This window comes from Pinus tabuliformis, chromosome 7 (assembly GCF_031772625.1).
Source record: "Pinus tabuliformis cultivar Carrire ecotype Pingquan chromosome 7, CPIR1, whole genome shotgun sequence".
NCBI classification, from domain to species: Eukaryota; Viridiplantae; Streptophyta; class Pinopsida; order Pinales; family Pinaceae; genus Pinus; species Pinus tabuliformis.
The window spans coordinates 407,646,278-407,790,456 of record NC_142293.1 but is presented as its reverse complement, the minus strand read 5'-3'; the positions used below and the strand labels follow the sequence as shown (position 1 = coordinate 407,790,456).

Here is a 144,179-nt window from a genome sequence, read left to right as displayed (position 1 = left end):
TTTTCATAAGCCCTTTTCCTCACAACAGTCATTGTCTCCTTCCCTCGCACCGCTCATTCTCCCTTCATCAGTCTTAAAAACAGTTAATTCCTTTATTGGGTCCGGGTTTAATCGCTATCGCAAATCGCATCCATGTTTGTATAAGGCTACACCCCTCAACATCCGCCGATGCGATATTGCGATGCGATCTAATCGCAATTGCACATCGCCCTACGTAAAGGCCCAAAATTATCAAAAGAAAAACCTGATTCGATGAATCCCGTCGCCCCCGATAAAGCGACTCGTTCGATCACTCCTCCACCATCCGATCAGTCACGACAAGATCAAACGGCCTTTGCTCATTTCACGCCCACTCCTGTTACCCCTTGTCAAGCACTCCCCACCGTCCATCCGTGCGATCCAATGGCGATCTCTCCTCCCATGCCCGCAAACTAACCACACGTTAACTCGCGATCACAGCAGTTTTCCTCTCATCACATCTGGCACGCGTCGCCCGATGACTCGCATCGCTCGCCCGCGTACCTTTACCGCTTCACTCCCAAAGTCTGTGTGACCGCTTACCGCCCATTCACCCATCTCCGCTTGTTATCTCCCATGCTACTCTGCTGCCTGATGGCCGTCGAATCCGTCCACCTGAGATCCGATGGCTCGCGTGTGTCTCTTCCTGCTTCTGCCCGATTCCTCCCGCCAAGAGATCGCTGCCATCCATTCACTTGATCCAGCGGCTGATCTGTTCTCGTCGTGCCCACTCGTCCACCATGTAGTATTCGTTTCCTTGACCTGTACCATGCTTCTAAAGGACAAAGGTGGCCAGTGTTAGTACCCGGTGCATTTCATCTCCAACAACTGCATTCAAGAAATAGAATGGCCGAGAAGAAGAAGGACATGCTTTGAGCAAATCAGAGCATTTATCAGTTATGGAGCATTCTTTCATACAACACTCCACCTGCTCAAGAAGGACAACAAAATATCAAAAAAGATCAGATTCATTCATTGAAGCAAGCAGATTGCAGCAGAGACTCTTTCAGATAGTTAAAGCGGTTGGTGGTCCATTATGATCCCTCCATGCATAGAACAACAGAATATCTTTGTAATCAAACTCTATATATACCTAGAACACAGATGTAATGAAGTTGGATGGTTGTTGTTTTGATGTAAGGTTCAACTTCTGGAGACTGTAACTACTTTGATACTTGCAGCGTCTCGTCTTCATTTTCAGCTAATACAAGCTTCTTTTGTTGTTAATTGCTCACTTTCCACTTCTATTCTGTTGTAGGTTGTGCTTGTTATGTAGTTTTCATGTACTCTTGATATTTAGCATTAGAGAAGCTATCATCCTACCTCTTTGTTGAGGTCTAGTATGTATCATTGAATGTGTTGTTCAGGTTTCTATTTGCTTGGTGCCAGAGAGTTGTCATCCTGTATGTGCATTAGGAAATAGATTTGCAAACCTTTTTACTGGTTGCAGCCGGCCATCACATGGTCTTGTGCATTTGTTGGTGTGGTCAGTATTCTCCATTTTCACCTAATTCCTTAAACTGTGAGTAATTGGTGGTCTAAGGCCTTGTAGTCTGAGGGTGTTCACGCATGTCTGGAGTTAAGCATAGTAGAAGTGGTTATCTGGTTTGAACAAGCATCATTCCTTCCATTCATCCATTTCCAACATTAAGTTGAGTTTTGTAATGTTCCCTAGCATCTCTGAGATACAACCTAGGAGAGTTTCTTGGGGTGATAAGAATACCAAGGATTTGTTTTGCAACACCCAAATCCTTCATTGAAAATAAGTTTGCCAATTTCCTTTTGAGCTAATTTATTTCCTGCATGTTAGAACTTGCAACGAACATGTCATCTACATACAATACCAATATAATATAGTTGCCATCATTTTTCCTTTTGAGATAAACACAATGATCCGAGTGACACCTAGTATAACCTTGTTCAGACATAAACCTGCCAAATTTTAGATACCACTACCTTGGAGCTTGTTTTAAGCCATACAAGCTCTTCTTCAACCTGCAGACTATTTTCTCCTTCCCTTTTACCTCATATCCTTGTGGCTGCTACATATATATCTCTTCCTCCAAATCCCCATGGAGAAAGGTTGTCTTTAGATCTAACTGCTCAAGATGCAAATCTTCAGCTGCTACTAGACTTAGAATAGTTATGATTGAAGTCATTTTCACAATAGGAGAAAATATCTCATCAAAGTCTATACCATTTTTCTGTGCAAACCCTTTCACCACAAGTCTAGCTTTATACCCTTTTCTACCTCCATCTTCTTCCTTCAACTTGTAAACCCATTTATTCTGCAATGTTGTTTTACCTGTAGGCAACCTGACTAAGTCCCAAGTCTGGTTATGTGCTAAGGAGTCCATCTCTTCTTTCATGGCTTTCTCCCACTTCTTCATGGTTTCTACCTACACTGCTTCTTCATAACATTCTGGTTCACCAGAATCAATCAACAATACATAATATATTGAAGGAGAGTATTGTTCAGGGGTTTTACTTATCCTGGTAGATCTTCTAACACCACTTTTAGGTGTTTTAGGTGCTTGTTGCTATTGTGGTTGTTGATCATTATGATTTTCAGGCACCATCACTTTTCCTGTCATATTGTCAAGCACTATGTATTCTCTATTTTCTTTTTCCTATTTCTTTTCCTGTAGCTGATCCTTATACAAAACCTTTTCATTGAATACGACATCTCTACTCCTAATGATTTTGTGTTTTTCATAGTCATAAAAGCGATAACCAAAATCATCAACACCATATCCATTAAAGATACATTTCTTTGATTTTGCCTCAAGCTTTGTTCTATTTTCTTTATTAATGTGGACAAAGGCTTCACAACCAAAAGTATTTAAAAAAGAGTAGTTTACCTTTTTACCTATCCATGCCTCCTTTGGAATACCACCATCCAAAGAACTTGAAGGTCGTCTATTTATTAGATAGACAACAATATCTACAACATCTACACAAAATTGTAAAGGAAATCGTACATGCAATCTCATGCACCTTGCATGCTCCATGATTGTCCTGTTCATCCTTTCTGACACACCATTTTGTTGTGGTGTTCCTGGAACTGTCTTCTCTCTGCGAATTCCATTCTCAGAAAAATACCTATCAAACTCTTTGCTGCAATATTCACCTTCATTGTCTGATCTGAGACACTTCAACCTTTTTCTTGTCTAATTTTCAACCAAAGCTTTCCATTTCTTGAAAATATCAAATACATCAAATTTATTTCGAACACAATAAATCCAGGTTTTTCTGGTTGTATCATCAATAAAAGTAACATAATAATGAGAGCCACCAAGAGATGATACCTGAGCAGGTCCCCATACATCTGTATGCACAAGCTCTAATTTTTCTTTCTTCTTTTCTTTCCCAACTCTAAGGAATCTGACTCTCTTCTGTTTTCCATAAACACAATTCTCACAAAAATTTAAATCAACATGTTTCAAACCTGGAAACAAATTTCTTGAGTGAAGAATCTGCATCCCCTTCTCACTCATGTGCCCGGCCCTATGATGCCACAATGTCGTATCTTCTCATGTAGAGGTTAAAGCATTAACATAATTAGAAATACCATTGCATAAATACAATGTACCAACATTTTCTCCTTTCGCTATTACCAGGGATGCTTTAGTGACCTTCCAAGATTTATCTGTGAAATTAGTTATGCAACCTTCACCTCCCAACTGCCCTATTGAAATCATATTTTTCTTCAAATCTGGAACATGCCTTACCTCCTTCAATAGCCATTGATTTCCATTCTACTGTGTTATGAAAACTGTACCCATTCCAACGATTTTACAGGCTTTATCATCACCCAATCGAACCTGTTCAAAATCTCCTTGAACATAATCATGAAAATGTTTCTTATCAAGTGTGGCATGGAATGAGGCCCCTGAATCTACCACCCAGGCATCAATAATATTTTCTAGTGAAAGAATCAAAGCATCTTGCAACACATCACCTATTACATTCGCTTCATGATTAGTTTCTTGCTGCGCATCTCCTTATTTTCCCTTCCGAGACTTGCAGCCTTTCTTCAAGTGTCCTTTCTTCCAGCATTTCTAGCACACTATCCCCGATCTCGACTTGGATCTGCCTTTTCTTGACTTACTATGATATCCAAGGCTCTTTCCTCTTTCCATTTTTCTTCCCCTGGTCTCTGTAGTCAAAGCATTACCTAATGTCTCACCGGTGCTTTTCCATCGCATTTCCTCGCTAAGGATTGCACTGACAACATCATCAAACTTTAAAGTACTAAACCCAGAGACAGAGTTACTAATGGCCATAACTAAACCATTCCAACTTTCTGGCAATGAGCACAGAAATAACAGAGCCCTAACTTCATCATCAAAAGTTACCCCTATAGAACTTAACTGACTTGTAACTGTATTAAAATCATTTAAATGGTCTGCAACAGATCCACCTTTTGACTTCTTCATATTCAATAAATGCTTCATAATAAATACCTTATTTGAGTCCGAGGGTTTTTTATATAGTTTGGCCAATTTCGACATTAAACCCTCTGTTGTCGTTTCCTTTGAAATATTAAACGCTACCGACGCCGCTAGGCACAGTGGTATTGTTCCAAGTGCCTTTCTGTTGAGAATATTCCATTCTTTGTCTATCATACTTGTCAGCTTCTTTATCTTTCGGCTCAATGGTAGGTACAGATCTCTTTGATATAGATAATCTTCCATTTGCATCTTCCACAACTGGTAGTTTTGGCTATTGAATTTTTCGACCCTAAACCTACCATCTTCCGCCATTGCTCTAACTCGAACCAAGAACCTTTCTCTCCTGCAAGTTTATCAACCAAATAGACCTTCGGCTCTGATACCAGTTGTTAAAAAATTATATATTACGGAGAAATGGAACACATAAAATATTGCAAAAATATAAACACGGAAAATGCATAAAACAAGAGAGACATAGATATATGTGGTTCACCCAATTTGGGCAATATCCATAGAGAAATAGCCAATCCTTCTTTTATTATATTATCTAGCAAACTGAAGAGATACAACCTACAACAGATCCACTTTAACTCCCTCTTCGCTCTTAATCTCCTCTCTCTTCCTCACTCAAAATACAGATACTCAGATATACATAGACGCAATACAATTCCCTCATATATAGCGTGGGGTTTCCTTCTAGGGCAAAAAACCTTAAATTAAACATAACTTCTACCGTCAGATCATCCACCTAATGAACGGCCTAGATTGACTAGAAATTACTATACTTTTACAAGGCAATTTTATGTCTATTCTAAGCTTCGGGGGCGCTACCCCGATCCCACCGCTAGGGGGGCTCCCAAAAGGTCGCAGCCACCTCCTCTAGACCCCCCCTGTAGCGAATATTTTACGGGTGGCGTTGCCGCCCCATTTTGAACTGGGGTCCAATGCGGTGATACCTTTGAATATAGAAGATAATCAGGTTCCACACCCAATAGTGAACTATAACCATCTCTAGTCAACTGTGAAACATTGCGGTCAACTAATGAAAACTTCAGTCATATGAAATACCAAACCCTAGGTCCCAACCGCATGGACGATGTGAAGTGTGTGTAGCTCAAAGTCTTTAACTTCACAAGTGAGCCAACCTACATGTGGTTGTAGCCGATATTATTCTGTGACATGCCTGTGGCTGAGACCCAAACGCTAAAATAGAGATGTGAGCTTCATCTCCTGTAGTTTAATGTTCATGTGAACCCATTCCTCCATGGACATGCCTCAAACCTATGCGAGCCAAAAATAAGAAAGAGAATAGAATAATGATCCAAGATTCTTTTTCCAAATGAGGTCAAGGTCACTTGTATTTATAGCCTTCCAAGGGTGTCCAATTTGTTTTGGGGCCATCTTGATCAAATATGCACATGTGGGATTTTAAATCAAAAACACACTTTCCCTTATCCAAATTGAGCACTTCAATAGTCAAAATTGGTCCGATCGAAAAGAGTAATCTCGTCCCATGGTTGAGATTTTTCATTGAGCTACCAAATTAACAAGCGTGAGGTTTGTAAAGTTTGGGGACATATACCAACATCTTATCCGATGATGTAGAAGTATCAAAGTTTGGTTAAGAGACTATTCTGTGACATTTGCAAGTTAGTAGGACATGATATACATACTTTTTTCCCATTAAATTTAATGAGAGAGCACACCACAGATACGTAAGAGGTACAAGAAGTAGAAGGATCTGAGGCTACAACAGCAATCTATAACACATCTAGAATATATACTCTAGGAAGATATCAAGGGATGCAGAGATGAGGATATGGATTTCAAGGTAGAGGTAGAAGAGGATTTGGAAGGGGAAAGTGTTTGGTCATTTGTTATAGCTATAGGAAACTAGGATATATTACACGAGACTACTCTAACCCTTGCATGACCTGTACCTATTATAAACAGTTGGACCATGCTATCAAATATTGTCCTCAACTTATTGTCAAGTGGGAGGAGAAAAAGGGATAGACAGTGTAGACGATAGCTACTAAAGAGCACGCTTATCAAACAAAAATAGGAGAATTTTGTTGGAATTATGATGCATGTGTTGTCCTTGATGCAAACTCACTTGTAAAAAAATTCACAGGTCAGTTCAGAGGTGACAAAATGAATGCAACAGAAGACCATAATGATGGGTCAAAGGTTTACGAATCAGAATCAGAAGCTCGATACGGGAAATTGTTGGCATTATGAATTATGTGTCTTCCTTGATGGAAACCTACTTGATGACTTATCATTGATCACAACCTATTTGATGAAATGGAATCATACTTGATAAGTTGTCTATTGATCTACTTGTTAAAGGTATGAACAGGTTGTGCTTATAGATGTGACAGAATGCATGGCATTTCAGAGGAATCAGTTCAGAGAAATGAGAAAGTTGGAATTTGGAAGTTGACATATATATTTATTGATATATATGTGAATAAATATATCCATAAACTTTGAAATGAAGTAGGCATCCAATTGCAACACGTGGTTCCTTACACCATATAGCAAAACATGTTGGACGAGAGGAAGAACAAATCTTTGAAAGAGATGGATAGTTGCATGTTGCATGTAAGATTTCTTCCATCAAAATTGTGGGATGAAGCTATCAATTGTTCTTCATACATCCAAAAAATATATCCTCATAAATATGTTACTGGAAAAACACCTTTTGAGGTTTGGACTAGCATGCAACCTGAAGTTAGCCATTTTCACACTTTCCGATCTTGAGCATATTCCACATTCCTATAGAGAAGAGAAAGGCTTTGGAGCCTCAAAGAAAGGAATGCATGTTCATTAGATATTCCAATGAATTCAAAGGGTACAAATTGCTTGATATCAACACTGAAGAGTTTTGAAAGGAGCATAAAGTTTGAAGAAGATTCTTTGCATGCACTAGTAGATGAACTTGTTAGAAAGTTACCCTCAAAACAAGTTGATGAATATGAAAATAATACTCGAATATGTTGGGTTGTGTTATATTCTTTCCACGTAGTTAATAGGGGGTTTGAAGGGTACCCATAACCCCACTTTATGGGGTTCGGGGCAGCGCCCCGAAAAATTTTGGTTTTGGACCATGTGTTAGGTTTGGCGGATCCACCTATGGTTTTGTGCATGATTTTCGCACATGTTTTTTGGACGCGATAGTTTTTGGTCCATGGTATTGGATGCGATGGTTTTCGGTCCATGGTATTGGACGCGATGGTTTTCGGTCCATGGTATTGGATGCTTCGACATGTATAAATATGTATTGTAACATTGAAAGGAACATAATGAAAAATCAATCTGGTAGTCCCGGTTTTGGGATCCAGGGAAAAATCTCTGTGCATATGTGTTTTATGGGTTATGCTCTCGCATTGTTTATTTTCTTTGTTTAAGAATTCGTATGCAGGTAATTTCTGTACAGGGTTAAAACCTACATTTGGTATCAGAGCTGTTTTGGCTTCGAGGAGACGCCTTTGTTGCTGAGGGGTTTCGCTCAGGCCTGTGGTAGACCCTGTTCAGTGGGAGATCTGCGAGATCGATTTTGGTGGTGAAAGAAGATGGCGAGCAGTGGAAAGATAGAGATTGAGAAGTTCAATGGTCAGAATTTTGAGTTGTGGAAACTCAAGATGGAGGATCTGTTGGTGGATAAAGATCATTGGATCGCGTAGATCCGGGTACTAAACCATCGGGAGTGACCGATGAAGAATGGAAGAAGTTGGATCAGAAGGCAAAGAGCACAATACAATTGTGTGTCTCGGATTCAATATTGCTGAATGTATCAAGGGAAGCTACGGCAAAAGCTTTGTGGGTCAAGTTAGGGACTTTGTACCAATCTAAGTCTCTGGTGAATAAACTGTTCCTGCGGAAAAAGCTGTATAACCTGAGGATGAAAGATGGAGACTCAGTGACAGAGCATCTGAATGCGTTTAATACTATGGTAAGTCAGTTATTATCTGTTGATATTAAAATTTCAGATGAAGATAAGTGCATCAGTCTTTTGTGTTCTCTACCAGATTCGTGGGATAGTCTGGTTATTGTAAGAGGTAGCAATGCAACTGCTTTTCAGTTTGATGAAATAGTCTCAGCCTTGCTGACGGAGGAGATGAGACAGAAAAATATGGACAACCAGAATGGTGATGCCTTGTCTGTACGAGGACAGTCCCAGAACAAAAACAAGAATAAGTCATCGAGTGGGAGATCTAAATCTAGAGGGAGATCTAAATATCCAGGAAAACCTACAAAGGTGGTGTGCTGGAAATGCGGAAAGGAAGGGCACTTCAGAAGGGATTGTAAATCTAAAGCTCCTGATAAAGCAAAGGGATCTGATGATGCTCCTTCTGCAGAGGTGAAAACCACCTCAGATGAAGGTGGGGATGTGTACTTGGCTTCTTCAAGTACACATGTAGATCATGAGGCATGGTTGATTGACTTAGGTGCATCCTTTCACTTCACTCCCCATAGAGAGTGGTTCTGCGAGTATGAGAAATACGATGGTGGTGATGTCTTCCTAGGAGATGATAGGAAGGCTAGAATCATTGGTCGGGGAAAAGTAAAGTTGAAGTTGCAAGGTGGAAGGGTTAGAACACTTCCGGGTGTTCTACATATTCCTGCATTGGCCAGAAATCTGATTTCTGTAAGCAAGTTGGATGATGCAGGTGTAAAGACGATGTTCGAGAAAGATACCTGCAAGATGGTTCGAGGAGCACTGATATTAATGCGGGGAGAGTGGATTGGAACTCTGTACAAGCTGCAAGGTAGAACTGTTGTTGATGGGTGCAATAGTTCTATGGTTCCTGAAAATGGAGTAGAGAATCTAGTGGTCTCTGGAGAGAAGACCATGTTGTGGCATCAAAGGCTTGGACATATTGGAGAGAAGGGCCTTCGAATACTTCATGGTAAAGGTATGGTAGAAGGTATGAATAATAGCTCTCTGGATTTTGATTTCTGTGAAAATTGTGTATATGGGAAGCAGAATCGGGTGAGTTTCCCCTCTGGTGGTAAGAGGACGAAACATATATTAGAGCTTGTGCACAGTGATGTGTTTGGACCTGTGAAGGTTCCATCACTGGGTAAGTCTATGTATTATGTATCATTCATAGATGACTTCTCAAGGAATACATGGATATATTTTCTTAAGAAGAAATCTGAAGTCTTTGACAGGTTTAAAGAATTTAAGGCTCTGGTGGAAAACAGACAGAGAAGAAGATAAAGGTGTTGAGGACAGATAATGGTGGAGAATTTTGCAGCAAGGAATTTGGAGAATTTTGTAAGAAGTGTGGTATAGCACGTCAGAAGACTACTCCATATACACCTCAAAAAAATGGAGTCGCAGAAAGAATGAACAAGACGTTGATGGAAAGGGCAAGAAGCATGCTCAGTGGTGCCGGGTTAGGACAGGAATTCTGGGCAGAGGCGGTGGATACTGCATGTTACCTGATCAACAGATCACCTTCATCAGCATTGGAGGATAAGACTCCACAAGAAGTATGGACTGGTAAGAAACCCTCTCTTTCACATCTAAGGGTATTTGGATGTGATGCATATGTACATGTTCCAAAGGAGAAACAAACCAAGTTGGATAGTAAATCTGAAAAGTGCATCTTTATTGGATATAAGGATGGTTTAAAGGGTTATAAGCTTTGGAACCCAGTCACATGGAAGGTTGTGTATAGCCGAGATGTGTTGTTCAAAGAGGTAAAAGATGTTATTCAACATGAAATCCAACCAAAGGAACCTGAGAAGATAGAGTTTGAGGCAAAGGAGGAAGAATCAGACTCTACAGCAGAGGAGGAATCAGAAGATGAAGAGCCACAAACTCCGGCTGTGAGAAGATCAGTTCGAGAAAGAAGGCAGCCGGAAAGGTATAGTCCATCTGCTTTCAGTTCAAATTTTGCTTTGTCTATTACCGATAATGATCCCAGAACTGTGAAGGAAGCAGTGGATTCAGAGGATGGAAAACTCTGGAAAGAGGCCATGGTCGATGAAATGGCATCTTTGCACAAAAATGAGGCTTGGGATCTGGTGGAGTTGCCGGCTGGAAGGAAACCCATTGGCAGCAAATGGGTGTTCAAGAAGAAGACAAATGCAGAAGGAAAGGTGGAGAAATACAAAGCTCGGTTGGTAGAAAAAGGTTATTCCCAAGTGCCGGGAATTGATTTTGGTGATATTTTTTCTCCTGTTGCCAAGGTAACTTCTATTAGATTACTTTTATTTGTTGCTGCTGATTTTGATTTTGAGGTAGAACAGATGGATGTGAAGACAACATTTCTTCACGGGGATTTGGAAGAGGAAATCTACATGAAGCAACCTGAAGGCTTTGCGGTGAAGGGTAAGAAAGAACTGGTATCCAAGTTAAAGAAGTCTCTGTATGGGTTAAAACAGTCACCAAGGATGTGGTATCAGAAATTTGATACATTTATACGGGGACTTGGCTTCACCAGAAGCAAAGCAGATCATTGTGTGTATTTTAAATTAATTGGTGACCGTATTATTTATCTGGTCTTGTATGTGGATGATATGTTGCTGGTTGGAAATGACAAAGAAATTATCCAGGATTTGAAGACCTAATTGTCCTCCAAATTCGACATGAAAGATCTTGGTGCTGCAAACTATATTTTGGGCATGGAAATTAAAAGAGATCAGTCAAAGAGGAAGCTCTGGTTAAACCAGAGGAAGTATGTCGAGACAATACTGCAGAGGTTTAATATGCAGGATAGTAAACCGGTGAAGGTTCCTATTCCTGTAGGTGTGAGGTTATCTGCTGAACAGTGTCCGAAGACACAAGAAGAGGAAGAGGACATGTCCTGTGTTCCATATGCAAGTGCAGTGGGTAGCTTGATGTATGCAATGGTCTAAACTAGAGCAGACATTGCACATGCAGTGGGAGTATTGAGCATGTTTATGTCAAAACCTAGGAAGGAGCACTGGACAGCAGTGAAGCGGGTTTTCAAGTATTTGCGTGGCACTAGTGATTATGGTTTGTGCTACCAAGGAACACCAGGATTGGACAGAGTGTTGGATATTCATGTCTTTGTTGATGCAGACTGGGCTGGAGATCTGGATCAGAGAAGATCTACAAGTGGGTATGTGTTTAACCTATTTGGAGGTGCAGTCAGTTGGATGAGTAAGAAACAATCTGTAGTGGCACTATCAACTACAGAGGCAGAATACATGGCAGCCACTCATGCAAGCAAGGAAGCAGTTTGGTTGCAGAGATTGTGTTCAAGTATGGGGTTAGTACATGGAGCTATAAGAATAGATTGTGACAACCAAAGTGCAATTTTCTTGGCAAAGAACCCTGCTTATCATTCAAAGACAGAGCACATTGATGTTTAGTATCACTTTGTGAGGGATATGATAGAAGACAGAAAGGTGTTGCTGGTAAAGGTGGACACTTTGAAGAATACTGTAGATGCATTGACAAAATCTGTGAGCTCTGAGAAGTTCTCTTGGTGTAGAGAAGCAATGGGAACCTCAGGGCTGAAAAAATGACTAAGCTCTCTTGTGGCCCCCTGTGGAAAGGAAACAACAAGTGGGAGATTGTTGGGTTGTGTTATATTCTTTTCACGTAGTTAATAGGGGGTTTGAAGGGCACCCATAACCCCACTTTATGGGGTCCGGGGTAGCGCCCCGGAAAATTTTGGTTTTGGACCATATGTTAGGTTGGGTGGACCCACCTATGGTTTGTGCATGATTTTCGCACATGTTTTTTGGACGCGATGGTTTTCAGTCCATGGTATTAGACGCGATGGTTTTCGGTCCATGGTATTGGATGCTTCAACATGTATAAATATGTATTGTAACATTGAAAGGAACATAATTAAAAATCAAGCTGGTAGTCTCGGTTTTGGGATCCGGGGAAAAATCTTTGTGCATATGTGTTTTATGGGTTATGCTCTCCCATTGTTTATTTTCTTTGTTTAAGAATTCGTATGCAGGTAATTTCTGTACAGGGTTAAAACCTACAGAATAATATTTCTAATGCAGATGAGCCTTTGCGTGAGACACCTGTTGGACCATTAATTTTTGAACATCAAGATAATACTATCTCATGTAGTTTGAAAGATTCTTGACAACCTTCAGCACGAAAATGACACAACATGAGTGATTTATTAGATGATCCTGCTACTAGACCTTAGTTTGAGGAAAAGCAAATCCATGCATGCATTTGATCCACAAACTTATGCAAAAGCAACTAGGCATCCTGTTTTGGAACCAACTATGGATGAAAAATACAACTTTGATTGAGAACTAGACTTAGGACCTAGTTCCCCTAACTTCCAATGATAAACTTGTTATATGCAAGTGGGTTTACCTAACTAATCAAGCAGTAGATGGCCAAGTTAGTCAATATAAATCATGGTTGGTGGCAAAAGGTTTTCAATAGGTACATGATGTTGACTATGATGAAACTTTTGCTCCAGTGGGAAAGATGGATAATATTTGGCTAGCTTTCTCCATTGCAACAACAAGTTAGTGGAAGGTGCATCATATCCATGTGAAGAATTCCTTTCTTCACTGTGATTTCTAGGAGGAAATCTACATGGAGCAGTCGCAAGGATAGATGCAATATTCATCTCTTATATGAAAACTAAAGAAATATCTACATGGCCTCAAGAAAAAACCTAGATCCTAGCATGCAAAGATGGATTCCTATTTATTGTATCAAAATTTTGTATGTTGCAAATCTAATTTCACCATTTTTTTCTAAAGAAAATTGACTCTATGTTGATCATAATACTATATGTAGATGTTCTTTTGATAATAGGTAGTTCAATTTTTTCCATTGTTGAGATTAAAACTGTATTGCATAAGAAATTTGTTATGATAAACATGGGCTTGCTCAATTCCTTCCTTGGACTAGAGATCAATTAGAATGGTTCTAGGATTACCATTTCTCAGACAAAGTATGCTAGAGATCTTTTGGCACGATTTCACATGAGTGACTACAAGCCAACAACCACACTTTTTTTATTAGGGATAAAGTTTGAGGATGGAAAATACACATCATTGGTTGATTACACATTGTACTATTAACTTGTGGGAAATCTTCTTTATCTCATGAAATCCTCTCATGATCTCTCATATGTTGTAAGGGTAGTTTCTCAATACATGCATAAGCCATATGAGTTACACTAGAAAGCTGAAAAGTGCATCTTTGATATGTCAAGGTGGCAACCACCAACGGGACTCATTATGCAGCAAATGGTTCTTTAGATCTCATTGGGTTCACAAATTTAGACCGGGTCGGCGACAACCTTGATCGCAAGTCCACCTCCATCTATGTACTTAGTTTAGGATCCAACCCCATTTGTTGGTCAAGCAAGAAGCAGGTTGTCACTACTTTATCATCATTAGAGGCTGAGTATAGAGGAGAAATCAATGCTGCTATTCAAGCTATTTGGCTAAAGCATTTCCTTTCTGATCTTGGTATCATTGTCCATCATCCAACTGTCATATGGTTTGTTAATTAGAGTACATCAAAGTTTTACAAAGATGTAGTGCAGTGACAATGAACAAAACATATCGAGATCCACATTCACTACATCAAAGAATTGATTCACAATGAGGTCGTCGATTTGCAGTGCTATTCCAATTCTAATCAGACTGCCAACTTCTTCACCAAGACTTTCATTGAGAAAAAGTTTCACTTTTTGTGAGATCATCTTGAGATGGATGACGCAACTGGATAAGAATTGTCTTTTCTTTCAGTTTTGCATTGTATTTTGAGGGCGGGTTTTCTTCCCCCTAGGTTTTCCCTCTTTCATGTTTCATGCATATTAAATGGGTACCTAAAATGGCCTTGTTGTTGGGACTCATCAATCTCGCATCATACTCAACTAAGTTATGCTTAAGGGGTCATGTTGGTGTACATGCACATTAACATAGCATAAAGCACACTTAGATTTAGTGAATGCTAGTGCTTGCATGTAGTTAAGCTTAACATAGTTGATTTATGTATTGATTCTCTCATCAATATTGAGATATCAAATTCATTCTCTCTTCCAATTTTCCTTTTCAATTCTTCCAAGTTTATGCAATTATTGATCAGCTAGGTTCTTACCTATGCTGTAACAATTTTATAATAACCCTAAGTTTCGTTGGTTGAGGTTGATGTGTGTACCTTTCACTATAGCTTTGACAACTCTTGGGATTTGGGAAGAATATGTCACTATGGTTATCCTAACTTCACTCGGGACTCCAGGAACCATCTAGATTAGCAAAAAAATTAGCATAAGAGATGAGGTTGCACATGCAGTGACTAGGATATCACAGGATGGTGAAGACACATCGCTCAACTTATAGGAACAACCACGATGACTACAACAACTTTATTCATTAAATAAAGATGTAATGTTATGCGTGACTCATATTTAAAAACCCTAGGTTGTCAAACTTTGTTAGAATGCATCACAATCTGTAATCATGTATGACACTCAATTAAAAGCTATAGGTATAGTTAATAATGCTATTGAGCATTTGTTGCATATGTAAACATGAACGCTATCGAGAGTTTGTTGCTTACGCAAAATGAAGAGCATTTCAAAAGCCCTGGGGGCACATAGGAGAATGCCAATAGGAGGACATTTCATAAGCCTAGACAAATCATGATATATGTCAATTAACAAATGCCCTAGTAAATTTATAATCAAGTTTATAAATTTCATAATTTAAATGAATATATGATTTAGAAAGTAAAGAATTTAATTGTGAAAGTTTCATTATTGTTAACCAGAGAGTTTTATGAGAATGTGGTGGTGTCTTTAATTTTACACTATTAAATCAAAAGCTGCAGTTAAAAAAAAATAATATATAAAATTTTCATAAAAACCAGCATATTGAAGTAAACATAATAGCAATAAAACGATATACTTATGCTAACTAGATGCACTTTTAATTACAAAACTATTTAATTATGTTAAACAATAGTGTAATTAAAGTGATCTTCATCATACATTTTAAATACACAAAATGTAATAAAAACAATAAAATGTCATAAGGATTTCTATATTCATGTAATGTCATAAGGTTTTCTATATTGAGGTACATGTCTCTGCTTCATATAAGTATTTAAGCTCTTCAAGATAAGCTTTCGTCGACAATGACACAACATGCAGTAAGACAAGAATAGCATTATAGAATGTTCAGACAGATGTTAGAAAAGATTATAAAAATAGAAGTATGGGGTCCTGTAGATTGCTTCCTCACATGCTACTACAATTCGGGTAAAACAAATGAAACAATATTTTTGTGTATCACATGCCTATCAAGTGAAACTAAGCGGATGCCAATAATATGGATGTATTTAGAAAAAAGTACACATCAAAGTGTTAGGAAATGAGAATAATATATACAAATGCATACATCAATAATATTAGGGACATCATGTTTTCTTATTCTAAAAATTTTAGAGGAAGGAAATAAAAATCTATATTTGTAAAATATTTGTAAATTTGTACAATTTAAATATAAATTATATTGCAAAAAAATATTATGGGAAAAGCCATATATTATCAAAAACTAGAACTCTAAAACCATCCATTGTAAATTCACTTTATCGCTAAGCCAAATTTACTGAACTACCTTAACATAATACAGAACTAAACCGGAGAATGGTAAGATATTTCAAAAAATAAATCATACTGCCATTTTCAATTATGTCAAAAATCACATCATACTTTTATTTTCAATCTAAAACCTTGATTTATAAAGAGGGAAACTAGACTAGATTACAAAAAGCGCTCCAGGCAAAACAAAAAGTGCAAAAACCGCCAAAGTAAATTGAATCTCTTACTGAGTCAAATTTAGCTTCACTAGCCTAACCTATTAGAAAGTTATATTTCTAAGATGTCCTAACTTATTAGAAAGCCATATTTCTAAGATTACATCATACTATTAATTTCATTCTAAGATCTCAGTTTCTGAAGGGAGAAACAAGTAGTGGTCAGACTGTGGCCGATTAAACATGCCAAGAACTACGTTCATGGATGGCTTGAGATTGGGTGTAGATCGAGTGCAAAATGTGGCAATCTGCATCATCTTCCTTTTTTCATCCTTCACCTTACTATAGTCTCTGCTACTTCTCAAATCCTTATCAATTATTTCATCCATTCTTCCTTCCTTCCCCTTCTTCGCAGCCCATGCAGTTAGATGTACAAACTCCTGACTGTCCTCTTCTACCATAGGAAGTTTTCCACTTACCATTTCTAACAACACCACTACGAAGCTATACATGTCTTGCTTCGTTAATGCCTTCACTCCATACCCACATTCTGCACATAACATTAATGTATTAGCATGACATAGAATATGATGATCCCTATGATTACATTTCAAAACAAAAATAAATGCGTGACGATCAAAGAGAAAACGCATGGAGATTTAGTACCAGGAGCAATGTAGCCATGAGTCCCTCCTAGAAGAGAACTTTATTCAGAATCTATTGATGAATTCTTCACTAGCCTGGAAAGTCCAAAGTCTGTGATGTGTGCTACATATTCATCATCCAACAATATGTTGGTAGACTTTATGTCACAGTCAATTATTGGAGGTTCGCAGTCGTGGTGTAGATATTTGAGTCCCTCTGCCATGCCCACTGCAATGTTATACTGACTCCTCTAGTCCAGCCTCTGATTAGGATGTTTCGATGCTCCAGCCAGATATTCCCACAACGATCCATTGACCATGTAGTCACACAAAAGAACTATTACCTCATTCGTTCCATCATGCTCTGTTATCAGGTCCCGATGACGCAGGATGTTTCTGTGACGAGCGTATTTCAATGCTTCGATCTCGTGCCTCAGCCTGCGATATTGAATATTGTCGTGATGATGATTTGCCAGTTTTAAGCATTTGGCAGCAAGGATTTTGTCTTGTCCTAGAATCATCACCCATAGACCATGCTGGATGCGCCAGACCCGATGACGTAATCATCACTGAAGTTGTTTGTAGCTTCCACTATATCTCTGCATTTGATTATACCAAGTTGTCCATCTTCTTCCTCGTTGTGTCTTTCACTGTTCGGCCTTGACCTTTTTAAAATGTTGGAAGGTATTAATTCCAACTACCCTCTATTAATGCAGTAGCTAGATTAATCTAGAGAATACAGCAGATGTTCAAAGTACAGGTTCTAGAAGTCGGCGGATACATTGACAAATGGGAAAGTTTCCTGAAGAAGCCATCACCCCATCGATCTCCAAAAAGATCTGTGATATGTATAAAAACCTGTTTAGCGGTTGAATGAAAACAAGTTCAGAAGTTCTAAGTGTTTTAGAATTCTGTGTTTATGTGTGAGCTGTATAATCTCTAATTTGGTATCAGAGCTCAGGAGTGTGGGCTGTTTTGAGTTGTGAGAGGTCGCCCTGTGGCGCTGTGTGCGCGGTCCAGCGTTGTCCAGAAGATAGAGCTCAGGTGAGCTGCTTGGAGGAGGTCGAGTGGTGAATCACTGCGTGAGGCCAATTGTAGTGTCTATGCCTAGTGTGTTGAACTGTGATTGAGTGCTTAGAGGAGCCATTGAGTTGATGTGTTGAGAACTGTCTAGAAGTGTTGATGTCCTGCTGTGAGTTCTTACTGTTAGTGCTGCTGGAGATGCCGAGAGCCCTGAGTGCCGCTAGGATGCTGCTGAGTGCTGCTGGGAGGAGTGTCGTTGTTTGAGTGCTGTGGGACTGTGAGTGCTACGTGAGGAGAGCCAGAGTCCGTGTGCTTTCTGTGAGGGTTTCGGCTTAGTTTTAGAGCTCAGGAGAGTTGTTCGAAGGAGGTGAGGTTGTGGAACTATAGTCAGACTTCCTGAAGTGTCTGGTCTTGGTGAGGCTGCTTTATGCTTGCTGGCCAACAGATGGGTCTGTTGGATGAAGAACTGGAGACTGCAGCTGAGTGTCTTGTTTGTTGCTGAGCTGTTGTGTGATCAACAACTATTTGGAGGCGTGGAACCACTATCCTAGTGCAGTGTAGAGTGGTGAGAATAGGAGTGTGGGCTGACAGTGTGCCCTATTGTTTGCGTTGATTGGTGAGAGTTGTTCGACGCGGGAAGGTCGCAGCGAGAGGTGCAGCATAGTGTTGTGAGTTGGAGTTGTGTGCTCTGAGTTGGAGTTAACAGTCAGAGCCAAAGGAGGGCTTGGTGAGGTAAGCTGGGTTGACTGTTGACTTTGTTTGTTGCTACAAGTGGTGAGGTTGTGAGAGTTCTTTTGCAAGTAGTGTGGCTGTGAACTTGTAGTCCCCCTCGAGAGATATGTTTGTGTGTAAGAACTTTGTTGGCTGGCGTGAAAAACATTGTAGAAAATAGGAGGAGCATGCGTTGCAGTCATGGGTCGGAAAAGGAAAATCAAACAATTCCGAAGAGAATTTAAACAGTTTAGGAGAAAGTATCATGGGGTTGAGGTGGAATATGAAATGCTAAATATTGATTTGAATCAGCTGGAAATGAAATGCAGTGAGAAAACAAATGAGATTGCAGAGGAAAAAGTTGTGGATGACTCAGCCGCAATGGATGAATTTGCAATTAAATTTGATAATGGATATTTATTTTATGAAAATGAATTGCAAGTTATCTCTGAAAAGAAAATGATTGATAAATTGTTGTTTTCTTTTGATGATCGCGTGGAAGAACATGAAGAAGAAATTGTAGTAGCAGTTAAAGGAAGAAACAAGTTTGAAGATGTCAAGCTTGATCATGATGCAAAGATAAAGCTAATTGAAGGATGGCTTGAGAAATCTTTTAAACATATTGATGTAGGTTTGAAAGCAGCAACTGGCATGGTGAAGAATCTTGACACTGAAGAATCCATGAATGAGCAGGATGACAAGAATCACTATGGTTCTATTTATGAATCTAACATTGTTTTTGAGTGTGCAGATATTGATAATCAGGAAGAAGCTACAAAACTTGAAGAAATTCCAAGCATTAAGGACAAGTATAAGTCCCAAGAACGTAAAGCAATGTTGAATACAAAGAATGTTAACCTGCAATCAAGAAAGGGAAAGCTCAATCACTATATTATGACAAGAAAGGTGAAGATGAAACTGTGTCAACAAATGAACAAGCATGGACCCTTTAACAATAAGTCAAAAATGAAATGTTTTGTTGTAAGCCTAGCTGAGACTTAGACTAGCAGGCATGACAATTAAGAGTATAGTGTCTTGTATATTGTGCTATGGTATATTTGTCATATGGTTCGAATTAAGGGGGAGTGTTGGAAGGTATTAATTCCAACTACCCTCTGTTAATGCAGTAGCTAGATTAATCTAGAGAATACAACAGATGTTCAAAGTACATGTTCTAGAAGTCGGCGGATACATTTACAAATGGGAAAGCTTCATGAAGAAGCCACCACCCCATCGATCTACAGAAAGATCTGCGATATGTATAAAAACTTGTTTAGCCGTTGAATGAAAACAAGTTCAAAAGTTCTAATTGTTTCAGAATTTTGTGTTTATGTGTGAGTTGTATAATCTCTAATTTAAAATGTATAGAAGCGAAAGCATGAGAATAGTTATGGTCCCAATACAGGCGGCGAGGGTAATCCCTGTCACTTCGATTGAGCTTAATTCTTTCTTTTTACCTGCAACTTCTGAATCCGAACAATTGTTCCTTGTTGGTGGAACGCAAAGGCCTGGATTACTCTCAAATGCATTCTGCAGGCCTTGTAAAAATTCCCTTCATGAAGGAATGGCCCCTGTGAATAGATTGAAAGAGAAGTTGAAATGATCTAGGCTTATCATATCTGTGAGAGATTGAGGAATATTACCAGACAGGCGGTTATGGGAGAGGTCCAAGGATTCAAGTAACCTCAAGTTTCCTATCTAAGGAGAAAGAGATCCGGATAGATTGTTCCAGCTTAGATCCAGCCCATATCTGAGACTGGCTGCAAGCTTTCCCAACTCCAAAGGAATGGTCATGCTCAGTTTATTTCTAGCCAGGTATAGTTTGTTTCATTGTCTACAATACCGAAGGGAACTGAGGATCCTTCCTGTTAATGCGTTTACACTCAAGTTTATTGTCAACAGACTCATAAGATGGCTCAAGGCTGCCGGTATGCTTCCTTCCAATGAGTTTCCGCTCAAATATAAAACCTCCAAATTAATTAAGTTCCCTACTTCTCGAGGAATGGTTCCAATGAGATTATTGTGGCTCAAATTGAGCATTCCCAGATTTCTCAACTCTCCTATCTCGGGAGGAATAGAACCACTCAGATTGTTGTGGGCAAGGAGAAGATTTGTAAGGTTCTGCAACCGTCCAATGGAAGAAGGTATACTTCCATGGATGTTGTTGTAAGAAATCTCAAGGTAATTCAATGTAGAAAGCATAGAGATATTACTTGGTATGAAGCCCGTGAAGAGGTTGTTCTGCAACCGGACGCGTTGTAGTGAGACGCAGTTTTGTAGAAGGCCGGTGATGTTCCCCTCGAGCCGATTGCCGAAGATGGTAAGCATGGTCAACGACATACCGCTGCATAACCCCGAAGGAATGGATCCGTTCAGTCCGTTGGACCATGAATCAAGAACCTCGAGGTTGCTGAGCATCCCAAGCGCAGGAGGCAGCGGACCTTTGAACATGTTTTCACTGAGAAACAGCTTTACCAGATTGGGAAGGAGGCTGAGTCCTTCAGGCAAAGTGCCATCAAAATTATTGGAAGATAGGTCTAGCTCCTGCAGGTTTGTAAGATTGGCAAAGGATGAGGGGATCGAACCTGACATGTTATTGAATTGTAAGTGCAAGACTCTCAAATTCTTCAAATTGCCCATTTCATATGGTATAACCCCACTGAGATTATTGTATGATGCATCAAATGCCTCCAACTTAGGCAGTCTACTAGAAAACCCCCGGGGGATGGAGCCTGTAAGATGATTTTCATAAACCCAAAAAAAATCTCAAATTTTCCGGCAGGGCTATCTCCCATGGTATCATACCTTCTGGGGAGTTCACATAAACTGCAATGGCTTCAAGGTGGCAACAGTTGCTGATGGAAGAAGGGATGGTACCCCTCAAATATTTTCCGAACAGCGTCATATCCACAATGTTTTTCAGATTCCCACTTTCCCGTGGAATCTTTCCTTGCAATCCGGCAGTGTCGAAATACGAAATTCGCAGCCAACTGCAATTGCCGATTTCGAGCGGTAGAGAGGCACTGAAATTGTTGGAGTATGCGGTGATTGTATCAATATTGGCAAGCTTTCCGATAAACGAAGGAATGATACCATTGAGATTATTCGTATCCACAACGAGCGTAGTCAGGCTTATCAGATTACCCACTGCAGGTGGAATAATACCTGATATATTGTTTTTTTTAACCACATGGTGAATCGGTAACTGCCAGGCCTAATCTATGGGAGACCAAGGATCAAACCTCGCCACTATAACACCAAGAGCATAACCAACCACCTGCAAGTCGGGTATACTAAATTCCTATGATTTTAGCAAGAGCAGACTCACGGGAAAGGGGAATCCGCCCCTCTAGCTGCTACCACAGCAGGTCATTGTACTCAATGAGATTTGAACTTGGTACTCATATTCAGAACTATAAAAAGGATACAATTCGTGATTTCCCAAGGGATGAAGCCCGTGAAGAAATTGTTGGCGACATTGTGTTCTCGAAGCTCTGTAACAGTTGCATAACTGGCATGGTTGAATGTCACATGTAAGTAGCAGGCAACAGTATGTCAAAGTTGATATGTTACAACTTTGCTTGCACCATGATTGAAAAGTCACTCAAACAAACAAAGGTAGACTACACAAATCACCCTCCTCGTACCCTTTTGGGCGCGTCACCGAGAACAGACAATGATATCTTTTTGGACGTGTCATGAAAGTTTGCGTGCAGAATGAATAGTCACACGTAGACCAGAGAAATCGCCCAGCTTAGACAACAAGAATTCAACCCCAAGACAAACCTGGCCTTGTTAATGCGTCAATAAAGTTGTTCGGGACAGACAAAGGTACATTAGACAAATCACACCCGTTTTGTCAACGCCAAAACCAAGTCAATGATAACAAACAAACGGTGCTCAAGAAAAGTTTGCTGGCACATCAAAAGTCACTTATAATTGACAAAGACGGTATTTTCCACGCCTCAGGAAAATTCAACAGCAATGAAAGACTGTGCTTCTGAGCGATGAAAATTCAAAAGGTAGACAATGTTACTGGTAGAAAATATGTGAATAGTTTTTTTTGTTTTTTTGGGTTGTATTCTTATCTTTAATTTATTAAAAAATAATTAATGAAATCAAAAATTTTGTATGTTCTTATTTTTAATTTATTAAAAAATAATTAATAAAACCTGGTTGTCATTACAATTTATTAAAAAATAAACAAAAAAAACTTGGCCATCTATTAAGAAATAAAAGTTGGGTGTAGTTCCAATCAACAAATTCATCCACTCTTGTAAGGAAAATACTTAGTGATGGATCATTGCCACTACTTCGAATTTCCCAACAATGCTACCTTGATATCAACTTCGTTGATTGTTACGAAAGTAAAATGTTCATAAAGTTTCAATTAACTAGATCGGAGAAACTAGAAACGTGGCAAACTCAATTATTTGTTCATTCCATTTAGTATAAAAAACCTCACAAAGATGTTGATAACCAGTGAGTGACAACAACTTATCAACTCTTTCACGGTATTCTTTTAGGATTACTATTATCTTCAGTGTTCTTGTTTACTTTATTTATTTTATTTTATTTTAGGTTTTATTTTTTTATTATTTAAGTTTACTACTTTTAATAATTAAGTTTTAGATTTTATTATTTAGGTCTATGCTAGTTTACTTTAGGTTTTATTAGTTTACTATTATAATAATATTAGGGTTTATGTGTTAGGTTTTATATTAATAATAATAATAGCACAATTACATGTGGTTTATAAAAGGTGGAAAATGACCATGCTAAATGGTAGAAAATGAGGCTAATGTGATTTTACTAGTGCTTAGAAATTCCACACAATGTTTTCCATCTTATCTGTGAAAAATTCTGCAAATATTGAATTCAATGATCGTCTCATTGTTCTTTATCTTATTGGTTAAAAATTCGAGAAATATTGAATTCCATGATTGTCTCATTGTTTTTCATCTTATTGGTTGAAGGAGAATGAATTAGATAAAAACAAAAGAAATAAATTAGAAACTCACTTCAAGGTCTTTTACATTCATATTTTTGGACAAGTAGAAATTTTAAAGTTAAACATTCAATTTTGTATCTTATATCATCTTTTAACGATTGCTATTTTAATTTTTTGTCGAGCTCCCGCGCACACCTTGCTAGGTTTCCACTGACTGCGATCTCTGCTTCAGCCTCGGCCCCTTGGCATGGCCCCTTCAGAGGCTCCACCGAAGGAGGCCACTCTTCAGTAGGCTTTTTCTGCTTTGGTCAGATCATTACTGCCTTAAAGACCTCGCCCTACAGTATCTAAATTCATGAAAAAACTTGATTATTTGCAGGAAGTAAACTTACCTCCAACCTTGCCTCGCATGGCAGCCCTTGCATTAGCACAACAAGGAATGATTGGGCAATTTATTGGACTCTTTCCATCACCAAAGATAGTGCAACGATGGGTGGAAAGGAACTGGTTTGTTAAAACACAAGGGAAAATCTTCATTAGATTTTGTGGGAAAGGGTATTTCACCTTTCATTTTGAAACAAAAGAAGATAAAGACTTGATCTTCCCAAATGGGCCCTATTTCATGGATTCAAGAGCATTATATCTCAACAAGTGGACGTTGGAATTTGATCCAGAGTTGGACATACCCAGTGCTGTTCCTGTTTGGGTCAGGCTACCTCACCTTCCCCTTCACTATTCGGGAGATGAATCAATTCGTGCTATTGGAAATGTTGTAGGAAAATACATTGATCGAAGTGAACCTAAGGACAATATGCAGGCTTGTGCTCGCATCTATGTAGAAGTTGATCTGGGCAAAGGACTGCTAGAAGCCATCAAACTCAAGGTAGACGATTGGACTCACATTTAGCAACTAGATTACAAGCAGATTCCATTCAAGTGAAAGGTATGTCATGAATATGACCATTTTGCTAGTCGTTGTACTAAACTAATTGATGTAGAAAACACTCCGCAAGAAGAGAAATTGGAAATAGTGAAAAACAAAATGCTGCCACTAACCCCAAACCAAACCCTGAAGCTGGTCCTTCTTCTCATCCTCCTCCCAATCCCCCATCCTCCTCATCGCTCCCTTCTCTTTACCTTGATCACCAACCTGATCCTCAACCCTCTTCACCTTCCTCCAACCCCTTCCACATCCTCTCCCCTCCTGAAGATACACCTACTCTCGCGATCCTATCCAATCCTTCAGAATCCCCTCTCCCTCTGATCATATCTTCCTCCTTCCCACTTGACCCACCCCCACTCAAAATCACCAGAAGCACCTCTAAGGAGCATGGTGCTACTCTCGACAATCAAAAGAAGACTGGAAGGAAGTCAGAAAAATAACACAGAGACGAAAATGCCCAGAAGGATATAGCAATCTAGAACCCCATAGAGTCCTACATCTTAGGACAAATAGACAAGGATTTAGTAAACAAGGACCAGGGAGGAAGAGCAACTCCCCGCAACCCTCATTTGAAATGATGAAAGTCCTCTCACGGAATAGCAGGGGACTAGGGCAGCCCTCCAAAGCAAATGCCTTAAAAGACCTAATAAATCAAGAGAAACCAGAAATTGTATTAGTTCAAGAAACTAAGTAGGGACAACCAGAAATAAACAAATTTATTACTCAACATAAGCAGTATAAAGGATGTGTTTATGATTCTAGAGTAGCCTCTGGGGGAATTGTTATGCTCTAGCATCAAACTAATTGGAGCAACACAACAGAAACAGTAAATCAGCATTTGATAAAGACTGTCTTGAAGAACAACTCGAGCAACCAACATATAGTTATTTACAATGTCTATGTACCAAATCATTATAGAGACAAGGAGAAATGTTGGGACTCTCTCAGCACAAATATAATGGAAGAAGATAACAACAACATTATTCTGGGGGGGGATTTAAACCTCATTTTGCATTCTAATGAGAAACGAGGAGGTAGCTTCTCCCTAGATCCCTCTAGAAATCAACTGGAGAATATAATGCAGTATGGTGATCTTGTAGATGTAATTCTAAAGAACAGCAAATTCACCTCGAATAATAGTAGGTTGGGGAAAAACAATATCATGGAAATATTAGATCAAATTCTGGTGAATGTAACCCTTCTTTCCACCATCTCTGTTGTTCATGCCTCCATTCTCCCTTTCGCAGCATCAAACCATTACCCTACCACATTGACCCTCGAATCCCACTGCCCTCTCGGACCTCTCCCCTTCAAATATAGTCCTCTATGGAATGATAATGCAATAGCCAAAGATCTTATTCAGCAAACCTGGTGACAACACATTGAATGTTCTCCAAGTTTCATTTGGGAAAGTAAACTCAAAAATGTAAAACACACTCTTAAGCATTGGGCAAAAACCCACTACAAAGAGCCAGAAACGAAGAACAGAGAGGCAAAAGCTAAGCTAGAAGAACTCCATAACACAATGGAAAAGCGAGAATACCAACAGGTAGATAAAAATCACGAAGACAACCTCTACAACCACTTTTATAGCATCAGAAGAGAAGAGGAACATAAATGGCGGATTAAATCGAGACATCTATGGTTGAAGGGCGGGGACAGAAACACGGCTTTTTTCCACAAGCAGGCCACAGTTCGAAAAATCAAAAATAGCATTACATCTATCATAGATAGTGAAGGAAAATAGCAAATCATCCAAGCTACCATCAAACAAGCCGCTTCAGATCACTATAAAGAACTCCTAACTGAAAAAGAAGAAGAAGAAGATTATACAGACCTTTTACAACATATGCCAAAAAAGATCACTGCTGAAATAAACGAAAGTCTGAACAAAGAGATAGAGGAAGAAGAAGTCAAAGGAGCCATCTGGGCCTCCTAGCCAGACAAAGCTCCAGGACCAAACGGCTTCCCAATTTTCTTCTATAGAGCACATTAGGAAACTGTTAAAAATGACCTCATCAAATTGGTGAAATGGATTCAACGCAAAAAAAAAATGGGAGGTTACACAAACTCAACCCACCTAGCCCTCATACCCAAGGAGAATCGACCCACTAACTTCTCTTGTTTCCGTCCCATATCACATTGCAACTCTTCAAATGGTTTTTAATTACAAGTAAAAATTTACTATCTTTTTTTTATATTTTATTATTTTTTAAAATCATTTTTCTTTCATTTTTATTTTCTTTATCTTTCTAATTTTTATATAATTTTTTTATTTATTTTTCTTTATCTTTTTAATTTTGGTATATTTTTTCATTTTTTTATCTAATAGTTTTCTTTTAATTACAATTATATATATAATTTAAATCAATACATTCTCGAATTAGATTATCAAATTCATAAATTTAGAATTACAAATTTTAGATTTATTTTATAATTAATATTTAATTTGATTAATTCAAATAAATAGATTCTTAATTAATCATTAAATTTAAGAATCATTTAATTAATTTATCCATTTAATTAACTTCTACTTTTATATCTTGATATATTGCAAGTTCACATCTCATATGTATAAAGTTTTATTTAATATACTGGGCCTGCACAAATGAGGCTTGTTGAAGTGTGCAAATTAATGATGTGGTTGGAGATTTGTCTTTTAATATGAGGCTCGTTGAAGTGTACAAATTAATGATGTGGTTGGAGATTGTGTCTTTTAAGTAGTATGTCTGACAATGTAGAATTATTTTGTATTTATCTTTGTATTTTTGAAATGTCCATGCAAGTGAAATGTCTAAAGTGATTGAAACATTTAAATTTAATTATATTTATCAAGTAAATTTTGTGATAATTTTTTTATGTGAAGTATAAATAATATTCAATCCATTGAGCTAAAGCATTTAGGCGATATGTGGTTTGTTAATTAGATAGAATATTTTATATTATTTTTAATATATTAAATTAATATATTTAATAAATATAGTTGATATAAATTTAATTGATCAATCAATATAGTCAATATCGCTGATACGACCAATACTTATTTCTCTCAAATCTAAATATTATTCAATACTTTTTAAATCAATAATACTTCAATCATTAATTTATTCAATCAATAAGTTACCGACACCAACACTTAGCAATTGACATTTAAATATACTTTAATAGATAAGTTAGTTGACCTTTATATTAACTTTAAATTTATTTTCAATTTCATTTAAATTCAAATGGTTCATGCTCCCTTACATGATAGTTCTTGATGAAGCACTAAGACAAAGAATATCTTGAGTATATTCTCTTAAGGTTCAATCTTTACGTCCATTTAAATAAAATAAAAAATGTCAACAAACTTACATCCATGGTCTCATAACTAGAACTCGCTCCAGGAAGAACAAATAATATTGGCATATAAAAATTGTTGTTTCCATTCCATCTTACATTGGGTGTGTTGGTATTTCATGTTTTCCAGTAATCCCCCACACCAATTGAAGAGTTCTGGCTCCACACATCATATAACTAGAGCCATAGGAGACTTGTTGGCTAGGTGTGGTGTTGATGACCCAAGTATTCAAAGGATAGTGAAGAGTATAGTCTGTAGGGCGAGCTATGAGATATCTTTCATGGGTACCTTATTGCTCATTTTCCTCACACGTGGCCCACAATACTAAGCCACATACTCATATACATTTTCCTTTACAGTTATCCTCACACCATATAGAACCATTAGTGCACGTTGCCTATGTGGACCTATCCAAAAGCTTATGTCTTCTACCTCTAGCTGCAAAATTCCCCCCTTCACTATGAAATATTGGTTTTGGAAATTCCACATCTCCACCAAACATTATAGTAATCCTGTCTAGCTCTTCATGCTCTGAGTTATGAAAAATTTAAGCAAACCATAGTCTCTGTGAGCATAAAGGATTAGGGAATGAGTGAGGGCTTGGATATCATTCTCCTGGTTCTCACGTTGCAAGTTATTATTGGAAAGAAGACTAGACTCCACGAAGTTGTCTCGAAGGCTTATCTTCATAGCGTTTCTTGCACAATCAACAACCAATGTCAACGAGGATATCGAAAGCGACATGTTTGATTGGTGGTCCGATGGGCAGGCTTGCTCAAATGTCAAAGGTCACATGCCTGCTCAGTACACCCACCATTTTTGGCATGCAATAAAGTTTCCGTGCAACTTTTGAGCAATGAAAAGTCGTTGAAGTAGAAAAATCTGGCAAATGATGAATTCAATATTGTATTTTCTTATTGGTTGCTTGAGGATATTATGATATATAATTTATGAGATAAAATTAAAATAGGTAAATTATAAACTCTTTCTTTTTTCTTTTTCTTTTTTCTTTTTTTTGAGTTGTTTTGAGAAGAAAAAACAGAAAATATTCATTCATAAAATGAGATCCAATATACTTCATCAACAACATGACAGAGCCTACCAAAATAAACAAAGGAACATAACAACCAATTGCCATGAGCAAAATGTAAATTATAAACTTATGGCGTGATGTTCTTTAATAGTGTTTTTGACAAATATTTATATAAAAATGTTCAAGTTTAAATATTCAATTTTTTTCTTATACAATTTTTAACTATTGATATTTATAATTTTAACATTATAAACCAAATTGGCTCCGAGTTTGATATAGATATATGGTTCCAATTTTTTTATATAAAAATTTATATGTTTATGCAAAAGGTAGTACCATAATTGAGGATTTATTGTAAATATCTAATAGCTAAGAAAAGGGTCAGAATGTTGTAGGCTTGGATTTAAATTTGCACATTTATTTTTATAGAATTCAAATTAGTTTATATGTATATATATATTTAATTGTTTTTGAAGAAATTAAAAATTCAATTTAAAGGGAGCTTTTATGTAGAAAGTTAAAGGAAAAGAGAATAAATGTAAATTTTAAAATGTAGAAGTTCAACATAAATAATCACTTTGAATTCTTGAAATTAAAAATATGAAATTTGTTGGTATTTAATACATTATAATTATCAAAAATTAAAATTTAAATGTATTCAAGTATATGATAAGGAATAATAATATACAAAACTTGATATATGATTTCATGTTATGGTTCCATTGATATGTTTAAGTTCCAGCACTTTGATCTATCTAAAGAAAATGCAACTATCAAAGTTCTTCTTTTTTCAATCACTTTAAATTTCTTTTCTAAGGTCACTATCATGTTATATTCATCAAGAACTTTCCAATGATATAAATTTCATTCAAATTTGAGCTATGTACACAAAGTTATGCCTCTATGAAGTTCAATATCTTATGCTACATCAACAACAATACATTCAACATGTGGCTAACATTAGGTTGCATGTGACTACATGTCACCACTGTATTATGCCATATCATTTGAGAAATGTATGACATGTCGCAATGCATCCATGTCACTACATTGCACTAATTTCATGGTGTAGGCACATCAGATTGCCCAATCACATCTAGATCTAGGAAAATTCCTATAAGACCATTTTTCAAAAAATTGAATTTGTAGATGAACATGTGCTAGAAATGAATTTTGTGAGAATGATCTAGGAGGCTCCAGAGAGGCACACAGGACAAAGATGGCTCAAAAACCAAAGTGTTTGGATTATTCTCAAACCAGGACCAGATTGAAGACCTCGTTGTCCTGATCGCAGAGGTGTGAACGATTCGTCAAACCGAGCTCGTATGCAAAAGATAGAGCTCTTCAAAGTTTGATATAATAGGGAAAAAGTGGGGCCCACAGTCTGCCACATGGCATCCCAGTAAGCAAGTGGGACCCACATGGTAGCTCCTTAGCCATTGACACATGGCAGTCTGTCATTGGCCACTTAAACCTACACAAGAGAACAAAAATCATTTTTGGTTATTAAATAACTATATAACAAAGTTTTGTTTTATAGTTATTAAACTAACTATATAAAACATATAATAACCAAAAAAAACTTAATATTTATGGTTATATTAAAAAGTAAAAATGGGAAACGTGAATGGTGGTTATTAAAACAAACCATATGGTTGTTAACACTATACTCCATTAACAACTAAACCAGCGTGACATGCACAAGATGTTAGGTATGGTCAAAGGAATTCAAACCACCAACCAAAACCTCATAAAACAAATCTCGGGATCCGTGTGAGTAAAGGGGTATATGGTCTGGTTGGTTATTTAAAACAAAGACCATATAGGAAATAAGGATGCCAACACTAAATACCAACGTATCTAACGGGTGAATGAATTACGGGAATGTTGTTTCTAGGAAAATTAGTGTCTTTTCAATCTACTAGCCCCACTAGGATTGGCAGCTATCCTAGAAACAAACAATCAAAGCAATTTGCGATTTCATCTATGTATGATAGATAAGAGAGAAACAAAGGGACCAACCTGGATCTTTCGCTTGACTCCTTGCTTGATTTCTCTCCCCCTTGATAGAGCTTGCCACTCCTCTCCTACTTGTCCTGCTTAGAGAATACCTGTAGAAACAAAGTCACAAAACAACATCAAAGCATCTCGATCTATTATATCATAAATAATGCAGAATCATAAATACATTGAACATACAATGGAATTCACAAATAACATGATTCACAAGTATACAATTGTATGGAAGAAAACTCAAAGAAATTTATTAAAATAGAAAGGAGAATTACAACCTAGCTGTTTGATCCAGCATCATCCTCCCAGTATCAAAGCCCTCTTCACCTCATGAAAAGAAAGATCACCCAACAATACAATGCTCCTTCTCAAAGACAAACTATCAGCACTTCCTTACAAATTACAAAATTCCAGCCTCCGGATCTCTCAGATGGGGGATCCATTTATAGATGTCTACAAGGGTGTGAGTCATCCCTGGGTTTTTGATTAGTGTCATTGCAATTGTTGTTCTTGGTTCCACTTGGATATTTCTTGGATCTCTTATTCATCCCTGGGTGAATTCAGAGAGGAAAGTGTCATAGGAGAAGTTTCTAGAAGATTCCATCACTGGTGAACGAAATAACCCAACCCAACTCAATCATGGTGATGTAGTGAAAGTGTCATGTTCAAGAGTGACCTGCTACCAATAAAATTCTTCAAGTTTTCTTCCCTTTTTCCCCAGTCATTGTTGACCAACACCTCTTTTTTTTGTGAAGCTTGAAGAGGATAACATATGCTTGTTCTATAATTTTCCCTTCGGGCAAACCTGTCGCTCTGCTTTAGCGAGCCTAGCGATAGTGAAAATCGTTCTTGTCTGGGTGGACAAGTTTGTCGCTGTTGTTATAACAAGTTTAGCGACAACGATAACTCAGTCCTTTTCATGTTTAGAGAGTTTGAAAAGGGACGAAAAGGAAACTCCAGTAGTTCATTTTCGTAGCATAATCCCATAAGTTCGAAAAAGGATAAAATAATATTAAAGGGATGACTCTTCTGATCACTTTAGCGAGCCAAAAAAGATAAGCGCTCGATCTTTTTTGTGAGATAATCCCTCAGGTTCAAAAAGATTAAAAAATACAGGAGGGATGGCATTTCCAATCACTTTACCGAGCTAGAAAGACCAATAGCTCGACAATCTTTTCATATTTAGCGAGTCTGAAAAAAGTTTAAAGGAGACTCATTTTTTAGGAACGAGTGGCGCTTAGGGTAGCAGCTGGTTCCGGGTAATCTTGGAACTTCTCAAAACATGGTGATGTGAAAAGGGTGGCTAACAAGACCACTCATCGTAGTTGTTCCTCAAAAAGGTAAACAATCAAGTGGAAGAGTATGATCAGCCAAAAGAATGGAGGTGATGGCAGGAACACAACCAAGGCTCAAAAGGCTGATATTATGGCAATCACAAAGGTTATTTACTGATGGTGGGTTCACTTTTTAACGAGCTTGAACTCTGGGGGAAAATATGCTCAGTGGTAGGTTTATTTTTTAACGAGCTTGAAACATGCCATAACATTGCTCATTGGTAGGTTTATTTTTTAACGAGCTTGAACCATGCCATAAAATTGCTCATACTCCTTTCTATGTAAGCTAGCAACGACCAAACTAAAATCTAGAAAAACTAGAAAGCTAAGGAACTACTGAGGTTAGGTAGGATGGTTTCGTTCACATAATAGTCCAAACCCTTCCTTTGCTTCGTCTGTGGTGCAGACAAAGGTGAATGGTGGATTAGAACAATCACCTAATCTAAGAAGTTGAAAAAAACTAAAAAGCTAAAAAGCTAAAAAATGAAATTGGTCGTTTTTTGCTTGCATAAGAAGGTTTGCATGCCCCCAAGCATCGAGAAAAGGAGAGTTTCCAGTAACCATATGGGAATCACTGTGGTCAAGCAGGATTGTTTTTGTCAATGGTTAGACAAAAACACTTCCTTGGCTTTGTCTGCCAATTAGACAAAGGTGAGTGGTGTGTCAGACCAATCACTGAACTTATAGGGAAATTCATATCTTTTTAGTTCGGTTCATCCGCCAAATGGACAAGGGTGCATGTCCCCTAAGCTTCGTTACATTCACTGGACTACTCATGGTAATTAGGTGGATGGAATGAAGGTTGAAGAGACCTTCTCGATGAAAAAGGACCATTTAGGGATGATGTTTGACTTGAATTTGTGTTTGAACCGGGAAATGAAATCTAGTCAACAGTAACCATTTTGCCTTCGTGCGGGAAACACATCACTCGAAAGAGTGTGGAAACAATAGCTTCCATGCTATAAACATAGTCACATCCAAGGAGCAGATTGTAATCTAACGGCCCTTGGACTGCCATGATATTCAAGTGAATGGTTTTCCTTCTCAAAGTAATTGGTAACTTAGGAAGGACCCCTAACGGTTGATTGGTTCCTTTGTTAAAGCCTGACAAATTCTATGTAACAGGCATAAGCGATGGCAAACCAAGCACTTTCCAAGCAGTTGAGGAAAGGATACTCACTGATGCCCCTTCATCTATGATAGTGCTAGACACGATCATTTTGTAGACTTGTACTATGATCTGGAAAGGTACATTAGAAGGAAGGCGAGATCTCTCTAGTCAATTCCAATTGAAGGAAGCGACTAGACTGCTTGGAGGGGGTACCGAATAAATGGTTGAATTGAGCCCTTGAGTAGCAAGAACCGGGGGATTTTCCTCCCATTGTAAAAGAATGGGAGGGCTGCCCCCAAGTTCATCGGACTCTAAAGTGACAAAAAGAATTTGAACAGTATCGTTCTCACTCTCTTTGGGAATGGTATCATTTGAAGGTGGAACTTCTAAAGGTAAAACTGGGTCGCATGCCATTTCGACCTGTTGACTTTGGTCTGGTATGGTCTTAGAAGATTCACTTTCAATGATAGGTGTTTCAACCGACGATTGAGTTATGTCAGTTAGATTTTCAACTAGTAAAGGACTTGAGGTGAGTTTCTTGTATCCAGATGGAATTCATTGCGGTGAAGCAGGACGGTTACACAAGACTCTTTTTGCCTCATCCAGAAAAAGACAATGGGAAAGGTGATGGTCCCCTTCACATAATCCACATGGAATTTTGACCTTTCCTTTCTGTCCATGAACTTCATTTTCACTAGTTGATGGTGTGCTGTCAACATGATCACCAGAGGTTGATGACACCGGATGGTGCAAACAGGGAGACCATTCTCTCAAGATCCACTTAAGACAAGGACAATCTCGATGGAAATGGTTTCCTCTGCAAATTACACATGGAAATCTGGGAGATTTAGTGTGCGGATTTTCACCAAATGATTCATGGTTGCTCCCTTTCTTAACTGATTTCTTCTTCTTCTTCTCCTTCCTTTGTTCTCCTTCTCATCCACTTGGTTACTAGTATAACTATTTTCACCAAGCGAAGAGGAAGAAGGGGAGGGAGATATAAATGAAGAACAAGGCGAAGGGTCAACTTTAGTATCAACTGGTTGCTAATTCGATTGTTGAGGAATTACGGTGTTTTGAACGACAGAGGTTGAGAATAGCCATACCGGCAGACCAATTGTGATTTCTAGAAGGGACAATGTGGCTATATACGGAACACCAATATTTCCCAAGAAGAAAATGGACTAGGATTCCCCTCAAGAGGGATTCCTTGATTGGTGGACTCCATTATCTGAAACTAAGATCAACGAAGGAACAGGGATGTTTTTCCGAATTTAAGTAAATTTTAATGACTCTTTGACACAACTTTGTTTTTTCAATTTTTAAGAGTCGAGAAAAAGCTAAAGATGGCTCTAGTCCCCTTCAAATGAGTCTGAAGTGACAAGTGCTCAGATGGACCTTTTCTTTTAAGGAGGCGAAAAGGAACGAAAGTGACTACTCTGGAAATCTAGACAGAGGGATTACCAAACCAATCAGAAAACTACAATATACACCGTGATGATAAATTAGAGAGAAATTACCAAGGATTTATGTATGACAGTTAATCTTCCTGAGTGCTATGTTCAGTGCATTGCGATCGATAGGGTGGTAGACATGGCTTCCTATGGATAAAGGATATAAGCCTATTGTGGTCTCCCAATATATACTCGGCGGTACAGGGAGCACAAGTTCGTGCTAGCACTTGTCATATCAAAGAGGAGGAATCACCCAACCTTTGATGAAAACGATAGTTACTAGCTTTTACGACGTCGGAACACGTGTCTAACCTAGACCTCTAGATGTGTTGCATTAGGTTCCAAATCGTTGTTAAGTTCATTGAAATTTATTTTATAGTTGATCTTGTTTAGAATTTTTCCTTTCAAGGTTCACCGCATGATGTAGATGTAAAATTCCTAAATATGCAATCTAAAATGATAAACAATCGTTGTTTATTTTTAGCAATGAAAATCCTAGCTACTAAGGAAAGAAGATTACGATTCTTTCAAACAAAGAGCAAAGAGCACACACTAAATGCACTTTTCCTAAATCATTTTTCATACACATTCAAATGCAAATGCAAATGCATGTATTTGTTTTTCGTTCCCCTTAATGTGAAAAATGCCAAAAAGGAAAACTAAGTATAGATCTGAAATATTTTCTTCAAAGCGACATTTCGACAATTTCTTTTTCAAAATGAAAGGAAGACTTAAATGACACTTTTCAATTTCAAATAGAAGATGCTTTCGACACTTCAAATATCAACAAATCAAATCAAATACATGACAAAAAGTTCAATCGACTATCTAGAGAAGGAAGACTTTACGACACTTCTCTTTTTGACACAAAACGACAGTTATGACACTTTTTGCACCAAAACGACAGATCGATTCAAGCAACTTTTCGACAAAGGATTGTAAATGATGGACAAATACATAAAAACATTTACTAATCCTAATCAATGGAGGTTGAACTATGTAAAGCAAGTAATCTTGAACAATGAGATATTGTTCATAAGTAGCAAAAACAACTAGACAGAGCTGAAAACAAAGACAAAAAACCTGAGATTTTAGGAGGAGAAATAGGATTACTTAGTCATCACACTTTTGCTTCATAGAAATAGGGATGCATCGCACCTGCTACACTTGGGAAGTGTGATGCATACTAGATTCCAGTGATAGACATTGTGATGGGCCACAGAGCACAATTGAGATGGGTTTTGGCTCAAATTTGCAGCTGATTTCAGTGAATTAAGTTGAGCTATTATGGACAGTAAAGAGCAAAGTACAGGGGTGTTACACTAAAATTTGTCACCATGACTATTTGCAGTTAGTATGGCTCCATCAACTGTCATGCTATCCTCCTTGGCAAGTCTCATACCTCTGCTCCTCATGTCAAACTCCAAGAAAGAGAGAAAGTCTTTAAAATTCTATATAACTCTGGGTACACAGATTCTCTTAGCCTTACCTGCGTATACGCACCTCAAGTAACAATACCTACGTACTTGTACGCTCTGTCTATAAAGGGGAGGGTGCATACTCCTGTAAAGGTCAAAAGGCGCAAGTTTCACTTCAAAAAAGTTACTTGTGGTCATTTCTAGAGCATTCTAGAAGATGGTTTGACGTGGATTGGGCACCTCCAGATGGTTCATGCATCCCTATGTAAGAGGAACTTATCCCATGAAGAGGGGAGCTATCCCATTGAAAGAGGGGCTTATCCCATTCATGGTGGACCTGATTAACTTCCTCCAAAGCACTATAAATACAGGCATTGGGCCAGAGGGAGGAGAGGTTGAAAGTTGAACATTCCTAAGGGTAGATGTTGTTGAAATTAGGACTCCCTTATAGAGCTTGAGAGGAGAGAACCCCATCCTTTCTTAGCTTCATTTGGAAGTGGGTGAGCTGATCAAAGTAAAGGAGAACTCTTGCTGGACCCTGGGAGGGACCTGCACAACACCAAGGCTCAGGTTGTAATGGTTTCTTTTGTTTCCACTTAATGCAAATAAACTCATTTTTCTCAACAAGTTGTTATACATGATTTGTTTCATATACTCCTTGGTCTGTATGATGAGTATGTGTTATTTTATAAGTTATTCAGGTGCTATGTAATCTTTTGGCTTGTTAGTGAATGCAGGTTTCGAAGAGAAGGAGGAGCTCATCCGAATCGGCGAGGCTGGACTACTACAAAGCGTTGGACTAAAGGTATGTTATAAACACCTGGTTACTTGTATTCTAATGCATATTTAGAGAAAGGTAGTGTTTACTTGTCTTGTTTGTCACTAGAAAGCCTTAGCTTCTAGGGAGGTCGGTTTTGTCCGCAAAATTGACTCTTTCCGCATGACAAGGGGTATGATCTTGGGAGGTTACTGAGCTACCAATAGGGCATATAGAATGCTTGTAACTCATATGTTTGACTCATAAACTCTAGAGATTGACTAAAGAAACATTCATCTACTTCACAATTGCAGAGCAAGAGCAGTTCGAAGGCTATCTCGCTAACTTCAGGCTCCGTATATAGTTTATAAAACAAACAATCAACAACAAACAAATAAACTATTTGATCCCCAGCAGAGTTGCCATTTTGTTTCCGAGAAAACTAGTGTCTTTTTGATCTGCTAGCCCCACTAGGATTGGCAGCTATGCTAGAAACAAACAATCAAAGCAATTTGTGATTTCCTCTATGTATGACAGATAAGAGAGAAGCAAAGGGACCAACCTGGATCTTCCGCTTGGCTCCTTGCTTGATTTCTCTCCCCCTTGATAGAGCTTGCCACTCCTCTACTTGTCCCTCTTAGAGAATACCTATAGAAACAAAGTCAAAAAACACCATCAAAGCATCTCGATCTATTATATCATAAACAATGCAAAATCAGAAATACAGTGAACATACAATTTCATTCACAAATAACAAGATTCACAAGTACACGATTGTATGGAGGAAAACTCAAAGAACTTTATTAAAATAGAAGGGAGAATTACAACCCAGCTCTCTAATCTGGCATCATCCTCCCAGCATCAAAGCCCTATTCACATCATGAAAAGCAAGATCACCCAACAGTACAATGCTCCTTCTCAAAGACAAACTATCAGCACTTACAAATTACAAAATTCTAACCGAGTTTAGATCTCTCAGATGGGGGATCCATTTATAGATGTCTAGAAGGGTGTGAGTCATCTATAGGTTTTTCATTAGTGTCATTCCACTTGTTTTTCTTGGTTACACTTGGACATTTCTTGGATCTCTTACTCATCCCTTGGCGAATTTAGAGAGGCAAGTGTCATAGGAGAAGTTTCTAGAAGATTCCATGAGCATCCACTTAGCAAACTGTCTCGAAAATTTGTCCATTCTCACTCATCGCACCCCACAGAAGGTCTCTTCAATAAGAATCACACCTGGCTTGTGTAGGAGTCAGTATGCATTGCACCCTGATAGTGGAGCAGTCAGTATGGTCTATTTTTGGCCAGTTCTAAGTGGTTTTTTAGGTGGAACTTTTGGGGAATGATGTAATCAGTTGACCATGATCCTTTAGGGTATGAAACAACACTTTTAGGGGTTAAAGAGCCCTTGGTTTATCGACATATAAGATTGGGGTTGCAGTGCCAAAATATATCTATAACAAATGCCAAACCAATGTGATTGGTTAGTTAAAGTTTAAAAAAGGTTATGGTTTAATAAATACAAAGAAATGCCAAAACCAACGTGATTGGTTAGTTAAAGTTTAAAAAGGGTTGTGGTTTAATAAATACAAAGACATATATAGAGATTTGGTTATTAACCAAACTCCAAAAACCAACATATTAATATATTAAGGGATATGCAGATCATAAAAATCTGTAAAAGGGATAATTTTGGAGGGGAGGATTTGAGCACACAACCACCTCTACAATATTTTTAGTGTTTACCAATGAAACACAACATATTTCTTGGTAACTCTGCTAGTAATTTTATTTAAGAACTCAGTTTTTCTAGAGATGGGAGGAGAAGGACTACACAAATTTCGATACAGGAGTGGGAACAGATTTCGAGGTAGTTTAATGTTTTTTTAATGCAAGAACCATGAATTTTGCATGAGGGCAAAATTTTCAACTTCTCAAAAATTGACAAATTTTATATGGATTTTACACCTCTCATCGCCACAAACACAATGGCACTATCCATTTTTCAATATGAGTTCTGCATCTTCTAGTCAATTCGAGAATGCATGTGGAACCATGATTTCACAAAAACAGGGATCGAACCATGAGCCATGAAATTTTCCCAAGCAGGTAAAATTTCACTTTGTCAGAATATGGTCAAGTTTATACTTGATTTTCATGGTTTTCCACAGGGATCCTAATGGTGAAATCAGATTTGAAATCTGAGAAGAATATTTTCAGCTCATCCCTGAAACAAAATCTTTGAGGAATCTTGAGGGAATCTAAAAGATTCCTTGAGCTCCGAATTTTCAAATTCTCAGAATTCAGATTTTGGACAGTCATTTCAACACTACTCAAAGCCACAAATCTGATGGTATATTCAAATTTGTCTTGCTCTCATTTCTTCTTTCAGTCGCTTTTCTATGTGCCAGTGCAGATGTCCATCTTCATGTGCGAACAATCTTCTTCTTGCGATCAATGTTGTGAGATCGATGTTTCAGCAAGCTTCAGCACATTGTCTGCCTTTGCTTCAGATGGCCCTTGGTTGTGAGGTATATGATGTGTTCATGTACTTCTTATTTCTGCATTATGTTGTACAGATCCATGATTAATGATTGATGCAGGATCTTGTTTATTACATGTTGTCATGATTCCTTGCTTGATTTGATCTGGAATATTTCTATGTGATGTACTTTCTATCATAACTCTTTATTTTATGGTTTGAGATCCCTTGTTGTATGTTGTTGGGATACTCTTGTTGTCATCATGCATGTGTTTTGCTTTTACATCCCTTTTGTGCCATGTTGGCGGGATGCGCACCATGCTTGTTTTTGTATCATACTAATAGAAGTCTTTTTTTATTAAGGGTTCTAGTTCTTGAACATCTCTTAGAGCCAATCTTGCATGAGGGCATTCTTCCTTGTATGATCAAGACACCATCTTTGTGTACATCATCTTTATTGACAACACATAATACAATGGCCTACACCATCTTGACACCCGGGCCCAGAGACGTAGTCCCTCTTGGATGAACTCTGTTATCAATGGATTTTGTTCTCATGTACTAATGATTGTTATGTTCCTCTTCTTTACAGTCTGCAACTATATTTGTTAATGTTCTTTTGAAAAGAAATTTTAACACATCACGAAAGTAAAAGGTCTTGGAAGGGTCCTTTTTCACACTCGAACTTGGATCAGAGAAGAAGGGAACACTCCATGAGAGAAAAAACTAACAAATTCTAATGTGTATTCTATCAATCATGTCTAGATCCAAAATAATATTAAAAGTCTATTTTTACAAGACATTGAATTTATATATCTCGGGTCCCACTCCATCACCTCCGTGTCATGCTTGCCGCACAAGAACCACATTAATTTCCATGAAAACCCTTCTATACTACAATGGCACATAACCATGCCATGTTGGCATGCCACATCAAAATTCCATGTCATCAGCCTTTATCAAAGCTGCCACATATTTACCAACACATCCATTTCCATGAAACTGGGTGGGTTCATCTTACATGACTCTAGAAGTCCACCATGTGTTATGGCTTGTTGGAATATTGACTCGACTTTTTCATAAAATCATACTTTCCATAAGTTCTAGTTTTTTTGTTCTTTGAAAAACTCTTCTAGCCTATCTCCATCACTTGATAGAATTCATTTACATCACAACTTGAGGATAGCCAAATTGGCATCATTTTTACTGAGGGTGTACCTCTTTACTTAGACTTCAATGTAGAAAATAGTGATACTACAATATATTTGAGATCGTGATGTTGGAGAAAAAATCTCGAGCATCACATATAGATTTAAGGTCTAACCCATGCTATGCATGAATGAAGTAACTTGGTCACAATATTGCCTTTGGGGTCACTACTTCGAGTTCATCATCAAAATAGGGTTTATTGATGTATAAGGGAAGAAAAACAAGATTGGTAGAAAAGAACATAAATCGATGGAATAAAAGACAAAAAAAAAACTGAAAATGAAAGAAATTACCCATGTAGTTTCTCACACTAGTCCCTACTTAGTAGCAAGCTGTATTCCTTAGGTATGTCCATGACTATGATATCAATCGTCTGGTGGAATCATAGATTAGAGAGAAATTAGATCATAACAATGTTCATCTCACCATTTACATTTACTTACATCGTGTCTAATTGAATGATCTTAATATTAGTCTTATTTGGGACAACATTGATCTTTTTGGACACAAAATAGGGTGTGACATTAGGAAGCTCTATATTCTACCAAATTGTTGTGTAGATTATGATTAAAAATTTTGAATGCTAGAAGAAAAGATTGGGTATATGACTTAAAATGAGCTCCTATGCTTGTTGTGTTTACAATGGACTTACCATTGTCATATTTTTTTATAGTTATAGGAGATTTAATAGACAACTACAGGGTTTCTAAACAAATTCGATAAATATTAGTAAAGTTCTCTCAAATGGATTATTATAAAGAAAAGATTCATTAGACATTAAACTATTTGTTCTGAACCATATTTAGCGATGAATTAATTATTCAAATTGGTCAACCTTTTCCCCTGAATTTTCGATCAACCAACATTGATATAAAAATAGAGGATAATATTGAGATTGAGCATAAGAGGGTTGAAAGGTCATCCTCTCCACTATGTGTAGAGAAATATAACTATGCTCAGTCTTCATAATTGTTATTATATTTATATCTTTATATTTTTATTGTAAAAATGAAAAAGAGAAAATGAAAATTATTTTTGAAGCATGGGTTTCATGCTCTTTTCATTTGTCAAACTAGTTCAAGCATGTTCTTCATGCTTCTAGGATTTTATTGAGTCAAAAGAGTCATTATCAAATGTATAAGTCCCTTCTTGGGCATTCGCAACATGAAAAAATTAAATTATTTGTGTCAAGAAAATCTTTTTTTCCTCCCTCACCAAGTCACCCCCGTGGAAGGCTATTCAACCCTAGAAAAGTGATATATACAAGATGAGTTCAGCATATTTGGGCATCTCTTCAAGAAAGTTCTTTTAGTGAAAAGAAAAAAGGAAAAAAGGGAGCTTATTCAAAGAAGGGAGAAGACAAAATAAAAGAAGAAAGAAAAACGAGTTTTAGAGAAACTTTTGTCTCAGATGTGCAGAATTTTTAGTGTTTTTGGGACAATTATAGGGGCCAAAATTTCTATAGTGGCTGCACAGGACTAAAATGATGAATTTACTGGGGTCAATTTTGTTTTAAAGTAGACTTGAAAGGTATTTATCATTTTTTACTCTAGTTGACTTTGACTGCTTGGAAGGAGGGATAACTTGGTGATTGGAGAGGGTCTTTGTCTTGGTCTAAAGGTCTTGAATGTCTCATTGTTGTCTTGATTCTATAAGAATAATGTGAGTTTGACTAGGTATTCCCGTTGGAAAGGGATTTTTCCCTAGATGAGATCCCACATACTGTGTTCTATTTTGCTTGTGATCTTCATGTTATTTATGGTTTGATAGTTGCTTGATGAAAAGAAGACAAAACAAGATGATATAAATTAAAATTATCACAAGTTGCTATCAAAGTAAGAAAATATTTTCTACCTTTTGATTTTCTAACATGGTATTAGAGCTAAGGTGAGGAAGGAAAAAGGTAGCTTGAAGATCATTTTCTCTAATCATCTTGGAAAGGATACAAGGAAGGGTATAAAAAGAGGCTACTATAAAATAAAGCTCACCATTGATCTTTAAGGAAGGCTACACGGGAAAATTCATTTGAATACATCTTGGAAGAAGCATCTTGAAAGAAATTTTCAAGGTTTTTGGAAGACATCATATATCATTATCTTACCATCAGATATCCCTCTCCTAAAAGAGCTTATACAATACTTTTGGGACCATCATTAAAGAAATAATTTTTTAGAACCTTTGGAGCATAATTAAAGGAGGAGTAATTAACACCTTAGGACAATTAACAAAAGTCAAAGAGACCTATTAAAATCTACAAGAGATCCAAGCCTCTACATGAATGGCATTAACAAGCGCACCAATGGAATCATCAATGAAATTAGAAAATAAGCTTCAAGGAGCTTCAAATTTTAGAGCTTGGAAGACAAGAATGGATCTTATCCTTTATAGGGACAATGCCTTGGACATTCTGAAAGGTAAAGTTAAAGAACCAGTAGATGATGTTGGTAAAGAAAAATTCAAAGAGAATGATATTATAGAAATGATCCTCAATGTGGATTCAGTCGAGGACAATCTAATTCCCTACATATCCTCTCATGACACCTCAAAGAAAATGTATGAATATCTCTCCAAATTATTTACAAGAAAAATATTGGCCAAGTAGCAAGCGTAATGAATGAACTTCACACTATCAAGATGACAAAAGATGACACTATATTTTCATATTTTGTGAGAATATCCCTTTTAAGAGATGAACTCCAAGAAATTGATGAAATAATCCATGATAAGGACCTTGTAATATCAACCATACTAGGATTACCCAAGTCTTGGAATTATTTTGTTGTTAGTATTAATAGTTGGAAAGAAGCTTTATCTTTTAAAGAATTATGGTATGCATGTACTCAAGAAGAAGCCTGGCTTGCTCTAATAGGAGGAAATCAAGAATAATAAAATGTTATCTCCAATTCTTATTCAACTTGTTTCAAGAAGAAAGGAGGAAATAAGAAAATTGATAGAGGTTTGAAGAGAAATCATCACAAGAAGATCGACCTATCAAAATTTCAATGTTTCTAATGTCATAAATTTGGGTGCTATAGAAACCAATGTCCCAAAAAATAAAATGATAACAAGAAGAGAGAAAGATATCATGCTACTGTTGCTGATACGAATGAACCATCAAAGATTGTTAAAGGATACGATTTTGATGTCAAAGGTTTGTACTATTGTTCAAGAAGAGACTTGGATTCTTAGGGATTACTAGTGTATCATATCCCTTGTATATAATTATGTTTAGGCCTTTCATTATAGGTTTTGTGATAAACCCCTTATAGGATCATTATTTATTCTAGTTGTAACTTTAGATTATGTCCTTCCTTGATCATTTGAGGTTTTTGTTTTCTAGGTTTTCTGAACATAATATAGTTTGAAAAGAGAGGTTTCCTAAAGTTTTGGTCAAATTCCCTAGTATGAGTAATTAAAATAAGGAAAGAGCTAAATGATGTCTAGATCAATTCAAGATCAAGAGGGAGCCATTTCTATTCACAAAAGATAAGTATTCTATTTCCTTTCTTTCATTGCATTATTGACTTCCTTACTATATCTAGCCTTATTATCACTTGATTATAATATTTTCTTTGATGACCACCCTGAAAAGGATTGTAGGTAAAATGTAGTGAAACTATTATGGCTAGAGGGAGTAGCTCAACTCTCAAGTTTAAAGTTAGTAGTTAAAATGTGCACATGTAGGTGCATTAATAAAAGAATATTTTGGCACTTTTTAAAAATCAATCATCCAGCAAGCCATCTAGATCACTTTATGCATCAATATTATGGCATCATAAGATCATAAGAATACTATACTAATAAGAGTCACAACAAGGAGAAATACAAAAGGTAGTAGAATATTTTTTGAGGTATGTTTTCTATGTTATGTTGTTGTGATTATTTGAAAATATTTATGTAGAGTATCTATGAGATTTTTAAAGATATTTTATAAATCTTGAGAATTTAGGGATTGTTGTTATTTAGGGATTATGAACCCTAGATGGAAGTAAAACCTAAAGACAAAACCCCTAACCCTAATTGATTATTATCTTTATGAATAATAATTTCTTGGGTATGACATCTAGGGTTTGCTAGCTAGTTATTTCTTTGCTAAGTATCTTGAAACCATAATAGAATTTTGAGTACATTTCTAGGGTATGTACTAAACCCTATCAATAGTTGAAGATGGATCTTAGGACCCTAGGACAAAATGCTTTCACTATAAGGATAAATCCTAGACTAACAAAATTGACATCATGCTTGGTTGTGTTGAGAATTGAGGTACGTAATAAAGGACCAAAGAAATAAAAAAGAATAAAGGTATTCATGCTTGTTGTGAACTCTGTGAAGAATTATGAGAATGATAGAATGAGGGAGTTATAAAAAGAAGCTTTATGATATTGATCAATATCCATTATAATATTCCTAAAGAAAGAAAAGACAACTTCTATGAAAGATATAAAATCCCTCTTAGATCATATATGTGACACTTGTTGACTAGTTAATTCCAAGAATATGATGATTAATAGATGCAGACTAAAAATATTTAGATCAATGTGAGGTTAATATATATTTGGCCTCCTAAGAGGAAAATGACAGTAGAGGCTATCATATCGATTTGGCATTATTGAACAGATATTGATGGAACATGGTTTTGTTAATCGAAGGACATGTTTGTAGGATGAAGATGATAGAATAATGAGTAAATGTGGTAGTAATCTATGGCACAACAAATAACTAGACTCAAGAAGTTGACGAACAAGTTCACTCTCCCATATGGATAGTAGGATCTTTGGCTAAGTCACGAGGGCTTCACTTGGGGAGAAATACCATACCACATGGGTTCATATTGGGGGATATATATTGAGGGGAAAATGGCATAATATATTTAGCATATATTAGGGGGTAAAGGGATTTTATATTGGCAGGTATAAAAAATGGAGCCAAAAGTTAATGAAAAAATATTAAAGGGTATAGAAATTTTAATGAAGAAAAAAGATAGCTACAATATCTAGTGAAAGTAGGGGTTTTTAATTGGGAAGGTGTATTGGGTTTGTATTAGTAGGGGGTTGAATAATGTTATTTTTAGAGGTATTTTCCAATAGTAGTCAAATTAGGGGTATTGTTTAGTATGCCACGAATGCACGTGTGGTAGAGGTCCATTAAGTGAAGTCCCCATGGGCTAAGATCTATAATGGTACCTTGGTTGAGAGATCTTATCCCTTGTTTTCTTCATATCTTTAATAACATTATCTTCCATGGCCTTTTATAAAGAGACTAATGGTTCAATAGTTTTAAGAGGAGGGGTGGAATTAAATTTCTATACCTGGGTAGTAGTCATGGTGTTTGGGAAAAGAGCTAAGGTCTGCTTAGCATTCTACATGGGGCTCGCATTAGACTTTACATTCCATGCAAAACAACATAGAAAATTTCAAGGGTGAATTTTCACCCTTGGGTGAAATCAAAGGGTTTTAAAGTTTTATGAAGTGATTTTCTTTTGTATCATAGCACATCATTAGAAATTGCCTCAAATTTATTTTATAAAAAAATTTAGATATCGAGGTTAACCCACCTAATTTTAAGGGAGAGGTGAAAGAAGTAAATTTATCCGTTGAAATCGGGTGTTGCAACCTTCCATTAACTCCAATTTCCAAGAATATGTATTTATGATAGCTATTTCACCTTCCCCATTTGGTGTAAAATACGTTTTTTGCTTTCATTGGCCCTTATTTCATGGTATTGGGATTAATTTGGAGAAAATGACCCCCATTTTTTGGAATAAATGGTCACAAAAGAATAATTCATCTCTATTTAAAAATTTAAGAGTCTTATTGTCATGTCTATTTAAAGATCCAATAGTGTTATTTACATCTTTGAAGTTTCAATCTATTTAGTCACAATCATATATAAGGCTCGATGGTTGTTCATAGATTTGTGGAATTTGAGTTAAGAAGTAAAGACTCAACACACAGTAGTATAGGGTTGTTAAAAAAGTAGTGGAATTTAAATTAAAATGTCAAGACTCAGAACAAAGTGGTAAAGGTAACTCTGTGTATCTGTTATGCATTCCAATTCCTCTTGTGTGCTCTCCCTTTTCCTCTTATATTTTATTTCTCATTTTTGGGAACCATAACATTTTTTGTTTCTAAAAGTACTGGGTTTTGGTAATAAAATATGTTTGATTATCTCTACCCATTAAAGATTAAAAGCCATGATGTCCAAAAAAAAAAAAATTGGTGTTTTATCATCAAGTGTGTCTATTGAGTAGCAATTCTCTAGTCTAGTGGATTCGATCTCTTTTTCTATTCACCACAATTCAAGGAAGAGGGTAGATAAGAATATATTGAAGGGATTACCTACTTATTTGTAATGTTTACAAGATCCAACAAATTCAAATCCATTCAATATTCAACTAAAGAAACAACGACATAGGAGAAAAATCAAGATAAAAAAGAAACAGAGAGGAAGAAAACATAGATAAAAAAGTAGATGGAGAATAACTTGTATTTATAAAGAAAAAATATCGAAATACGTACCTTGCTCTGCGATGTACACACAAATACAAGTTTATTGGAAAATTTTACATGATAACCAAATCAAAATAAAACTAACTATAATATCATGTTCTAATATTAACAGGTAAGGTGAATAGCTTACTCAAAGGAGTGAAGTCCATTTTTGTTGTAGCAACATTCACTAGAACTAAAGTGATTACTATGAATACCTAATTTCACCATATTGTAGCATGTATGATTATCATGGAATGCAATGAATAAGGAAACATGAGAAGGGTTTTCCCATGCCTTTGAAATTTTTTCTTACTACATGTGCATATGCTCAGATTCAAATCTTGAAATATTCATTTGCTTTATATATATACATAAGTCCAACTCTCAACTAATAAACATATTTTTATATCATGAAAACTTGGTGATGCTAATAGTTATGTTAATTGGTTAGTATATATATTTATATTGATAAATATTTTTGGTTATCAATAAATGGTTAACTGGTTGGTAAATACATTTGGTTAGTAATATATTTTTAACTAAATATATTTATATTTAGATTTGTATCTTCTCATAATTAATTTATTTTCCTTACTGCATACGCTCAAATTCAAATCTTGAAACATTTATTTTCTTTTTATATATACATAAGTCCAGTTCTCGAATAATAAACATAATTTATATTATGAAAACTTCGCAATGCTAATAATTATGTTAGTTGTTTACTGAATATATTTAGATTAGTAAATACATTTGTTAGTAATAAATGATTAATTGATTAGTAAATATTTTTGGTTAGTAATAAAAATTTTACTAGATATATTTAGATTTGTATTTGCATATTCTCATACTTAATTTATTTTTCTTACTACATATGCTCAAATTCAAATCTTAAAACTTTCATTTGCTTTATGTATATACATAAGTCCAACTCTCGACTAATTAACACATTTTTATATCATGAAAAATTATCAATGCTAACAATTATGTTAATTGCTTAGTAAATATATTTAGATTAGTAGATATATTTAGTTAGTAATAAATGGTAAATTGGTTAGTGAATATATTTGGTCAGTAATAAATTTATTAGTAAAGATATTTAAATTTAGATTTGTACCTTTTCATACTTTATTTATTTTTCCTACTGTATATGCTCATATTCCAATTCTCGACTAATAAACACAATTTTGTATTATGAAAACTTGTTGATGCTAATAGTTATGTTATTTAGTTAGTAACTATATTTAGATTAGTAAATATATTTTCCATTTGGTTAGTAATAAATGGTTAATTGGTTAGTAATTATATTTGGTTAGTAATATAGTTTTTACTAAATATATTTAGATTTAGATTTGTATATTCTCATACTTAATTTAGATTTAGATTACTTTAGTTCAACATCACACACCTTTGGGGGTGTCTCTCCAACTAGTTTCCCTTAGGATGTAATAAACCTTTGCAGTAAAACATGATAAAAACATGCAATAATATTTGCAATAGTGTATAATAAGAACCTAGAGCAACATTACCCATGATTTTTCTTTTCCCAAACATAGAAAATTAGTATATTATAGTTTAACTAAATATTTTTCTTATCATTATATAAATTTATATACATTATCAAAGAAGCACCAATATTTTACAATTTTTTCTCATTTTTAAAGAAGATTAACCAAGAATTTAAAGTACTTTATAACTTGGTGAAAATTTTGTCAAGATTTAACAAAATTGTATATTTTAGAGAAAGAATCACCAAAACATTATATATCTATATTATATTATTGTAAACATAGCGTATATAGTTTTCTTTATGCCATGGGAATTCACCCATTATTATACATATAAATTTGCTGGGGGCTGGTTTAAATTTTTTCTGCAAGGGAATAAGTAGTTCCCTTGAAATGGATTTACCCTCGGCAGGTCGAGTAGTTTCAGATGCATGATCTTTCCTATAGGGACTATAGTTCCTTGGGGTTTTCTAAGTGACTCAGTTTTCCCCAATAGATACTTCTCTAATATTTTGTGTGTCCATGTCTATAACCTAGCTCCAAAGGAACATAATATATCTTTCATTAGCCTCTTCTTCATATTTTCTGGGCTCCTCTTCTGCGCCTTGAGTAGAGTCATCAAATAAGGATTTCTAGTCCAAAACTTTATCAATAGCTAGTGTGATTTAGTTGACATAATATGGACATGTTTTCTTTTGAGTGATTAGCCTAATGGTATGAAAAAAAATTGTCCATACCAAAGTCATCAATCTTCAAATTCATATTCAAGTCATTAGAAGGTTTTGTTTAATTATTAGTCTTCTTATGGAGTGGGTGTACAATATTATTCCTGAACAAGCTTTCTCTTAAATTTTTCTTTAGGTCGATTATTTTGTTTAAGATATTATTAACAAGTTTATGAAAACACTCCATATTGGTGGGTTATTTTTTAGCTGGCCTACTCAAGATCGAGGGATTCTCTCCACTGGACCTACGTTTCTCTTTAGGAATATTGCAAAAAGTTAAATCATCTCTCTTTCAACTTTAATATCCTCCTAAAATTTCAAGGATAGGGTGTTTTTTTCCCCTTGACAATCATAACTATGGACGAGTGTAAGGAAGAGGTGTAATACTCAACAACCAAATTATCAAAAGGGTGACAGTCAACAAGGATCATATTCAACAATATGTTGAAGCACTAATTGAAGTCTTTAACCTTATCATTATTGTCCATTTTAGTGGCAATAAAGTCTTTTAAAAGAGAAGCGGGTAGCCTTAACCAAATTTGCAAAGGAAAATACTTTCAAAGGTATCCCAATTGGTTATGGAAGCAACAATAAAATTGCAATAACATGTTGAGGATTTATTCTAAAATATGTATGGGAATACCGAAGAAACCACAAATTAATGTTCTAGATTCATCAGTTGCAAAGAAAAGTATTTTTTCTAATATGGTGTTCAAGTGAGGTAGCCTTATTAGGATCAAATGTGGGAAGAAACCTTTCTATTCACTTGGGAAAATCGTGCATGATAGATGCGAGTTTTAAGGATTCCTATGACATCCATTCACGTAGAGGTTGACTACAAATTATAAATGGTATGCCTTCCTAATGAATTTATTCTTCAAATTCCAAGGAGGAATTGAGATGGTAAACAAAACCACTTTCCCTATTGGTATTAGATGGTGTGTGAGTGGATGGGGAAAGTTGGAAGGAGTTCGATGATTTGATAGAATATACCTAAAATAACTTGTTGATGGTGTTGGACCTGCGAACATGTCAAGGGGATCTCCCTAGTAAGAAGTCCCGATTAGACCTCAAATCACTTGGTCTAGGAGTCCCAGTAGTGGGTCGTAAGGTAATGCCTTGACCGTAATGTCGCATAGAGGCAAGTAAGATAACTCTTTCAGTAGTAAGGGTGTGACTGATGTAGTGAGTCAAGGAAGATATATGAGAGGTTCTAACACATAAGGAGGATATGAGAGTGAACGTGAGTTCCAGGTTGAAAGGGATCAGTCCCAACTCGGCTAGGGACACACAACACAAAGGAACATGCACAGGTTCCGGTAGAGTAGTCAACTTGAATGTGGCAATCACATCATATAAGGTAAGATAACATGTACAACACTCACGGATCAATCCGAGATGAGTGTGACGGTTGTTACAGCAAAGTTCATGTGGAAGGTTTGTTTGATGTCCGACAGAGCAGTCAACATGGATGGTGACAACATTAACAACATATACAACACACTAACAAAAAGATTCATATAATTGCATACAAATCTGTTCATACAAAAATATGCAAGTTACACAACATATATCATTAAGGAAACTGGATCAGTCCAACTACAATGACAACATATGCATGAAAATTTGCTGGTTCTTATTATATAAAAAGTCTAAGTTGCAATCATACAATACATCCATGTAAACCTGCTAGCCCCAACAGTGGAATGTTACAGCCACATCTTCCTACTCCTCCAAAGAGATGAAATAGCTCTGTCCAGTGGAGAAGCAAAGGCGCGTTACAATACTGTCCAAGCCCTTTCTAAGATAGTCTTATCAGAAGCTTGGCTAACAAAAGCCTTTACATTGAGTTATGAGGGACTATTTATAGCAAAGGGTGGGGTGACCCTTGACATTACCCTTTCGTGACCATTCAACTACCCTTATGACTCTTCACCTACTTTATGACTATTACATCCACTATTGACACTTTTCCTACACTTGACATGACTCAACATTACAACGCACATTCACCGATGTGAACAATGGCTTGAACAAGCCAAACTAGACATCATTATGACTTGGAAAACTATTTAAGTCCAACTGCTTGACATCCTCATGCTGATCAACAAAAACATATTGATGCCAAGATTTGTAGTCCTTGATAGTCTCTATGTGTTCCATGGTGACATCTATCTGAAACATGAACCTTGCCTCCATAGCATTCGGGTACACTACTCAGGTTGCTCTGCCCAACTCGTTTGAAAGAATGTGCATCATTGTCTTCAATGTGGCCAAACTAGCAACATACTTGTGCATGATGTCTACAGTGATTGGCAAGTCTGGGCTGGTGGTTATGAGCATCAACTCATCGAAGTACAATTCAAGCTCTAGTCAGACCTGCTTCTTGGTCTTTGCCTAGGTGAGAGTCCCAAGTGATGGAATTGCATGTGTGCGCACAACAACATCCTAGCTCTTGAATACTCATGCATGGGAAGCCTATATACTAGTGACAAGCTACGGGAGATCTTCATAGCTCCAGATTTAATTCTGGATACGTGCTTTTAGCTCGACCGCATTGACCCTCATCATCTTAGGCAAGTGAAGCAGGGCTCCCTTGTACTTCATCGTCCATGTTTGGATGTCATCAACAACAGTATGCACATTCGTCAATATGAGTGCTCTTCTAGCACATCGCTGCTGCCATCCGTTGAGATGGACAATTGCCTTATTCACGGTACCAGCTGTTCAAATGAATCAACTACTTGTACGGGTGCTACCATGGAAAATTTTAGGTGTGAATTTTCGCCCTTGAGCTAAATTAAGAGGTTTTATATTTTTATTGGGCGAATATTTTGTTTCATAGTTCATTGTTACAAATCACCTCAAAATTATTTTATAAAAAAATTAGGTATGGAGGTTAGCCCACTTTATTTTAAGGGAAAGGGTAAAAAAAATAAAAATTTAGCGCTTGAAATTAGGAGTTACAATCTTCCATTCACCCTCATTTTCAAGAAAATGTATTTATGCTAGTTATAAATAAAAATATAAATACAGTGGAGGTATGGTAAATAAATAAAATCTCTTTTTATACTTACTCCAAAGGTATGGTAAATAAATAAAAATACAAATAAACTAGAGGTATGGTAAATAAATAAAACTTCTTTTTTATATTTAGTCCATAACCCTCTTTCTATTTAAGAAGGCTCAAAAACGAGGTTTCATTTAAGTGAATCCTATGGGCCAAATACCATATTTATAAAAGAGGTATGGTAAATTAATAAAAATATAAATAAACGAGAGGTATGGTAAATAAATAAAACATTTCTTTTTTTATATTTACTCCATATGTCACCCTATATTTATGAACAGGCAAGCGTGTAAATAAATAAAAATATAAATAAAGTAGAGGTATGGTAAATAAATAAAATATAAATAAACTATAGGTATGGTAAATAAATAAAACATCTTTCTATATTTAGTCCATAACCAGTTTTCTATTTAAGAAGGCTCAAAAAGTGGTTTTATTTAATTGAATCCTATGGGCCAAATACCATATTTATAAAAGAGGTATGGTAAATTAATACAAAATATAAATAAATGAGAGGTATGGTAAATAAATAAAACATTTTTTATATTTACTCCATAAGCCACCTTATATTTACGAACACTCAAAAAATGTGTTATATTTAGGTGAAGCCTATGGGCCAAATACCATGGGCCGAATTATTGTTAATACCAGGCAAAAAAAACATTATTAACCCTAATATTAGTATTAATAAAATAAAGATGGCACATGGTATTGACCCATGGTATTCACATGGAATGCAACCTATATAAAGGGGGTAATTAAACTAGCATAGATCCATCTTTACTCTTGATCAAATATCGTGACATGCAAACTAGCATAGAGTGAAAAAATATTTGATCCCTCTCGGGGCTTGGTAGATCAAGAGTAAAAATGGATCTTGTATTTAATGTAAATTAAACATTTTAACTTGGTTAAAATAAAAAAATAAAATACAAATCAATTATTAATTTTATTAATTTTTATAAATTACTAATAGTAGTTTTTAAGCTCCACGTTTATGATAACCCATGGTATTGACCCATGGTAATACCATGGTATTCATGTGAGTATAGACTATTTAAAGGGTAAATTCTATCACCTTAGATCCATCTTAATTCCGGGCATACCAAGTGCTAGGAGGGATAAATAGATTTCATCCCTCTAAGAGTGGTAGATATGGAGTTAAGATGGATACAAGTTGGTTTTTATGATAATGAAGATATTAAATAGACTTAGGAAATTATATTGTAAAAAAAATCTTAAGGTAAATGGTTAAAGCTACATTTAGTCACTTCACAAAATTTAGTAAAAAATACCGATATCTCCATTAATATTGGTTTTTCTGATTTAACAAAAAAAATTCAAAACAATGAAATCTTAACTCTTTCCGCATCACCCTCGCAGAAGAGAGATAGTCGCTTCCCAAATTTCCCACCATTTTTCAAACATTCTCAATATGATATCTTCATGAAAAAGTTAAGATATTGATCTTGGATTAGTTGTTTGAAAAATAAGATGGTTTGTACAACCTTTCATCTTCTCCGCTATTCTTAGTTTTTCGTAATGATCTATAGGGGAGTTTGTCGTAATGATCTGTAGGGGTTGGGTCACTGCACCATATTGTTCTAAAAGGTAGAGATTTTGCACCAAAAAGGAAATTAATCCAGATGTTACAACGATGTTAAAAATTGTATGAAGGTAGTGAATTATGCTAATAAGAAATTTAGATTGGGAGAGACGTAATAAAATTTTATTATTTAATTGAAGATTTCCAATTAAGATAATAATAAATCCACATTTATATATTTATATATTGATTGGAAGGCTTTTGAAAATGGTCACTTCTTTCCATTAGATCCCCTTCAGGTCTTTGGGATACCTACTACTTCATTATATTATATAGTTGGGGCTTGCTACTTGTTGGCGTGTTGGGGTAAAACAAACTTGACATGTTTTTTTTTTCTTTTTTTATCTTGTAGTTGGAGTCTATGGAATAAGAAAGAAATTTGATAGCTTGGCAAAAGTGGTAGCTTGACAAAAGTGGTTGAGAAAACATTAATCTCTCCTACCATGACAAACATGGCCACTAAAACTTGCAACATTGTTTATAGGAAGTGAAAATTATGTTTCTTTTTTCTAAACATGTATGTTAGTATATTACAGTTTAAGGAATATGTTTTATTATTATCATAAATGGTTTCATACTTTAACAAAACATTCACCAAGACTTCACAATGTTTTATTATTCAGTGAAAGATTTTCCATGACTTTACAAGATGATATAATCTGGTGAGAGATTCGCCAATATATATATATATATATATATACATGTTATATTAGTGATAAAATCAACTCCCATTTTTCCTATGTATCATGGGGATTCTCCCATTTATTATACATATAAATTTATGGTGGTTCTTAAAATTTTCCCTGGGTGCTGCTTCATCTATTTGCACATGTTGCAATCCCTGATGTATTTTTTGTTGTTGCACTTCCTTCTCCTGTTGGCGCAGTTCTTGTTCTTTCTAGAGTTGCTCCCCCAGCTCTTGCAACTCCTTCTCTGTTGCTTCCATTCTCTTCTTATCCCTCTACCTTCATGCGATTCACTTGTCGCAATGTTGCCTCTTTTCTTGAATAGCCATAGCTACTTGTTCTACAAGTGGATCTGCTCGAAACTTGCAGCTTTTATCATCCTGCGTGCGGTCGACAATCTTCCTCTTCCCTTTGTCATGGACAAGCATGCTTGCCTCTTCTGCTACTGCTACTACTGCTACTGTTGGTGCTCTCCATGATGCTGCTTCATGTTGCTTCGCTATCCACTCCACAACGAAGCCAACCGGTTCATTGGGTCTCGAGGAAATGTAGGAATACCTCCATGAGTCCTCCTCGACCCAATGAAATGCCCCGTGGATCCAGTTGAATTGAATTCTTGTGTAGTGATCCTTCACAATGCAATGTGGGTCATACGTATTGAAGCTTCGGAAGTCAAATGGGTACTTCTTCATCTGTTTTGGTTCGACATCTACCTTCTTGATACTCCAAATCTCATATAACCCAATACGTAACAGAAGAGTGGGCCAAGTTGCCTTCTTCTTCCACTGCAACCCAGCTATCAATATTGCCGAGATGTGATATGCTACTTCCTGCATGACAAGTACGTCCAAGGAAAACTTTGGCAGAACATGTGGAGGCTTCTCCGCACTGAACATTCAGATGAACGTGCTAGATGATGAGGCATACCAATCTGTAATACCTAACAATGCCTCCATTGCTTCCTTTGACATGCAGGGTGGATCGTGTTCGAATATCATCCCATACAATGGGGTGACAAAATGGTCAGACATCCGTATGATTACTCCTCTGAAGCTGCTTTCGGACAACAACTTGAAGCATGTGTTCACAAAAGTCTCTGTCGGTGACCATGCCCACTCCAAGCCCGGGAACTGATGTTGGGCACATAATGCATCTAGAATGTAGGCGAGAATGTAATCTCTGCATGGATACCTTCGGGTGATTGTCGAGCCTCCGTGATTTGTTCCTTCAGCTGATGAGCCAGTATGTCGGACCGGTTGCATAGTTTTCCTTTTCTAGCCAATTGGTCCAATGCGATCACCCTACTCTGAGGAAAGGTTTTAGTGCTATCTTGGACACATAGTTGACATGCAAATATGACCAAGTATTCGTATAACTTCCTCAATATCTTTGCCTTATAGATCTGGTTGGTGTTATCTTGAATTGAGCTGGCTCCTTTATCCAATCCTTTGAATGTCTCTAGAGTTGGATCTACTGTTGGGCAAGCTGAATGGAGGACTCATGATAGTGATGGGCTCAACCATCTAATACATCTCATCATAACCTTGTGCTGAGAATGTTGCAAGCTTCGTTCCACTAACACTTCTTAAGGTCATCGTCTCAGGATCAGTGTGGGAGACGATCCAGTGTAGCATGTCCACACATGGGAACACGTGGGTATCTACATGAAATCGGATATAACCCAGATTTGTGAATGTTCATGTACACCTGATGGTCTTCGAGGTGTTCCCTAAAAGTTCTTGCGAATGTTTTATTAACCTCTTGCCACTTTAGTTTGATGTCCTTATCTAGATACAACTTCGTATCTTCATAGATCAACAGATTGGAGGACACTTGCTCTGTTGTTGCTACAATTCCATTAGTGCCTTGTGATCTTGTTCTCTTGGAAGTCATTGAGATAGATGAATACTTGAAATATCTGCAAACAAGAAACATGCATGGAAATAAATATGTCGGTGAAAAGAAAGCAAATTCGGGGAAGGACACAACACCTACTTGGGAAACTGATGGGCAAGATTGCACAAATTTTACTGGGAGGTTGGATGACTGGTTGCAAGAACTACGCAAAAGGTAGTTTAGGCTGTATGGGAGGCAAGAATGCCTGTTGGATCTATGAAATGTGCAATCTAGTTAGGCAGCTAGTTGTTGGGATTGTGCAATGCGCAATTCCAGCTGGGAAGGACTGTTGGCCTAGGGACAAATTTCCGTGATTTCTTCGGTGAAGTAGCCACTATCCTCCAGAAATGTGAAAAATAGTCCCGGAGGCTAATGTTGGGAAAGAATGCGCAAATATGGAGAGGAATTTGAGCCTTCCTTCCCCAAATTGCACAATTCAGCCTTGGTGAAGGTGGAGTCCGGGCCAAAGTTGGGCCGACTCCTTGATGGGCAACTGAAAGCAAATAAGACAATAAATAAATGGAGACAATAAAGTGATAGTAGAAGTGATTGATAGTGCATTCAAAACATGAATCAAAGATTCAAAAAATGGATCAACATGCATGTGGGTGAGGTAGTTTGCTAGTTGGGCGAATGTCGGTGCAAAACAGTTTCATGCATGCGACAACAGTGAGATAGAAATGAAAACTGAAACAGAGCTAGGAAAATCTAACATACATGTAAACGACATCAAGAATTCACAAAAATCAAGCAAACAACACTCACACAATCGAATACACAAAAAGCAACAAAAATGTTGAAAATGAAAATGTGTCAAATAAATAGGTTTGGTCTCATGACACACATGCCACAAATCTAGGGAAAAGTGACACTTTGGGGGGGGGGGGGAGTTTCTAGAAAAACTTTGCATGTAACCCCCAGCTACTAAAAATAGCTCCCTAAATCATGGGATGCCTTCTGCATGTTTCCACTTTTTATTCTGGGAAGAAACAGTCATGCATGCATGCAAGTCAAGTTTCCTAGGTCCTAAGTGGAATTGGTCAATCAGACTGCTTATGCATGCAGCTGTTCAACTGCTTGCACAAAATACGCATTCTTGGATGGGAGTTGGGCTAAATGCCCACGAGGATTGTGCAATGTCTGGTTAGAGGAGCTGATTTTTGCCCAGATTTGAGCAAATCCTGGGCTGAATAACCTGTTGGGGAAATTTGCGCAAATCCTATTGGGAGTGTTGACTAGCAAGATTGCGCAATTCTAGAATCTAGCAAGCTGTTAGAGAGGATTGCGCATTTTTTGGATGGAAGGCTGGTTTTCCTCCAGAAATGTGCAATTTTCAAGGGGAATCTACTCGGCCTATAGGTGGACCAAGTCCTGGTGTGCAAGCTATTAGGGGAATGGATCAACAGTGATCGATAGGTTGCCTTTGTGCGAGAAAGACACTGAAGGTTAAGTACTTGACAAAGCAAGACAAGGTGCTATGAAATATTAGTAGGGAGTTTCCAAAATAGGCTAAGGCAAAATTTTGGAGGGTGGTTGTTGCTGCTACAACATAACATCAAGGGCCTATCCAATGAAATCCTTGATAGAATCAACTAGGACACCATGCTTGGTGACTATTCTTTTGGCTTCCTTCTTCTTGGGGAGAAGAGGGACTACAAGAAGTCTTTTGAATAATTCAAAATAAGCCTGGGATATATTTCTAATGGAATTCACTTTAGTAGGAGAAACAATGTATAAAGATACTTCGGAAATTTCTTCTTTCCCTAACTTAGAAACAACATCTTTGAAGCTTGTCTCTCTCCCAAAAGTCTTAGTATGAGTAGATGAAATTTGGAGTGGTTTGATGTGGTTCTATTCATTTGAAAGGTTTTCTTAGTAACAATAATAAATTATACTAGACATGAACTTCAATTCATCCTTCTAGTGAAAAATTAATTATTTACTAGGGTAAATGACCTAACAACAGTCAAGGGGGTCACTTTAGTATGAGGTACCAATTGTATGTCACACTATTTTGGATAAGAGATGCATATAAATTCTGGCCTAGTAACCATTCTTAGTTTCTTGAGGTATGCATAATGATCACAACAAGAAGTGATGATCCAACGAACATATAGTTGCACAGTTAAGAAAATAGTTAGTTGATATTCAAGACAACATTGGATGCTTAACTTACTAGAACAACTCTAGAATAGCTAGTATATTGATATAATAAGTGCCCATAAATGAAATATAAAAAAACTTTAAGTATGTGAGAGAAACCATATAATACACAAAATTGTCCATAATCTAGAAATATGTATCCCATAAAGTAAACACATACATGAACAATTCAAGAACAATCAGAGAACAAGGACAAGATGGATGCAATCACAAAACTCCAACAATGGCCTATTAAGGCTTCATAATACCAAAGTAGTGAATTCATAAGTATAAGCCTCCCCACTTTGGTACAAAGGTATATCAAAAATACAAAAGCCACAGTTATGGCAAAATTCAAAAAATCAAAACCAAAATATAAAATTAGGAATCATTTTAACTAAATGTTTTACAATATTTATAAGTGAGAGCTAGTAAATATCATTTATGGCTATTCATTGTTTTGTCAAGTCAACTAGAAATTTTCATCTTCTTGTAATTTACAAATAAAATAAAATGTTTAATAAACTTCAACTATGACATTTATAAGTTTTATGTTTTGACTAGGTCTTCAAGTAGGATCTTTGGGATTTCCTAAAGTTATGCCACCCATATTTGATAGTAGGATGAGATCATTAGCATCCTATAAGACATCAAGCTCTCCATAGTGACATGGAATTCTATTGCATTTTATGATATCACTGAGACATCCTTCTTTAATGAAACAATAAATAAATTTAGAATTGTGTGCTACTTAGTAGGCTACACTAGATGTTGTTTGAGATTTTCCTTAGTCATTTTAATGGTGAACACACTTGTAATAACCCCTGGTTGATTTTCCATGTAAAGAAAATAATACCAAGATCATCGAACATATATTCCAAGCTGAATGTTGGGAAAAATATAGTGATGGGGATCACTTGTGATTAATTTATGTCTATGGAAATTAGCGAAGGCATTGGCAAAGGAAAAGTGGCATAAATTTCCATTTATTTATGAAAATGAAGGAAAATAGGAGAAAAAGGAGATAAAGAGTCACAAATTTACACGAGAAGGAAATTGAAGAGAAAATAGAGGAAAATAAAGAAAATAGAGGCATAAATGATAAAAAGGCTTGTGAGGATCAGTTCATAGTTTTTTGATAGTTTTTGGTTGACCTCTTGTTCATGATCTCTCTCTCATACACTCTTGCACACTTAAATAAATCTTGGAGCATTCTTACAACACCTGGGTATTCACTTGGATTGGAGTAAGAAGGCAAAGTAAAGCATGAAAGTGCAATGGAATAGTTGGATCGCTTTGCAGATAACAAGTTGCATGCATGATTTCCTTATTGATCTCTACATGCATGGTATATACATGTGATTTTATGGTTATGTGTTGTCATTGGCATGGAGATTTTCCTATATTGGTAGTGGTTTTAGCCTTGTCTTTCCATTTCCTCAATAACCATGGTGTTATGGGTTTTCTCCACTTGTTTTATTTGTAATTGGTTCTTAGTTTTCCCTATGGCTATGGGTTGGAGCAAACACTCTTGAGCTCTTGGAAAACTTGGGTTGATTTATTAATCCTAGAGTCTAGTTTGGGACAAATTCTATGGAGCCCTTTGAAAATTGTTGGTTGAGTTATTAGTTCCTCGAGCCCTGGACAACTTTGCTAGAGACCGATCTAGTTATGGTTAGTGATTTCTAGACAATAGAGGTGGAATCATTGCGGTTGAGGGTTGGGATGGTTTGGCCTCTGGAATCCCTAGATGGATTTGTGTTTCTTTTACCCTTATGATCCTACATTCATGCTTGGAATATGACGCAGGGATGATTGGGTGAAAGAGAAATTCTGGTTCAGCTAATACATGGTTGGGTGTTATGTGGAAGTACCTGACTTGGTGTTTTCACATGTTAATATGAGATATTTTCCTATTGTGATCTATGAGTATTTGTACTAATTATGATGGTAATCATATGGTTGTTTGGCCATCGTTTATATTCAATTTATAAGTTGGTTATATGTTGGTTATATGATGTATTACATCTATAGCTCTTGTCATGTTTTGACAATTTAATGAATGGTTGATGAATGTGTGGGTTAACTAGTGGTGTGCAACTGGCACGAAAGGGCATAGAGCCTTCTTGATGATTCTCTGGTGAGATTACTGAATCAGTGAATATATATGTATTTATGAACTACAGGTACTATGTGCACAAAGTGTTTGTATAAATGAGTGATTTGGACCTCCAACTTCCCATGGTCATATCTTTAGCATACAGTATTTGTTTGAATGTCATAATACCTCATTTTGAATATGTTCTTTAGGAGGTAGAGAAGAAAATATGTGAAATAAATTTAGCACTTTTCTAATCTCTCTTTTTTCTTGAAAATTTCATTTAGGCCGTAAAAACATCCTCGAAAGTTTAGGATCTGAAAAACTGCCAAAAATAGAAAGTTGTGTTAACTTTAAGGAAACTAATATGAAAGGTAATAGTGTTGGGTAAAGTTAAGCTAATAATAGTGTAATTATATGTCAGTGGATGTTTATAGGTATTTATTTACATGTGGACCCTATTTTTCATAAGTGCATCTTGGAAATCAGGTCATGCATACTAACTCTCATCTCATGTTTACCTCGGTGAGGAGGTAAAAGTGGGTAAATGTGGGCTGGGTGTTACAACACTAAAAGAAAATTCTTTTGCATCCAATATTTCATCTAGTTCCATATTTAATTCTTCATATTTTATGGAATGTCCTTGATTCCCCATTGATGGAATCTTATTCATCATAATGATACTTTTTACCAAGGAGTAATTTTTGTCATACTCGGCCACTGACTGAGTTATTTCATCTTCTAGCTTTTCTTGAATTTTAATAGTTGAAATTTTTAGTATGGAGTCATAAAGTAACTTCCATGCATCAACTACATGAACATCAATTATGGCCTAAAGATATTATTTTAGTTTTCTTCTAGCTAAATGACAACTTTTAGTACTCCTTGTAGATCAATGCCTCTTTGTTTAGATAGCTCCCACATGGGTAGCATCTAGGTTGAGATTGCTAGGTCCCCATAATACTAGTGTATTCCCTCATTGTTATTAGTGTAGCCCCCTTATTGTTATTGTTGTGCCCCATAGAAGCCAACTATTCCCTCATTGTTATTAGTGTAATCCCATTATTGCTATTGTTGTGCCCCATAGAAGCCAACTATTGTTATTGTGGTGCCCTTACATTATTAGTTTTATGTCGGCTCTAATTATATTGTGACCCCTTAGACTCCTATATATATAGAAAGGAGGTTGTCTCATTTGAATCATCCAAGAAATGTTCAATTGTGTAAGGTAAATGAGGCTTCCCCCTTGAAGAGGCTTATTTTGAAGGCCTTGATCTATATTTTCTTCTATTTCATGAGCTGGTTGCATAACATTTGGTATCAGAGCTTTGGATTTTAGGGTTTCACTGCTCCAAACATGCCCTCGTGGAATTTGAACTATAATTTTTTTTATGTGACATTTTAGAATCTAAAAAACAAACCCATTTGAGCCGAACATGCACTAAACCTCGGTTACAAATTTTATATTATTTCCAGCTAAATTTTAGGAGATATGATCCAAGGAAGTTAGGGTTTTTGCAGAATCCTGAATTACATCCTAAAGAGGTGACCTTGGTAAAATCATCGTAACTTTATCTCTAAGTATCAGATTGAAATTTCGCAAAAAGTTACAAAAATATGACGAAGTTTAGTTGTTTGTGTAGAATTTTCAGGTTCGAAGGTGAAAACAATGATCTATGGCACTTCGTACAAGTCAGATCTACTAAACAAGTCTATAATCAGGCCTGTGTGAGAGATTTGGCCCAAATCTTTCTTGAAGACTCCAATCTTGACCAAACTTGTGGGGCTGGAAATAGGTTTTAGAGGGCTACCATAGGATGGAATCGAAGACCTTGGAGATGCTAAATTGCAAACATACAACAGATTGAATATTGATCTCCTACGAAGCAAAAAAACGGTGAGTAGACTTTTTAAAAAAATTGCATAAGATTGGTTTAAAAAATTAGTTTGAAGTGATTCAAAAGGACATAGTGAAGCATAATTGTCATTAATTTATTCCCCAAAGAAATAAAATGGAAACACCTAGTAAGCAACCCGCAAGCTCCACTATGACACATGAGAAGAGGAAGAAATGAAACATGATATATCAAAATTTCAAGACCAAATGCAACAAATTTTGCTCTCACAAAAAGTAACAAAAAATGAATTGGAAGCCATGATGAATGTTAAGATAGATGGTATAAAAAGGGGCATGGTATTTTTGAATGATGGTTTAAAATCATACATGGAAGCAATGATGAATGTTAAGATAGAAGGATTGAAAGAAGGTTTGGAAAAGTTTCTAGAAGAAAGGTGTTCCATTGGTGACAAGGCAATCCATGAAAATAATCATGAAGACAAAATAAATATCAATCATGATTTTAGAGACTCCCATGTGGGGTTTAAGAACCACCACATTCCAAATAGAGAGATGAGGAATTTTTATGGCAAGGATCTGGTAACTTGGATACTATAGATGGAGCAATATTTTGATCTACAAGATGTGCAACCCTCATAAAAGGTACGTCTTGCATCTTTATATTTAGAACCCAATTAGTTGGTATGGTATAGATGGCTTTGTTCTCATAAACCACTTGTCACTTGGTCAATTTTTATGGAATAAATGATAGTACATTATGAAGAGACAAAGAGAAACACCTTCTTTAGCCAATTGATAAATCTCAAACAAAAGGGTTCAATGGCTGAGCACATTGAAGACTTCCAAAAATTGAATATTAGGGTAATGGATATTCCATAGTAGGATGGGATTGATCTCTTCATAGGGAATTTAAAAGATAACATCCAACATGAGGTTCGCCTTTGGGAACCTGATTCCTTAGAGAAGACATTCAGGGATGCAAGAAAAGTTGAAAGAAAAATTATGGCAACAAGGAAGTCTACCAATCACAACTATAAAGATGGAATTGTTACTGGTCCTAGTCTTCCACAACCTACAAGGTTGAAACCACAAAAACTGGAGGAAAAAAGTGCAAAAGTGATTTGTTACGATTGTGATAGAAATTACACTAAAGGCCATAAGTGTGCTAAGTAAAAATTATTCTACATAGATTGTGAAGAGGAGGAAGAAAAGGGACAAGAAACATCAAAAGTGGAGGATATACACTAGGAATCAATGCCAGGAATAAATGAATCTGCCCATATCTTGTATCAATTGCATTGGCAGAAATTAGCACTCCTCAAACTCTGAAGATAGAAGTACATATCAAGAAGAAAAAATTAATAGTGTTGATTGATTCAGGTAGTACCCATAATTTTATTCATTGTAAGATAGCAAAGGAATTAACTTTCTTCGTATATCCAGCGCCAGAGTGTCAAGTGATGGTTGCAAATGGAGGAACCATAAATTTCTTTGGAAAGTGCCATAATATCAAGCTATCCATGGGAGAATATGTATTTAATAGTTCAATTCTTTCCATTCCAATGGGTGGTGTTGATGTTGTATTAGGAGTCCAATTGTTACAATATTTGGGAATGATAAATTTTAATTCTCAAGAACGTTTCTTGAATTTTTTTTGGGATGGGAAGGAAGTTGAATTAAGGGGTATCGCAGGGGAACCAGGAAATATAATCAGATCTAATAGCATGACAAAGCTTCTAAATAAATAACAGCGGGGCGTAATTACACAATTAAGTTCTCTAGAGGTTCAAACATCGAAATCATCTATTTATCCAGACCTCCAAAAAGTCTTGGACAATCATTTGAAGGTGTTTGAGACTCCAAAATGCCTCCCACCTATTCGTGATCATGATCATGCTATTCATTTGATTCCAGGAAGTATTCCTCCAAACATTAGGCCTTACAGATATCCCTATGCCCAAAAGAGTGAAATTGAACGTATGGTTGCAGAAATGATAGAGGTGGGTATAATTCAACCAAGTCAAAGTTATTTCTCTACTCCAGTAGTATTGGTGCACAAGAAGGATGAATCATTGTGCATGTGTCTGGATTATAGGGAGCTCAACAAGCTCACTATTAAAGATAAATTTCCCATTCCTATCACTGATGAATTATTGGATGAATTAGATGGAGCAATTTACTTCACCAAGTTTGATCTTCGTTCAGGATATCATCAAATAAGAATGAAGACTGAATATATTCCGAAAACAAAATTTAGAACTCATGAAGGTCATTATGAATTTTTGGTCATGCCTTTTGGCCTTACCAATGAACCTTCTACATTTCAAGGTTTGATAAATTCCATTTTCAAACCCTTAGAAAATTTGTATTAGTATTTTTTGATGATATACTAATCTATAGCAAGTCTTGGAAGGATCATGTTCAACATGTTGACAGGGTGCTCAAACTATTGGAGGAGAAACAATTATATGCAAAAGGATCCAAATGTTTCCTTGGAGTACAAGAGGTGGAATGTCTAAGTCATATTGTATCTCATGAAGGCATTAAGGTAGACCCTAGCAAAATTAAAGCCATTAAGGAATGGAAAATCCCCACATCCACAAAGCATCTGCGAGAATTTCTCGGGTTGACAGGATATTATCAAAAGTTTGTTAAAAATTATGGGAGAATAGCAAAACCTCTAACAACATTACTGAAGAAAGATGCATTTTCTTGGACTCCAAAAGAAGCTAAAGCCTTTGAGAAATGTGCCAAGCATCGGTCTTAGCTATGCCAAACTTCACAAAAACCTTTAATGTGGAATGTGATGCCCTGGGAAATGAATTGGTATTGTTTTAATGCAAGAAGGAAGACCCATTTATTTTGAAAGTCATCCAATCAAAGGAAAGTATCTACATAAAGCTATTTATGAGAAGGAAAGTGGAAATACTACATGTACTTAAGAAATGAAGACCTTACCTAATGGAAAGGCACTTCAAGGTAAAAACAAATCATGATAGTCTTAAATACTTTTTAGAATAAAGGTTATCTTAAGAGGAACAACACAAATGGGTCACAAAGATGTTGGGTTATGTCTTTGAAATCATCTACAAAAAAGGGAACAAAAATGTTGTTGCAGATGCCCTCTCAAGAATGGATGAGGATGTGGAAGAATTTCTTTGTGCCATTTCTATTATCCAACCATATTGGATAATCGAAGCAAGGGATGAATGGAAGAATGACAAAGAAGTGTAGGCACTCATTCAAGAGTTGTAGCAAGATCCTAGTACATCTCATACATTTAGATGGAAAAATGATGCATTACAATACAAAGATCGCTTATACCTTTGTAAGAATTCCCAACTCAAACAAAAGATTCTTCTAGAATTTCACACCTCTCCCTTAGGCGGGCACTCAAGATTTTTTAAAAATGACCATAGGATTAAGAATGATTTTTTTTGGGATGGCCTTAAATATGATATTCAAACGTTTGTGGCGAAATGTTTGGTTTTACAACCAAATAAAGTTGAGACAATTAAGACCCTGAGTTTGTTATAGCCTTTATCCATTCAAAATCAACATTGGGAGGAGGTTTCAATGGATTTTATCACAGGTTTACCCAAGTCTGAAGGAAAGAGTGTCATCATGGTGGTAGTTGATATACTTACCAAGTATGCACACTTTTGTGCATTATCTAATCCATTTAAAGCTAGAGCATTTGCTACTGCATTTATGGAAACAATTCAAAAGCTACATGGAAAACCAAAGATTATTTTAAGCAAAAAAGATCCTATTTTCATTGGAAATTTTTGGATAGAATTATTTTGTTGTCTGGGTACTCAATTAACTCATAGATCATCTTATCAACGTCAATCAGATGGGAAAACTGAGATAGTAAAAAAATAATTGGAAGGATATCTTCTTTGCTTTGTATTTGATAAATAAACACAATGTGTCAAATGGTTACCTCTGGTTGAATGGTGGTTTAACACTTCCTTCCATACTACAACAAAAATGACCCCATTTATGGCAATTTATGGATATCATCCACCATCCATCACGTCAGCTTTAAGAGAAAATTCTAAGGATCAAGTAGTGGAAGATCACATAGAGCATCAACAACAAGTTCTCCAACTCTTAAAGTATAACCTCAATTTGGCGTAGAATAGAATGAAACAATAGGCATATCAACATCGTAGAGAAACAAGTTTTGATGTAGGTGGCTGGGTATTTTTATAGCTACAACCATACAAACAAAAGTCCCTCAAGCAAGACAAGAAGGATAATAAATTATCACCAAAGTATTATGGTCCTAACAAGGTGTTGCAAAAATTGGTACTATGGCATACAAATTGGAGCTTCCTACATCTTCTAGAATGCACCCAGTTTTCCATGTTTCATGCTTAGAGAAGGTTATAGGTGACAAGCTCCCAGTTCAAACAATATTTCCAAAACTTGACGAGGAAGAAAAAATCATATTGCAACCTAAAGCAATCACGGAAACAAGAATTCGACAGTTATGAAATCGATCAATTTCAGAGTATCTCATCAAGTGGAAGAACTTACCCACGTGGAAGAACTTACCCACGGAAGATTCCACATGGGAGGATGAGAATTTTATACAAAAGCATCTAATTCTACTCACGCATTGAGGACAATATTTTTTTTGGAGGAGAGGGTCATGTTAGGTCCCTATAATACTAGTGTATTCCCTCATTGTTATTTAGTGTAGCCCCCTTATTGTTATTCTATGAAAGTCGACGTAATCAAGATGGGTCATTTACGCAGGGACCAAAAACCATTTTCAAAGGGGGTGGGGGAGAGCGGTTTCTTGCATTGGTGGAGGGGGGTCCAAAATATCTGCAAAAGGATATGTAGTATCCGGAAACTGCTTTTTTGGACCCCCCATCTTGACGCTAAATAAAATCACATCGAGGGTGTCCGAAATAATTAGGTGGCCATCGGATTTTGGCGGAGTTGAAATCTACAGTGAGGACATGCCCTGGGATTAATGCTGGTGGTCCCCATTGGATATTCCGTGGAAAAAATTTATTGATGAATGCCAAAACTTTAGGATAAGATGTATTTCTAAGGTTTATTAACCAGGTTACCTTTTTTCCATAATTTATACAAATAAACTAGGTAGGGTGCATTTTAAATGTGCTGACCCTCGTTTGTTTATTTATCAATTAATCCTAATTTAATACATAAATTTCAAATTGTTTGATCATACAACTTGATCAAAACTAATCATGTTACAACATTGGCTCCAATAGGGACTGCTTCCCCCTATGGGACGCAGAGAATTAGTAGACGAGTTGTCTTTAGTGTTGGGCATGGAGTCATACCATAAAACCATCAACATTGATCTGCCATCTTATGTAGAAAATAACCAATTCTCATGGATCATCGTTGTTATTTGAATACTATGCTACTACACGCTGCAACGTTCTACTGTGAAATGCAACCATATGCTTGCACTAATTCAGATACTTTTTCATACTGAATTCTGAAAACTAAAAATGTCTAGAGACTAAAAATATAAGATGATATATCATATACTCTTAAAATCACAACACTCATAATCAATGAACACACTGATCTACTACATACTAAAACTGAGAATATCTATTCAATCCCCACACCTCTATCTAATAGAACTGAAAAATCTTACACTCTTAGGTGTAATCTACTTTCCAATGTAACCAAGTGTAGAGTGGATTTATTGACAAACCACGTTGCCACCAACGAAAAGCCTGAAGAATATATACAATATGAACATGAAATCCCATGGGAAACTTATACTCATAGGCCTACTTTAAAAGCTACATCCTCTATAGACATTTTAGATTTCTGACCATGGTTGAGAGGGAGAGACATATATTTTTGACTGCAAGTATCAATGAACCTTGCATAGTAGTAAAGGCAACTGAAATTTCAAAATCAGCTACCTAGTGGAATCGCCATATGACAAAGTGGAGTCGCCAAGTGAAATAAATGCAACCAATACTAAATGCCTACTCCTTGTTCACCAGCAAGGAATAGATATAATATTTATACTTCCCAGAGAAAGATATATTCATTACTTCACTACCTGGCAATGGCGCCAAATTTTGTACCTGTTTCCCTTAGGCATTCCTTCTTTGCAAACAACTATCCCAAGAAACCAACTCAACCAGCCTTTAGGTTCTGTTATGCTCTTAACCTGCAAAATAATATCCAGATACAGAATATGCGAAGAAAAGATACCCAGAACACAGAATATGCGAAGAAAAGATACCAAGAACACAGAATAGCAATGATTTTATTATTCAAAGAGCAATGTTCACATGCCTCTTCAAGGGGGAAACCTCCAATAGAGCAGAGCTCGATTACAAAATAAGACACGATGCTCCTCGCAAGGAGTCTCTATCCTTTATATATGACTCATACATGCAATACCGTGGGTTTTATTAATACCATCTATCTAGTACTAACGCCCATTTGCAACTAACTGTGGTCCCGTCATTAATTGCGGGTTGACCACTTACAAATATTAATATGGGTTTTATTGACTCTTGACTATGACGTGATCCCATGACATAAATAAGGGGGTTAGGGTGGGACCCTAACATGCCCTCCCCCTTAAGACTAACCTTGTCCTCAAGGCTGAAGCTGCGGAAACTGCTGAAGAATAGTGGCTGGTTCCCAAGTTGCATCTTCCGGAGAGGTGTCTTTCCATTTGACGCCGACTTCCTTAATCATGCGGCCGCGCAGGTGCTTGTCTCGTGTGTCTAGAACCTGTTCGGGTTGAAGCCAGATTGACCCTTCTTCGTCTAATTCAGGTAGACTGGTTTGAACTCAGCAATTGTTCCCAATCACTTTCTTGAGGCATGATACATGGAAAACTGGATGGATTTTTGCCATAGGTGGCAAAGCCAACTTGTAAGCCACTTCTCCAATGCGCTGAAGTACTTGGTATGGTCCGTAGAATTTTGGAGAGAGCTTTTGACAACCCTTGTCTTTGAGTGATGTTTGCTTATATGGTTGCAGCCTCAAAAAGACCTGATCCCCTTCTTGAAATTGGCACTCTGAGTGATGTTGGTCGGCCTGTTGCTTCATGTGGTTCTGAGCTTGATGAAGATTCTCGCGAAGATGGGCGAGCATGGTTGCGTGGTGTTGTAGGAGTTGATCCATTTCTTGTACTTTGGAGCATCCCTTGAGATAAGAAGTAGGGGAAGGTGGAAGTTGGCCATAGACTGCTTCATAGGGAGTCATTTTGGTGGTGGCATGATAGTTGGTGTTATACCACCATTCAGCCAGAGGTAACCACTGTGCCCAAAGGTGTTGCTTTTCTGAAGTGAAACACCTAAGGTAGGTTTCTAGACATTTGTTGACGACTTCGGCTTGACCATCTGTTTGCGGATGATATGAAGTACTGAGTTTGAGTTGAGTGCCTTGTATTCTGAAGAGTTCCTGCCAAAAATTGCTGGTGAAGATCGGGTCGCGGTCGGACACTATAGAAGTGGGCATGCCATGTAATTTGAAGATCTGATCCATGAAAGATTGAGCAACAAAAGTTGGTGTAAACGGGTGGGGTAGGGCGCAGAAATGAGCATACCTCGACAGTCGGTCCACAACCACCATGATGACTAACGTGTTCCCTATCTTTGGAAGACCTGTAATGAAATCCATAGAAACCTCTGTCCAAATTGATGCCGGAATGGGCAATGGTTGTAATGTGCCGGTGTGTTGATGGTTTCCCCTTTGTGGCATTGACAGACATCACATTCTGCTACGAAAGTAAGGATGTCCTTTTTCATGCCTGTCCAAAAGAATGATCTTCTGGTGCGAGCATACGTCTTCTGAAAGCCCGAATGTCCTGCAATGGGAGATGAGTGCAATTCTGCCAAAATGCGACTTTTGAGGGTAGATGTTGGTGATATTACGACTCTGTCCTTGTAGCGAAGAATATCATTCTGCCACGGTAGCCCTTGCTGGAATTAGGATCTACCTGCAATTGAGAAATGAGTTGGGAGAGCCCTAGGTGTGAAAACCATTCCCTGCGAGCCTCTTCAATCCAGTCTGGAATGGGAAGGGAAATTGCGAGAAGAGTACTTTCCTCCTCAAATTGGCACGATAATGCATCTGCTACACTGTTGTCTTTCCCTTTCTTGTAAATGATCTCATAATCATATCCCAGCATTTTGGCTAACCATTTATTTTGTTGTGGGGAGGATAGGCGTTGCTCCAAAAAATATTTAAAACTGTGATGATCTGTGTGGATTTGGAAACGTCGCCCCAATAAGTAAGGTCGCCAGGTCTCGAATGCATGTAAGATGGCCATCATTTCCTTCTCATAGGTAGATTGGCCCAAATTCCTCCCACTGAGTTGTTGGCTTGTGAAGGCCAATGGTCGCCCTTCCTGCATTAAGACCGCCCGAATACCTGTACCCGAAGCATCACATTCAATGACAAAGGATTTGGTGAAGTCCGGTAGTGCTAATACTGGAGTGGAACACATGGCGTTTTTGAGAGCGGTAAATGCCTATTGTGCTTCCTCGTTCCAGAAGAAGGAATTTTTCTTTAGGAGTTGAGTGAGGGGCTTCGCTATGTGGCCATAGTTGCGGACAAATTTACGATAATAGCCTGTGAGAACCAAAAATCCTCTCAAGCTCTTCAAAGTCTTAGGTTGAGGCCATTCTTGCATTGCCTGGATCTTTTTAGGGTCCACCTTGACACCTTCACGCCCCACAATGTGGCCCAAATACTCAACTTCTTCCATGCCAAACGAACACTTAGACATCTTGACAAATAATTTATGCTTGCGGAGCAATTGCAAGAGTAGATCTACATGCTGAAGATGTGACGCCCAAGTGCCACTATAGATGAGAATGTCATCGAAGAAGACAAGGACAAATTTTCTGAGATATGGTTTGAGGATGTGATTCATAAGACTCTGAAAAGTAGAAGGGGCATTACAGAGACCAAATGGCATGACCAGGAACTCATAATGGCCTTCATGAGTTCTGAAAGCTGTCTTGGGAATGTCGACTTCCTTCATGCGAATTTGGTGGTAGCCGGAGCGAAGATCCAACTTAGTGAAGAATTGAGCCCCATTGAGTTCGTCCAGCAAATCGTCAACCACCGGAATGGGAAATTTATCTTTGACTGTCAACTTGTTGAGGGCCCTAAAGTCGGGACACATCCGCCACTCCCCATCTTTCTTGAGGACCATGACCACTGGGGATGAATAAGGACTAATGCTGGGACGAATGAAACCTGCTTCCAACAATTCCTTGATGTTTTTTTCTATTTCATTCTTTTGAGTGAACGGATATCTGTATGGCCGCACATTTGGGGGTTGGGCCCCTGGAACCAAGGTGATGCTATGATCATGTTCCCCTTGCGAGGGTGGAAGTTCATGAGGCTTGTCAAAGACCGTCCGATGGTTATTTAAAATCTGCTGCATCTCAGGATGAATTGGCAGAGACCTGGTTTCGACTACCTGGATGGCATTAAATTGAGCTACCACTCCATGATGGCCCTTTTTTAACAACTTTTCCATCCGATGCGAGTTGATGACAGAGGGGGCTCCCGCCTAGAGGCCACGGAGGGTATGTGGGGAGTTGTTCTGCTTAAAACTCATATATAACTCCTGGAAATCCATTGTGATTGGCCCAAGAGTGCGGAGCCATTCAGCGCCTAGGACAATGTCGCATCCCCCCATGTGTATGGCAAACATGTGGGTTTTCAACTGATAATCCCCCATTTGAAGTTTGACATTTTCACAGCGGCCTTCACATTTCATTGTGCCCCCATCTGCAATTTGGACTTGGAAGTTAGAAACTACCCATACAAAACAATGCGCTGCTTCGGCGATTTTTTGATGGATGAAATTATGGGTACTTCCACTATCAATCAAGACTACTACTGGGCGATGTTTAAGAAAACCCCTGATTTTGATAGTTTGAGGGGAAGAAATTCTTGCCAACGCATTTAGCGAAATAACTGGTTCGTCAGATACAATCTCCTTTTGGTTGTCTTCTTCGATCGCCTCCGGTTCCTCAAGTGGTGGATCTTCCTCGGTGGAGCTGTAGTCAGTGGCATCTATTTGAAAAAACTTGGGCTCCTTGCATTTATGACTAGGGGAATATTTTTCATCACAATAGTAACATAGTCCTTGCTTCCTTCTTTCGGCCATTTCCTGAGGTGACACCTTTTGGACCTTAAGTGTCTGAGTCGTGTTGTGAGCTTGTGGGGGACGACCTTTAGTGGGGAAATTGGGGTGGCTGTATTGGGCTGTTATGGCACGTTCCACCTTACGAGCTACTTGGCAAGCCTCCGTCCACGTGGGAGGGTGGTGGAGTAGAACTTGAGCTTTGATGGCTTCTTTAAGACCACTGATAAAACATTCCGTGTAGAACTCATCTGAGAGACTCTGAGTGCGGAAGGCTAAGGCTTCAAAAGTAGTGATATATTCATCCACTGTACCCGTCTGTCAGAGCTTAGTGAGACGTCCCAAAAAGGAGTCTTCCTGTTCAAAGCGATCTCGAAGAGCTTTGGTAAATTGGGCCCAACTCTGAAAAGGTCCATTGTGACATTGATGCCATGCCGCCCATTGCCATCGTTCGTTGTCCAAGTACATGGTCCCCACCATAAGCTTTGTCCAATCATCTAGGAGACGATTCAATTTGAAATACTGGTCCATTTGTGCTAGCCATGCGGACGTGTGAGAACCATCAAATTTCTGCATATCCAACTTGGGAGGTCGCTGACTGGGTGGTGAATGGGTGTGCCAGACGTGAGGAGAGTGACTAGACTCACCCTCATGGTGTTCATGGCCATTATACGGTTCCTCGAGGGCTGGATCCTTGCCCTTATCGACTGCTTGTTGTACCTGGCGAGTTAGTCCGCTAATCATAGTTTTGAGGTCGTCCATATCTGCTTCAATTTTGTCTAGCCTTTCATTGGCCATCGCTTGAGCTCTAGTTTCTACCATACACCAACTTGATGAAAAATTGGGACCGCCAAATTTTTTTTTCTAATAAATTGAATGGTACCACCGTGCTCAGCTCGTCGTCCTGATGCTGATGGGATAGATTACAAATAAGCGCTTCGGAAGATCTCAGACTCTTTTTTTTTTTTGTTTGGAATTACTCCTAACAGAGTTTTACTCCTTCTTCATCAATACTGCAGTCGCCAAATCCTCAAAATGTCACTGATGCCAAAAGTCCTTCAAAAAGTATTCCCCTGTATAGGAACCCTGCACAACAACTCCGATCTGGTGGATCTGAGAGATCTGAATGGTAGAAAAACTGCTGCTGCGGATCTGATGGAGCTGCGGGACTGATGTCTACTACTGCAGCACGTCTTTGCACACACTGATCTGATATGTGATCCCTGATAGAAAAAGGAACTATGGTCGAGAGGAGTGTCAGGTGCTACAGATCGCAATATACATAAGGGTCTGAGAGTAGTACTCGGCCCAATATTTCAGGGCTCTAACTAAGGAGGATCGACTGTACCCTTAGCCGTACAACCCGACTACCCTATCGTACGAGCGAGTAATCTCTCCGAGTGCTGTTCTCGGTGTACTGTAGCCACAAGACAGCCGAAGGTTTATCTAGGGTGAGGTTTCAAGGGAGCCTAGGGGGCTTCCTATATACCCAGAGGGTATGTGGAAGACAGTCCGTGTGCAGTTCTATCTAATGTGCTACTACTCGAAGGGGTACCCACAGGGGTTACAAGGGAGTCCAACAGACGTGACCACCTCTTGTATTTCCTGCGTGCATGCCTCCCCAAATCCACAGGTTTATGCGCTTAACGATAGATCCCATGGTTTAAAGACGCCGGAACACGTCTCTAGCCAAATTTTTTTTTGCTAAAATTGGAGATCCCACCGAGCCCTGGAAAGTGCTCTGATACCACTTGTTATGCTCTTAACCTGCAAAATAATACCCAGATACAGAATATGCGAAGAAAAGATACCCAGAACACAGAATATGCGAAGAAAAGATACCAAGAACACATAATAGCAATGATTTTATTATTCAAAGAGCAATGTTCACATGCCTCTTCGAGGGGGCAACCTCCAATAGAGCAGCGCTCGATTACAAAATAAGACATGATGCTCCTTGCAGGGAGTCTCTATCCTTTATATATGACTCATACATGCAATACCACGGGCCAATACCGTGGGTTTTATTAATACCATCTATCTAATACTACCGCCCATTTGCAACTAACTGTGGTCCCGTCATTAATTGCGGGTTAACCACTTACAAATATTAATATGGGCTTTATTGACTCTTGACTATGACGTGATCCCATGACATAAATAAGGGGGTTAGGGTGGGACCCTAATAGGTTCAAGATGGCCCTTGAACCAGAGGGGGCTCTCTTAGTGGTTACGAGGCTTTGTTTAACGTTGTTCACCTTTCACTGAACAACAACCTCTGAAGCACAATGGCAATATATGGTTTTAATTAAGGGTGGTTGGCGATGAATGACAATCCCTACCCATGATTAAAGGCCTCTCTCACTGGGTCCCTTCAAAATGTGTCAACTTCCAACCTGATAGAATGACTTATCTTTTCAAGGATTATGATAGAAGATTGGAAGGAGATTCCTAATCATTAAGCAGTCATACATACTTCTTAACAACTAGGGAAATTTTTTATGTGTGTAGAAGATTTCTACAGCCCAACAAAACACATTGCAAAGTATTCAAGAAGGCCAAAATGAAACCAATTCTAAGAGGAGATATTTCAAACAGCTAGTCTAATAAGCTAATCTCTTTTAATGGTTATTAGAAGGCATAAAGCAAAAACCAGTGAAAGAGGAGTTATCTTGGACAAACAGTCCAATAAGATAATATCTTTCTAAAGGTTATGATTTTGTAGGAGATTTAAGAATAGATCGATACTCAACCTACACTCACCCAGACCTTCCTATAAATGCTTTAAACATGTGTAGAAATAAGATATGGAACACTAGAAAGACATACTCGAAAATACAAAATTCTGTCAAACTAGAGTGAGAAGGCTTTCATTAGAAATCCTATAATATAATCTATTACAAAGTGAAGAGTCTTGGCATCAAAATCCAACACATATTACTTCAAGTGATGAAGTATTTATACAATTTCCTCACAAAATATCTTGATAAAAATATCAAGAGATATCACAAATATCTAAAAACCATATTACAAAAACATAACACAAATAAAGGTGACTAAAGCTATTTGAAGAGTTCTAGTACTATCCTTGAGGATTTCTATTGATAAAGAATAGAAATTCGAATTTGAATGCAACTCATATTTGATGAGGTGGCCTCCAAGTCACTAATTGTCTAAGAGCTTTTTCCTCCCAAATTTCTGAAAAATAGGGCCCAATCATCCTTTCGAATATCTCAATTTGAGCACGATGTGTGAAAACCGAGAGAGGTTTTTGTATTATAGTATCTTAGGAACAAAAACCCCCTCCATTTTCCCAAGATTCATCTTTGATTATCCACAATATTTTTTGAAAAAGGTGGCTTAAATAGGACATTGCAAAGTTGGAAAAATAGGCTAAACATGATGAGAGTGTATCTACCAACACCTGACACATGTATTAAAAGTGAGATAGGATTTTGTATTTTGGAATCATTTGAACGAAAAACTATTCCAGTTTCCAAATATTAATTTTATTTTTTTGCCATAATATACTCTGCAAAAAGGTGACTAAAACATGACATTTCTAGAAAACATGCCTTCAAAGATGCATTTGCATCTCCCAAATGATAACAGTTGTTGGAAGACTGAGACAGGATTTTGTACATGATGATGTGAGCAACAAAAACTACTTTCATTTTCTGAAAATCAATTCTCATTTGTCTGTAAGTAATGTTTGAAACTACTGTGTTGTATATGGAGAAAACATAGTTTTAGCTGACCATGAGACAGGCATATGACGTGGAGCTAAGAGATGATGTGGAGGCACATGGTTGGAAGAAATAGTTGATGTGTGGACATGGAAGGAAGGCATGGGAATGGAACGGTAAGCAGCATAGGGATCATGTTGGAGGAGATAATTGGCAGGGATGGATTGGTGGGGAAATGCTATGAAAGCTGATGTAATCAAGATGGATCGTTTACACGGGGAGCAGATAGCATTTTCGAAGGGGGGGGGGGGGAGTGGTTTCTTGCATTGGCATATGGGGTTTGAAAATATCAGTGGAAGGACAAGTAGTAGCGGGAAACTATTTTTTTGGATCCCCCCCTCTCGACGTTAAACAAAATCACATCGAGGGGGTCCAAAACAATTATGTGATCGTCAAATTTGGGCAGAGTTGAAATCTATGCTGAGAACATGCATGGAGATTAGTGTTGGTGGTCCCCATCAGATCTTCAGTGGAGAAATTTATTAATGAATGCCAAAACTTTAGGATAAGTTGTATTTCCAATGTTTACTAAATAGGTTACCTCTTTTCCATAATTTATACAAATAAACTAGGTAGGGTTCATTTTAAATGTGCTGACCCTAATTTATTTATTTATCAATCAATCCTAATTTAATACATAAATTTAAAATTGTTTGATCATACAATTTGATCAAAACTAATGATGTAACAACATTGGCTCCAATGGGGACTACCTCCCCCTGTGGGATGCAGAGAACTAGTAGACCAGTTGCCTTTAGCGTTGGGCATGGAGTGATACCATAAAACCATCAACCACTGATTTAGATACTCTTTCATATTGTGTTATGAAACCAGCTCAAGAAAAGATAGAAAAGATAGATCAACGCCTTAGAATTCAGCCTCTTCGAGGGGGAAACCTCCTTTACATTACATAAATGAACAATTCTTGGATGATACAAATGAAAAGACCTCCTTTCTATATATAGGAGTCTAAGGGGTCATAACATAATCAGAGCCGACATAACAATAATAATGTAAGGGCACAATAATAACAATAGTGGGCTTCTATGGGGCACAATGGTAAAAATATGGGCACTACATGGGTACATCAATATAATAAGTGGGTTGTACTAATAACAATAAGGGGTTACACTAGTAGTATAGGGGCCTAACATGCCCCTCTCCTTCAAAAAGCGTTGTCCTCAACGCTTGAGTAGTTCTTGATGCTTTTGTATAAAATTCTTGTCCTCCCATGTGGAATCTTCAGTGGGTAAGTTCTTCCACTTGATGAGATACTCCGCAATTGATTGATTTCGTAGCTGTCGGGTTCTTGTTTCTGTGACTGCTCCAGGTTCCAATATGATTTTTCCTTCCTCTTCAATTTCTAGCAATATTGTTTGAATTGGGATCTTTTGTAACTTTTGAATAAGTGGCCATACTTCTTCGTCCTTCTTCCATTCATCCCTTGCTTCATTTACCTAATCTGGTTGGATAATAGAAATAGCACAAAACAATGCTTCCACATCCTCATCCTTGAAGAGTCTTCCCATTTGGTAAGGTCACCATTTTTTAAGTGCATGTAGTATTGCCAACATTTCCTTCTCATAAATAGCTTGCTTGAGATGTAGCAATAAAAATACCCAATCACCTACATCAAAACATTTTTCACTACGATGTTGATCAGCCTGTTGTTTCATTTGATTTTGCACCAAAGTGGCGTTATCCTTTAAAATTTGGAGAACTTGTTGTTGATGCTCGATGTGATCTTTCACTGCTTGAACCTTTTTCTTCTTGATATGTCCTTCTATCTCTAGTGTTTGAGGAGTGGTAATTTCTTCCAATCCTCTACAAGATATAGTCATATTCATTTCTTAATGCTCGATGTAATCTTTCACTTCTTGAACATTTTTCTTCTTGATATGTCCTTCTATCTTGATGGTTTGAGGAGTGGTAATTTCGACCAATGAATTACAAGATATGGTTGGATTCATTTCTTCTTTCTTGATGTGATCTTTCACTTCTTGCACCTTTTTCTTCTTGATGTGTCCTTCTATCTTGAGAGTTTGAGGAGTGGTAATTCTTGCCAATGCTTTACAAGATATGGTCTGATTCATTTCTTCTTTCTCTGGGGTGGGTTCCTAGCGTATATCTTCTTCTTTTGATGTTTCTTGATCCTTTTCTTCCTCCTCTTCATATTCTATGTAAAATAATTTCTTCTCAGCACACTTATGTCCTTTAGTGCATTTTCTATCACAATTGTAACAAAGCCCTTTTTTCTCTTTTTTCTTCCAATTGTTGTGATGTAACCCTTGTAGGTTGTGGAAGGCTAGGAGTAACAACACTTCCATCTTTATAGTTGTGAGGGGTAGGCTTCCTGGTTTCCATAATTTTTCTTTCCACTATGTCACAAAGCCCTTTTACTCTTTCCAATTGTTGTGGTGTTGCTCTAAAGAAGGTGTTGCTCTTTGTATCCTCATAATGTGCTATCATTTCCTCCATGAAAATTGACCACGTAACAAGTTGTTTATGAGAACAAAGCCCTTCATACCATAAAAATTGATCTTGTTCTAAATATGAAGATGCAATACATACCTTTTGTAACAGTGGTACACCATGTAGATCAAAATATTGCTCCATCTGAAGTATCCAATTTACCGGATCCTTGCCATCAAACTTCCTCATCTTGATTTTTTTAGGAGCTCGATCTTGAAACGACTGTCACTCTGTACTTTCAGATCTTTAAGTTCTGAAATTGCGACCTGTGGTAGGCCTCTTTGTTCTCTTTCCAATGCCACCAGTCTGATCCAAATTGGATTCTCCAAGAAAGAGTTATGTACAATCTCCCAAGATGACCTGATTATATACCTTTCCAGAAGAGCGAAATTGTATGAAGTTCCACGTGTCACTGTTTCAACCTTTGTATCTGAAAAATGCATACAAGAAAATACAGTCTGTCCTCTTTCTGTACCTTCTTATGAAATTTCAATCTGATCCCTAGAGAGAAAGTTATGACGATTTTCCCCAGGTCACCTGTTTGGAATGTAATTCAGGAGTCTGAACAAAGGCCAACTTCCTCAGATCATATCTCCGCAAATATTGCGCGAAAAGCTCTGAAATTAGGACTCGTGGTTCAGCACGATTGCTTCTCAAATGGGTTTTTTTTGCAACTTCTGAAATGTCGCAGAAAAAAAGTTATAGTGAAAATTCCATGATGACCTGTTTGAAGCAGCAAAACCCTAGAATCTAAAGCTCTGATACCAAATGTTATGAAACCAGCTCAAGAAAAGATAGAAAAGATAGATCAACGCCTTAGAATTCAGCCTCTTTGAGGGGGCAACCTCCTTTACATTACATAAATGAACAATTCTTGGATGATACAAATGAAAAGACCTCCTTTCTATATATAGGAGTCTAGGGGGTCATAACATAATCAGAGCCGACATAACAATAATAATGTAAGGGCACAATAATAACAATAGTGGGCTTCTATGGGGCACAATAGTAACAATATGGGCACTACATGGGTACATCAATATAATAAGTGGGTTGTACTAATAACAATAAGGGGTTACACTAGTAGTATAGGGGCCTAACATACTGAAATCTGAAAACTGAAAAATTTATATATACTGAAAATATAAGTTGATCTATCATATACTGTTCAAATCACACCACTCATAAAAAATGAACACGCTGATCTATTGCATACTGAAACTCAAAATATCTATTCAATCCCCACACCTTTATCTAATTGAACTGAAAAAAATTACACTATTAGGTGTAATCTACTTTCCAATGTAACCAAGCACAGAGTGGATTTATTGACAAACCACTTTGCCACCAACAAAAAACTTGAAGAATATATACAATATGAACATGAAATCCCATGGGAAACTTATACTCATGGGTGTACTTTAAAAGTTGCATCCTCTGTAGAGGGCGAGATATATATTGTTGATTTCAAGTATCAATGAATCTTGCATAGCAGTAAAGGTAGCTGAAATTTCGAAACAGTGGGATTGGTTACCTAGTGGAATTGCCATATGACAAAGTGGAGTCACCAAGTGAAATAAATGCAACAATTACTAAATGCGTACTCCTTGTTCACCAACAAGGAATAGCTCTAATCTTTATTGATTCCCAAAGAAAGATATCTTCGTTACTTCACTCTTCGACAACGACGCCATATGTTGTACCTATTTCCCGTAGGCAGTCCTTGGCTGCAAAAAACTATGCAAAGAAACCAATCAACCAGCATTTAGGTTCAATCTGGCCCTTGAACTAGAGGAGGCTCCCTTAGTGGTTATGAGGATTTTTTTAACGTTGCTCACCTTTCACTGAACAACAACCTCTGAAGCAAAAGTGCCAGATTTATGGTTTTAATTAGGGGTGGTTAGCGATGAATGACAATCCCTATCCATGATTAAAGGCCTCTCTCACTAGATCCCTTTAGAACATGTTAGTCTGCAGCTTGATAGAATGACTTAGCTTTTCAACGATTATGATAGAATAATGTAACGAGATTCCTAATAATTAAGCAGTCAGACATACTTAACAACTAGGGAAATTTGGATGTGTGTAGAAGATTTCTGCATACCAAAAATACACATTACATAGTATTCAAGAAGGCCAAACTGAAACCAATTCTAAGAGGAGATATTTCAAAAAGATAGTCCAATAAGCTAATCTCTTTTAATGGCTATCAAAAGGCATAAAGAAAAAACCAATGAAAGAGGAATTATCTTAGACAAACAGTCCAATAAGCTAATCTCTTTCTAAAGGTTATGATTTTGTAGGGGATTTAAGAATAGATTGATACTCAAACTACACTTACCAAAACCTTCTTATAAATTCTTTGTAACATGTGTAGAAATAAGATATGAAACATTAGAAAGACATACTAGAAAACACAAAATTTTTTCAAACTGGAGCTAGAAGGGTTTCATTAGAAATCCTATAATATAATCTATTGCAAAGTGAAGAGCCTTGGCATCAAAATCCCACACATATTACTTCAATTGATGAAGTATTTATACAATTTCCTCACAAAATATCTTGATAAAAATATCAAGAGTTATTAAAAATATCTAAAAACTTTATTACAAAAATAGAACACAAATAAAGGTAACTAAAACTATTTGAAGAGTTCTGGTAATATCCTTGAGGATTTCTGTTGATAAATAAGAGAAATTCAAATTTTATTGCAACTCATATTTGATGAGGTGGCCTCCAAGTCACTAACTGTCTTTGAGCTTTTTTCTCCTGAATTTATAAAAAATATGGTCCATTCATCCCTTTGAATATCTTGATTCAAGCTAGTTGTGTGAAAAATAAGAGAGGATTTTGTCTGATAGTATCTTAGGAATAAAAACCTCCTCCAATTTCCCAAGATTCATCTCTGATTATCCATAATAGTTTCTAAAACAAGTTGGCTTAAACAGGAAATTGCATAGTTGACAGAATAGGCTAAACTTGATGAGAGTGTATCTCCCATCCCCTGACACATGTATGGAAAGTGAGATAAAAATTTTTCTTTTCAAGTCTTCTGAACCAAAACCTCTTCCAGTTTCCAAATATTAATTCTTGTTTGGCCACAATACCCTCTACAAAAAGGTGTCTAAAACAAGACATTTCTGTAAAACATGCCTTCAAATATTATTTTGTATCTCCTAAACCATAATGGATGTTGGAAAAATGAGAGAGGATTTTGTAAATGAGGATGTGAGAAAGAAAAACCTCTTTCAGTTTCTTAAAATCCATTCTCATTTGTCTGTAAGTAATGTTTTAAATTATTGTGTTGTATAGGGAGAAAACATAGTTTTAGCTCACCATGAGGCATGCATATGACGTGGAGGTAGGAGATGATGTGGAGGTAGGAGATGACATGGAGGCATGTGATTGGTAGAAATAGTTGATGCGTAGATGTGGAAGGAAGGCATGGGAATGGAATGGTAAGTAGGAATGAGATCAGATGGGAGGAGATAAGTGGCATTGGTGGATTGGCGAGGAAATGCTATGAAAGCCAATGTAATCAAGATGGGTGGTTTATGCGAGGAAAAGATACCATTTTTGGAGGGGAGGGGAGAGAAATTTCTTGTATTGGTGGTGGGGGGTCTGAAATCTCGGCGGAAGGAAACTGATTTTTCAGACCCCCCCCCCCCCCTCTTGATGTTAAACATAATCACATAGAGGGGGTACAAAACAATTAAGTAGCCATCAGATTTACGCGGAGTTGAAATCTACAGTGAGGACATGCCGAAGGATTAGTGTTGGTGGTCCCCATCGGATATTCGGTGGAGCAATTTATTAATGAATGCCCAAAATTTAGGATAAGCTGTATTTCCAAGGTTTATTAAACAGGTTACCTATTTTCCCTAATTTATAAAAATACACTAGGTAGGGTGCATTTTAAATTTGTTGACCCTCGTTTATTTATTTATCAATTATTCCTAATTTCATACATAAATTTAAAATTGTTTTATCATACAGTTTGATCAAAACTAATCATGTTACAACAATGGCTCCAATGCGGACTGCTTCAGCGTGTGGGATGCAGAGAACTAGTAGACCAGTTGCCTTTAGCGTTAGGCGTAGAGTCATACCATAAAACCATCAACCACTGATCTACCATCTTATGTATAAATATAACTAATGCTCATGGATCAGTGTTGTTATTTGAATATTCTGCTACTGCACACTGCAACGTGCAACTCTGAAATGCAACCATATTCCTGCACTAATTCAGATACTCTTTCATACTGAAATATGAAAACTGAAAGTTTCTAGAGACTGAAAATATAAGCTGATCTATAATATACTCCTCAAATCACACCACTCAAAAATGATGAACACGATAATCTACTGCATACTGAAACTTAGAATATTTATTCAATCCCCACACCTATATCTAAGTGAACTGAAAAAATTTACACTATTAGATGTAATCTTCTTTCCAATGTAACCAAGTGCGCAGTGGATTTATTGACCAAACACATTGCCAGTAGCATAGAAATGAAGAATATATATAATATGAACTTGAAATGCCATGGGAAACTTATGCTCACCGGTGTAATTTAAAATTTGCATCCTCTGTAGACATTTTAGATTTTTGACCATGGTTGGGAGGGAGAGAAATATATTGTTGATTGCAAGTATAAAAGAACCTTGCATAGCAGTATAGGCAGCTAAAATTTCAAAGCAATGGGATTGGTTACCCAATTGAATTGGCATATGACAAAGTGGAGTCACTAGGTGAAATAAATGCAACCAATACTAAATGTCTACACCTTGTTCATCAACGAGGAATAGACCTAATCTTTATCGTTCCCTAGAGAAAGATATCTTCGTTACTTCACTCCCCAACAATGATGCTAAATGTTGTACCCATTTCCCATAGGCAGTCCTTGGCTACAAAAAACTACACTAGGAAACCTTCTCAACTAGCCTTTAGGTTCAAGCTGGCCCTTGAACCATAGGGGCCTCCCTTAGTGGATACGAGGCTCTGTTTAACATTGTTCACCTTTCACTAAACAACAACCTTTGAAGCACAATGTCTAGATTTATGGTTTTAATTGGGGGTGGTTAGCGATGAATGACAGTCCTTGTCCATGATTAAAGGCCTCTCTCACAGGGTACTTTCAGAACGAGTCAACTTCCAGCTTGATATAATGACTTAGATTTTCAAGGATTATGATAGAATAATGTAAGGGGATTCCTAATAATTAAGCAGTGAGACATACTTCTTAACAACTAGGGAAATTTGGATGCATTTAGAATATTTATATATCCCAACAAAACACATTGCAGAGTCTTCAAGAAGGCCAAACTGGAACCAACTCTAAGAGGAGTTATTTCAAACAAATAGTCCAATAAGCCAATCTCTTTTAATGTCTATCAGAAGGCATAAAGCAAAAACCAGTGAAAGAGGAGATATCTTGGACAAACAGTCCAATAACCTAATGTCTTTCTAAAGGTTATGATTTTGCAAGGGATTTAAGAATAGATTGATACTCAATCTACACTTACCTAGACCTTCCTATAAATGCTTTGAACATGTGATGAAATAAGATATGAAACAATAGAAAGACATACTAGAAAACTCAAAATTCTGTCAAACTATAGCCAGAAGGCTTTCGTTAGAAATCCTATAATATAAGCTATTACAAAGTGAAGAGCCTTGGTATAAAAAACCCACACATATTACTTCAATTGATGAAGTATTTATACAATTTCCTCACAAAATATCTTGATAAAAATATCAAGAGCTATTACAAATATTCGAAAACTGTATTACAAAAATAGAACACAAATAAAGGTAACTAAAACTATTTGAAGAGTTTTGGTACTATCCTTGAGGATTTCTGTTGATAAAGAAGAGAAATTTGAATTTGATTGCAACTCATATTTGATGAGGTGGCCTCCAAGTCACTAACTGTCTTTGAGCTTATTCCTTTAAAATTTATGAAAAATAGGGTCCAGTAATCCCTTCTAATATCTCAATCCGAGCTAGATGTGTGAAAACTGAGAGAGTTTGTTGTATTCTAGTATCTTAGGAACAAAACCCTCATCCATTTTCCTAGGATTCGTCTCTGATTATCCACAATAGATTTTAAAAAAGGTGGCTTAAACAAGACATTGCAGAGTCGGAAAATTGCCTAAACATGATGAGAGCGTATCTCCCAACCCCTAACACCTTTATGAAAAGTGAGATAGGATTTTGTATTTTGGAATCTTCGGAACCAAAATCTCTTCCAAATTCCAAATATTCATGTTTTTCTGGCCACAATATCCTCTAAAAAAGGGTGACTAAAATAGGATATTTCTCGAAAACATGCCTGCAAAGATGCATTTGCATCTCCCAAACCATAAAAACTATTGGAAAAATGAGAGAGGTTTTTGTACATGAGGATGTTAGCAACAAAAAACTCTTTTAGGATCTACAAATCCATTCTCATTTTTCTGTGAGTAATGTTTGACATTACTGTGTTGTATAGGGAGAAAACATAGTTTTAGCTGACCATGAGACAAACATATGACGTGGAGGTAGGAGATGATGTCGAGGCACATGGTTGGTAGAAATAGTTGATGTGTGGAAACATAAGGAAGGTGTGGGCATGGAACAGTAAGCAGGAATGGGATCAAGTGGGAGGAGATAAGTGGGAGGGTGCATTCGTAGGGAAATACTATGAAAGCCGACGTAATCAAGATGGGTGATTTACGCATGGAGCATATACTGTTTTCGGAGGGGAGAGCAGTCTCTTGTATTGGTGGAGGGGGGTTTGAAATCTCGGCAGAAGGAAACATAGCAGCGGGAAACTGCTTTTTCAGACCCCTCCTCAACGTTAAACAAAATCACATCAAGGGGGTCCGAAACAATTTGGTGGGCATTGGATTTGGGCGGAGTTGAAATCTATGGTGAGGACATGCTCGAGGATTAGTGCTAGTGGTCCCCATCGGATCTTCGGTGGAGAAATTTACTAATGAACGCAAAAAATTTAGGATAAGTTGTATTTCCAAGGTTTATTAAACACGTTACCTCTTTTACCTAGTCTATACAAATAACTAGGTAGGGTGCATTTTAAATGTGCTCACCCTCATTTATTTATTTATCAATTAATCCTAATTTAGTACATAAATTTAATTTTTTTTGATCATACAGTTTGATCAAAACTAATCATGTTACAAAAAGTGGTAGCAGTAGCGAATGACGAGAGTGTGTGAAATATGAGGAGAATGTAGCCCTTGCATCGAAACAGAAGGCGAAGAAAGGTCCCAGTCAGGGACAAAGATCAAAGGGAGAAGAAAATAAGAAGAAAGATTTTTCGAAGATCAAGCGCTTCATATGTGTGGAGTTTGGTCATTATAGTACCCGAACTCCCACGAAGAAGAAGGAGAAGAAGGATCAAGCAACAATTTTGATAGAGATCAATAATTTTCCAATAGGTTGGAGGAAAAATTCGCTTTGTATGCAACTATACCTCCAGGAGAAAGGTGGAGATACCTTGAACTCTAGTTCCCAGAGTTATAGACACTATGGGAAGGGTCCAAGGAGGATAATAGCAGACAAGTGTTTTATCATGGATCAATACCCTTGCTGCAAGGGCCCATAATTTTCAGTAGCAGATAAAATAGTGTCATCATGGTGTATTAAGATATTGAGGGAAAATTGCAGAATTAGTTGTAGTTAGTTATTGAGTAGCACAAAACCAGTCAACATGCAAACACGCTCAATAGACAGTGGAGAGGCTAGTTGAAGTGAGATCGTCAAGAGACAACTTCGAAGCTAGTACAAGGACACAATAGATTCATAGATTGGTTATCGGTTGCAGTAGTTGTAGTAGCAGCAATAACATGAAATTAATTGCAGTGAAAAATAGAGTTGGTAGTCGTGCAGGAGACACAATGCAGTGTCAGCAGCAACGCAAATGCAAGGTGATTTAGCTACATAGTGAATGATGAATGAAAGTATGCGTAGTGGATTGGTAGGCATTGACATGTTGTCACATATGTCAAACATCATTAGCATGAGGGAAGATGTTATTGGAGTGAACACCTTCCTCACTAAGAGGGGGTGTTAATTTTTGTAGCATCAAATAGGTTTTATAGTCTCAACTTATGTCAAAGAGGCCAAGAACATGAGATATTCAAAACCCATAAAAGGTTTCTCAAGATAAGCTTGTGAAATGCCTTAATTAAATTAATTAGGCATAATTTAAATTTTTCCTAAGTCTAACTTAAGAAAATTGGTTAATCAATAGGAATTAATTAAGGAAACGTGAGAATGCTCTAGTAGTTCACACGGTTTGAGTTTGAGATGATATTAGCCATTGATGGAGATTTAATCATGGTTGTTGGTTCACCAATGAGAGATTATAAGAGAAACTCGATGGTTATAGGGAAATATACACTTGAGCACACCAAAAGAGTGAGTTCCTTGGTAGATTGAGTTATCCAGTTGCAGAAGCTGAGCAGGGAAGAAGAGTTTGATCTAGAAGGATGCAGGGGTGAGAGGGAGCATCATAAGTGATATCAAGAGAAGTTTTCAATTTCAGAGAGTTAGCAGCAACAGGGTAGAGTTATGCTCAGTGAGTCTATGCAACATCTGAACAAACAACTTTAGAGGAGGGTTTGATTTAGATGAAAAGGAGAAGGATTTGGTCTTTGGAGGTTGGAAAGATTTCTAGAAGGCTAAGTGAATAATTTGTGGAGGCTGAGTTGGGGAGGCTAACAACATGGAATCATTTTTTAAGGTGGTACAAATTGCCTAGTGTAGAGGTTGATGCAGGGGTGTTCGAGTGGCTAGTTTGCGCCATTTTAAGCACTAAGATCAGTTTCGGGTGAGACAAAAGTTGTCTCATTAATTTTTGGCCAGATTATTTTGCTGAGTATTTCCAGTTTGGCATCCATATTTATTAACTCATATTGCATTGTTGCATAATAATAATAAAACGCTCATTTGCTACACTCATTTTCTCAGATTGGGTTTTTTTGGGGACATTTATCCAAAACAACAATGTCAATTTTATTTTGTGTGAGTGTGTGTGTGCATTATTTTTTCTTAGTTCTTGTTTATTTTCTACAAAGTTTTTATTTTGAATAAATTATCGTGTGATTTATTCGTTATTTTTTATTTAAAAAATAGATTGCATAATTAATTAGTTAGAAGAATAAATTCTAGTTGCTACATTTCAAGGAATTTTCACAATAACCTCCTAATCAACAAACCAGTTACCCATCAAGGGTACTAGCAGCATGGATCTCTCTAGCATGCAAGTAGTAGTTTCATCAAAAAACACCTTATGTAAAGGCATAAGAAAATAATTTCATATCTATCCATATGTCGATATATAGTGGTACTCCTAGAGGAGTTTGTAATAAAGTTGAGCCTAATCTTCATGAATGGCCCACCTACATTTCATGATCGATAAATTTATCTTGATACTGATCATGTCTATAATATATGAAACCATGAATAACTGACCTTGTTGGCCTTGTTTAATACCTATTTGTTCCTACTCAATAGTATCCATGATGGGTCATGCTAAATATCTACCTAGTTAAAGATCTTCCCCTTGAATTCGATAGTGTACATGAGTGGGACCCAACCCATGGGGAGGTTTTTTTCCATTTGGTCTACCATATGGCCTAAATACCATGAAAAATATTAGGTGAAAGAAAGTCTTAACAAAATTAATGAGATACCCCTTGTTCACCCTCATTTTGAATGTCCCCTTGCTAGTCCACCATTTCTTAAGCATCTCCTTCAGTAGAATCTTGAAGCAAGTTAACCAAAATTTGTCCAAGCATACTTCCACCCTTGGAAACTACTAATACTTATCGATGTAATTGGACTCGTCGAAGGAAGTAATGGGCTTTCCATGGTAATCTCATATCATGACTTCATCAAGTTCTACATGTTGAATCAACCACTCAACGAATTTTGCACAGGGAATGACAACCAAGTTTTCATCCACCTTAGGAAACTAAGATCTCTTGGTAACTTTTTACACCTTAAAATTTGGATAATCTAGAGGAGAATTCCCTCTCTAAAACATCTAGTACACCTCAGACCATATATGAGGTATACATGTCAATACAACATGCAATATCCTAGAACTCACCAGACAAAGAGTTATTGGGTTCCTCATCACCGAACGATTCAACTATTGTTGTCTTGTAGCCTATATCCTAGAAGAAAACATGGTTCTGCTACAAATGTAAAAAAAAATGAAAAACACCAATTATAAATATTATCTTAGAAATAGAATCTAGGTGAATGAGGTTTCTAGGTTTCATAATTAGTCAACTTTTAGCAATAAATCATGTTAATGGTGAGGAAAAAGTAGAATGATAGGTTCATTATCTTTAATATGATGGTAGATTGCTTTCCCCATTTAAATATCACTTAAAGGGTAGGGGGACACCTAAGGTTTTACAGAAAAAAAGATTTACTCATGTACCCAACATAGAGAATAAAAAACAGATTAAAATGTATAGCTAATAAATGGGTTGGAAACATGAAAATGGATCCATGAAAAAGAACTCTAGGTGCTTTATATAAAAAATCTAGGTATCATGAGGAAAATCTATAGTTGAGCATTCCAGAGATATGGAAAACCAATTTTGGGGTTTGTTGCAATATAAAGTGTTATTTTAGCCAAAAATAAGTTGCTAGAGAGCTAGAGCATAGCCATGAGTTGGCTTGGGAAAAGAATGAGAGAAAATAGCAAGAAGGGGAAGCAGGTGAAATGGATCTTAAATCATGTTTTAACTATTTCCTATCTAGGAAAATGGTTTTTTCAACAGGTTTGAGCTACATCAAGTGGCACAAGTGGGCACTTTGTTAGTGAGGATGATGGTCCAAGAGAAAACAAAACATAACAACCTCGAGGAGCAACAAGGAATATTTAAAAGTTATTCACTATGTTAAAATTCAGCATAAGATAAGATTTCATCTAGTGAAAACCATTTGATGGGTAAATAATTACGGTAAAATATTGTAAACAACAAAAAAGTAGAGTGAATAAGCATTGAAAAACGCTTACATGGTACTAAGCTACTCGTAGCTAAAGCCGGCTCAATAAACTAGGGTGGGACACTCCTTTAATCCAAGTGATTTAAGGTCTAGAGAATAGATCAAAGATGGTATTTGAGGAAGAGAGTGAGCTACTAGCTTCATTTAAATTATTTTATTAGGTTTCACATGTATTAAGTTGAATAATTTCCTTATTACACTTAACCTTTTTTCCTTTTGTCTTCTCTTAACTCAAAGTAACAAAGTATCAAAAAATAACTTTAAAAGTGTGAGACAACTTTAGAAAAATCAAAAAAATCTTAGGCTTAAGGCTTAGTCATGCACTATAGTGGTGTTTTGAGGATTAATTAGGTGTTGTAACACTCCTTTAGTGCTTGTCAGGGCATTATGCTAAGAAAGGAAGCTAAGAAATGAGTTAAAGAGACCAAAATTGAAGAGGTGGCACTACAGTGAGGGTCTTTGGTATGTTGATGCACTGGCTAGAGACTCAATCAAGCACTATGGAGATATGGATAGAGAAAATCATTTGAAAATTCCAAAAGGCGTCATAGCATTGCACACAAACTCATCGGGGTGTTATGGAGACATAAAAAATAATAAAAAATGAGAGGGAGACATAAAACAAGGGTAATTCTAAGTTTGTAGCACTTGATCGATGCTAAAGGGGGCACTATAATATAGGATTGAGGTCTAGGAGGGCACTATGTTGAGTTGGAATGCCAAAATATTAAGTTTGAAGCTCAAATTTGAGGGTGTAGCCCAGAGATAAAGGTAAATAAGGCATTATAGCACAAACTAGAGGCTCAAGGAAGTGCTACATTAGGGAAAAGATACTTTGATTTGAAATAAAAACTAAGTACCACAATAACCTTTGGTATGCTTACCATCACTCCCTTCACATCGAATCTCATAATCCCCTTTAAAATTCGTGACCAGGTAAAGACTAACACCTTTAACACTTTCTCAATGACAATCTACAAATTTTTTATTACTAATTTCCCAAAGCTTCATTAATTATCTTCTAACACAAAGTGTGAGATATATATATATATATATATATAACTAGAATGAAAATTTATAGTGAGGGTTTGCCCGAATGATACGCTGCTCCATATGGGGACGTTTGAAACCCTCCATACCAAAGAAGTGTGCTTGCAAGTTGATGCAACTCTCCAGTGGTTATAGGGCAGCAGTCTGACTCGATTTGGGGTGGCATCACAATTAGGCCTTCCAATTACCAATTTCGCTATATTAAAAAAGAAGAACCAAAAAAACAAACAAACAAATAAACTAGAATGAAAATTTCTAGAGAATCAGTAACTACCAAATACAACTATTACACAAATGAACGAGTTAAAACATCTCCCCAAAATTATTCACCAAGAACTAATATCATTTAACAATTATGACTTAAATGTTACATCAACTTATTATAATTATTTTTTTACATAATTTTTATCTATTTTTTGTTAATTTTAATTTAATTATAAATTTAATAAATTTTAATATTTTATAATTATTAATATACTATTTTTATATGACACAAAAACAAAAGAACTTTTAGCACAGGCTTGGTAGTGTGTAGTGACATTAAGTGGAAGATGGCATCTTTGACTGGTATGTTAAAGGTCTGGCAGAAAGTAAAGGATCATATGTGTCCTTGGTACTCCTAGTCGCCCACGACTTATAAATCATTGATGAATATCGCATGTAGGTTCTCACAGTGAACAATTATCTTGAATAGACCAAGGTAGACAAAGGTACATAAATAGGCCTCCTCGGTCATTCGCTTCAACTCCTTTATTTCAAAAATACATCAACAATGTTATTCAGTAATTCGAGACACCGACAATGTTATTTGGAAATTCAAGACTTCAATTCCTTTATTTTAAAATTTCAAATTGGATAACTTCAAATTCACATCCATAGAAGATATCATGAGTGACAATATTCTCAAAGAGGATTTTTTGCTTATCCCATAGTTAATTTTCCACTTATTTATAATTGCTTTCAAGCATACAAAATATTTTCCACCCTACTTTTCTTTTTCTCAAAGTTATAATTCCAATTGAGGTTGGGATGAGTACCAATTCAAATATATATATATATATATATATATATATATATATATATATATATCTATATATATATTTGTGTGTGTGTGTGAAATTTCTCTGATTTCATATTATCCTAGATGAGAGTATTGTAGATGATCTATTTGGATTTAACTATCATAATCTTCATTTTGTTAGTGTTCGTAGACTTACCTATGTTAGAATATAAGTTTTTGGTGATCCTTGGTTTCTTAGTAAGTTCATAAAGGGGCTCCTCATCATAAGAACAATATAATTGGTACAAAGTAGGATGATGACTATATTAATGAGAGTCAAGCCAACACAACCTGTAGTTTTCAAACCATTTTTCTAACTTGCCAATGTATATTCCAAAATTCGTAAGGGATATGGGATAACCATACTTGAATCGTATATTAATTTATTTGGGACATTCCTTAATGTTGATATACTTGGCATTAACATTCTCATACAATATTACGACAACATCTCTTAACTCGAAAGGAACTTTTAGCCCATCTAACCTATTCTAAATATTAGTTTTTGGAACTATCTCAAAATATTTTCAAAATTTAATGAAACAACAAAGGAGACAGTTTTTAGTATTTTTTCACTCTGCAATGATCATAAACATAACAAGGTGGTCCAAAGTTGAATGATAGCCTCTAAAAAAATATTGGTCTTTAGCTCTTTTCCATGGTTTTCTAGTCATATGTAATTTTTTCTTTCTTTCAAAATATTTCCATATATCCTACCTAAAATGGACTAGTCATAATGGTCATATAATTAGAGCGATTTCTTTTATCTACACTTTTTAAAATAGGCACAATGAGGTTTTAAGTCCAAGGTTTAAGGAATCCCTATTTGATTTCTAAATTGAGCAATGTGTATATGTCATGGACAAGGATATACCCTCCATATTTTAAGATTTCAACTTTATAACCTTCAATGTCCTTATATTTTCCTTTTGCTAATCTTTTAACCCCGAAATTTATGTCTTCTATATAAATATTTTCACTCTTCATAGAAATATTTGGAATGTTATCCACATAATTAGGGGATTAATCAATATTTTTATGAAAAGAATTCTACAGTTCATTAGGGGAATCATATGAATTTCTTTAGTTTTACAAGTCAATATTTACATCCAAAATTTATTAAAAATCTAGCTTAGATAGATACAAAACATTTTCTTCATTCCTATTTTATGTAGGTCCTTTTTTTTTTTAATTATGGATTTGGATCTATTTATTTGATTGAATTTTAATGAATCATTAGAAGAATCCTTAATGGATTATTTATAAATTTTACACTTATTAGAGTACTTAGGGTTGGTTTCATTGTTTTTATTTTCACATGAAACCTCGATAGAAATTTTTTAATGGAAGTAGATAGGGTTGTCATTAAATTATGATAAAGATATTCAATATATATATTTTAATGGAAGTAGATAAGGAAATAGCTTGAAATCACATGTTCATAGGCCTATTTTCGTCTTGTTTAAGCTACAATAGCGAGTTAAACCTACATGCCCAAGTTTTCTAATAAATAATTCCACTACTACCTTAGATGATTTGTTAACTTCATCAATGTATATAGCTTTTAGGATAGAAGGGACTGTATAGTCTCTTAATATCCTTTCATTTTGTAACATGGAGAAGTGTTGGTAGAAGACACCTAATGCTAATAAAACAATTAAATAGTCATTCTCCAACAATAACATTTTATATCCATTCAAACATCATTGATAACCCATGAGTAGATTTATCATTAACGACTATTCAATAACTTACAATAATAACCAAAATAACTATTGTAAGTTATTAATTAGTAAAGTATTAAAAGGCTAGAAAATTGGTTTGTGCAATAGGTATTAGTCTTAAAAGTGGCCATTCCCAAGGTATTCGACAAGAAAATGGTCATAAAATATTAACCAAGTAACCCAATTTTAGGGCTCATTAGGTTTAATGGATTTTGAAGGGTTATATTTGGGATTCAAAAATGAGGGCCACAAGCACATCCTCAAAGGTCTCTGCGCCAATTCACTAGAAATTATCAAACTCTTAATATATGGATAATCTCTGAAAGAAATGTTACTTAGGAATTATTTCCCAATCTATAGGCATCCTAGTTATGGATACACCCCCACAAGAAATTCAACCTACTTTATATTTGATTTTGAATAAACATCAATATGTTTGTGAAACACCCCATAACCTTTAAGAAAAATATTGAAAACATAATTAAAAAATTGTTCATAATAGATGTGATATGTCCTAGTACTAGTTCTTACTCTTGCCTAGTCATCAAGATATTGAAAAAATAAGGAAATTTGTAGAGCATGTGGCTATACTCCCATGATATTAATAAGTTGATGGTAAAAAACAAAATGTCATATTGTAGCCATTAATGACCTCTTGGATGTGCTACATGGTGCTCAATTCTTCATTAGACTACACCAATTCTCTAGGTATCATGAAATCTAGATAAAGTGGTAGGGAATTCCTAATTCTACCTTTTGCACACATAAAGGCTATTATGGGGCTTTGGTTACACCTTTTGATTTTTTCAATGCTCTATTAATTTATTTGAATCTCATGAAAAATATTTCTAAACCTTTTGTATGCAAATTTCTAATTGCCTTTTTTACTAAAATGGACTTCAAGAGAAAACAATAAACAAAAAAAGAAAAGGAAAAATATCATCTTAAAAAGAAATAAAACATATTAAAGATTTTACTTTCTATTCGATAAATTCAAAATGATTATCTCATCTCAAAATTACAAGTTTGGTTAGAATCCATTTCCATATGTGAGAGTTATTCCTTTAACATTAACACATTTAGCCTTACTATCTTTACTTTTAGTTATAACTATTACAAGTGTAGATTTATTTTAATTATAAATCTATTATAGGTTAAGAAAGATTAAATCCATTAAAGTGCAAACTTTTAACTATACAAGCATCCAACAAAATATGTAGAAGATGAACATCAAACCCAAAAAACATCAATGATGAAGGATTAATATTGCCTTTATCAATGATTATTCCACTCAATTGTGAATATTTAATTTTGTAACTTCATTTTTTTGGAATTGCATGAACCAAAATGCTTGAACACTTACACTAGTTGTCACCTAGTTAATTATAATTGTCACAATCATATCAAATTCCCTCAACATGTAATCAAATTTGATGATTACTTCATTGTGAACTTTGTTGTTTATAGTGGATACTTAGTGAAACACTTCAATTTTTATACATGATGATCCTTCAATTATAAAAAACATAGAACTATTCCATGGACATTGTACTTGTCTTTCCTCTAGCATGTATACTATAAAAAATGTGAATGCTTCATGACATTATTTCTCTAAAAATTTTAGTGGCGATGATGATTATATTGGTGAATGACATCAATATGAATTACCAAATTTTTAGCATTGGATATGGAAATTATTCAAATCCCTTATTAGATCTCTATAGTTATGGGAACTACGCATACTGCTAAAAGCAAGAGTGATATCCAAGATATAAGAATCTCATAAACCATACTAGTAACCAATGTGTTAAGTAATGTTAGATTTCTAATTTTGCAGCTAATTTTTATAATAAATAAATAAAGTAAGTAACATATCTAAATAATTGATGACACTAATCTCAATTTTAGTTAGCTTCTCAATTCACTACTCATGTTGTTTTATGATTTTAGTTAGCATTTAATAGATTGATCAAAGATAGGATGAGATACTCTAGAGTGGATTGATCAAAGATAGGATGAGATACTCTAGAGTGGAGATGATAAGAGGTATTCCACGAACAGGATAATAAGAGGTATTCCACGAACAGGATAGTCACAGAACGCAAAAAAAGTAAGTAGTTAACTTATCATCCCGGTGCACAAAAATTAAACAGAGAGCCACCACATCTCTGGTAAAAAAAACTATTGCAGAAATTCTCTTGGTCTGGACTGCACTTTGACCGATTAGCTGGGTGAGTAGTGTACTCGACAGCCCTGTTAAAGTTTCCCCCCAAATCCTGTGGCATATGGAGTTGGAGCTACAGAATCAGAGAATCCGGACGCTGAAAAGTACTTGATACCAATGACCATTATAAATTTTTATATGATGACAATACCATGCGCTATGGAGGTATGTGCATTTCATTCGGGCAACTGTCCAGGTGTATTAATGGATTTATGGCGTTGGAAATATTGGTGGTCGTCAATGCTCACATATGTGTTCGGTACACCCATGTTGTTGGCGCGCAAGGAAGTTTGCGTGCAACTTTTGTGTAATCAAAAATCAAAAGTCACACTGAGTAGAAAAATCTGGCAAACTATTTCTTTATAGTTGGATGGGGATATTATGATATTTAATTTATAAGATAAAAAGAAAATAAGTTACAAACTTATGATATGATGTGTAATATTGTTTTTCACAATTTTTTATGTAACCATATTAAAGTTAAAATATTCCTATTTTTTACATTATACAATTTTTTTAACTATTGATATTTACAATTTTAATAGTATAAACGAAATTGATAGCAAGTTAGATATAGATTCATGGTTCTAATTTTTTTATTAAAAAATTTATGTTTATACAAAAGGTAGTATCACAATGTTGATTTGTTGCAAATATCTAACCATCAAAAAGATGGCTTGAATTTTGTCTATTGTGGGGTTTAAACACATTTTTATGAAAACCAAGTTATATATATATATATATATATATTTTCATTTTTTTTCTTAATTTACATATTTAACAAATAAAAAATAAGGATTTTGATTTACACGGAGTTGAGATGGAAAAATTCAATATAAACAATAATTTAAAATTCAATATAAACCATGGCTTATTTAACTTAAAAACTTACTCAGAAAAAAAAACAGACAGCTAACACTTATCAATGTTTCCAACCCAAGCATCCTAATTCAAAATCATTGTACAAGCTACTTGAAAATCATGGTACATTATCCAAATATTTGCATATGCAATACAAATAATTGTTATAAGAAATACAAATTACTGCATAGGCAATTCAAGTTACTACACAAGTAAGATAAGTCACTACACAAGCAATACCAATCAATGTTCAAGCAATACCCGGGGTTTATAAACCAAAGAAAAGCCAAAGATAACACAAAATTAATTCCTTAATCCTATCTAGTTCACATATTCAATTTTCAAAGATTGCAAAAGGAAACTAAATGACAACTTAAATCAATGCTTCTATGCTACCTCATTCAACACACTCAGATTCAAAAGACTTCAAAAATTCAAATCTTATATTCTAATTCAAAACTAATCAAAATAAACTCAGAAAAAACTTCCTATGAAAAAGAGTAGTAACCTATGACCTATTTCAATCGCGATTATACTACAGTTCTAATGTATCTCAAAGCTATGCTACAAATCCTAAAATATTAACACACAACTTATATTAATGCATAACATTCTACATCTATGATTTCTGGATATTTCATATAAAATGCAATGCTACAAGATCTTTGTGTTGTTGTTAAGCATACACGATTTTAAATAACAAAGACAAAATCCAATTTGAATCAACAGATTTAGCTCATAACACAATTATCATTCATTTTGCCATTGGAAAGTGTCCTTTTGAGTATTCATGACTTGTGGAAATGCGATTATGAAATCATTCATGCATAGGAAATATGAATTAACATTGTTCCTTTGTTGATGAAGGCTCAAAGATAATATGTTCTTCCAGATTCAAGAAAAACAGAGCAAGTAATTTAAGTACAAAATGGAAGAGAGTAAATCTGAGTTTGATTCGGAAAAAGACTTTGAATCGAAATGTAAATCTACGAATTTTAGCAAAACACACTTCCTACAATATACAATGATTACAGGACTCGGTTCTAGGTTGTGGTGGGCCCTTGCCACTTCCTGGAGCAAGTCTAAAACTAACTCAATATCTTAAAAATTAGAAATCATAACACTTGGAGGAAAATAAATGTTGAAACCATAATTATATTAAGTTCAATGAAACATCAATTCAGACATCAATAAGAGTATGCCACAATCTCCAGTGTTATCTGAGCGTATAAATTTTTGCACAAAGCTATGCATATGGTATTTTCCATTAGCTTACATACAAAAACATCAACCTTTATAAAGTGTTGAACCAATGGATAAATAGTTATAACTAATTGACTGAGAAAAGTCAACATATAACATCGAAGCTAAGTTAGACTATATGAAATATCTCGAATGACTTCAAAAAGACTGCAGTTGAGCTTATCCCAATCACATCACGATTAATGAAACCGATTCCATGTTTAGAGTAAAGAGGCCTATTTTGGGATGCTGAATATTTGACTAGATGTCCGCTGCTAAGTAGAGCACAATATGAGGTGCAAAATTAGGTACAAAATAGTAAGTCCACAAATAGTCATCCACTACGTTGTTAAATGGTGTGCTGAACTGTATGCTAGAGTACTTGCTGACTTGTCCACATGTCTTTAAATTTCTGCGAGTCCTTGTAAAGATTAGTCAAATTAATTCAAGAGTTACAAGTCCGTTATTACCTACTTAAATTGATTAAAGACATATAAAAAATAGCACTAAGTAAGAAATCTTACCTCTACTTGCAAAATAGTGCTGTTTGGTTAATGTAGAGTGGTATCATGGTACACAAAGGGTAAAAGAGAGTAAATGTCGATTAAAAGAAGGGAATAGGATATGAAAAATGAGTACAAAAGTAGGGCCCAACATCCCCCCATTCCTAAGGGGATGCATGCCCTCATGCAACTGTCCTTCTCTATTCCAATCAATCATAAATAAAATTACGAAATCCCATAATTCAGATTCCCACTGCTTTGACCAAGACCTATAGACCATGGTTTTCTTTCATCAATGACTTCAGAAATTGCAGAGCTCATTCCTAAGAACTAGGCTTCTTAACAGGCCTCAGCCATTTTAGTTTCTAGTTAACCAGGTGCTTATTCCTATATCATTCATTCACAGATCGCACATAGCGAAATAGGGTTTATATTTATAAGTCTTATCCTTCAAACTTTTGTTATTTCTCTGCAACTTGGCCACTAGTAACTACATATTCTCTTCATTACATGCTGAGGTATTTTCAACCGGTATTGTATGTTGTTGGGAGTTACTTCCCCCCTTAGCTAACCCAGTAAATGTCTTGCTCTTCTTAAACTTGGGCACTCGTTTTTTCTTTCTTGGTTTCTTATCAGACGGATTCTGAGGCAATGAACTACTCAGAATGTCTTGAGTGTTATTTGTTGGACCATCTCCTGTAGACATAGGATCCCTTGCTTCCTCATTCACTTGAGAGGGGTCTCTTGTTCTGAAAAAAATAGAATGGTGACCAACTCTCGGTCTTGAGTACCAAAAATAGATGGTTCTTGTCTGGACATGCTTTGTGTACGTCGTCATACTTGTGATGAGGTTGGATTCTCTGTTGATTTCTTTATTGGTGTGGAAGGCACATATGTCACTTCCTACAGGCTTTCCTTTTCTTTTTCTTAAGGGAAACGTTAACCTTCTCACATTTTTGTTCTACTTGTGCAATGACTAATTCGACAACTTCCACCAGGATTTTTCTTCTTGCGTGATTGAGGTTCCTCAACTGGTACTTCCTTGTGGTCAGGTTCACTTTTTTGTACCTTATTCATTTTACATTTCTTCCCTTTTGATAGTCGGGCTACTTTATATGTGGATGTGTTAGGGTTTACCAACTTTTTTGGGGGTTTTGCTGAACAACTCCTTCCCTTTGTAGATACAGTCATTAAAGCAGGGCTCTGACCCTATTTAGAACTAGTCCTGGTGGATCCTCAATTCCAGGGCTTAAATTATTTGACAGGGGACTCGTGAGCCTTTGTCGAACCTTCAATTGGGTTTCTTCCCCTAAAAAAATTTCCACCATAAAATATTCCTAGGACTTTCATCGTCTACTTAACTTAGCAAGAACCAATATTTTAATAGGGTTATGATGGCACACATCGTTTCAAGATTTTTAACAGCTGATTGAAATCCCCTAGCATCCTTATACAATCTCCTGTGCAAAAAAATGGAAATTTAACTCCTCGATCTTCTGAAAAATGTAAGAGAAATCTAATGCAATAAAGGAAAACTACGATGTACCTTCCTTCACAAGTAAAAAATATTTGTAGCATCGTGATAAGTGGATGCCATTCTTCCTCCAGGCAGCTGCGTAGAATTGCTTTTGACCAATGTATAGACTTGTAAGAGGGTTTGAGGAATTAGTGGAGTCCTCTAAGTTGAGTGGTCCTCCTTTGAAAAACTTCTCCCCAGATAGTGGTAACCCGGTCATTCTGCTTATGGATTCTTCAGTGATTTTGAAATTCAAGTTCCCAATCTCTACAACCTCCCCATTAAAACTTTGTGAAAAATCCAATGCCACTCTATCATTGTAACCCTGGAACTTCCGAAGGAAAACCATCCAACCCTTTTCTTCGAATAATTCCTTGCAATTAGCATACTCGAGGCTTTTTAAAAATTGAACAAATGTAGGTTTGTGACGATCAACCCCCATTCCAAATGTGAAGAAATACCGAAAGTTATCATAGAATTAGAGGGCTCACAATTTGACTTCCAGCTGCAACTTATCACTGAAATAAAGAATTACCCTGTCGACTCTCACAACTTTAAATTAATTTTAGGAAATAATACTTGTGAAATTTCAATAATGATATGCATGGGCAGAAACAATGATGAATTGATGCTTGATATGTGAGCCGCATGAGAAAAAATGAGGGAAAAGGTAGTGGGGAAGGATGGAAATTCGATTGGTGGCATGGTTTGGTTATAACAATGATGATTTGGTGCTCGAAATGTAAGCCATGCAAATAAAAATGAAAGGAAAGTGTAGTGGGGACAAGACATAAATTTGAATGTGGAAGGTTGGGTGAATCATAGTGATAAATGGAGATATACTATTACTAGTTTATTATTAATATACTTCAATATAGTCTAAGTAACATAAAAAAATGTTCCCATACATTGATTTGGCTACTATTAATATTCTGAAACTTGAGACAAATGATGATAATACCAACTTTGATCTTCGGTGAAGTATAATATTCATTACTGGATTTATGATGATAAATTAATTCATAAAACTATAGGTATTTCAGAGTATTTATAATTAACCATCTTCACTAATTTTGGTGCTAGTAGGTGAAATTTGCTCCCTGTACACTTCTTCTGAATTTACTATATAAATTTTAGTAAGAAATCGTTTAGTACCCATGCCTGGTTTATCATAATACCAACTTTAAGTACAAAATCCATGAACTGAACTGAAAAATGAACAAAACTATTCTTGAATATCTTATGTAGCCTGACTGAGAAATTTTGCTAAAATTTGGCTTCAAGTTACTACACATAATCTCAATCATCATTCCATGGATTTTGACTAGGACTGGAATGATTACTGCCTAGACCATTTCGTTTTTAGAGAGTTTCAAATGAAAAAAAGAAGACTCAAGAAGGCTTCGTTTCCATACTTATTTCGCTGAGCTTGGAAAGGAATAATTCTATACTTAGCAGATCCCTAGCTACTACTACCTCATAGATTTATCAAGCCTGAGTTAGTCGTTGCTCAGGGTATTCCTCTTTACAGTGTCTGAAAAAATGAAAGTAGACACCATGGGGGTTTCTTTTCTATACTTATTCTAATGATCCCATAAAAGAATAATTTTGTACTCAACAGATACCTAACTACCATTGTCCCATTAATATTTATGATCCAGGGTCAGTCCTTACTCGGAACATTCAATTTTTGGGAGTCTGAAATGTACAAAGAGGACTCCAAATTGTCCTTTTCCATAATTAATCTGTCCATTATAGATAAAGGAATAAAATTACCCTTGACGGATTTCCCCTTTATTCTATGTGAGTTGTGGAGGAAAATAAGGAGTCATCTCGCTATTATTTTATACTATATATATATATATATATATATATATATATATATATATATATATATAGATATATATATATATATATATATATATATATATCAGTTTGAAGAACCAGCAAGAGCTGGATCCTTCTTTTGAACCAACTCCATTTCTGGATCTCGCATCACCTCTTGCAAAAATTCTTGGCGAGAGAGCGGATATTAGTAGTTCTTCAACTTTTGGCCATCACCACGAATGTGGTCTGATCAACATCAATAGTTTTTATTATAATTGAGCCATTATCAAAGAATTCTTCCACTTCATAAAATCCCAACCACCTGGTTGAAAGTTTCCCTTTTAAGTGTTTAAATTTACTATCATATAACAATGCTTAATCTCCTAGTTGAAATACCTTCTTCTTAATATAATTGTCATTCCGTCAATATCTCTGATCCTATACTAAAATGTTCTATTGAAATGCATCTTGAATGATTTATTCAAGCTTGTTGAGCCCACAATACCTTGGGTAACTTGTCAGCATAGTAGCCATGGCGAAGCTGAATTTTCTTGGTGAGGATAGACTCCAAGACTTTATTGGTGAATTCGACTTGTCCATTTGCTTGAGGGTGGTATAGATTACACTTTTGGTGCTTGATCTGATATTGTTCGGTAACAACCTTCACTAGTTTGGATGTAAATTGTGATCCCTGATCGATGAAAATCTCTATAGGTACCACAAACTGAGTAAAGATGTCCTCAAAAAGGAAATCTACCACAACCTTCTCGGAAGAAAAATATAATGCCTTGGATTCTACCCATTTTGTCACATAATCAATACAAACCAATATGTACCTATTCTTCTTGGACATGGGAGAGACGAGTCCCACAAAATCCCCCATTTCCTAAAAGGTTCCACTAATATTTGAGTTTGGAGAGGCATTTCATTGGTCACAGTTAGCCTCCCCATTCTTTGACAGACATCGCAACTTGAAACAAACCTTTTGACATCTTTGAAAAGAGTGGGATAGTAATAGCCCACATGTAGGACCTTATAGCTTATCCTTTTATCTACAAAGTGGACACCATAGGGTTCATTGTGGCAAGCCCTCAAAACATCATACATCTCGTCTTCCCGCACACACCTCCTCATAACTAAATAAAGTCCTATTTGGAGCAAGTCCCCTTCTATCCAAGAATAATTGGCACTTCACTGCATAATATTATTTATTTCCCTGGTGGAAAGATTCTGTTGAAACCTTCCTTTCACAAAATAGTTAGCCATGTTAGCAAACCAAGGATTAAATGTTGAGACATCGAACAAATCCTCATATGGAAAATCATCTGGAATTGGTGCTGAAGCTCTATCTTAGGCAATGTTCATTCGGGATAATAAATCTACAGCCAAATTATCTCATCTAGGCCCGTCAATCACATTGATATTAAATTTTTGTAACAAGAGTAGCCATGTCATTATTATTCCATTAGTAATAGGCTTATTCATAAGAAATATAATAGAAAAGTGATCAGTATGGAAAAAGTCCCATGACCAGTAATGTAATGCCTAAATTTGTTGATGGCATGAACTACTGCAAATAATTCATTTTTAGTAGCTCTATAATTTAGCTTTGCATGTGATAGATTTTTGCTAACAAAGAAATTGTAATAAGAAAAGTGATTCTCCCTTTGACCCAATATAGCTCCAAGGGTAGTATTTGATGCATCAGTGAAAATTTGAAAAGGGAGAGACCAATTAGGTCCTCTCAATATTGAGCAGTAGTCAATTTATCCTTCAATTCCTTAAAAGCAGTCTGATAGTCAGTATCCCATAAAAAATCGACATCTTTAATAAGAAATATAAACATAGGTGATGAAATTTTAGTGAAATTTTCAATAAATCTCCTATAGTACCTTGCATGTCCCAAGAAAATTCTTACCTCTTTTTTTGATGTGGGGATTGGAATATGTGATATTACCTCTATTTTTGCAGGATCAACTTTTATCCCTTCGTGTGATACGCAGTGTCCCAAAACAATTCCCTTAGTTTGCATCATTTTACATTTAATATTACCAAGGGCCAATTGAGCCTCTTGACAACGAATCAATACTTTTTCCAAGTTTTCCTAGGCTTGTTGAAAGTAATCCCCATATACTGTGAAGTCGTCCATATAGACTTCTACACAGTCATGTATTAGATTAGAAAAAATAGCCAAAACAACTCGTTTAAAGGTAGCTGGAATGTTGCGCAAGCCAAAAGGAAGAACTCGTTAAGCATAGGTGCCCCAATGGGCAAGTAAAAGTAGTTCTCTCTTGATCTTATATGACAATTTTAATTTGATTGTAACCACTATATCCATCGAGAAAAGAGAATTACGTTTTCCCTCATAATGTATCAAGTACCTGATCAATAAAAGGTAAAGGAAAATAGTCCTGCAACGTAGCCTTGTTATCCTCTCTGTAATCAACACAAATTCTACATTTCCCATTTTCCTTGGAACTACAACCAAGGGTGATACCCATTTACTGTAAAAAATAGGATAGATGGAATTCAAACTTAACAGTTTTTGCAATTCATCCTTAACAAATTCTTTTAGAGCTGGATTCATTCATCTTTATGGCTGCCTAACAAGTCTCACTTCTTCATTTGTATAAATGTGATGTGTACAAGTTCTCGGATGAATACCCTTCATGCCCAAATAATCCCAAGAAAATTCTCTAGAGCGCCTTCGAACCATATTCATTACCTATCGTTTATGTTCTGTACTTAATTCTGTACCAACGTACGGTGTGATTCTGACACTAATTTCAACAGTTTTAGTACTTAATTCACGATTTTCTTCTAAGGCTTCCATAGTGAATGATGCAAAAATGGTAGGGTGACAAGTTTCTTCAGATTCATTGTTGAAAACATGATGATAACGATTAAAAGACATAAGATAATTAATGCAATTAATGTCAGACAAAAACAGCTACAAAACATGTTCTTCTGATTGTTCCTGAAGAGCCCAAGATTGTTCTATAGTTAATAAGGGAAGCATACAATTTTCCTCTCCATTGGGATTTTATAACCAAAATGGAACTTCAGTGACCAATTGGGTAGGTGGAAAAATAGTCAATGTCTGGTTTTCTAATCCATTGGAAATAGTCATTTACCCATTTCTACACCCAATGATAACAATAGCAGTGGCCAGCCAAGGTCGCCCTAAAACTGCTCGATGTCCGGGTTTAGAAGTTTTTGGGTAAATTATAGTGAAATAAATTGGGTATTCCTAGGAAGGTATTGTTACCACTATGTCTTCTAGGAGCCCCACAAGTTTAACAATGGACTTATCTGCCAACTTAAGCACTATGGGTATAGGCCTGACTTCTTGTAATTGTAATAATGTCATGGTATCAATAGTCATTGCATTGATGGCTACTCCTAAGTCTACGAGAGTATTAGATTGAAGAGTTCCATTGATTTCTATTGTCATCACGGGGTTCCCTAGATCATTATATTTTAGTGGCAAACCGGACATCATTTCTGACATTGGGCTAATTACTATAACATTCTGATTTTTTCTTCTCTTTCTTCTTGGCCTTTTGATGCAAATATCTCTAATGATATTGGCATATATAGGAATTCCTGTAATAGCTTGCTGCAAAGGTATTTTTATGAAGACATTTCTTAATTTAAATTCCAAGTCATATTTTGTGGGAGCTTCAGTTTTCTTGATAAGTGATATTTCTGGATAAGGAGGTTCCCTTGGTTCTTCTACTTCACTGATTTTGTGATTTCTAATTTTCGATGAGTTTTATACTCAGGTTCTACTTGAGGATCCCCCTCTTGAATAATTAAAGTTGTTTTTCTCTTTATTAGCTATTTTTCCTGATCCTAGCTGAATTTAATTAACATGAAAAGAAGTAACGACATATGTAGGAAATGGTTGTAATTCCATATTTTATAAAGGTTGTGGAGGTCTATTATTGGGATTAAAAATTGGTTGCACAGGAATATGATATGGGAGAGGAGGGTTAAATGATTGTTGTGCATACTATGAAGATGGATTAGAGCTTGGAGGTAAGGGTAGGGGTTATTGCACGGAAGGCGATAATGGTAATGAGGGTTTCCAATAAAAAGTTGATTTATATCCTTCCTGAAATTATACATATTAGAAGTATAAGACATGCAAGGTGGACATTGATACTAGGGGTATGTCTGATTTTGAGGTTGAAATCCATTCCCATAAATATTTCCTCTCCATCCCTAGTTCCAAGGTGAATTATGAGGTGGTTGTGTGGGCCATGGAGGGTAAGATGGTTGAGAATTCCATGACTGGTTTTGGGTAAATCCTTGTAGATTGGGATCTTGATAAAAATTTTGATTTGGCCCTCTTGATGATGGTTTTCTACTTTTTTGAGGAAAGTCACTAGTCTCAGCCTGGCTTGTAGTCCAGTAAGGGACGGGCATTTATTAGTGGTATGCTATTGTGTAAAAATCTCACACACATCAACCACATTTATGGGACATTCCCTTTCAGCATGCTTATGACTACATTTAGGACAAAAAATTGCCAAGGAAATTTTTTCCTACTCTTGCTTCCTTTTAATTTTTAGAGTATCTAGTTAGTAGCTAATGGTGTTTAACATATCTATTTTAAAATTTTCTAGAAGTTTTCCCAACTCAAATCTAGGGACAAAATTTTGTATAGATTTCGAATTTATACTCATAATCCCTTGGGTTGTCAAAGATTATTTTTCCTACGTTAACTTGACTTCTAGAATAAGTTTGACAAATCTCAGCTATTTCAGCAAAGGATTTTTTATAAATATCATCGGAACTTAGGAGACTAAGTGTTTCAATGCATTCTTCTCTTAACCCCTTCGAAGGACAGTTCTAAAGGTTATCTCGTCCAAGTCACCCACTCGTGATTTATGGTAGTTATAGATGAACCTCTCTAGATATTCCTCGAAACTTTTGTCCTCCATCTGTTGAATACTAAAGATATCATTAACATCTCTACTTTTATAGTATTCCTGATATTTATTAAGGAAAATAGACTTCGTGCGATCCCATGAGTATGTGGTGTTCTCTCCCAGGCTCATAAACCATCTTAGGGCTGAGTCTTTTAAGGTGGTAGGGAATAGTTTAAGCTTGTGTGTATTGTCATAATAATTATAGCTTCTGCAAAGAATATCGAATTCAAATAGAAACGAGTCAAGATATTCATAGGACGTACCATGAAAGATTGGAAGAGATGCCAAGGGTATGTTCTTCATAGTGATATATCTGGTAATGTCCAGAATAGGAAATCTAAAAGTTGATTATGTATCATCTTCATGCTCCTTAGGGCTTCCTCTTGGACCATGGGCTTCCTCTTGGACAATTCCTTCGATCATTGTTCTCTCCAGGTATGGTATGTATCTTGTAATTATCTCCATTTTATTTTCCCCATTGTTTCTGTTTTCCTCCCTTCCTCCTTTTTTAAACATTTTTACTACATGTTCAATAGTAGGATTTAGTACAATGGTCTGGATGGAAGAAGATTCAGTTGGGTTGAGCTTAATATAACCAGGCCCTAAGTCCCTGCAAGGTCCTCCTGTCGTAGATTCCACTTGTGAAACTGTCACCAATTTTGTACCTACAATAGTTCCTAAGACAATTTGTGTTAGTTTTTGTATCCTTGAGGCCGCTCAACCTATTTTGATGCAAGGTTTCTTTTTTCTAATGCCACTTTGTTGGTGGAGCTTCCTCCCTCCTCTATGATACTTGGGTAATGATTAGCTAGGTTAGTTGGGGGTGTTTTTGTGGGACCAAATATTTCTAAAAATGATTTTGTTCTTGAAATAAATCTACCTTTGATATCCCTAGTCCTACATTTACTTTTGTGCATAAGAAAACAATATAATACAAAGATTCACCAAAATATAACTAGACTTTGAAGCAACCTCACTATGGTGGAAGCGTGGACCTTCACTCACATCTTACCATACACTCTCCACCCTCTAATTGTCCTGGAAAATCCTCAACACTCATAAATTCTAAAGAAATTGTTACCTGGACTATTTGTAACTCCCCGACAATGACACAAAAAAGCTTAGGGATTTTATTTGTCGTTAAATCCCCTAAATTAAATTATCTACTTAGGTTCTCAATCTTTGAATTACACTGCATTTCGATTCAAGTTGTAAATAGTCTAGTGAAAAATTGAGTATGAAATGTTCAATCTTTACTTCTTACAATCACAACAAGCTGAAGTGAAGAAACCTATTAATCTATGATTAAATCTATGTTCTATTCAAAACTCCAATTACTATTCTACTTTAACCATGAGCTATTTAACCTAAAAACTTACTCATAAATCAAACAAACAACTAACACTTATCAATGTTTCCAACCCAAGCACACTAATTCAAAATCATTGTACAAGCTACTTGAAAATCATTGTATAGTATCCAAATATTTTCACATGCATACATATCATTGTTATAAGAAATATAAATGACTACATAATTAATTCAAGTTACTGCACAAGTAGGATAAGTCACTACACAAGAAATAAAAATCACTTTTCAGTAATACCAACCATTATTCAAGTAATATCAATCACTGTTCAAGCAATACTCGGGGTTTATAAAGTAAATAAAAGCTAATGATAACTCAAAATTGATTCCCCAATCCTATCTAGTCCACATATTCAATTTCAAAACACTGCAAAAGGAAACTATATGACAACTGAAATCAATGCTCCTATGATTTTAACTTTTTTTTGTAAGCTTGGTGGGACTACATCTTCATCATTTCCATCAAATATATAACCCCGATCAGGTAATGAATTGAACCAGTGAATTCACATAAAGGAGTGCCTTAACATAGAAACCGATCACCTATGCTACCTGATTCAACACACAAATATTCGAAAGACTTCAAAAAGTTGGAGCTTACATTCTAATTCAAAAGTAATCTAAATAAACTTAGGAAAAACTTTCTACGAAAAAGTGCAATAACCCGTGACCTGTTTCAATCATGATTATACTATAGTTCTAATGTATCTCAAAGCTATGCTACAACTCCTAAAATATTAACACATGACTTATATTAATGCATAACATTCTACCTCTACGATTTTTGGATATTTCATATAAAACAAAACACTACAAGATCTATGTGTTATTGTTAAGCGTACATCATTTTAAATAACAAAGAAATAATCCAATTCGAATCAACAAATTAAGCTCATAACACAGTTATCATTCATTTTGAAATTTGAAAGCGTCCTTCTAAGTGTTCTTGACTTGTGGAAATGTGATTATGAAATCATTCATGCACAAGAAATATTAATTAACATTGTTTCTCTATTCGCAATGGCTCAAAGGAAATATGTTCTTCTAGATTCAAGCAAAATAGAGCAAGTAAATTAAGTACAAAATGGAAGACTGTAAATATGAGATATTTTCGCAAATGACTTTGAATCGAACTTTAAATCTACAAATTTTAGAAAACCACACTTCCTACAATCTACAATGATTACACGACTCAGTTCTAGGTTGTGCTGGGCCCTTGCCACTTCCCGGAGCAAGTCTTAAACTAACTCAATACCTGAAAAATCAGAAATCATAACACTTACAGGAAAATAAATGTCGAAACCAGAATTATATTAAGTTCAATGAAACATCAATTCAGACATCAATAAGAAGTATGCCGCAATATCTAGTGTTATCCAAGCACATAAATCTTTACATAAAACTATGCATATTGTATTTTCTTCTAGCCTTGGATCATTATACTTTAGTGGCAAACCGAATATCATTTCTAACATTTGGCTATTTACTTTAACATTCTAATTTTTGTTTCTCTTTCTTCTTGGCATTTTGATGCAAAGATCCCTAATGATCTTGGTATATATAGGAATGCCTTTAATATCTTGCTCCAAAGGTATTTTTATAAAGACATTCCTTAATTTAAATTCGAAGTTATATTTCATGGGAGCTTCAAATTTCTTGATAAGGAATCTTTCCAGATAAAGAGGTTCCCTCGGTTCTTCTAGTTCACTGTTTTTGTGATTTCTAATTGTTGATGAGTTTTATCCTCAGGTTCTACTTGAGGATCCTCCTCTTGAATATTTTTTCTTTATTAACTATTTTTCCTGATCTTAGTTGAATTTCATTAACACGAAAGGAAGTAACGACATATGTTGGAATAGGTTGTAATTCCATATTTTGTAAAGGTTGCAGAGGTCTATTATTGGGATTAGAAATTGGTAGCGTAGGCATATGAGAGGGAGAGGAGGGTTAAATGATTTTTCTGCATGCTATGAATATGGATTAGAGCTTAAAGGCAACTGTAGGTGTTATTTCATTGAAAGATACAATCGTAATGAGGGCTGCGAACAATAAGATGATTTATATCCTTGCTGAAATTATATATATTAGATGTATAAGGCATGCAAGGTGGACATTGATACTAGGGGTATGTTTGATTTTGAAGTTGAAATGCATTCCCATAAATATTTCCTCTCCATCCCTTGTTCCAAGGTAAATTCTGAGGTGGTTGTGTCGGCCATGAAGGGTAAGATGGTTGAGATTTCCATCACTGGTTTTGGGAAAATCCTTGTAGATTGATTTGGCCCTCTTGATGATGGTTTTCTATTTGCTTGAGGAAAGTCACTAGTCTCAACACCCCCTTCGTAAATGGCTTGTAGTCCAGGAACGGACGGGAATTTGTTAGTGGTATGATATTGTGTACTAATCCCACACACCTCAACCACATTCATGGGGCATTTCCTTTCAATATGCTTACGACTTCATTTAGGATAGAAAATTGCCAAGGAAACTTTTTCCTACTCTCGTTTCCATTTAATTTTTAGAGTATCTAGCTAGTTGATAATTGTTTTTAATATAACATTTTTAAAATTTTCTAGAAGGTTTCGCAACTCAACTCTAGTGACAACATTTTGTACAGATTTCAAATTTATAGACTCATAATCCCTTGGCTTGTCCCAAATTATTTTTCCTACCAACTTGACTTCTAAAATAAGTTTTCCAATCTCAACTATTTCAGCAAAGGGGTTTTTATAAATATTTCCATGACTTAGGAGATTAAGTGTTTCAATGAAATCTTCCCATAACCCCTTCAAAAATACAATCCTAAAGCTTCTCTTGTCCAAGTCATCCACTCATGATTTATGGTAGTTATAGAGGAACCTTTCTAGATGTTCCTCCAAAATTTTGTCTTCCATCTGTTGAATCCTAAAGATATCATTAACATCTATACTTTTATAGTAGTCTTGATATTTCTTAAGGAAAATAGGCTTCATGTGATCCTAGGAGTAAATGGTGTGCTCTCCTAGGTTCATGAACCATCTTAGGGATGGGTCATTTCTGTTGGAAGGGAATAGTTTAATCTTGTGTTCATCGTCATAATAATTATAGCTTCTGCAAAGAATATCAAATTCAAATAGAAACGAGTTAGGATATTCACAGTATGTACCATGAAAAAGTGTAAGAGATGCGAAGGGTATGTTCTTCATAGTGATATTTATGGTAATGTCCAAAATAGGAAATCCAAAAGTTGATTCTGTATCATCTTCATGCTCCTCAGGGCCTCGTCTTGGACCATCCCTCCGGTCATTGTTCCCTCCAAGTATGGTATGTATCTTGTCATTATCTCCATTTTTATTTCCCCATTGTTTCTGCTTTCCTCCCCTCCTCCTTTGTTAGACATTTTTACTACAAGTTCAGTAGTAGGCTTTAGTATGATGGTCTGGCTGGAAGAAGATTCAGCTGGTTTGATCTTAATGTAACTAGGCCTTAAGTCCGTGAGAGGTCCTCATGTCGTAGATTCCACTTGTGAAACTGGCACCAATTCTGTACCTACAATAGTTCCTAAAACAATTTGTGTTTCTTTTAATATCCTTGAGGCCGTTCAACCTATTTTGATGCAATGTTTCCTTTTTCTGATGCCACTTTGTTGGTGGAACTTCCTCCCCCCTCTCTGATACTTGCGTAACGATTAGTTGGATTCATTTGGGGTGTTTTCATGGGACCGAATATTTCTGAAAATGATTTTGTGATTGAAATAAATCTATCTTTGATATCCCTAGGCCTACCTTTACTTTTGCGCATAAGAAAATAAAATACTACAAAGATTCACCAAAGATAACCAGACTTTGGAGCAACACCAATATAGTGGAATTGTGGAACTTCACTCGCACCTTACTATACACTCTCCACCCTCTGATTGTCCTGAAAAATCCTCAACACTCATAAATTCTAAAGAAATTCTTACCTGGACCGTTTGTAACTCCCTAACATTGACACCAAAAATGTTAGGGTTTTATTTGTCATTAAATACCTTAAATTAAATTATCTACTGAGGTTCTCAATCTTTGAGTTACACTACATTTCGATTCAGGTTGTAAACATTCTAGTGTAAAATTAAGTATGAAATGTTCAATATTTACTTCTTACAATCAAAACAATGTGAAGTGAAGAAACATATAATCTATGACTAAATCTATGTTCTATTCAAATCTCCAATTACTATTCTACTTTAATCATGAGCTATTTAACTTAAAATCTTACCCATAAATGAAACAAACATCTAACACTTATCAATGTTTCCAACCCAAGATACTAATTCAAAATTATTGTACAAGCTACTTGAAAACCATTGTATAGTATACAAATCTTTTCACAGGTATGGAGCATTGGAAAGGTATGTTTTTGACGAACAATTTAGTGACTTTTCAGTAACAATTGTAACCCTTTCTGCATAATGAACTTAAAGAAATAAAGAATTTTAATAGAATGTGTGAGAATTAGTATGGAAAGCTTATTCGTTGATAATTGTTATTTTTCCATGCAGAAAAGGGTGGAAACGAAGGGCTATCATTCGAAAGGAAAAGACAAAGGAGGAATAACTGCTGTCCCTTTAGAAGGGAACCAGATGCAAACGAGATCGAACAGATCGAAGCAGAACGACCCAGGAAAGAAAGAAGGGTTATCAATTCGGCGGAACAGGGAAAGAAAAGTAAAGGCTTAACGGCTTGGCGAATCCCTCAGGATCTTTGATCCTGAGGGATCGCTATTTTGCTTATTTTTACTACCTAGATACCTCTGCCGTTACTTTTATAAAAAGGAACAGCACCGCTAAGCAAGGGGACTGGATATATGTAACTGTGAATTTCAGACTCAACTTTGATCATCGACTCTCACTAAGACTTGTTTTGTTGTACATTTGTTGATGCATTAATATAAAGGACTTGGTGTTTATTTCACCTCTGCGTCTGGAGTAACCTAAGGCGGTGTACCGTTGGAAGCTAAGGGCCCGACTCCAAAGGACACTTGCTTTTGTATCATTATAATTTGGTTTCTGCATGGTTTGTTTATCTTTATAGTTTGGTAATCTGATATGTTTTTCATATGATTATTCCATGCTCTGTTACGATTAATTCATTAATGGTTTCTTCAAAGAGATTTATGTAGTGACTCTGTATTGTATGAGTGAATCTTTTCAGAGTTGATCGCATGTTATCAATCTAAACCAACTGTTTCTGTTACAGAGCTTTTATATTGAATATTGTTGTATTAGATTCATTTGAAATCTCAATTATTAGAATCCGGAAGTAATGTTATTCTATTTGGAAACATAGTCATATTCTCTTTAATCATCAGATTGCTATATTAAGCATGTTGTGTATATATGGTGGATGATTGTTGTTCCATAATTCACTTGTGAATGTCGTTCCATTAAGTACATTCCATCGAAGTTGTTGAAGAGAGGAGACTGTTTATTTTATTACAGAGTGTGAGTTTGGTTCAACAAGTTTAGTTTAGACTCGCGAGGCTTAGTTACATTTACTGCTGTTTCATTTTAGTTTGCCTGTTCCATTTCCTGTTTGCTGTTCCATTTTACTTCCTGCCATTCCATTTACTTGCATTTGTTGTTTTGGTGTGAGAGAAGGTCTAAGGCTGTAGTGAGCCTCAGTAGTCGTTGCCTAGCTCCCAGACCTATGGTCCATGCTCTAATTTCCTTTCCATCAGTTTCTAGAGGGATGGGTTATTGCTTCCGTACCCTCGACTGATAAGCTGCTTTGTGTGATTTTATTTGTTTAGAAGAATTTATTCATCTTTTAGCATCCATTTACTCTTGCATTTTCCAAACACTGTACTAGTAAGCATTACTCTGATGAATAGCCTCGGATTGAGATACTCTTTGCAATAACAAAGCGTTCCCGGATTGACTTATTAATGTGGCATAACTAGAGGTGAAAGAGACCCTTGTTACAGCTCTACATTTTGGCGCCGTTGTTGGGGAAAGAGTATAGCCATTTGTCTTTTACATAGTAGTGTACGAGTCTGCTAGGGGGGAGTTGGATTTTAAAAACGGAAGGTAAGAACCTGCGTACGGAGCATGTAAAAGCCCTACTCCACTGTCCGCTCTCCTGGTAGAATTGTGGGTTGAATAGAATCTGGTAGTTTATAGAGTGCATGACTAAGCAGAAAAAGCCAGAAAAAATTATCAAACCTCCGTTCAAACCCGAAAAAGCCAAAGGGCCAGTGACCCTTGGCCGAACAACCTTCATAGACAAAATCTATAAGAAAACTGAATCTCAGCCATCAGTAGGGTTCAGGAAAACCAATTCTAAACAACCTACTAGCTCCCTTCAGGCCGCAGGATCACCATCTATAGCCTTCGCTGAGGTGCATAGTCAGACTGATGAACAGGACTTTCAAGAAATTGAAAATTCTATTCCAGAACGACTGCAGGAAGGGAATCTAAGCAATCTTTGTGAAGGAGGAGGGGAAACAGGAGAAGTTGAGGAGCCAAGATCTCCTCCTAGGATAATTCAGCCATTAAAAAGCCCGGATAAAGGAAGCGCTGCAAAAATTATTGTTGAAAGGATTCAATCTCCTTAAACAACATGGACTCTCATTATTCCAGACAGAGGAAGTGCTATTAAAACAATCCCTGTCAAGGCCGTTCCTTCTCTGCCTAAGAATACCCTCTTAGAAATCCTGGAAGGTTACTGGCACATATTCGATCCCATGGCACAGAATCAGCCAAACACTCAAACTTCTACATTACAATATCCTATAGTGGATTCCACAGCAAATGCTCCTATGAAAGCAATTCCCCTTCAACACATTCCTACATTTCATGGACTTACATCAGAGGACCCTGATGCATTCCTATTTGAATTTGATGTATTATGCAGGGGATATGATTACACCACCGACCCCCAGAAATTAAAGTTGTTCCCCTCTACTTTGAAAGGAGCAGCTTTAAGATGGTTTATGGGTTTAGGTGGTGGGCTTATAAATAACTGGGAGCAAATGAAAGAATCTTTCCTAAAGAAATATCAAGATTACTATAGGTCTAGAGAACTGAAAGATGAAATATTTCAGATGACAGCTAGACCAAATGAAACACTAGAAGAATATGTAGAACGTTTTCAGTATAATTTACAAAGATCTCCATATGCATCACTGCCTCTGCCTGATAATGTGTTAAAAACAACATTGATTAGAGGCATGAAGGAACAGTGGATTGAAACATTAAATATCATGGGAAAAGGGGATATTTATCAAGAGAATTTTGCTGACATCATCGATTTATGTATCAGGAGCTCGAGAGGTAGCACAAGGATAAAACCAACAGAATATGATCGGTTTGTCAGAGACAACAAAATATCAACGGAAGGAGTAACACGTGTAGAACTTGGAAATCTATTAGAAAATTTTAAAACTGATATTTTGGGGACATTGACTACACAACTTGATATTGTGCAGCCTAAACAGAAGCAGATAGAGGCAGAACAGAATTTGGCGATCTTCTGCCCCCGATGTAGAAGAAAACATAGCCACAAGGAATGTCCACTGGATGCAGTTCAAACATGTGCTATCTGTACAAAAGATCATCTTACTGAGAGTTGCCCCTCACTTCCTGGATTGAAGGCAGTATATAAGAAAGCAGAAGAAGAGCCAGAATCAACATACTTCGTTAACCACCGTCGCCAATGGAAACCAAGGCAATCAGGTATGTTTTCAGACCCAACTTCTTCTTTTCAGCCTCCACAGTATAATGCTCAGCAATATAGTATGTGGCAAAACCAATCTCAACCCCCATTTCCAAACTGGTCATCACAACCGTTTCCTTCTCCAAATCCATGGATGAATCAGCCAAGCCAATTTGGTTGGCCGAATTTTCCTTGCGCCCCACCATATTGGTAGAATAGCTCATATCCTCCACAATGGACCCCCCCTACTTCACAAGGTTCACCCTGGCAGACAAATTGGCCAAGATCGACATATCAGCTAACTGGAACTATTCCGCTCCCTCAACCGACCCTGCCATCTTTGCAAAAAAATCCCCAGTCTAATCTGAGGCCACAACTCCCAGCCCAACCCAATCCTAATCCTAATAATAGGCCGGTCCAATCTCTCCAAATCATAGAATCATCATAAATCGGACCTGAACTGAGGGAGTGCAATGATCTTCAGTTAAGATCTCGACATATAATAGAAACAGAGGGAGACAAAACAGTTCACATTGAAGATCAGTTACCAATAGAACAACCGTTACAACAAGAGGGTGCAAATAAGGAGCAGACTCATCATCAAGCGAATACACCCTCTCCTCCTTTCCCAGAACAATTAGTCATACCATGACCTGTACAATATCCAGACTTTGACATTCTGGGAGAACTACAAAACTTGTATATAAGAATTCCTTTCCTCCAAGCCATTCAAGACATCCCTATATATGCAAAAACTATAAAAGAATTGTGCATAAAAAAACCAAGGAGGAATGTAACCACTAACCCAAGAGTCCAAGTAGTTGGTACTTTATCTGACCTGTTATCAAGAACACCCATTAAATATGAAGATCCAGGAAATCCAATCGTAACTGTTCAAATCTATGGTCAGACCATGACTAATGCTTTAGTCGATCTAGGAGCTGCAATTAATATTTTGACAACTTCTACTTGCCAAAAGCTCGGTATTACATCGGTAGAACCCACTTCTACTTTGTTAGAATTGGCTGACCGATCTGTAGTTCGACCAGAAGGTACTCTATACGATGTCATGGTTTCCATAGATTCCTGGGAATACCCAATTGATTTCCTGGTAATTAATCCAAAAACCCGACTGGATGGACACCCGCTAATTTTAGGTAGACCTTGGCTTGCTACCGCCGATGCTTACATTGGTTACCGGCAGGGAAACATGACCATAACCAGAGGACCAGATATTAAAAATCTAGTTCTATACCCTCCAGCACAGCCAAGTCTTACAATGATAAAAACTAACCAGCACCCTGTATCATACCTTACTGACAATATCAGATCACCATTGACTATACAGAAGGCCCTGGACTTTAAAGACCAAACAGAAGACGTTGCTATCAATAACTTCATTAGTCAAACCGAACCTAGATCTCATACACAGTGTTTCATGATAGAAGCTGCATTCGATAGCGAACTAGAGGAAGATCCCTTGAAAGACGCGCACGACCAAACGATACCTGTGACTTCTGTTGCCAATAGTAAAGTAGTGGAAATTGAACCGGGAAAAACTCTAAACATCAATGCCAACCTTACACCGGACCAAGAAATAAAACTCATCCATTTGTTACGAAAACATCAAGAAGCATTTGCGTGGTATTACCCTGATATGAAAGGGATTGATCCCCAATTGTGCACCCACCATATTTATATAGAAAAAGATGCAAGACCTGTCCGTCAACCGCAAAGAAGACTCAACCCTCATCTAAAAGATGTTGTAAAAGCTGAACTTCAGAAGCTTTTAGATGTTAATTTTATCTATCCTATTTCTGATAGTAAGTGGGTCTCTCCGCTTGTGGTTGTACCCAAGAAGAATGGGAAATGGAGGATTTGCATGGATTATAGAGAGTTAAACAAAGCCACACAAAAAGATCACTTCCCTCTCCCATTCATAGACCAAGTATTGGACACTTTAGCAGGAAAGAAATTCTTTTCTTTCCTGGATGGCTTCAGTGGATACAATCAGATTCATATTGCCCCTGAGGACCAGGATAAGACTACCTTTACTTGTCCTTGGGGAACGTTTGCCTATAGAGTTTTACCCTTTGGCCTATGTAATGCTCCTACCACATTCCAAAGGGCTATTCTTAGCATCTTTGCAGATCTAATAAATGATGGACTTGAAGTGTACATGGATGACTTTACACCATATGGAGATGATTTTGACCCAGCTCTGGATACTCTAGAAAAAGTCCTATAGCGTTGCATTGCTACCAGGCTTTGCTTAAGCCATGAAAAATGTTATATGATGATGACTGAAGGGCTTATTCTAGGACACTTTGTCTCAGCAGCCGGCATTCAGGTAGATCCGGCCAAAATTCAAATACTTTTGCTTATCCCCACTCCCACTACTCAAACAGAGGTATGCAGCTTTCTCGGATTTTCTGGGTATTATAGACGATTTATAGAACATTATTCACACATTGCCGCACCTCTATATACACTAACTGCTAATGTTGATTTCATGTGGACAGAAAAATGCGACCGCTCTTTCCAGGAATTAAAGAAGCTTGTATCAATAGCTCCAGTTCTTCGAGGACCCAACTGGAATTTACCATTCTAAATCTCATCTGATGCCTCAGATACAACAATCGGTGCAGTCCTTGGGCAGGAGGAGGATAAAAAACCATATGCTATTTACTATATCAGCAAAAATCTATCCCCTGTTGAATTAAATTACACTATCACAGAAAAAGAATTCCTCGTTGTAATACATGCTGTCAATAAGTTTAGACATTATATTACAAGCTATCCCGTTGCTTTATATACAGATCATTCTGCTATCAAATATTTAGCGAATAAGCCTGTTACAAATGCTAGAATAACGAGATGGTTGATCTTATTGCAGGAGTTTGATATCACAATCAAGGATAGACCCGGCAAGGAAAACCCTGTAGTTGATTTTCTCTCACGAATACCAAAATCAATTGAGGCAGCAGCAGTGGAAGATCAATTTCCAGATGAGCACCTGTTTGTTGTTGTTGTTCAAACACCCTGGTATGCTGATGTTGCCAATTACCTTGCAGTAGGTAAGCTACCAAAACACTTAACCCCTAATGAATGTACGCAGATTGTTCAGAAGAGTACTCGATTTTCGTGGATCGGGGGTTATTTGTTCCACACAGGGGCAGACATGCAAATTAGGAGGTGTATTCGAGAAGATGAAATTTTCGACATCTTAAAAGCTTGTCATAACAGACCATGTGGGGGAAACTTTGCTGAAAAAAGAACAACACATAAAGTATTGCAAACGGGATAATACTGGCCTACAATTTTTAAGGATTCGAAGAAATTTGTTCAAGCCTGTGACAGCTGCCAGCGAGCAGGACGACCTGGTCAAGCCAACAAAATGCCTCTGAGGCCACAGTTAGTCATTGAACCATTTGAACGATGGGATCTTGATTTCGTTGGACCCATAAACCTATCATCAAATCAGAGAACATATATCTTGGTAGCCACAGAATATGTCACCAAATGGGTTGAGGCCGAAGCGTTGCCTAAAGCTACAGAAGATTCGGTAATACAGTTCCTATTCCATTTGTTTGTACGTTATGGCCTTCCGAGAGAAATAATTACAGATGGAGGACCACAATTTGCCAGAAATAAATTAGCTGCAACACTTAACAATTATCATGTCCAGCATAAAATTACTACCCCATATCACCCGCAGGCGAATGGGCAAGTAGAAAGCAGCAATAAGGTAATAGAATCAATTTTAACAAAAACCATTGCTTCACATAGGCGTGATTGGGCCGCCCAACTACCTGAAGCACTCTGGGCTTATAGAACCACATGGAGAAGTACCACTGGTTATTCACCCTATCAATTAGTGTTTGGGAAACAGCCTATTTTCCCCATAGAATTCGAAATCCAAACACTTCGAACTACACAGGAAATTGGCCTAGATTTAAGTGAGGCTCAAATTAATCGATTACAGCAGATTAATGAACTGGACGAAATAAGGCTCTCTGCATTACAGAATACAACACTTATTCAACAGTAGCGAGCTAAATGGCATGATGCACTTATCAAGAACAAAGTCTTTCACGAAGGAGACTGGGCCCTGTTATATGACTCTCGGTTTCAGGATTTCCCTGGGAAACTACAGACTCGTTGGTTGGGGCCATACGAAATCCAGAAAGTACATGATAATGGGACCCTTACTCTCATCACAATCGATGGTTCTGGATATGCATTCAAGGTAAATGGACACCGAGTTCGTCTCTATCGCAAGCCACTCACTCGAGAATCCTTCTGTTAGCAGCTACGTCAAGACACTGATATGGAAATTTTAGGAGAGGAAGTAAAATCTTCCTCACCTGTAATTCAGTAAGGAATGCATTTTTTTCTTATGACTTGTACATAATTTCTTGTGTATTTTCTTTGGTCTTTCTTTTTAATTTTGATCTTTGCATACAACGTGTTTTTGCTGTCCCTTTTTCAAAAGGAACAGCATTTCCTTGTTTTTGTGTTTCTGCTGTTCCTTTTCAAAAGGAACAGCATTTGTGAGTTTTTGCTGTTCCTTTTCAAAAGGAACGGCATTTGTGAGTTTTTGCTGTTCCTTTTCAAAAGGAACAACATTTGTGAGTTTTTGTTGTTCCTTTTCAAAAGGAACAACATTTTTGAGTTTTTGCTGTTCCTTTTCAAAAGGAACAACATTCGTGTGTTTCTGCTGTTCCTTTTCAAAAGGAACAACATTTGTGAGTTTTTGTTGTTCCTTTTCTAAAGGAACAACATTTGTGAGTTTTTGTTGTTCGTTTTCAAAAGGAACAACATTTTTGAGTTTTTCCTGTTCCTTTTCAAAAGGAACAACATTCGTGAGTTTTTGTTGTTCCTTTTCAAAAGGAACAACATTTGTGAGTTTTTGTTGTTCCTTTTCAAAAGGAATAGCATTTGTGAGTTTTTGTTGTTCATTTTCAAAAGGAACAACATTTTTGAGTTTTTGCTGTTCCTTTTCAAAAGGAACCGCATTTTTGAGTTTTGCATTTGTGAGTTTTTGCTGTTCCTTTTGAAAAGGAACAGCATTTGTGAATTTTTGTTCCTTTCCAAAAGGAACAGCATTTGAGAGTTTCTACTGTTCCTTTTTCAAAGGAGATAGCATTTATGATCTTCAGCTATTCCATCTCAAAGAACGGTATCTCGACTATTTGTTTTGCATGGATTCTTCTCTCCTGTTCCTTTTTCAAAAAAATAATACCATATCCATGTTTTTGCTCTCTGTGATGATTCATATTGAGGATGCTTTTAGTCATGTTCTCTCCAGTCTTTAAGCTATAGCTATGCACTTATGCAATGAACATAAATTACGACATGCCGAAGTCAACAGATCATAAGATTGCTATCTTTATAGAGCCTAGCATTGGTAAGAGGACAAGAGGAGGGACATACTTACTTCTCATCTCCGTTGTCATTGACTTATTCCCATTGTTTTGGTTGGTTATCTTTATCATGGCGATTTCTTTAAAAAATTTCTCTGATTATTACTCAGGAATAAGAGCAGAGGATTTATATCTTCCTGTTGGGATGATAAGACTTCTTCCACCATTCCCACTCTTACGGAGTGCTGAACCACCCTTATGTGTAAATAAATAAGAAAAAATGCTTTGCAAAAAGAAAAAAAAAGATGAATATGGATTATTAATTGTCAAATGCAGGATAGGGGGTCTCATCAAGAGCCATCCTACCATGATCATCAGGTTGGAAGCGAAGTGGCATTCCCAGTATGGCCACCAAACCAGGGATATGGTCCAAAAGGTACACTAAATAAATAGACCTTGGAACAGGGTGTCTCATCACGAACCGGCCTATCCACGTTTCGCACCTTCCTTGTGAATGGCATTATGGCTAACTGGTTACCAAGCCAGCATAACGGCCTGCGTCTTGACAAAATACTTTTTATGCACACAAAGGATCATGGTTCCGGGGGTGAAATAAACAACTCTGCCACGGTTATGGACACCTGTCGGCAGCAGAGCTCTGTTAATGGCATCGAAGTCATAATGGTTACACCAACAGGGATGATATTAATACCTCTTTGTCTCTTCTATCCTATGAATAATTCATATTTTATGTCCCGATGAATATATTGCATGAACATTCACTACCACCAATCATGGCAAAGGAACTGACAATGACCTCTGGAGATCTCGTACGAGTGACAGACGTCCCATCCCCCGGCCTCGCATCATAATACACAGGCTCTTATGTAAAACGCGATCCACCTTTTTGCCTCAATTTCGGTATTTCGTTGTCCATCTAAAACATTGCATAATTCTATATGTTGTTCCTTAATGACTTGGTTATATAATGGCTGCTGCTCCTCTATTTGACGGCTAGGGCAGCCTATCACATCGCGGGGGGGGGGAAGGTAATCTCATTACTCCACGAGTTACGTGTCAGCACACCATTTGGGGTAGATAGTGTACGAAGGTATGGCATGGTTTAACGGTATGATAATTCTATTTTACACAAAGTTTCCATCCGCAATCCATTTTTGTTGCATACTCTGTTCTTTTCGCGACAATCACCTTCTCTGCGTCTAAAAATAGCACAAGCAGTTGCTGTTCCATTGGAAATCCTTAGTGGAACCATGGGAGGAAAGGCAGTCCGAAGCGAACCTCAGGAATTGACAGCCTCTGCTGCTGCCCGGGAGATCCTGGAAAAAGCCGGATCGCTGAATTATTTCAGTCGCCTACAACAATCAAATGAAACAGTAGTGTTGGAATTTCTGCAAAACTTGCAGGAGGACTACTCCATAGTAAGAGAAAGGCGGATAGCGGTCACTGACGATGTAATTGCAGAAGTCTCAGGACTACCAGCCACCGGACCTGTATGGACGATGAGGAAAGAGAGACTACAAAAGATTATGGAGATTTTTCAGGATGAAGGCCAAAGCTTGACAGTGAAGGGGAAGGGAGTTCTGCCAGCAACGTTAGGCGAACCCTGGACCGAATTAGCAAAGATAGTGCAGAGCTACATCACTTGCGAAGGAAGAAAAGACGTGGTAAGACCACGTCATCTTAAACTCTTAGCTGTTTTGAAAGAAAAATGTTCTGTAAATCTGCCTGCACTTTTAAATTCATTATTGCATGATGCGGCCCGAAGCCTGAAAATGGCACAGCACGTAGAAGCAGTTGTTAGCCACCATGGATTGATTCAATTGATAGTGAGCCATAGTCTCACTCAACAACAGAGCAGCTGGGGGGAGCCCATTGCATTGATTGAGGGGGGATTGGCTGCACCATCCCCAAAACCTAAACATTCCTCCAGCACACCAGAACGATCAGAGAAACGCGGAGAATTGGCAGCAGAAAAACATGTTGCTCCAAAACCTAAACATTCCTCTAGCACACCGGAACGATCAGAGAAACGCAGATAAGTGGCAGCAGGAAAACATGTTGCTCCAAAACGTAAGCATTCTTCAAGTACACCGGAGCGACCAGAAAAACACAGAGAAGTGATAGTAGAAAAACCTGTTGCTTGTACACCTGAGCAACCTGAGAAACCAAGAAAATCAGCTCGGCTAGCTCGAATACGAGGGAGGCTGGAAACGATTCGGGAAAGCACCATCCAACCAATTGAGATTATAGACGAACCTCCAGAACCAAAAGGAGGACCTTCCGAAGAAAATGCTGGACAATCTGGGGGCGAGGCTGAGCAAGCCGGAGAAGGGGGTGAGGAGGGAGAAGTGCACTCTGAAACAGAAACAGAAGATGAACACTCCAAGGTAGTCACTGAGCAGGACAATCGGGAGGAGGAAGTAGTACAGCGAGAAAGCAGCCCGCTGCGAGACCCTGTGGGCGAGGAAGAATTGGCCGCAATCCTGGCCAGTATGGGGGAATATGGCCAACCCTCCAGCCCAGCAGGTCCTCCCGATGGACCTCCAGAGGAAGACATACCTGAGAATTCACATGCAGAAAAGGAAGGAGAAGAAAACCTGCCGGTTCATGAGGAAGAAATAAGGGACACCAACTGGGAACAATCTGTTCCCAAGGTACCAGAAGAAATTCTAGATAGAGTAGGAGCAGATTTAAGGTCTAGTCGTAAACCCTCTGCTGAGGCAAGGGAAATCAAGAAATTAAGGACTAAACAGCAGAGGCTGCTGAACACTATAGCCCGGCTCCGACAGCAAATTCGGATTCTGAAAGCCAGTCTGAGGATACGAAGGACCACAAGAAAAAGAAAGAGGACCACTGCAGCAAAACCCCGTAGAACAAGAAGACGAAGGACTTATAGTCACCCCGTTGGTCGAAACCCGGCTGGAAGACCTGCTGCTGTTCCAAATGATGCTGAGGAACAAGCTGTTGTTCCAATTGTCACTGAAGAACAGACTACTATTCCAAATGACGTTGAGGAACAGACTGTTGTTCCAATTGACACTGAAGAACAGACTGATGTTTCAAATAACGGTGAGGAACAGACTGTTGTTCCAATTGATAATGAAGAATAGACTGCTGTTCCAATTAAGGCAGAGGGACAGGATGATGTTCCATTAATAGGGGAACCACAACAACCTTTCATTCGCGTTAAGAAAGAAAAAGAGAATAAGGAGATCCAAATTGAGGCACCACCCTCAGGGGTAATTCGAGTTCTGAACTCCAAACAGTATAATAAAAAGGTTAAGGTAAAACTCCAGGCCTCTACGGCCCTATGGAAAAAGGATCCAAAAACAAGAACCTTGCACAAGATGATGAAGCAAGCTCAGCAAGAAGCTGAACAATTGAGGGAACAAACAGTCCCCCGGGAGAAATATGAAGAGTTGCAACAACAACTTCAGGATATTAGTCAGTCCAAGAGCCAGGCCTTCAAAGGCTAGCAAAAGGAGCAAGAAAAGGTTGCAAAGGTAACTCGTCGATTAGATATTGTTGTTAGGCAGATGGACACTGTGTGTTCTTTGTATAATGTCGTTCTGGCTTGTAGGGCCCCTGCTAAAAACTATGCTTTATTTTTGCTTGAACGATATTACGATTAAAGATAAAAGTTGTCAGGGCAGGTGCCCCTATACAAATCAATACTGTTAATGATTTCATAGATTGTTGCAAGCATTATGGACTTAAGGTTCAAAGATTATTATGTGAATTTTACTTGCATAACCTCGTGCTAGACCAGGAAACTGATTTAAATCCTGGCCCTTTTGTTGGGGACATACAATTGCAAGCCTTCGTTTCATTCGGGGTTAATCAGCTAAAATGGCTCAGGGCTTATAACACTTTTCAGAGACAAGAAAATAGCCTAGACTTGTGGGTAAGAGCCGAGCCTAGAGACCCAGTGCTGTTATGGAGAGTGCATAGAAACCTTATGAGAACCCCGAGTGTCATGGAAACGTTAGGACCCATGCACGAGGACCTAATCCGACAAAATCTGGAATATTTTCTGACTATTAAAGACCTCACCATCGATGCTACAAAATTCTGATACCAGACTTCTAACCCAAACATCCAGCTCAGGGAACCATTCAGGTATGAAAATTTTGGGTTAGCTGCCAGTCGATTGAACCTTTATGGCGAGCGTATTTTGCAAGCAGGGCCATCCTGGTTAGCGTATTGATTTCGAAGTCCAATCATTTGGCACCCTGCACCCGGATATCAGGCCTTGTATGAAATGCCTAAAGGTCAAACAAATCAGTTCTTTGATGATCTAGTTGCTCATCACGGTTGTAGGCCTCCACACGAGGTTCCCTCTCCAACCTATTCTCTTACCGCCTTGCATGTCAACTATAATGTTTTCATGAGGGCATGAAACAGGGTAAGCAGGGGGGTGTGTGGAGCACCGGAAAGGTATGTTTCTGACGAACAATTTAGTGACTTTTTAGTAACAATTGTAACCCTTTATGCATAATGAACTTAAAGAAATAAAGTATTTTAATAGAATGTGTGAGAATTAGTATGGAAAGCTTAATCGCTGATAATTTTTATTTTTCCATGCAGAAAAGGGTGGAAACGAAGGGCTGTCATTCGAAAGGAAAAGACAAAGGAGGAATAACTGCTGTCCCTTTAGAAGGGAACTGGATGCGAACGAGATCAAAGCAGAACGACCCAGGAAAGAAAGAAGGGTTATCAATTCGGTGGAACAGGGAAAGAAAAGTAAAGGCTTAATGGCTTGGCGAATCCCTCAGGATCTTTGATCCTGAGGGATCGCTGTTTTGCTTATTTTTGCTACCTAGATACCTCCGTCGTTACTTTTATAAAAAGGAACAACATCGCTAAGCAAGGGGACTGGATATATGTAACTGTGAATTTCAGACTCAACTTTGATCAACGACTCTCACTAAGACTTGTTTTGCTGTACATTTGTTGATGCATTAATATAAAGGACTTGGTGTTTATTTCACCTCTGCATCTAGAGTAACCTAAGGCAGTGTACCGTTGGAAGCTAAGGGCCCGGCTCTGAAGGACACTTGCTTTTGTATCATTATAATTTGGTTTCTGCATGGTTTGTTTATCTTTATAGTTTGGTAATCTGATATGTCTTTCATATGATTATTCCATGCTCTGTTACGATTAATTCATTAATGGTTTCTTCAAAGAGATTTATGTAGTGACTCTGTATTGTATGAGTGAATCTTTTCAGAGTTGATCACATGTTATCAATCTAAACCAACTGTTTATGTTACAGAGCTTTTATATTGAATATTGCTGTATTGGATTCATTTGAAATCTCAATTATTGGAATCCGAAAGTAATGTTATTCTATTTGGAAACATAGTCATATTCTCTTTAATCATCAGATTGCTATATTAAGCGTGTTGTGTATATAAGGTGGATGATTGCTATTCCATAATTCATTTGTGAATTCCGTTCCATTAAGTACATTCCATCGAAGTTGTTGAAGAGAGGAGACTGTTATTTTACTACAGATTGTGAGTTTGGTTCAATAGAACAAGTTTAGTTTAGACTCACGAGGCTTAGTTCCATTTACTGCTGTTTCATTTCAATTTTTCTGTTCCATTTCCTGTTTGTTGTTCCATTTTACATCCTGCCGTTCCATTTACTTGCATTTGTTGTTTTGGTGTGAGCGAAGGTCTAAGTGTTGGCATTATGAGACAAGTGTTTTCCTTGATGGAAAACCACATTGATGACAAATCATAGTGCAGAAGGATAACAACAAGGAATTGATGATCAGTCTACAAGTATGAAGAAAACTATATACACGTTGGTTCACTATATACGAAGTCGCGTATACAAGCAGGTTCACTATATACCAAGTCGCATATACGCAGGTTCGCTATATACGAAGTCGCGTGTACACGCTGGTTGGCTTTAGTAAAAGCGTGTGTACGTGGAAAACTTATCTTTGGTCCACGGCGGTTATTCCTTGGAAGTTGTGCCTATGGTTTTGGACCTTGGTGTCTCGACGGACGTGTTGATCCCTAGTTTTGAAGTTGATGGTATTGGATTTCTATGGTTTTGGTTCTTGGTATTGCACAAGGCCTAAGGCTATATAAGGAGAAGGAAATCATTAGGCAAGGGTATCTGAAAAGTCTTGAATATCTGAAGAAGTATGAGATCCAGTATGCAGGTTATGGGTTGATGATGCATTGCTTGATTTGAGCTAAGGAGGGATCTCACCAGCTGATTGAGAACAAGATCTAAGGAGAGATCGGGATCAAATGGTTTGAAATGAACTATCTTTATGATGCTTATTCTAGATCTACATACTGACGCATGTATTGTTCTATAAGTGTTATGAGTATGACTGGTGTCTAGTACAGCTGCAAGTTATGAGAAAATATTTTTAGATCTGTACGCGGGTTGTCTTTGGCAAAAGCGCGTATACACACGGGTTTGATTCATCGAAGTAGCGTATACATTCTAAAGCTTGATATTTGAAGTTGCAGATGGGTCTGATGGTTATTACAGAGTTATGTGTCTGCTCTGTGTTCTGGTGACGATGTTATTAACAAGGTTTCAGTGATTCAGAGTTTGATGATTGTTTTGAGCTTCAATGATAGTTATGGGTCCAGTATGAAAATTGGATGAAAAGTGGCTTTTCAGATTATATGTTTTTCTTCAGTGTATCCAGTCTGAAAATTGATGAAACGTGGTACCTGGAGGAGAGAAGATTATAGGAAAGCACCTACGTACTAGTATCTAAGCTAGTACAAAAGCTAAGGGAGATCTTTGGAGCATTGTAGCAGGTAGCAGCCTGTGTACTAGTAAATGGATCGGCTAGTACAAGAGCAAAGGGGGTTGTAGCTCCCGTACTAGTATAAGACTGCACCAGTACAAATATTGTAAAAGGATTTTCTTATTAAGAAGAAGATTGAGATGACTTGCAGCAGGTGGTTTTCACCCACATTGGGTTTCCACCTTATATCTTTGTGTTCATGTGTGTTGCTTTTGTGTGATGATCTGTTCTGTTATACTGCACTTGTTTACTGTTAATATGGTTAATAATGTTCTGATGCATTTACTGAAGATAAGCTAACTGAATCATAAGATTTCTGGATATACGCTAGTTGCTTTAGACATAGCAGCGTGTACACGCGGGTTCACTTAACTGAAGTAGCGTATATGTTTTTGAGCATTGAAAAAGTTTTAATGATCTGATAATACTGATTCACCCCCCCCCCCTCTCAGTATTATTTCCAACAATTGGTATCAGAGCAGGTTCTTCAGAGAAGCTTGATCACCTGAAGGAGATCCGTGGAACAATGGGAAAGAAGCTTAAGAAGAAAGCTCATAAGAAGAAGAAGACATCTTAGAAGATCTATGACAGTGGGAGAGTCGATTGGGGATTAGGTATAAGAAGTTCTTCAGATTCAGAATCAGATTAAGAATCATTATCAGGTATGAATGTGTTATCCTCTGATGTTCCTGCTATATTTCCTTGTGAAAGTGATGGAAGTGATAGTGAAACTACTGAACATGCTTTTATGGGTGAGCAAGAAAAGTATCAAATAGAGGCAGCATTTAGAAGGCTTGCAGACAAAATTAAAGATCAACAAGATCTATTGAACAAAAGGGAATGTGCTTTCAAAGAAGAAGTTACCAAACTAAAGGTCCAACTAGAAGAAGGAAACAAGGTAAGAAAGCTTCTCAAGGACAAGGAAGACCAATGTCAAAAATTGCAGCATGAAGTGACATCATTAAGAAAAGAAGTCAACGAAAGAAGCACAACCATCAAGAAACTCAAAGATAGATCCAGCTACTATGAAAATCTTGAAGCTACAATCCTCGCACTAAAAGGAGATCTTGAAGAATCAAAGAAGCAGAATACAGATCTACTCCAAGCTATTGCAATACAAGAAAACGAAGCCACCAGCTTAAAATCTCAACTAGAATGTGCCTTCCGAGTTCGTCAAATGCAGCAGGATCTGAATGAAGAACAAGAAAAGGAGATTCTCAAACTAAGGGAACAAATGGAAGAAGGAAGGAAAGATGAAGAAGATTTGAAAAAGCAATCTCTTGAAAAGGAAGAACAGCTTCAGGTTGAGGTAAATATCTTGAAAGGAAAACTAGAAGAAAAGGATAAGCTTTTACGATTTCAAGATAGTTCTAAAGTCTTGGATGATATTCTTAGTAGTCAAAGGTCTCCTGCTATCAAGACCGGTCTTGGTTTTCATGAATCTGTTGAAGGTGAATCTAGTTCACAAGGTGAGGCAAGGAACTCTAAAGAGAAATCTAAAATGATCAACAAGGACATGAAAGGTCAACCCCATCAACAATCAAGGAAAGAGACTCCTCAAAGAAAATATTTTACTCCTCCTATGAATAATGTTGAATGTTATGTATGTCATAATCTTGGACATGTTGCAGCTAGATGTAGAAGAAGAAGGGTTCAAGACCATCATGCAGAAAGATCATCACACTCAAGGTACTTTAATGGATATTGCTTTGCTTGCAATATGTTTGGTCACAAAGCCGTTGATTGCTATAGGAGGAACATGAAGCATGTTAGATGTTATGCATGTAACAAGCTTGGACATATAGCAAAGGAATGCAGGAACAAAGGATGGACATCACACCAAAAGAAGAAAACCTCAACACACTTGAAGATATGGAGGAAGAAGGAAGTACAGTCAGCACAATGTACTGAGACACAGCACAGCACAGACATATCAGACTCAGGGGGAGCTGAAAGTGTAAAACATCAGTGTTCTGAATCTAATACGCAAGTTCCTTAAAGGGAAGTCGCGTACATACGCGAGTTAGACACTGCAAAGTCGCGTATATGTCAGTCTGAAGAAAAGCAGTGGGCTCAAGATCTGATATGATTCAGTCTATTATTTGCTCCATTGGTCACAGTCTGCTGAGGATGTGTGGAAATGTTTTGTTACTTGTATGATGTCTAGAAGTGTTTTGATCCTAACTTGAAGATGATGATGTTTTGATGCTCATTGCTGATATATGCATGATCAGATCTAACAGATGGCACTGGTTGAGGGGGAGCATATGCCTTTAGTAATTCATTGTTGGCATTATGGTTAATAATCCTTGGTGATGATTCTCATATGGCTAAATGATATATCTTGCTATGATATGATGTTGTGAGTTGTCTATGATAAACTCTCATATGATTCTTGAAGTTACATAGAAGATGTTCAGATCAGATTTATGGTTGATTCTTTGATGATGCATATATGGTGCTTACATGGTGATCTTCATAAGGACAAGGAGAAGTACGAAGCTTGAATACACATCTTCCTCGCTTGATGATGAGTTACTTATATACTGCTGTTTTCATATGCATAAAGATCATACAGTTATGATGCAGGCACTCATGTGGATAAGGATTGTTGCTGATGATGATATCAAGAAGCTTTGTCAAAAGAGTTTGAGCTCAAGATACATAGTGCTGATACATGGATGACTCCTCAAAGTCACTTTGTTGGAGACATGATGATGAGTTCGTGTCTATATGATGATAGACATACCTTGCTGCAGGACATTTACAGGTTGCTGATATGAAAATAGCTGTACGCGAGTTTCATAAGGCCTATCCGCGTATATACGCTTGTTTATGTGGATGCAGACGTGTATATGGAGTTTTGAAGGAAATCAGCAGGGACAGATGTTGGTTGCAGAAAGTCTGATATGGGTCTGACAGAGATCATTTGGCACAGGTTCAGGGGGAGCAGATAATCTTCCAATGATGCATTGTTGGCATTATCTTAAAGCTTTTGGTTCTAGTTCACATTTGTTGTTGATTTCAGGTGGAACAAAGGTGAAAGGAGAACAGAAGGATCTCTTGGTTGCTGATCTGAATGGTGATTATCAGATGCTGCTGGTGACTTTCATAAGTCTTGGTCTAGTTCTTTCGTCTCTATGTCATATATCTCTTTTGTGGTATCTCTTTCATGGTGTCAAGGTCATGTAACGGCCTATTTTGGTTTCCCCACTATGCCTGGGATGATTGATGCAATGTGATTGGTTGTCATATGTAAACTTTTGATGTATCCCCACTTGGTTGGGTGGATGAGTCAATTTTTGTATATCCTCACTTAGTTGAGAGATGGATGAATGTATGAGTCTTTGGTGATAGGAAGGTCTTTTCTGATGTATAGAGTCATGTTCTTCTTGAAGAACATCTTTTGCAGATCTTGCCTACAGTCAGGAAGAGCATGAACAACACACTTCAGCAGTACAGAGACTCGGCATGTACTCAGGGGGAGCATGGACAGATTGTTACACCTTGGCATATACAAAGGGGGAGATTATTCAGAGATTTCAGCAGGTACTCAGGGGGAGTATGGACAATGGAATGATTCAGCAAAGGAAGAGAATATCTTGGTCCACCCTTTGCCCTTGATGTCAAAGGGGGAGAGTGATTTGGTGTTGTTGCCATCAAGTCCAAAGGGGGAGATTGTTGGCATTATGATGCATGTGTTGTACTTGATGGAAACCCTCTCATAGAAGAATATCTCACTTATGTATAACTGGACGAATCTTCAGAAGAGATGTCAGATGTGACTCATGGAGGACAGCTCAAAGGAATCAGATGATAGTTCTAAGTGTAACAAGTCAGCTTTGCCATCAAGTCCAAAGGGGGAGATTGTTGGCATTATGAGACAAGTGTTGTCCTTGATGGCAAACCACACTGATGACAAATCATAGTGCAGAAGGATAACAGCAAGGAATTGATGATCAGTCTACAAGTATGAAGAAAAATATATACACGTTGGTTCAATATATACCAAGTCGCGTATACAAGCAGGTTCACTATATACCAAGTCACGTATACGCAGGTTCGCTATATACGAAGTCGCGTGTACACGCTGGTTGGCTTCAGTAAAAGCGCGTGTATGTGGAAAACTTATCTTTGGTCCACGGCGGTTATTCCTTGGAAGTTGTGCCTATGGTTTTGGACCTTGGTGTCTTGACGGACGTGTTGATCCCTAGTTTTGAAGTTGATGGTATTGGATTTCTATGGTTTTGCCTCTTGGTATTGAATAAGGCCTAAGGCTATATAAGGAGAAGGAAATCATTAGGCAAGGGTATCTGAAAAGTCTTGAATATCTGAAGAAGTATGAGATCCAGTATGCAGGTTATGGGTTGATGATGCATTGCTTGATTTGAGCTAAGGAGGGATCTCACCGGCTGATTGAGAACAAGATCTAAGGAGAGATCGGGATCAAATGGTTTGAAATGAACTATGTTTATGATGCTTATTCTAGATCTACATACTGACGCATGTATTGTTCTATAAGTGTTATGAGTATGACTGATGTCTGGTACAGCTCCAAGTTATGAGAAATTATTTTTAGATCTGTACGCGGGTTGTCTTTGGCAAAAGTGCGTATACACGCGGGTTTGATTCATTGAAGTAGCATATACATTGTAAAGCTTGATATTTGAAGTTGCAGGTGGGTCTGATGGTTATTACAGAGTTCTGTGTCTGCTCTGTGTTCTGGTGACGGTGTTATTAACAAGGTTTCAGTGATTCAGAGTTTGATGATTGTTTTGAGCTTCAATGATAGTTATGGGTCCAGTATGAAAATTGGATGAAAAGTGGCCTTTTAGATTATATGTTGTGCTTTAGTGTATCTAGTCTGAAAATTGATGAAACGTGGTACCTGGAGGAGAGAAGATTGTAGGAAAGCACCTACGTACTAGTATCTAAGCTAGTACAAAAGCTAAGGGAGATCTTTGGAGCATTGTAGCAGGTAGCAGCCTGTGTACTAGTAAATGGATCGGCTAGTACAAGAGAAAAGGGGGTTGTAGCTCCCGTACTGGTATAAGACTGCACCAGTACAAATATTGTAAAAGGATTTTCTTATTAAGAAGAAGATTGAGATGACTTGCAGCAAGTGGTTTTCACCCACATTGGGTTTCCACCTTATATTTTTGTGTTCATGTGTGTGGCTTTTGTGTGATGATCTATTCTGTTATACTGCACCTGTTTACTGTTAATATGGTTAATAATGTTCTGATGCATTTACTGAAGATAAGCTAACTGAATCATAAGATTTCTGGATATACGCTAGTTGCTTTAGACACAGCAGCGTGTACACGCAGGTTCACTTAACTGAAGTAGCGTATATGTTTTTGAGCATTGAAAAAGTTTTAATGATCTGATAATACTGATTCACCCCCCCCTCTCAGTATTATTTCCAACACTAAGGCTGTAGTGAGCCTCAGCAGTCGCTGCCTAGCTCCCAGACCTATGGTCCATGCTCTAATTTCCTTTCCATCAGTTTCTAGAGGGATGGGTTATTGCTTCCGTACCCTCAACTGATAAGCTGCTTTGTGTGATTTTATTCGTTTAGAACAATTTAGTCATAGTTTAGCATCCATTTACTCTTGCATTTTCCAAACACTGTACTACTAAGCATTACTCTGACGAATAGCCTCGGATTGAGATACTCTTTGCAATAACAAAGCATTCCTGGATTGACTTATTAATGTGGCATAACTAGAGGTGAAAGAGACCCTTGTTACAGCTCTACAACAGGCAATACAAATAATTGTTATAGGAAATATAAATTACTACATAAGCAATTCAAGTTACTGCACAAGTAAGAGAAATCACTACACAAACAATAACAGTCAATGTTCAACTATACCCATCATTATTCAAGTAATACCAATCACTTTTCAAGAAATACCCAGGGTTTATAAACCAAAGAAAAGCTAATCATAACTCAAAATTGATTCCTCAATCCTATCTAGTTCACATATTCAATTTCTAAAGACAGCAAAAGAAAACTAAATGACAACTTAAACCAGTGGTCCTATGCTTTTAACTTCTTCTTTTTTGTAATCTTGGTGTGACTACATCTTCATCATGTCCATCAAATATATAACCCGGATCGAGGTAATGAATTGAACTAATGACTTCACGTAATGGAGTGCCTTAACATAGCAACTGATCACCTATGCTACTCGATTCAACACATACATATTCGAAAGAATTCAAAAAGTCAGAGCTTACATTCTAATTCAAAAGTAATCTAAATAAACTTAGGAAAAAAATTCTATGAAAAAGAGTAATAACCTATGACCTATTTCAATCATGATTATACTATAGTTCTAATGTATCTCAGAGCTATGCTACAACTCCTAAAATATTAACACATGACTTATATTAATGCATAACATTCTACCTCTATGGTTTCTGGATGTTTTATATAAAAGACAACGCTACAAGATCTATGTGTTATTCTTAAGCGTACATGATTTTAAATAATAAAGACATAATCCAATTCGAATCAACAAATTAAGCACATAACACAGCTATCATTCATTTTAAAATTGGAAAGCGTCCTTCTAAGTGTTCTTGACTTGTGGAAATCTGATTATCAAATCATTCATGAACAAGAAATATTAATTAAAATTGTTTCTTTTTTCGTAAAGGATCAAAGGCAATACAGTCTTCTAGATTCAAGAAAATTAGAGCAAGTAATTTAAGTACATAATGGAAGACAGTAAATATGAGATATTTTCTAAAAACAAATTTGAATCGAAATGTAAATCTACAAATTTCAACAAAACATAGTTCCTACAATATACAATGATTACAGAATTCAGTTCTAGGTTGTGGTGGGCTCTTGCCACTTCCCAGAGAAAGTATTAAACTAACTCAATACCTTAAAAATCAGAAATCATAACACTTACATGAAAATAAATGTCGAAACAAGAATTATATTAAGTTCAATGAAACATCAATTCGGACATCAAGAAGAAGTATGCGACAAACTCCAGTTTTACCTGAGCACATAAATTTTTACATAAAACTATGCATATGGTATTTTATTCTAGATTACATACAAAAACATTAGGCTTTATAAAGAGTTCAACCGATGGAGAAATATTTATAACTAATTGCCTAAGAAAAGTAAACATATAACGCTGAAGCTAAGTTATGCTATATGAAATCTCTCAAATGACTTCGAAAATATTGCAACTGAGATTATCTCGATCACAACATGATCAATGAAACTGATTCTATGTTGAGAGTAAAGAGACCTATTCTAGGACACCAAATATATAACTAGATTTCCATTGCTAACTAGAGTAAAGAATGAGGTGAAAAATTAGGTACAGGATAGTAAGTCTACAAATGGTTGTCTGTTCAGTTGTTAAATGATGTGTTGGACTATATGTTGGAGTACCTACTGACCTATCCACATGTATTCAAATGTCTATGACTCTTTATAGAGAGCAGTCAAAGTAATTCAAGACTTATAGGTCCATTATTACTTACTTAAACTAGGTCAAGACATATGAAAAATAGTACTAAGTAACACATCTTACCTCCACATGCAAAATAGTGTGGTTTGGCTAATGTGGACTGGTATCATGGTATAAAAAGGGTAAAATAGAGTGAATGTCGATAAAAAAAGGGAATAGGGTATCATAAATGAGTACAAAATTAGGGCCCAACACTCTCACTAGTATAAGCCTCAAATCAAATGTGAGGCATTTGACTTTGAAAACTCTTTGTGCATCCATTAGATTTATGCGTTCTTCCTGAGCTAGTGGGTCTAGTGTAGGATGCACCTGATGTAATCTCTATTGAAAAATATCAACACCTATCTTGGTTGGAATAATAAGGTAGATGATATAGGTTTCATGGGTCGTGTCATCATAGAATTTCCACTAGCAAGGGGTATTGGCTAGGACAGGGGGTCTAAAAATGAATCCAATAGAAATACTATGTGATCATGGGGGGGAAGTGATAGTGGCAGTCATGAGAGAATTAGAGAAAGGATGCAAGAAATTTGGAATTGACATAGCATTCGATGCTTTAAAAGACAATATGGGTATCCATACCTCTCATGGGTAATCTTTTGGATGTGAATATAAAAGATGACTAGTATTCTATACATGACATATGTTCATCTCAAATTATTAGTACATTCATATTCTGATTGGTTGGACATTGGGGTTGTATATTCATATTGGTAAATCAGGGTACACCCTACACTAGCTTTGTCATGTGTTTTAGAGTCACCAAAATATAATGTACAAAGTTAAGAATTAAATTTTAATTTAGTAAAACTATCAAAATTTACATCTAGGTTATTATAATCATCACTATTTACAACCAAAATACAAGGTTCATCATCACTAACCTATGAAAACTGAAGGATATTAAGATGGGCTTCTAAGTGAGATGCGTTGATTTGGTTAAACTATTTCTAACTATAGTTTCAAGAAAATACTTCCCATTGTATTCCCTGCAAAGATAATTGGTTCATTGGTCCCCTCTAGTATAGTGTGCTTCATATGAGACTTATTGTTTACCTAGACTTGATTACTCTTACCCTTATAAGGTAACCGTATGTGAGAGAAATTAGTGGAAAATTACCCCTGTAGTTTCTCAAGCTAGTCCCTACTTAGTAGTAGGCCTTATTCCTTAGGTATGTCCATGACTATGATATCAGTCATCTGATGGAATCATATATCAGAGAGAAATCATATCAAAACATTGTTCATCTCACCAGTTACATTTACTTCGAACATGTCTAATTGAATGATATTAATGTTAGCCTTCTTTGGGACAACATTTATCTTTTTTCACACAAAATAGGGCACGACGTTAGAGGAAGCTCTAGATTCTACAAAATAGTTGTGTACATTATAATTAAAAATTTTGAATGTCAAAAGAAAATATGGGGTATGTGACTTGAAATTTCCCTTGTGCTTGTTGTGTTTACAGTGGATTTACCGTTATCAGAGTTTTTTATAGTGATAGGAGGTTTCTAAACATATTTGATAAATATTCGTAACTCTCGAATAAAGTATTATAAATAAAATATTAATTAGATAATAAACTATTTTTTTTAGCCATTTTTTGTGATGAATTAATGATTCAAAGTGTTCAACCTTTTCCCTTGAATTTCCAATCAACCCACCTGGATATGAAAATAGATGCGAATATTGAGATTAAGCATAAGAGGTTTGAAAGGTTCTTCTATCCACTATGGAATACACTAGAGATCATACAATGAAATGTTACCCCTTGTTTTCTTAATATATTTTATAACATTATCTTCTATGGCCTTTCTTAAAGAAACTAATGGTTCAATATTTCTAGTTGGAGGAGCAGACTTGAATTTCTATGTGTGGGTAGTAGGCATGGTGTTTGGAAAAAAAGCTAAGGTCTACTTAATGTTCTACATGTGGATGGAATTATGCTTTCTTTTTTGTGAAAAACTATCTAGTTAACCTTGGGAGCCGATGTAATAGATTTGACAGAAGACAAGGGAGTAAGTAGTTTCCATAAAATTGATTTACCCTTTGCAAGTCGAGCAGTTTTAGGTGTAGGATCTTTTCCATGGAGACTATAATTCATTTGGATTTTATGAGTGACTAGTTTTTCCCCAATATATACTTCTCTAATAGTTTGTGTGTCCATATCTATGACCTAGTTCCAAATAAACATGATAAATATGTCATTGGCCTCATCTTCATATTTTATAGGCTCCTCTTTGCTTCTTGGGTAGAGTAATAAAATAGGGATTTCTAGTCCAAAATTTTATCAACAATTAGTGTTAATGAGTTGACTCACTATGGACACGTTTTATTTTGAGTGAGTAACATAATGGTATGAGAATAAATTTTCCATATCAAACTCATCAAGGTTGGAATTCATATTCTAGTTATTAGTAGGTTTGGTTTTATTATTAGTCCTCTTCTGTAATGAGTATAAAGGATTATTTCCAAACAAGATTTCTCCTGAATTTTTCTTTAGGTTGACTACTTTGTTTAAGGGCTTCTTGACAAGTTTAAGCATTGTTGGGACCTACTATTGTCACCCTTTTTGACACCCTATCCTATTGTTTTTACTATCATAGACCCTACTTTACCCTTTTTTGACACGACAAAATCACTCCACACTGGCTAAACCGTGTTACTTTACAGTGCAGGTGAGAATTACTAATAAGGACTATTTTCTTATATCTTTGCTTAGTTTAAATAGATGTTAAATAAATTTGTATTTCTTGACTTAATTGACTAATCTATAGATAGACTCTTAAATATAGGGAAGACACTTGAGTATGTGGAAAGGTCATCAGAGGTCCAACACCCAATCCAACGAATACAGAAAGTGACCATTTTAGAGCAACTATTCTGTACTCCGTCTGGTACTCAAATTAGCACTCTATTTCAAGCTCGATAATAGATGACTAGTCAACTATTAGCATCCCAAAGATAGTTCTCGTGTTCAGAAGAATAGTGTTAGTTTCCTTGATCCAAATTTAGTGTCACAAATGGAACAATTTAGTTATGATCTGGTGAAGTGATTCTGAGGATTTATCTTAGCTTAATTTATCGTAGTTAATAGATGTATTTTCTTTCCTATGTCATTTTGTTGTAACCATTTGTAGGCCTGAATTCTTTAAAAAGGCCCCGTGTTTTTATGATAGGTTACACATATACACGTATAGACTAAATCAGTGAAGAGGAGATTGTGACATGATATCATTTGTTTTTTTTGTTTAAGATTGAACTCTCAAACTTATGTTCTACTGAAGGTTTTTAATATAATTGTTCCAGGTTCTACATATATATGAGAATTCATGTTTGCTTGATCTCTGAACTATTGAAGTAAGTTAGACTTGTTCCAAGTTGTGGAAAGGGCCCACCATAAAGCTTGACCAAGTGTTGTACTAGTTCTCGTTAAGTAGGAGGTGTGTTTCAAATTTATTAGGCATAACTATATTTGAATATTCACTTTCTTTCGTTGATAATTTCCAGAATTTTCGTACTTAGAATTGCACATAAAATTCATTTGATGCTTTCATAGATCTACAGTTGTGATAGCTAGTGAAATGTTTATTATATTTTGGCAAGCTTTATGATATTTATTATAAGTATACTTTGCATTTACCAACTTCTTTGGTTACTCTCATGATTTCATGAACACTGATGAAGAAGGTTTCAGTTTCGAAAATATTTATGAGAAACAAATTCTTATATTTTAGATTGAATCCTTTGCTCTAAATGGAAGTGTTTTGATCATATGTGGATCCATATATTATTGGAAATAAACTCCTATAGCTTTTGTTTATTCCGAATTCTTGTGCGAATTGCTTGAAAACAATGTGTCATTCATTGATTAAGTAGAGAATGTTAATGCTTGGAGAATTACATATCATTTATTGTGTGTTGGTTATTCGATTTACAATATGATGATTATTTGATTGGTAGCGTATTGATCATTTGAATTAGTAATATGCCATTTATTTTATTTCATAGTGAGCCTTGAGTCAGATTTATTTTTGTTCACTTGCTTAGATAAATCGAAACTGTGTACTATCTAATTTCTCAGATTTCTTTTGAGATAGGAAGTAATAAGTTATGTGTTCAGATGCTTAGTTTTCTTTGAATGAAATAGTACATAGGAAATAGTTTGAGTTACTTTGCAAGATATTGTTGAGTTTACTTTCGATTCGTAGAAATAGGGATTAGTTTTACATAATGGTTTTAAATAAAGTTGGTTGTTAGGTTGATTTTGGAACATTGCTTTTGATAGTTGCCAATCCTATTTTTGGAAGAGTTTTTGAGTTAGATGTGCCATAATTGAGAATGAAATAGTAATTTGGCTTGTGCACGTGAAATAGTTTTCATTATTAGTGGTTTTGATTGTATAATGAAATAGGTTTCTTCACTTCAACAAGCTTTGGTGTGATTGTTAGGAACAAAGTTGTTCAATTTGCACTTAAATTCATACTAAGTCTGCATAGGGTAAATATACATCTGAACTGTAATGCGTTACAACTCAAATTTTACAAAATATGGTTGATAATTTAAACATACCGAATTCAATGAACATTTTTGTCTCCATTTCTAGGGAGTTGCAAACGATCCAGGTAATACTTCTCTAAATATTTATGTGTGGTAAGGATTTTGCAAGGAAATCAGAGGGAGGAGAGTGTATAGTAAGATGTGAGTGCAGAGCCATGCGTCCACTATGGTGGGGTTGCTCCAAAGTCTGGTTGTTTGTGGTAGATCTTTGTAGTGTTTTCTTTTTCTTGTGAAAAGGTAGAGGTAGACCTAGAGATAGTAAGGGGATATTTATTCAAAGTACAAAATCATTTGTGGAATTATTTGGTCCTACAAAGACACCTCCAACTAATCTCATTAATTTTTACATAGGTGTGAGAGAGGAGTGAGAAATATCTACCAAAAATGTGGCCTTAGTAGAAGTAATATCACATAAAGGGGAGGTAGAACAACCTCAAAGTGCACCACAATAGGAACAAACTATATTAGGATATGTTGTGGGCACAAAACTGGTGGTAGTTTCATAGGTAGAGTCAGCAATAGAAGGACCTCAAAGGGATTTGGACATGGCTACATTAGGCCCAATCCAGTCGAATCTTCTTCTATTTGGAATACTATACCAAGTCTTACTTCTGAAACTGTCACAAAGATGGCCAACACATGAGTAGGTGAGGAAAACAGGAATAATGGTAGAAATAATGGTGAAGACAACACTGGGGACAATGATAGGATCTATACTTTACTCAGTGGGATAATGATTGAAGAGATGGACTAAGAGGGGGACCTGGGGACAATGATGAAGATGTAGAAACTACCTTCGGATTTCCTATTCTAAACATCACCATAAATATTACTATGAAAAACAAACCCTTGGCATATCTTCCACTTTTCCACGTCATGTCCTCTGAAGACCCTGAATATTTTCTGTTTGAATTTGATATTCTTTGCAGAAGTTATAAATATTATGATGATGCACATAAACATAAACTATTTCCTGCTACCTTGAAATTTTCGTCCCTGAGATGGCTCATGAGCATGGGAGAAAATACTATTTACTCATGGGACGATATGAAGTTTATTTTATCTAAGAAATATCAAGATTACTGTAAGAGTAGAGATGTTAATGATATTTTTAGGATGGAAGAGATGGAAGATGAGAGTTTGGAGGAATACCTTGAAAGGTTCCTTCACAAATATCATGAATCTCGAGTGGGTAATATGGATGAGATAACCTTTAGGATTATATTTTTAAATGGGTTAAGGGAAGAATGCAATAAAACACTAAATTTCATGAGTTTTGATGATATCTATAGGAAGCCCTTTGCTGAAATAGTTGAACTATGAAGAACTTATTATAAAAGTCAAGCTAAGGTAGGAAAAAGGCCCCGGGACAACCCAGGGGATTATGTGTCTAGGAATTATAAACCAATGCAAGGTGGTATCACTCGAGTTGAGATGCGGAACCTATTGGAAAATTTTCAAACGTACATCCTTAATATTATTAGTGATTAGTTGGATACATTGAAAATTAAAAGAAAACAAGAGGAAGAGAAAGTTACTTTGGCTATTTTTTGTCCTAAATTCAGATGAAAGCATCCTGAGAGGGAATGCCCCATTAATGTGGTAAAATTTTGTGGGATCTATACCCATTATCACCCCACTGACCAATGCCCCTCCCTTCCAGGATTACAGGCTATTTACAAGGGGGGGGGTTGAGACTAGTGAGATTCCTCAATCAACTAGGAAACCATCATGGAGGGTGCCAAACAATAATACTTATTAGGACCCTAATATGCAAGTTTTTCCTCAAAATAAATGATGGAATTATCAACCATTTTACTCCTCATGGCCTACACAAGTACCTCAAGGTTCACCTTGGAACCAAGGATGGAGAGAGAATCCTTATGGGACCACCTTTTAGCCTCAAAACCAAGCACCTCCATACCCTCAATATTAATGTCCACCCTACATGTCTTATGCATTGAATATTCCCCAATTACAACAAGGGTATAACCCACCTTGCCTTCAACAACCTTCATTACTATTACCACCTCCAATACAACAAAACTTGCCCGTACATCAAAACACCAATCCATCTTCACAGTAGATGCAACAATAATTTAACCCTCCTCGACCAACACAAATGCCTACAAAACCAATTTCTAATCCCAATAATAGACCTCCTCAGAGTCTTCATAGCGTCTCCATCATCCTTAGCTAGTAAGGAGATTCCAGCTATGGTACCTCACACACCTGAGTTATCTACAAAACAGAGGAAGCTAGATATTTCCCAGAGATACAAAGAGATTAAACAAAGGAATGAAGGCATTCATGATAATATCTCTTCTCAATTCAAGAAGCAGTCTTCTTCCATCCAGCATAGGAATATTTCAGCATATGAAACAGAGAATGGAATAATGCATATGGAATTATTACAGGCCCAAGTCCCACAACCAAAAGTAGCAGTAGATTTCAAAAAAACTACTTTTTAACTTGAGGTAAAGGATTTTCACCCTTTGGATCAAATAGATATGCACAAGCATGTTGGAGAAATGGTATACTCTACTTTCACACAGACTGCAATCACTACTTCCAAACTACAACTTACTTTGAACAATGTGCAATCTCAGCTTAAACTGGAGAAAGCGTCCTCTCTTTCCAAATACAACCGAATCAAATACTTGGAGGAAATGGTGGTCAAAGTAGGCTTTGATCCAAATAATTCAAAATCAATGGAGGAGATAATCATGAACAAAAATGATGACATTGAAGCCCTAAAGAAGAAATTGAAACTTCCTACAATAGAAGATCCACATATCAAGGAACTTGGAGAGATGAAGCTAAAAAAAGGAGAGATGTTGAAGCTTCTCTTGGAATAGAATGCACAGATGAAATAGATGGAAGCAAAGATGGACAAAATGATAAAAGGAAAGGAAGAAAGTTCAAAACTAGTAGTGTTTCCTTTTGATTTAGTTCCCATTTCATCTCTACTTCAAACAAGTATCCCTACAGTAGCCATGACATTAGGAACATCATCTTCTACAGTTCTTCCCACATCACTTGTAGATGATTCAGTTAAGTTGGTTGAATCCATGGAAAACATCTCTTTATAGGGAGAAGAGATAAAGAAACTAAGGCAGGAGGTGAAAGTCCTACAAGAATAGAGAACAAGATTTAAAGATTCCCTCCTAAAAGAAACATAGAAGTCCCAATCATTGTCCAGACGTTGAAGAAGATGGGAAAAGAATATGCCACGGGAAACACATTAGTCTAGGTAAAAGAGAATATCTAGAAAAGAATCAATGAAGATGTCATAGACGTTTGGATTTCAATACAATTTATTTTTAGCAATAGGATCTGATTGAACGGTCCAATGAAGCCATCGAGAAAGTCACAAAAGAGTTGGGAGATAAACCCATTGAGGCCACTAAGCTCATCAAATTCATTAACTCCAAAAATAGACAAGAATTAGAAGAATTGGAGATTCAAGACAAAACAAAAACAATATTGGAAGTCAAGAAGGTGCTTACTAAGAGAAATCTAATGAGACAGCTTGAAGAGCAATGTCAGATTATGGACACTCATGTACAAGAATTCTTCACCAAGTTAGAACCCCTTTACAAGAAAGGACATCAAAATTTGTTAGTTATTAATGATAAACTCAGCACATGGTTGGATTACAGTGAGAAAATAATGACTAAGGAAAGAGACAGTTCGAAGGTTGCAACTGGAAGATTTAGTATGACAGGAAATGCATTCCTGGAAGCATTAGCATATGACCCTGACATTAAGTATGTAATTAAGAGCCTATTCATCACCAAGCCGACATTTGCCAAATATACTGAAGTCGAC

General features: G+C 36.6%; 1 protein-coding gene across 1 annotated transcript; it reads left to right on the top strand.

The window, feature by feature from the left end:
- Positions 1-23,953: 23,953 nt before the first annotated feature.
- LOC149247677 (uncharacterized) lies at positions 23,954-24,451 on the top strand. Its single transcript, XM_089444924.1, has one exon. The coding sequence runs from the start codon at positions 23,954-23,956 to the stop codon at positions 24,449-24,451; it is 498 nt and encodes a 165-aa protein (XP_089301050.1).
- Positions 24,452-144,179: the final 119,728 nt, after the last annotated feature.

What these genes read in the sequence shown, in the direction of transcription:
- LOC149247677 (XM_089444924.1), top strand. Translation starts at nt 23,954, where the DNA reads ATGGCAGCCCTTGCATTAGCACAACAAGGAATGATTGGGCAATTTATT.